At 35.5% G+C, this 132,192-nt stretch overlaps 2 protein-coding genes across 3 annotated transcripts in view; both read left to right on the forward strand.

Annotated features, from left to right (window-relative positions):
• COPS2 (COP9 signalosome subunit 2) overlaps positions 1–3,094 on the forward strand; it is a 50,296-nt gene extending 47,202 nt beyond the window's left edge. For both annotated transcript variants that reach the window (XM_044665183.1, XM_044665184.1), the window contains exons 11-13: positions 1,043–1,125; positions 1,617–1,675; positions 2,350–3,094. In XM_044665183.1, the coding sequence (XP_044521118.1) occupies positions 1,043–1,125; positions 1,617–1,675; positions 2,350–2,494 (287 nt within the window). In that variant the 3' untranslated portion in view covers positions 2,495–3,094. The remainder of the gene's footprint in view (positions 1–1,042; positions 1,126–1,616; positions 1,676–2,349) is intronic.
• Positions 3,095–47,374: 44,280 nt separating this feature from the next.
• Positions 47,375–119,461, forward strand: SECISBP2L (SECIS binding protein 2 like). Its single transcript, XM_044665186.1, has 18 exons — positions 47,375–47,419; positions 54,825–55,003; positions 56,918–57,242; positions 59,894–60,032; positions 65,411–65,640; positions 66,535–66,559; positions 67,052–67,167; positions 72,219–72,350; positions 76,976–77,056; positions 78,804–78,971; positions 79,129–79,270; positions 81,531–81,700; positions 83,975–84,107; positions 100,678–100,840; positions 102,417–102,637; positions 103,652–103,806; positions 111,146–111,365; positions 118,662–119,461. The coding sequence occupies exons 1-18, from the start codon at positions 47,375–47,377 to the stop codon at positions 119,330–119,332; spliced, it is 3,315 nt and encodes a 1,104-aa protein (XP_044521121.1). The 3' UTR covers positions 119,333–119,461.
• The last annotated feature ends 12,731 nt before the right edge of the window (positions 119,462–132,192 follow it).

Below are 132,192 nucleotides of genomic sequence, written 5' to 3' on the forward strand. Positions count from 1 at the left end.
CAATACACAGAAGTTAAGGGTTTAAAAAAAAAAAAAAGAAAAGAAAAGAAAAGATATATAGTATTATTGATTACCATATGAAATAGAGGATGATATTCTTTAATATTTCAACACTTATTTAAGTAGTTAGCTGTTTTGTTAGCCTAAGGATAATTACCTTCATCTATTGCTATCTTATTTTCTTTAAGGTATCCTTAGTATTAATCTTTATATTTTCATGCTTATATTTCTTATTGATTGTTGCGTTAGTTAATTTTTAGAATGTACTTTTTAAAAGGAACTAAAACAATAGAAATTGACTTATGATATGCTTAGATAAATATGCTGTAACTTATAAGACAAATATTCTACTGAATAAATTGTATTTCTCACATTTCTGTTATTTCAGTGTCCTACATAGTTGTGGAACTTTTTGCTAATACATAGACATAGGGCTTTTTTGCCTTTATGGATTTGACTTTAGGCTTTGCCCCTCAACAGGAGAAGTTTTTCATGTAACAAGCTTCTGAGAAGGGTGCTCAACTGCACTAAGGAAGCCCTCTGCTTTTCCTGTTATTTCTTTCCAACTTCATTAAAAGAACATTTATCAGTTTCTTGTTTTGGACTCAGAAATGTACTAACAATATGGATGATATAAAAACAATAAAAGATAAACTCTTTCCCCAAGGAATTTACAGTATACTTGATAAAAATTATGGATAGCAATGGACAATTGTTAGAGAGTACGCCTATGAAAATTTGAAGGGGGGTGATTAGGTAAACACAAGCAACATGCATAAGCAGTAAATCCTCAAGGAATATAATTTCCATATCTAAGAAATATGTGTCTGTTGGACCAAAATATTTTTGTTGAAACTTTAATATATGCTGTTAGTTTTCAGACTAAAGCTATTTTTTTAGAAGATTGTTGAAAAGGTATTTTTTTGGCTATGAAACAAATGTGCACATTGCCTTTAAATAAAGATAATTTATACCATGTCCTTTCCTCATTGTATGTTATGTTGATTTTGTCTTGTTTTTTAACTTTTGCCTTTTTTTTCAGAGCTTTTGCGAAACATCAGAACACAAGTGCTTATAAAATTAATTAAGCCTTACACAAGAATACATATTCCTTTTATTTCAAAGGTACTTACACTAATAGGATCTATCACTTCTTAATAGTTTATAATTTTTGAATACAGTATGCATACTTTCAGTTTGAAAGACTTATCTATATTCATTAATATAGTTCTAATACCTCTTAAATTCATATCTATTTTAATTGTTCTTTGAAATGGTTCAGAAATGTTTTCTTGGCATAAACTTATTAATGTAGAAAAAACATTTAAGTTAATATGCTATAAAATTGGATTTCTTGATAAATGTATTATTGATAAAGTAATAACTTCAAATACAGAAAACTGTTGGGAATGAAAAAGTAAATGTCTATAATTATACAAAACTAAATTTTTTTATCAGGTTGCTGTTAAAAAATTGTTTTAGAGATCACATTGAAAAAACTTATTTAGGCATTTCTCTATAGAATGATTTCTGTTAAGTTCTAATAGATGAATTAAAATAATATCAATTTTCCTGAAATCTAAAAGCAGTGAAATTAATTACAGTGTCTGTCTTAGGAATTAAACATAGATGTAGCTGATGTGGAGAGCTTGCTGGTACAATGCATATTGGATAAGTAAGTACTTTTTCACTAATAATACTTTTTAATTGCAAAATATAAAATTTTTATTGACAAAGATAGTTGTGATTTTTTTTCTTAAAGGAACTGCTATAAGGATATCACTTCCTATGATAAAAAAATTGTGGGGTATATGTATTTGTGTTGTTAGATTAAAGAAATCACTTATTAACAGGCAAATATTTTTTGACATTTGAACTCTGAAAAAATTTTAAATTATTTCTTTGGGAAGCTTTCTTATTAATGCATAACACCTACTACATCTTGAAAACAATTATTTGAGTCTTCTTCAAACTGTTAAGCATAAGACACATGTGTATCACCATATGGAGATTAGATAATAGCACCCCCACCACCAACTACTACATTTTTTTGTGCATTACATGGTATTTGATCTTTATTAACTAACTAAATCTAAGCATGTTAATTATCATGTCTCTCATACTAATTTTATTTTCTTATATTTGGAGTAAGTTGAAGTGTACCTACATTCTGATTTCTAGCAAAAAATTTTTATAAGACAGCATAGGAATCCAGAATTATTGAATAATTAGCAATTTATACAGACAGTAGTTTTTTCTTTTGTGTTCTTTGATAATTTTTTTCTGAAACAACATTCTAGACAATATGCATAGTGTTTTGTGGACAAATTATCTCTTATTTATTTCTAGCACTATTCATGGCCGAATTGATCAAGTCAACCAGCTCCTTGAACTGGATCATCAGAAGAGGGGTGGTGCCCGATATACTGCACTAGATAAATGGACCAACCAGCTAAATTCTCTCAACCAAGCTGTAGTCAGTAAACTGGCTTAACAGAGAACAAGCTTTTACAAGACGTACTTAAGGCAACAGTGCAGTGATGTAAACCTTAAAAGAACTGGGAATGGCAAAACTACTGTCGGTTGATGTGCCCTGAAAATTATTGGAGTTATGGCAGAAGTGCTTTTTTGATCAGCTGGTTTGTGTTTTGCTGCTGCATTTATCCCAAGAAAAACAGCTTTAATCTCCAGAAGAAAACCAAAATGCCATGGGATTTATGCTGTATTGACATCTTGCCCTAAACATACAACATCATAGTAATTTGTCATGGGCAACTAATGACCAGAGAGAAGATTTTTGTCATGATTTTAAATACACTGACACGTTACTGTTGGTTAAATTTAAACATGTTTTACCTGCAGAAATTCTCTCACAGAAATAACCTGCAATAACTTGAAATGCATACCCTTTTGAACACTTCCTTTTCTCATGTATAAATTAAAATGTTTGCTGCATTTTGCAAAATGTCAATTCTCCAAAAATGTGTCCGTATATTTCTGTACCTGCAGTGTAGTAAAGGTTTAGACGAAACCCCATAATGATAGTGGCATACTGTCACTTAGGTTTCAAGCAGCAAAATAAACAGTGCAGCTCAGAAATTGTACAGTTTGGTTCTTGATGTGTTTTTATTATATTTGAGTTTTGTTTTGTTTGTTTTTGTATCTTAGAGATTTCAAATTATTTTATCTCCAATTAATGATAAGCTATTTGGGGATAAATGAATTGATTTCTACTTTTGAGATTTGGCTTTTTTGTTTTGTTTTATTTGTTTGGTTTTGTGTTTTTTCTTTTGAAGTAGTCTATTAACAGTATAAAGAAAAATAAAAACTAAGTATCTAATAGTCACAAGTTGGGTAATACCAACTTGGTAGAATAAAATTTGGAAAAGAAAATTACCAAAAATAATGGGCAGGATGTTTCTTATTGTCTCTTGAATTTCAGAAATTGCTAAAAGGCTTTAAATTCTATAGTGAAACCTATACATTTCAGTCGGATAGAATAAAAGCTATAATTGTAAAAATTAATTTAAAAAATAATCTCAAATATACCAGAACTTTATAATTGTCACTATGGGAAGTTAGATGCTTTTTTTAATGATGCTGCAGTTGCTTAGAATATTTTTGGTATCCCTCTCTCAAAAATGCTTTCAGCACTAATTGAGCCACAAATTAAAGTCAGTCTTAAATACTTTAGAATCTCACCTCCTTTACCCTCAGACTATGTTGATCCCCTGCTGAATTCACCAGACATTGTTCCCATTGGCTTTGGAGTATTGCCAGAAATTAAATCCACTCTCACCAGTCAAATATTCTCTACTTTTGAGGTCTTCAAAGAAGTGTGTCACAGGCCATGGAGGCAATTTCCAAAGGGGATCCCCAAATATGTGAAGCAATGGCAGCATTGTTGATATGAGCATATTGTCTCCTGAGGTGACCAGTTTAAAGGGGAGTGCTCATTTGGATAGCCACAGTCTGTCATGTGTGTTAAAAGAAAAATCTTAGTACTTGACACTTTGAACAGTCAGAACCAAGAGGAAATGTTAATACCATTAATTTATTTTTTTCTTTGAATATCATCTCTTTCTGACACATAAAGTACAAGTGAGTGGCAGGAAAACTCTTTACAACCTTCAGAGTGAAAACAAAGCGTTGTTGGTGAATAAATCTGATTTTATAAGCAGCGGTACCAGCATGGACTTAAATCAAGGCATGCTTATTCAGTTTTGTCAGCATTTTATGGAGATTTGTGGTATATATTTATACTCTAGCTTGATCATCTCTAGATTTAGGAAGGCAATAACCAATGTCTATCAAGTTAAAACAGTGTGAATGAACAGTTGGAAGTTGGAAACTGTAGACCATTGGAAAAGAAACCAAAAATGAAAGTCATGTCTATGGTAGGGAATAAAAGAGTTGAAGATAATTTTATCATATTATGTGTATTTTCTCCTCTTTTACACAGCATAATCTTCCTTTATAGAAAAATGTGTTATTTATTACAGGGGTGTTTTTTAATATATATATAAAGAGAAATGTATTTATCACTAGTATTTGGAAGACTCTTCGTTGCCCGAATCTGAATAGCTGATAAATGAAAGGTAAACAAGTGAAGGAATCTGCCCACAATTCAGATAACAGTGGTAAAATAAAATTGCCCTGCACTAGTTGATAGAAGTAGATTTCAGAGTGATTTGTCTCAGGATCTCAGTGTTAATATCTCCCAGTTTTCCTGTTCCAGCTCTGTTTGTTCAGTAGTACACCTTTTGTGTAAGGGACAAAACCATCTACAGGCTTTTAAGTTAAAGGAAAGAACTATATTTTCACATCCCATATAATTCTCAAAGAACATCCTTATATAACTTTCATTACATCCATGCCTTTGGTTGGAGAATTAGTTTAAATGTGTCTCTTCATTAAAATCTCTAATTTACATACAGTTGCTTCAATATCAGTACGCCTAATACAGTATTTATAAGGTATACTTTTCTAAATTTAGTCAATAGACTGTCTTAAGTTAGTCCTGTGTCTAGAATATGCACTCAATTTCTGTTGACCAGCACTTGGAACAGTATTTGGTTTGGTTTGGTTTGGTTTGATTTTTTTTCCCCCACTTAACTTTTGAAGCTCTCTGTTTTGTTTTGTTTTTCCAGTCTTGTAAGATTGAAATATGGATTAGAGATTGAATTTAAGTTATATTTTGGCAAGCAAGTGTACTAAATTGGAAAACTCATGACACTGGTCTACTGATAGATTTGTCCATGGTTCTTATGAAACATAGTTTTTGTCTTTATAGTGTAACATTTCCACCTAGTGTTTTTATACTAAAGTTTAATGGTTAACTTTTGCCCTGCTGCTTATATATCATTCGTATATACATATAGGTATGTATATATGAATGGTTTCCTTCTGCTTCTGCCTCATCCCCTCAAAATGATTAATTTACAATGATGGTTAATGTAGATCTATATACACACAAAAGTATTTATGTGTGCGTGCTTGTATGTGTGTATACACACATATATATCACTTGTTGATTTCAATGTTTTGACTCACTAATCTTTGGTTTACATTTTTACAAAATAGAAAATTAATATGAATGTACTATAAAAATGGTCTTTTGGCACTTTACAAATTCTTAGAATGTCAGTAAATGTATTGATTTCATTATATGATGGTGTTCTAACTAATAATTAACTAGGTGATGGTGTATCTTTTCAGGACTCATGAAAATTTGATCTCACTTTGTGAGTATAGTTTAAATGAGGCCTGTTTTAAATAGGCTACTATATACAGTATGGTATCATTGCAAAGGGGAAAGAACCTAGGTCTTTCCCAAACAAAAGACCCATTCATCTGGCAATATTGTTAGAAAATATGGTAACTATTTAACATCTCCCTTAATTTAGAGATTTTTTTTTAATAAATTTTTTTATCAGTATTTTGTGTGATGTGATGGTGAATCAGGTAAGTAAACTCTTTGGAAATAAAATGTTTAATATATCAAGTGGGAATTTTACCCACTGAGTTTCCCTCAGTAAAGGTGCCTTGGAGAAGAAATACAGGAACTATTTTTGCCAGAATTGTTTTTAAGCCCTTGAAGTATGACTTAGTTTGAAATAATGTTTCATATTTCATAGGTGCAGTGAAATAGATATTAAATTCATTGAAAATTTATTTTTAGCCTGTTATAATTGAAATTATGCTTCTAAAAATGTTTACTTCAAGTGGGAGGGAATTGGTTTTCTTTTAAATATTGCATTTCACTTGAAAACATATTTGAAAGGTTTTTTTCTTTTTAACCTGATTTCAAACATTGAAAGCAAAACCCTGTAATTCCTATGCTTGTTAGCATAATAATGTCTCATTTTTATAACACTTTGCTTATTAAGCTGTGGTAAGTCCTTTTCAATATGTAGTACAAATACTACCCATAATTTCTAAATGAGTAAACTAAGTCTCAGAATGGTATAGTGGCCTGTCAAAGTCAGACAGTTAATAAATGACAGAGCCAAGACTTGAACACAGGATTCCTGATTCTAAGTCAGGGCTCATTCCATGATACCCTACTGTTTCTGCTCTATTACTATTGGAAAGAACAGAATTCTGAATTAAAAGTCCACGCAGCTAACTAAGAAAGGAATTAATCTTCAACTGTTCTGTTCCAGAGTATTAAAGAACACAATCAGTAGTTAGAACAAATATCTAGGTGTCATATCACACAGCTTGCTTTTTTTTTAAAAAAAAAATTTGTGTGACCAAAAACAAAACATTTCCTCAAGTTTTTTGGGCTTTAATTGCACCAGCATCTTTTTTCAGGTAACTTCATGTTCTGGTGACAAGATTCAGGTTCTATGTAAAAATTCCATGAAGTTCCTCATTACGTCATATCAGAAGCTCTCTTATTTGAACCATTTTTTTTAAATGTTTGCATATTTTCTAAGTACCATGTGCACATCGAAGATTCTTAAGTTGTGTTTAAAAGCTATTTATTTTGAATCATCAAGTTAGGAGTTGGGTGTTACGGTAATCATCTAAATCATTTGGAATGGAGTATGGGAAAGTGCTGATTAAGTTAGAATTTTAATGCTATTAAGAGGATTTATGTTTTGTGAAGCTACGCCCTACAAATAAAAAGTAAATTCAACTTGCTGTTGGTGATTCATGACATTTGCTCCCTAAACTGGAACATAGCAGTAATTGTTTTCCTTTGAATCCTGAGCAGATTTCTTATTTTTGAAATTTTATATAATATCCCATAGAAAAAAATTAGTATATGATTCAACTCCATGAATTGTTCTAGGATTCTTTTACTGCAGGAAGAGTTATTGCACCATAAAGGATAGGTACCACCTCCTTCCCAAACCAGTAAATGCTTGAAGTTAGTCTAATGCATTATCTTTCAGTGTTTGCCAAAATAGTTGTATGTACATGAAATTGCAAGATTGAGCAATACATTTAAATATATAGAAACTTAATTACTTCCTTGGCTTATCATAGTTAACTTTTCTATACAGTTTGGAAAACATGATCTTCATTTCTAGCTCAGAGCAGGTTCTAAATAGCATCTTGCAACATCATATGAAGACTATTGGCTAGTAAACTTTCACCTATACCCAGGAAATCTAAAAGTAAAGTTATATATTCTTGAAATTATCTAGAGAAAGTAAATGTATTTTAAAATGGTTCCTAGCATATTTAGTTAAATTGGATATAATTGGAGATAAATATGTCCTCCACAGGCACAGATTATATCCCTCCATTCCCCCCCTTTATATTCCTAACTGTATCATAATATTGTCATCAAATATTAAAAGTAGCTTACTTGATTGACATTAGCTGTTTTAGCTTCTAATAATAAAAACTATTGCCAGAATATTTGATGAATGAAATAATAATTTATTGATCATTTAAATAAATCACAACTTATCTTAATATTACTCATTATGTGCTAAGGTTTAAGCACAATAGTTTTAAAAATATACTTGCTGTGTAAATCTTGGTTAGCTATGGTTAGCACCAGAGAAATATAATAGCCTCAAACAAAACAAAATCAAATGTTGGTGTTCATGGATTGTTCCATTCCACTGCTGCATATTATTAATATAATCATCTTTTAATCAAATGTTATTTTAAATGAATAACAAATTTAGATATTTTGCAAGCCCTGTAATTTAATGAAGATTTTATTAACTAGTACTTTGCTAAATATATGATGTGGGTCTGAAATGTGATGAGCAAAATCATAACAAAAAGGAAAAATTTAATATATACATTATTGAAATGTCACTGGTATTTACCATCTTTGGATGTGCCATTCTTAGAATGTGACTAAGTGGAGGGGAAAGTTGGACAATTTCACATAATGAAAAGCCAGCAAAGAATTAAACATCTAGTGAGGATTTCCTTTGAATGAATAATATATTTTGGGTGAGTCAAAAGGCTTGCAGGCCTTACTCTTTTAGCATAGGTGCCCAAAGACTTCTGACTCATCCAAAGAAAAATTACTTAAGCAGTTTTTAGAAATTATTTACTGTGTAAATCTTAGTTAGTTTTGGTTAGCACCAGACAAATAATAGCCTTAAACAATGCAAGTTATGATCTTGACTACGTAGCTCAGTTTTTTGTACTCTTTGTACTTTTGCATTTTTAATGCTAAAATTTTCAGAAAGCCTAACTTAACTGTGACTATTTTTCATAGAAGAAAAGTTGGTCTGTTCAGTTGGATTTTGAGATCATGGGTGGAGTGTTTTCCATTCCAAGATCCCATTCCTATCTGCTTTGAAACATTGGAGGAGGTGGAATTTGCCTCTCCTGAACTCTGTTAAGAACCTGGTCTAAAATAACTTTTCTTAGTAAACATTCTTCAAATATAAAAGATCAACAATCTCTAACTAAAGATTTAAATTTATTTTTTAAAAAAAGTTTATTCTCACAATGTCTGTGTTAAAGGAAGAATATTATCCTAATTTTGAATTTTTAGAATGAAAATAGTTTAAATAATTTAAACTACTGAGCTAATGTTCTCCAGTCAACCTCTTAAAATTTTTTAAAGTTGATGACACTGATAAAGCTAAATGACTTAAGATTATAAAGCAAATTTCTAAAACCATTTATTTTGTCACACACTGAAAAAATCTTTGGAATTCCCTCTTTAAAACTTGTCAGAAATAGAGGCATGATAACAATAGATAAAGGAGGACCACTGTGGCCTTGGAGTTAGGAAGATTGGGAGTTGAAGCCTCCCTTTGACAGAATTATAGTTGCCAGACCTTGGGCAAGTTGCTTAGCATTTCAGTGGCCAAGGCAGGGTCTCTAGAACCAAGATAAAAGAATATTCACATTATGCCCAAAGGGATTTAAAAGACTGCCTGCCATTTGATCCAGCCATTCCACTGCTGGGTTTGTACCCCAAAGAGATAGAAAGGGAAAAGACTTGTACAAAGATATTTATAGCCACGCTCTTTGTGGTGGCAAAAAATTGGAAAATGAGGGGATGCCCTTCAATTGGGGAATGGCTGAACAAATTGTGGTATCTGTTGGTGATGGAATACTATTGTGCTCAAAGGAATTCCATATTGACTGTAAAGACCTCCAGGAAATGATGCAGAGCGAAAGGAAAAGAATATTCACAGGGAGTACCTATATAGCTAAAATCACAGAGTTGAAGCAAAACAATATTTTCCTCAAGATAAATTTATAAGATTGAAAAGACTAATGGCTTACTTCTCACTACAGAAAGGGATATAATTCTTTTTCCAAGGACTATGATAACAGATGTTAATGTACTGATATAAATGTAGCCTAAGTTAACTGTAAGAACATTTTAATATTGAAACTTTATAGCTTACTGAGTTCTTCTATACCTTCTTTCTTTTCATTGTATACCTATATCCCATCACACTAATTTTCATCTCTTTTTCCACTTTTATTTGTATTCCTGTATATATGGGTCAATTTCACTTCTGTGTATATTGTGATTAAATATAATTTTGTTTCTACTTACAAAGTAAGTGGAAGATTATATAGTTCATTTCTTAAAAACCAAATTAAATTACTTTTAAACTATTTATTAGGTTACCTTCAAAATGATTATTCTTTTTGAATTAGTGGCCTTAAATAGGAAAAGAAAATTTTCCCTAACCCCTGATCTCATCAATGGAATGTTCAGTTGGAAACTGAGTAGAAGACTGGGGTAGCATACTATGAACTTGCGTTGTTGTGGTAAGCATACACATATTGATTCAGGTCCTTCATGTTGATGTCCACACCACAACAACTAGAATCCAGTCAATTGAAAAGGGAAATCCAGAAATGCTAGAAAGGCTGGAAGGAGAAATAGATTTTCTATATGTCCCAATCTCCTTCGTCCAGATTCATTAGTTAAGGAAACTACTCTTTCCAAGTTCTCCTACCACAGAGTATAGGCAATTCAGCTAATCCTGTATGTTCATATAGTTTTTATGACAGATATTTTGAGGATAAAAGTGCTTGCCTCTTGCCATAGTTTATGTAGACAATAACTAAGTTAAATAAGAACAAATAATTATAGTAAAAAAAAATTTAAATCTAATATTCATATACTCATAAACCCTCAGGAGGCAATATGGTATATAGAGAGCCAATCTTGGAACCAAGAAGACCTGGTTTCAAGCCCTACTACTGACTTATACTAGCTTTTTGACTTCAATGCTTAGGCAACTCTCTCAACACTAAATTCCAAGGTAAGGTATGGACCCAACATTGGTAAATGAAATTTCTTTATCTGGGAGTTCATCACATGAAGGAACCAACAAATGTAGTTCCTTCTCTAGCCTCGTAGGAAGTATCATTTATGGTAAAATACTTTTATATCCTTAAAATTTATTTTTCAGGTATTTGCAGCTTAGTTTTTAAGAATTATAACCAATAATAATAACTAACATCTAGTCCATCATATTTGCCTAATATTCAGTAATTGCCACAGAACCATACTCTAAACCAGTGATTCCCAAAGCGGGTGCCACCGCCCCCTGGTGGGTACTGCAGTGATTCAGGGGGATGGTGATGGCCACAGGTGCATTTGGGGGCAGTGATAGTATGTGATGGGGCGCTAAGTAATATCTTTTCTGGAAAGGGGGTAGTAGGCCAAAAAAGTTTGGGAACCACTGATCTAAACAGTGTTTATGAAATACTTGCTCATCTACATAAACCAAGCCTATTTATCAACTTTTATTATATCTTAAAAGATTAGTGAAGATGGATATTGGTATTTATAGAGCTCTATCAGAATCAGAAATTATATCTTATCTCAAATATGAACTCTGATAAGAGAATCATTATCACTTAAGAAACAAAGCTCAATATTAAAAGTATTCTCTAGTGAAATAGCAAAGCCCCTCAAGAAGACATGGGTTTTATTTTGTTTTTAGGCCCATGATCATATGCTTTACCCTCTTTAAAATTCACTGAAGAGAGTAACCATATGAATTTAAAGATCTCATTCTCAGTCTATGACATTTTGAATGGAGTAGTGTCATCAGAACCCTGATTTTTCAGTCTGACCTAGGTTCAAATCCCACCTCGACTCTCAGCAAATTACTTAAATTCTGAGTCCGTTTTTTCATCTTTAAAGTAAGAAGTACTAGCATCCATATCATATAATTATGAAGATCAAATTCACTAATTAAAGCACTGCAAACCTTAAACTATTTTCAAGTACCACATGGGAAGCATGTTTTTAGTATACAAAATTTTTCGTTTTGTATGCTGCCAGAATGTACATTAGAGAAGCTTTTAAAAGGACCATTCCCACAGTTTCTATTGGTTCAGAAAGGAAACAGCATCCAATTTTGAAGATTTATTTCTGGCTTTGCTTTTAATCTCCAGGCAAAATTTCCCCCCTAACCTTAGCAGGATAAACTTAAAATCTGTACAGTATTTTTGTTTTTGTTTTGTTTTACCTAGAATGTATCCCCTTTGGCTGTTCAGATAAAATATGGTTCAATGCATAGGCATTGATAAGACAAAGTAATAGTGGACATTTTGTAATGAGCAACAATGCGGAAAAACTAATAGCTCCTCCCCGCTCTTTATAGGGACCAGAAAAGTCCTCTACATTCCTCTCTCTTGACCATTCTCCCCTCATGTGTGTCTTCACTCGGCATTTTGTCATATTTTGCCTTCTCCAACTTTATGACATTACTGAAAATAGTACATTTTGTTAAAGTACAGTGAATTGTTTGCCTTCTTCACTAATGGTCTAAACATTTTGCCCCAGTTCCATTGTAACTTTCCTCCAGTGGTCTGTAGCCAATCTCCATTCTTTCATCCTTTGCTGTAGACCATCTAAACCAAGACTCAAGTCAGAGGACCCTTTTCCTTCCAGCTATTTCTTCCTTTCTGCATGGAGATGATTCCTTCCTTACTTATCCCTTATTTGTCTGTCTTCCTATGTTCTAGGTACACAAATGATACTGGCTCTGGATATGGAGAACATATTTTTCCAGTGTGGCATATAGGTGAATACGTATCTTTTTCAGGAAAGATAAAAACAAGCAGTTTTACCCAAGACAGTATATGTGAGTGACTTTAGCTTTAGGAATTTCTTGTTTTTCTCTTCATCTTTTGAATCAGAATTTCACTTTTCCCCATAAGTTTCAGTCAGTATATTCTAAATTCGTCCCCTATTTTAGTAGAATGCATTTCTGGGAAAAGAGACCAGGAATACCAAGAGGTCCATGTTATTTTCTTCACATACAACATCTATGCCCTGGGAATGAGGCCAAACAATGTGAGGAACAACAGAGAGATCAGGTAGAGATAAAAGGAGTTAGTTGGTAACAAAGTGATTGAGGAATAAGGGAAAGTTTGAGCCTGGGTAGTTGGTAAGGTACTCAGATTGAATAGGGATTGCAAGGGGATATTTTAAATTTTTGCTTCTTTACAAAAAAAAAAAAAAAAGACTCGTGTCTTCATTTAGCCTGTGATGTTCCCTAACAAATCAATAGGCACTTAACTAACATTGGCTACTGAGGAAAGATGGGTATCTATTGGGGTGAAAGGCTAGTGATCTTTTTGCATAATCTTGAACAAAACTTTTGCTTGCTTGAAGAACTTTTCCATAACACTCTCAAGCTACCTGTTACCTACTCTCAGGGTTATTCAGTGGTTATCATGCTGTTGGAATTATTTCAGGTGGATCCTACCAAGCAGAAAAGACTGAATGCAGGCCTGTGATAGCCTTTACATCTATTATTCAAGACTTGGCTTAGTTAAGTATAGAAAGATTCCTCACTAGGAGCTTGATCATCTGGTTCAGAATCCCAGTGGAGGAAAGATGAGGACATAGTGTTGTTCCACTGACTTTGGAGTAAAAGGCCCTAAGCTTGGATACCTTGGGAAAAGTGTTTAACCTCTCTGGACATCAGTTCCTTTTGGGTCATTTTATCTCAAGTCCATTCTAGCTCCCAAATCCCCATATAAGCTTATGAATCTATATCCATGGAGAGAGTAGTAACCAAATTAATGACATTACCAATATTTTGATATATTGACAGATCTACCTATATAATAGACTCAAAAGTATTATGAGAATAGGTGAACTATAGTTTTAAGTGTCATGTTTACATGGGGGAAACAGTCTTGAAATGACAAAAGTGTATACTGAAAACTTTTACAACTATGTAATTTCACCTTGCTATGAGTAGATAGTTAAATTTGCTTGAGTAAAGGCTCTTGGTTTTAAAAAGAAATAGTTGTGGTTTTTTTTTTTCTCATCTCTTCCTGGGGGTCCAGATATTCTTAAGGACCTTTGTTTTCAGCCAATCTTAGAGCAGTCATTCTGGACTTCATTATGACTTTGTTTATGCTGCAGGGTTTTATTTTTTATTTTTCCTGCCTATTCTTAGTATATTAGATTTCTCAAAACTTTTTAGAAGTTTCTTTAAGGTATTTTCTGCCTGGAGAGTAGTCACAAGATTCCATTACATGTTCACATTTTTTAATGAAAATTAATGTGGCATTTAAAAGGTAATCAAGTGCTTGGCCTCCTTGTCATAATGTCTGGAAATCTCAAAAATAAATGGGAAGAAGGCTTTGGGAAAACAGTTTGGGGTTAATATAGGGATCAGATACCTAGTATTTTTCTTTTACCATTAAAACTTGAATAATAACTAGTACACACAAGTTATATAAATAGCTTGCAGGAAATGTTTTGAGCAGTTATTAGAAGGAAAATATTAATGGGTAACTAATTCTGTAAGTAATCAGTAAAGAAATTTTAATAATGATAAAAGCTGAAAATTATATAGTGCTTACTATATGCTAGCCACTGTGCTAAGCAATTTATAAATTTATTTCATTTGATCTTCAACAATTCTTGAGAGGTAAATACTATTATTATCCCTATTTTGCAGTTGAAGAAACAGACAAACAGACTTACCCAAGGTCACACAGCAAGTGTAGGAGGCTGGATCTGAATGCGTGCCTTCCTGACCCCAGCTTCAGCATGCTGTCCCTTGTACTATATTAGATTTAAAGAATCTTCAACATTTTAATTCCTTTGCTGTTTGCCCATCTAAATGAAAATGATATAGGACAAAAGAGAGAGCAAATTTACCAAGCAATCCTGTACAAACAAGTAATTAATTCAGTGGAAATAACTTAAGTCCTCTCTTTCGAAAATGGATACTATAGGATGACTTTAATCCTACCAGTATTTACTCAGGAAAAAAAATATTTATTCTAAATGTATATTAAAAGTTAGAGAATTTTAGAATACCATTCGTCCTTCTCCCCCACCTCCTCGCATCTCCCTTTTCAGCCAACAGAGAATCATATAATTTACCCTCACCCTAGTTTTGTCAATACTAAAAGCCTATACACATTCACAAGAGTTTGTAATTTAGAATCTGAAAACTTATTTTAACATATGGTTATAGCTGTTTCACTATAATTTGTTTCCTTTGCATTTGAATATATATATATATACATATATATATATATATTTTTTTTTTGGACTTAGGAACTTTATCATGGAGAAGGGGTCCATAGGCTTCACTGGACTGCCAAAGGCATCCACAACACAAAAAAATGTTAAGAACCCCTGCTCTTGAGGAGGCATAGCAGCATTGCACCCACGACCCAAAAGGACATTTTCCAAGCTTTATATTTTGTTCTTGAATACAACATAAAATCCCTTTAAAGTGACCTTTAATTTGGTATGTTATGGCAGGAACACAAGAAGGGTTTTTACAATACACGGTATTTAACAACAGCTCATTATTATTTTTTTTTAATGCAGCAAATATCTTTGCAAAATGTCATTGAAGATTGTGGGATCAGCATAGCTTCGGATGGGATTCCTCTCCCATTCCATTGCGTTCCATGCTGAATCTCACTTGCTGCACAAAGAAGGGATTGTAAAAATTCACTTTGCTAGAAGGATGTTTCACTCACTTTTTTGATCAGGGAAATTCTCTGATGTTGTTCAAGATATAAGAACCAATTTGATTTACACAAGCTCTGTAGAAAGCCTACTATGTTGCTTCACAGAGGTTCTGTGGAAATTGCCTTGAGTGTTATATAAATGTGAGTTATTCTTCAGGTTATTTTTTCTAACACTGTCAGTGTTGTTACCTATTCCCTGAGTTTCAAGGGTGCTTCTGGTTTTTCACGCTCTTCTCTCATGCATTGCCCCTGTTGTTGTTGAGCTGAAGTAACAAGCAGATCTGGCAAAAGTTGTAACAAACAGAATCATTTAGAATTACCCTGTGCATAGCATAATTCAGGCCGACCAATGAATATCAATCAGTCAACTCTGCTAAGCTCTGGGGATGCTCAGAGGTAGGAGAGAACGCCCGGCCTCAAGGAGCTCACAATCTAGTGTCTGGAGGGGGGCAGAGGACTGGTGCCAGGAAAACATAGTCAGGCACACTTTATGTTAATAATAGTTCATATTAAGTCACACTAAAGAAGTTTCCACTTTCATCCTATAAAAATATTGATAATTATGAGAGAGCATCCAGTCGTGACTTTGCTGAGGTCTGGTACTGCCTACCTTATTTACTCTTGCTCATTCCTTGTATTTGTTTTCCCCAGTGCCTAGCACATACAGGCACTGAATAGGCGCTTTTGGATTCGTTCTTCCCCATGTCGTACCTCTTCTTTTGTGTATATGTTCTCACTTTGGTTCTTCTCACATTTTTCTTCATCCTTTCTTATATAAGTAGTGGTACTTTGGGTAAATGAATATGTGTACAAATTTGGTGTGTCTGGGTGTGGATACAAATGTGAAGGCATGTGCCTGGAGAAGTAGGTAAACGTGAATGGGGTAGGGAGGCAGATACATTCAAATATAGTGTCTATACCTGGGACAAAAGTGAGTGTGGCATTTGGAGCTTTCATAATTGATGAAAAGCTGTTGCAACCCATGGTTGTCTTGTGTAATGGGGACAGTATAAGAAGAAGTTCAGTGGTCTCAACAGGTGGGCTGAGGCTTAATCCTCAGCCTATCAGAGGGTGGGAGTAGGGGTTGCATTCCATTCTCCCATCTCTGCCTCCAACTAACTTCTCCCTTCTGTCTTTGCTTGTCCCTCCCATCCTCACTGATGGCCTCTCTACCTCCAACCAAACTTCACCATTCAGGTGCAAAATTTTGTTATTAAAATCTCTACCACATCTCTTATATTCAAAAAGCAAAAAACTATAACTCACTGAATCAAAGATAATTAACTTGTAACACGAAGGAGTTAAATCAAACAATCTCTAAAGTCCTTTCCATCTTTAATATCTGTAGATTAGGCATATTTCTAAGTTGAGATCCACTGTAGGTACTAAAATGTTCTGGAGCCAAAAAGTACAATGAATGCAGCTATGGGTTTTTAGAAGCACATACTCCATATGTTGAAAATTAAGCAGAGCTCTTTTTCAGAAAATTTGGGTTGAGAGAACTAAAAACTTTACTCAGCAAAAATTGAGAAACGTTAGATCTTAGACCATAACATTTCCCAAATTCCCTCAATTAGTAGCATCCACATCTTGAAAAGTTCAACCTAAATTTTGGCAATTTATTAGATCAACACAAGAGTAATGATATAGGAGGTTTAGGATCTAGTACCAGTTCAGTGGCTACCACATTTCTTTTCCCAATTAAGGAATACTTTCCAATTAAAATAAAAAGTTTTGGGGAAAAGATTTTGGTTTTGATTTTTAAACCCAAATCATAGAATGTTAGAACGAGGACAGAACATAAAGCTGATCCAGACCAACCTCATTACTATCAATGAAGAAATTGATAATTGTCTCAAATTTTTAATTTGTGAGCCCAAATTAAAAGAATTTCTAATTCAATCAAAGGAAAATAGCACAAGCTAAAAACAGGGTAGAGATCAGATAGCTCTCCAGCTAGTAACTTGACCAAAAGACATGAAAGACTGACTGGAAATAAAAGCCAAATCACCAAATAACATTAAAAAGAGAGAAGTCGAGGACAGCTAGGTGGCTTAGTGGACTGAAAGCCAGGCCTGGAGTCAGTTCTTGGGGTCAAAATTCCTAGCCATATGACCCTGGGCAAGTCACTTGACCATCTAGCTCTTACCACTCTTCTGCCTTGGAAGCAACACACAGTATAGATTCTAAGATGGAAGAAAATGGTTTTAAAAAGAAAGAAAAAGGAGGAACTTCTGACAGGAGCAGCAGGGTGACATAATGAAAATGGATTTGGAGTAAGGAGATGGCAGAAGGGGGAAAAGCATTTATACAGATCTTACTATAGTATGCTTTAAGTATTTTGCCTACAGTAGTTTCCTTTTTTTTTTTTTTTAAGCTCAATTCAGGGGTCACCTGCATGAAGTCAATCCCCCTTCCCTCCCATCCCTAGTTAATCTTCCCCAATTTTTAATAGTACTTTGGATCTCTCTTTTGTACTTATATTCTATTTTGTATCATGATGGATACATTAAAAATACATAAATTTATCTTCCCTTCCCCTAGATCCCCTTCCTGAGGGAGATCATCATTGCATCCCAAATTGTTGGCCTAATAGCACTTGGATAAGGGTTATTATTTTTTTAATGTTTATAGAACCAAACTGAATCAGATCCTAAATACCAACACCAAATGCCATTTTCATTGTGTAACATCAAATCTAAATTCATTTTTGCAGCTTTCAAAATTCTTTGTGACGTGTCCCCATCCTACCAATTCAGTTTTATTTGCTCTCTGCCATGCGTTCTCTGCTCATATTCCCCTGCCTTGTTCTCTATGAACAGCATTCAGTTCAAGAATTTTTGAGAATCTAATCCTACCTCTAATACTGACTAGCTCTGTGACCTTAGAAAAATAATTTACCTCTCTCAGCCTTGTTTTCTTCAAATGTAAAATGGATACAATAATAGCTTCTATCTCACAAGATAATTACCAGGATCAAATTAGATGATATATAAAGTGTTTTGCAAATCACCATTAAATTGTTAGCTATTATTACCAAGCGTCAGGGAATACAAAGATAAATATAATCTAGATTCTGCCCTCTTGGTAGCCAATGAGAACATACTGAAGATTGTCAAAGAGGAACAACATGATCAGAACAGTCTTGGAAGGAATATAGGAAGTGTGATTTAAAGATGGACTTGGGAAGGAGTAGTCTAGAGGAGGACCAGTGAGAAAATTACAATAGTCATGACAAGAAAAGATAATGGAGCAACCACTTTTAGGGCCTAATTAAGCCCTGCCAGCTCCATAAAGCCTTTCTCAACCAACTTCACTGGCCTCTGTAGGACTCTTCTTTCTCTTGTCTTTTATTTATACTTAGACTTAATGCCAAAAGTTGCTATAATTGTTTTTTTAAACCCTCTCTTTCTTAATAACTCTAAGACGGAAGGACAAAAGCTAGGTAAATGGGGTTATGTGGCTTGCCCAGGGACACACATCTAGTAAGTATTTGAAGCCAGAGTTGAACCCAGGTCCTGGCAATGTCTGGCAGCGCACAATATAAACTGAGCCATCTGGTTGCCCCTTCTATAGCTGTTTCATATTCATCCACTTAGTCTCCCAAGTTAAACTGTAAGGTTCCAGAAGGCAAGGAATATGTCAAACATTTCCTTTGTATAACCTCAAAATACCAAGCTAATGCCATTGTGGGCCCTTAGAAGTTGTTCCCAGATATATGGTTGGTTGGTTCCTCCTGTCATTGACCAGGTTCTGTAGCAGGATGACACTGGCTAAATATGGAAAGCCGCATAGGAGACATTCTAGTAGACACAATTCCCTCTAAAAAGGCAGAACTTTAATTAATTGGTGCAAATATTGCAGCTCAAGTAAATTTGCCACTGTTTACTATGAGCTTAAAACTTCCTAAGATGGTTCCTTGAAATCTGAGAAGTTATTTTTATGTAATAAATTGACTCATAAATCAGAGAAATTCAGTAATGAGTTATATAGGCAAAGGGTGTTTGGGAGAGAAAAGGAGAGCAGTCCATTTTGGATACCCCAAAGCAGATCAGTTTGTTTTGGGTTATCAGGGCTGATTTATTCCTAGGTTGTCCCTAATCTTTATTGTATGTGATATGGCTTCCCTCTGGAAACCTACTCAGGCAATATGGTGGTATATTCAACAGAGAGCTGAACCTGGCATCATATCTAGTTTCAACAATGATTCAGACACTTGTTTTTCAGGTGTGATCCTGGGCAAGTGACTTAACCTCTGTAAACCTCAGCTGCCTATCTGTTAAATGAGGAAAATAATAATACAGTTCTAAGAAAGGTGTTCTGAGAATCAAGTGAGATACTGTATTTAAAGCAAGCCGTAAATCAATATATAAGTGAGTTTTGTTGCTATTTGGAGGTAGACACACCTCTCCCGGACTTGTAAGATGAGTCATGTTTAAGGATATAGAATCACTTCAACAAGGCATGGTCAGGAAACTACTAGGACTGGGAGAAAGCCAAATAGTATCAAGGTCAGGAGAGTGTCAACATTCCATCTGATCCAGGTGCCAACAATAAGCCAAATCTCCATCTAGAAGCCAGGAGGCCAAGACTGTGGCTGAGGAGGCAGTAGGAGGCAGTACTTATCTGTGCCTGGGAGCAGCCTGAAAGTCTGAGAAACAGAGTTCTGCAAGGTAGAAAGTAGTAAACAAGCCTGAGATTGAGATATGGTGGCAGGCAGTAAGGTTCACAGACGTCAATACAGTGGAAAAAGCACTGGTCCTGAAGTCAGAGAAATCTGTTTCCAATCCTACTTCTGATGACTGCATCCAGGTGACCTTGAGCAAGTCACTTAACCTCCACTAACCTCAGTGTGTTAGACTAGATGGCTTTCTAAGTACTTTCCATTTATTAATCTATGATCCTAGGTGGCCAAGATATGGTCACAAAAGTGAAATCAAACCCAGCACAGAGGCAAATCTGCTCTCATCTGTTCTCTATTCTATATACGGCATAGGTTTATCAAAGAAGGTAATTTCAAGTAGGGAAACTGTGGCTGTAAATGTTCTCTGATTCTGAAAATCCAAGTAGGGAATTGACATTATTGTAATGCTTTCATCTAGGGTCATTAAAAACTGTAGTATTAATACATTGTAAATGAAACAGACAAAACAGTACATTAGAAGATACCAGAAATAATTTTTACCTTAAAAAGAGGAAGATTTGTTTGTTTCTTTGAAAAGCCAACTGAACTAACACTGGGTAGGGAATGGTTTCTCTAGCCTAAGTCTGAGATTATTGCTCTACTAGTTTTTTTTAAAACCCTTACTTTCCATCTTAGAATTAATACTGTGTATTGGTTCCAAGGCAGAAGAGTGGCAAGGGCTAGGCAATGAAGGTTAAATGATTTGCCCAGGGCCACACAGCTAGGAAGTGTCTGAGGCCAGATTTGAACCTAGGACCTCATGTCTTTACGCCTGGCTCTCAATCCATTGAGCCACCCAGCTGCCCTGATAGTTTTAAATGGAGTTTGGGGTGGACCATTTGTAGAAATCCAACATTGAGTTATAGGCAAAGTGTGCAACAGGGGAAAAAAGAACCAGACTCCAATATCCATTTTGTTTAATATCCTAATGTCGATCAGTTTGTTATGGGCTGTCAGGGCTGTTTTAGTCCTAAATTATCCCTAATCTTTGCTGTATGTGACATGAGCCATCTCTGGAATCTCCTGAGACAATATGATGGTATAATCAATAGAGAGCTGAATCTGGAATCAGATCTAATTTCAAATGATTTCTAGGTAGGTCTACCCATCTGCAAATAAGCAGATGTCCTTGTATATATGCTATTAGGAAATGTAATCAAGGTAAATCGATGTGTAATAATGATCACTATAGTCATTGTTTAACACTTTTCAAAAACATCAATTAAAATCAGACCAGACTGCTTTTGGTTACCAAAAGAAAAAAGGTATTTGCATATCTGCTTGGACCCTGACAGCATTGTATAGAACACTCTTCTAGGTACAAGAGAATAAACAATTTTTGGAAAAGAACTGATCTCTCTCTTCTTGGGGTTTGGAATCTAGTGGGAAAAGTTTCTGATCATCCAAGAGTCTGGAATTATTTCTTATAACTCTTGTTATGGCTAGATTAAGTGATTGCCCATATGCCATTTGAGGGTGCTTTGCCCAAAAGTAATCTTCATTTTGCTAAAGTACCTGAAAAATTCTACAATTAAAGAAACATCATGTCTTTGTAAATGTGACCTCTCCAACCTCTTCTAAAATTTAAATAACCCTCCAAGATGTAAGACATCAAGTTGCTAACACTTGAGTGTGAATTTGTTTGTTAGGTCTGCATGCTTATTGACAGGAAAGACTCAGGGAAGCATGAGACCACAGGGAATTTAGGGAACAATCAAAGAAAAAAGAAATTGGGGACAAAGAGAAAGGTCTAATTCATAATTTTGGCCCACGCCAAATCCTGGGTCCTAGAGTAATTTAAGATTTAGAGGCAGCTAGGTGGCTTAGAGTGCTGGATCTGCAACTGGAAGATCTTAGTTCAAATCCAAGCCTAGGATTACCCTGGGCAAATCACTTAATTTCTCTTGGCCCTTAGTTTTCTCATCTGTAAAATGGGGATAATATAGTATCTACATCCTAGGGCTGTTAGATAAAATAATATTTGTCAATCACTTTAAGTAGTATATTAAGCATTACACTCAAAAGCAATATGTAGTCTTTTTTCTTTTATAGGCAAAAATTAAACAAAAATGGTTTGTTTCATTTAAAGACACAGAAATTCTCATAGTTTTCTCTCAGCTGGCCATCCAACTATTCCTCAATGATCCTTTTATTTAAAGTTTCTACAAAGAAAGCACAAGGCACTGGAGTGCAATGGAATGGTTCTTTGGCTCCTTTGCTCTGATTGTGGCAGCTCTAAGATTTCTTGCAGCTGATTGAATATTAGGGAGTCAAATTCTGAATAACTATATATACATGTATATATATAATTCAGATACAAATATAAGCTTGAAAGTTTCTATCTTGCCAATAACCCCTTATAGTCTGGGTCCAAACAAGTTCCACTACCAAAACTGCTCAAAGGACATGGCTGACCTCTTCACTGCTAAGGGCAGTGAGCAGTTTAGACTTCTCTACAGTATTCAATATTTTAGGCCACCATCTCTTCCTGCATTTTTTTTTCTTATCCAAGTGCTTTGATCTTGATTCTCTTCTCACCCATCTAATTACTTCTTCCCAAGCTCATTATTATTCTCATCTCTTCTCTGTGTTCTCCCCCTCCCAAGGACCTGTCTTAAGTTCTCTTCTTTATATATTCTTCTTTGATGCTCTTCTCACTTGGGAAGGCTGTTCCTATGTTTGGGATGTGCTCTTCCAGAATCCTCTTCTTTCAAGGCTTCACTAAAGTGCCACCTCTTCCATAAAGTTTTCTCTAGAATCATATCTGCCCTCACAATTCAAAACAAATCAATCTTCTTTAAAACATTTAAGCAAAACTCTACTGAGCCTAGCTCTTTCCCTTCCCAAAAGCACTTTGCCTATCACACTACTCAATTTCTCCATTCTTCTCATCTCAATTCTTATAGAGCCTAAGGGAAAAAGTTGTAAAGGAACATAGAAGTCATCCAGTCTTAACTTCATTTTAGAAATAAGGAAATAGGTTCAGAGAGATGGCATGGTCTGCCCAAATGATCTCTCTTTTTGAACATTTTTCTAGAGCACTTTATCTGGATCATTTCTTGTTTCCTTTATTCTCTATCTTACGCTAATTTGTGTACATCTAAATACCTCTGAGTAGAATGTAAATCCTTTGAGGAAAGGCACCTTTTTCCCCCTATAGTTCAGTTTCCACATAGAAAGAGGTTAATGTTTGCTGGGTAGAATTGAGTAGCACTAACTTGTTGGGTAGCTGTGGTTACCCAAAGCTAAACACTATTGTGTCTGTCTCTCATCCTTCTGACTGATGTGGTTCTGGCTTAAGGGCTGATCAGATTGATTCCATTACTTCTTAATATAACTAAGTCCTCTCTGAGATATCCCTAAACCCCTCCCAGGGCAAGCTGAAGCCCCAATTAGCCCTGTAATTGACTTGCCCTCTTCATTCTTTTTTGGGTTTACTCTTTAGGACTTGACTTCACCCACAAATAGCCTTGCCTATTCAAGGCTGCCTAAATTTGTACCAGAGTATTTAGGCTCCTCCAGGTCCAAACTTGCCCTTCTCAGATCCAAATCAAAACATTGTAGAAGTAGGAGAGGAGAGACTTTATCCGTTTAGATATGTGTCCTAACATGCTGCAATGATTGCTCAGATCTCATTGCCGCCAGGGAAGGTCCTTCAGTCCTCTGTCCTGCCATTTTCAGGATACAACTGTGTCAATTCACCTGAGAACACTGGAGCCTAACAGAAAAGTGAGATAAATTCTGCACATCTTAAGTACTAAGTTTGACTTGCGGGTATGTCCAAGCGCTTGGTTTGATGCACAACTGTGATGCTGAGGTGGGGACTTGAACCCTTGGCCACCAGGTTGGGGAAACCTGAGTCCAAGTCCTGTTCTGCAGCTTTTGCTGGGTGCTCACCTTTTCTGTGCTCTCAGTTTCATCACCTGTTGAAGATAACAATACTTACCTGTCTCACAGGGTTGTAGTGAGCACCTATAAGCCCAAGTGTGACTTATGTCATTGTTGTCAACAAGTACTTAATATAAGTTTTGTTGAATTATTGCTTTGCCCTGATTAATGGAGCAACGGGAGAGCCAGCGTGATTCGTGGATGGAGAACCAGACTTGAATTAAGTAAGAGGTGCAACCGAGTCTTGCCCCTCACATTCTCTCAGTGCCCCATACCAGCTCTGGAACTGTTCCTGACGAAATGATTCTGGATCTGTGTGGGTGGAAGGAGTTTCCAAAAAGGGATTTCCCAATACCAATGAAATCTTGAGTCGGGATCCAAATGAAGCAATGGCAGTGTCCCACAAGGTTCCATCTTTGGCCCTATTCTAGCCTTTTATTTTTCCTTCAATATCATGAATTTTGATAGGCTGGAACAATAGGCAAAATGCACAAGATGAAACCTAACTGGTCTCCTTGGCCCTTGCCATTTGTCTCTCATGTAACCGACAAAATAATCTTACTATTGTACAAATGAAAAAAAAAAGATAACGTAATCACAGATGCAGATGGGAAATAATATCAGGTGGTAAAAGGTATAATGTCCAGATCAAAGAAAGCAATAGTCCCACACCACACACTGACCTGCATGATTACATGCCATATTAGAGTAGAAGGGGATGGCATCCAAAGAAAGAGGTACAGGATAGTGAGTAGTTTGGAAAACATTACAAAGATTTATTTAGTGCAGGAATAAAAGGACAAAAAGGTTCTGACCCAGAAAGGACCTTACAATTTGTCTCAGGTAATCTGTTTGCTTGTTTGTTTTTTCTGAACCTTTACCTTATGTCCTAGTAACAATTATAATGCAGAAGGGTAAGGGCTAGACAAAAAGTTGGTTAAGTGGCTTGCCTAAGGTCACACAGCTAGGAAGTGTCTGAGGCCAAATTTGAATCCAAGTCCTCTAAATTCCAGGCCTAGCTCTTTCCTGTACTATATAGCTGTTCCTTTTTTTTTTCCTCCTAACCCTTTGTTTTAGTAACAATTTTAAGATAGAAGGTGGGCAGCCAAGCTTAGAGACTGGAGGTCGTAGGTTCAAATGTGGCCTCAGACACTTCTTAGCTGTGTGACCTGGGCAAGTCCCTTAACCTCCCTTGCCTAGCCCTTACCCCATTCCTTCCTTAGAATTGCTACTAGAAAGTAAGGGTTTAAAAAAAAAAAAGATATAGGACCTTGAGCAAATCATTAAACCTCCTTGAGCCCCAGTTTGCCTTATGCTTAAAACAAGGATAACAACACCTGTTGTGGCCCGTATCTTAAAGGATCATAAAAGTCAAAAGAAATAATGTATGTAAAGTGCTTTGCAAATTTTAATACTATCTCTCTAGTAATCTGTCTGTCTGTCTGTATATCTATTTAATGTATTAGAAAATCAGTGAGTTCCTTTCACTGGAATTCCATTCAAAGAATATGTATCTACTATGAACTATGTAAGGGTACTATAAGTGTTCAAGTAGTGACTAGGCAACCATCTGTGAGAGATTTTGTACCTGGAATTCCTGAACTAAATGGAAGATTTGGGACTTATATGACTCTTCAGGACTCTTCCAATTCTAAAATTCTTTAGTTCTTTCAAAACTAGTTGAATATAACATAAGTGGCTTGTAATGATTATTCTAAGAGTATATGTAGAGGTGGCTTTTTTTTGAATCCTTACCTTCCGTCTTAGACTAGAGTATTAGTTGCAAGGCAGAAGAACAAGAAGGGCTAAGCAACTGGGGTTAAGTTATTTGTTCAGGGTCTCAAAGCTAGGAAGTATCTGAGCTCAAATTTAAACCCAGGACCTCTTGTCTCTAGGACTGGCTCTCTATCACTGAGCCACCTAGCTACCACATAAGGGGAAGTTTTAAAAGTCATTTTAAAAGAATTTGTAATTTATTTAATTTTTGAACTATTTAAAAATCATTACTCTTATGACTTACCCTGTTTGAACATTTGAATTATATTTAGATTACCAAATAAAGATCTGTTTCAATCTGTTTATGTTAGTCATCAGCTAACATGAATTATTAAAGGCTATTTATTTGGGTCATATTTATGATACTTTCATTTCTGAGGTAGTTAAGTAACTTGCCAATAAGAGGAGATGTGTGACATTTCATTTGCCAGGCACCATTATTTGAAAGCATTTTACTACAGGAAATGACTTTTTATTCTTGAAAAAGAGATTCCACATATGTTATCTGGGGAAGTTCTTAACATTTCTAATTTTGGGAAATAATGGGCAAATCTGTCCACCATCCTGTGCCATTTAGTTATAAGGAGAAGACCAATTCCCATCCCCAGTCTACACAACTCTAAAGAAGTTTCTACATGTTCTCATCTTCTTCCACTACTCAAGATTATGTCATAGTATCATAAATCTAGAGTTGGAAGGGACCTCAGAAACCTTCTGGTCCTACACCCACCTTTATTTTGAAGAAGAGGAAACTGAGGCACAAAGAAATTAAATGGCTTATCTAAGGTCATACAAGTAATACATAGTCAGACAAGGCTTTTCTACTCTCAAAAGCTTGATTTAGGAATATTTTCAAACTTTTATAATGCTATTTCTTTTTTCTAATATAAACAAATTCCCTTGGACAGTACAGCCTTCCAGGGCATGCTTCTTTTTTAATTTAATTATTCTGGGAGGATGAAAAGCTTTTTTCATCGCTCCCCCACAAAATCTGTGTTCTACAAGCCCAACCGCCCAAGAAGTGAGATGCAGAATTGAAAGGAACACAATGCCTATGATTGTAACTTTCCTTCTTAGTGTCTTGTTCTCATTGCTTCACTCTCTGTTCCTACCAACTGGGTAGCATGTTTTTCCTTTGTATTTACATTTAACACTAATCTACCCAATAGATATAACATTGTCTCAAACTTCCTGAAGTGTGAAAAAGTTGTCCCTTGCTGGGAATGTTGATGAAATCAACTAGATTCTGATTTGAGTGAAAGCAGCTTTGTACTCACCCTATATTGAAGGGATATTATTGTGAAGTCATCTTCCACTATTGTATTGAAGTATGGGGTTCATCCTAGAGTTCTAAAAGCTATACCAGGAATCTTCAAGTTCAATGAGAAACTAATAAGTTGGAGGAGTTTGGAGAATAAACCAAGGACAAACTGTGTCTGTGTCTGCTAAAGAGGTTAAAGAAATGATGGAGGGAGGGAAGCATTTTTTGAGCACTTATTACATGCCACATATTTTTAACAAGCAAAACTGTACAATAATGAAACAAGGTACCTAAGGTGGCAGCTGTTGTGTATTAGATAGAATGTTTCAGCATTTCACAGGTAAGCAAGATCATTTGTAAAAGAGGGGAAAAAACATAAAAGCTTATTTTTGAGTTATAGAGTTTGAAGATGAAAATGGGTCTGTTTTCTATGACTAAGAGATTCAGGCTGGAAAGAACCAAGAGACAATTTTTCTATTGTTTCCCTCATTGCTTGGCCATCAAGTGATCAGTTTTGGATTTTGGCCAAGCAACTCTTGAAGATCATCTGCTTAGGCATAGATGAATTAAAATACATGAGATAAGATAGAATCCTTAAACTCTATTGGTGAAAGGAGTGTCCACATTGAAGAAACCACATATCCATGGCGTGTGAAAGGATTTTGAAGTTATATGGATGAGTTGCCAGAAAAGCAAGATGGCAATGGTGGATAGAGTTATGGCTTCAAATTCAAGAAAGCCTGCTTTCCAGTCCTGCCTCTGATCCATACTGGCTGTGTGACCCTAAGCAAGTCACTAAACTCAGTGCCTCTGTTAACTTTCTAAGACTCTAAGCTACAGAATAATTACTAATCTTTGTTGGAGCTTCTTCAATATGTTGATGAAATCATGTCCATTCATCTCTCCCCCTGCCAAAAAAACGAGAAGCTACTCCTAGGGTGGGAGAGTATCCAAAATTCTACCTTCCAGTTCAATATATGCTGAAGATTTTGACAGAACTTTTTAGGATTATTATAGCTTAACAAAGACATAGAAAAAAATAAGTAGATGTCCCCTTATTGGAGAATGGCTAAATAAGTTGTAGTATACAGATGTAATGAAATATTACTTTCTTGTAATATGTAATATGATGACTTTAGAAAAGCATGGGAAAACATACAAACTGATACAAAATGAAGGAAGCAAAAAGCAAGAATGCCATATGTAAAATGACTACCATGATGGAAGAACAACAAATTATAAACAATGTGGTAAAAATATGACCAAACTTGCCACCAGAGATATGAGGGCACATCTACCTCTCTTCTTGAAATAGGTAGAGAACTATGGATCTGAATACTACATAGAATGTCATACTTGGGTAACATGTTCACTAGTTTTGCTGAAGTGTTGTTTTCCCCCCTCTTTGTTTTTTGTTTTAAGGGGTAACTCCCTTAAAACTCCCTGGGAGTAGGAGAGGAAAGGGATTGTGAAATATAGGAAATATTAAAAACAAAAGATCTTTTTTTGTGTCATTAAAGAAGAAAAAAATTCTACCTTATTCCTCTAACACTTTACTATTTGTTTTAAACCCTTGCCTTCTGTCTTAGAGTGATGACTAAGGCAGAAAATAAGGGTTAAATTTTTTTTTTTATTTTAAAGAAAAGAATAGGGGACAGCTTGGTAGCTCAGTGGATTGAGAGCCAGGCCTAGAGATGGGAGGTCCTAGGTTCAAATCCGGCCTCAGACACTTCTCAGCTGTGTGACCCTGGGCAAGTCACTTAACCCCCATTGCCTAGCCCTTACCACTCTTCTGCCTTGGAACCAATACACAGTATTGATTCCAAGATGCAAGGTAAGGGTTTAAAAATTTTTTTTTTAATTAAAGAAAAGAATAATTGTGACTATTTCTTCTCTAGGTATTCCTCTTCTTGCCTCCTAGTATCCCTACCCTGCCCCTTTTTCAAGACCCTCTCACTCCTATCTGGATATTGTTAGCTGCCTCACTAACAGCTCCATGCCTATGACATTAGCAGTAGGAAATCAATTAGTTATACTATGAGAGACACTGCTCTTTATTAATAAATACATTGGTCCTTGTCCATATTACCAAATAGCCCTATTGTTTGGGACAACTCAGATGTTCCCTCACTTAACAGGAAGGAATGATAAAAGCCTGACAAGACCTGAGTGCTAGGTGGGGAGGGCTGCCTCTTGCTAGAGAATGAATCCCTCTCCCCCTCTTACATTGGCCCCAAGATCATCTCACCCAGACACCCTTCATCTTGGCCTCTCCAGGGTCTTTGATCCACACGGATCCTTTCTCCTACTTCCCAGTCCCTCATGGCTCTGGTATCTTAAGCTTAACCACAGACTTTCTTTTATGTAGGTTCAAATATGTCGAATAAAAGCCAATTGCATTTAACATCATTGGCCGTTCTGCCTCTTTTGAGGTCCCCTCTTTGTTCCCAAAATGCATTGCAGTAGACTGAAATCCTATAAACTGTGAAAACAGAAAGACCTTATGGAAACAAGGAGACTTATTTCTTATAGTTGTGATCTTTCCTTCAACTCATTTACAAAATATAATACAATGCATAACAACTCCTATACTAGAAGAGTGATTAACAACTTAAATACCAAGTAAAACCAGTAAGAATTGGTGATCCTTGCTGTCCTTTGCAAATATAAAGAACAGGTGAATAGGACTAGAGATGGTACAAATCTGGTCTCAGATTCTTCCTAGATGTGTGACCCTGGGCAAGTCACTTAACCCCAATTTCCTGGCCCTTACCACTCTTCTGCCTTGGAACCAATGCACAATATTGGATCTGAGACAGAAATTAAGTATTAAAAAAAAAAAAAGAACTGGTGGGGCTAAAACAAAAACAAAAACAAGATGGGGAAATAACAATGAAAAATTAAGATAAATAGTATGAGTGTGTGCATATTGGGGGGTAGCAGGGAGAGGGACAGCATAGCATCATTCTACTGGAAATTCCCCCAGTTGCAACTCAATGTCTGACACTTTTAGGTCAGTGTTGGGGAACCAATATGTTGCCAGGCATCAGCATATTTCAAAGACTTCACTGGTTTCATAAGAGTCTCTCCTATCTGTATTCTTCTTAATTCTACCCCTCAGATCTTCTGTTTCTTTTGTTCTCCTCCCATTTCCCTCTATCTTTTCCCTTTTGTCTACTTCATCTCACTATCAGTACATTCCTACCCACTCACACACCACACTCACAATTAATTTTCATCACCTGGAATGTAATCTGTTGCCTGAAACATAAATAACAAATTTTTTGAGGCTTGTGGGAAAACTCTGAAAAATTCACATCTCTTGACTATGGAACGATTTTGATTTATTGCTGATCTTCTCTGTTCCTGGCTGATTGAGAAATATTCAGCCATTTCCTTGAGCCACACAGTGGTATGTACACTGCATAGGAAAACCTTTCACCGACAAACCCAGTTATTCTTTGTTTCCTAAACAAGTTACTTCACTAGATTTCAGGTTATGTGCTTCTTCAGTTCCTTTTAAGTTGCCAGATACAGGAACCAGCATGAACCAGACACTAAATTAGACTCATAGACTTGGAGGTGTGAAAATTTAACACTATCTTGTCAAGACAACTTTGGATTTTAAAGCAAAGAACCTCTGAATCCTCTCTTTCTGAGGAGATAGGTGGAGTCCTCCCTAAAATGCTGGAGAGACGCTTTCAAGGACCATGCAGCTGTTCTAAGGATGGCATGCTGTCTGGAAGACCCATCTCTGATCTGGACTGAGGTCAGAGACCTCCAGATCAGAAGTTCTCAGAAAGGTGAGCTCACAAGGAGTATAAAATCAGACTGGGGAAATTGAACTGTAGGGCTCTTTTGCCTCAGAACCATGGAGAAAGGAAGTGGCTACCCCATAGTGTGGCCACTGGAAGGAAAGGGGGAGACATCTAGGAGAGCCTATCTGAAGAGACTGGTTATGTCTTTTTTTTAAATTTAAACATTTATTAATATTCATTTTTAACATGGTTACATGAAGCTCCTACTTTTCCCTTCACCCCCCACACTCCCCCCACCCATGGCCGACGCACATTTCCACTGGTTTTATCATGTGTCCTTGTTCAAGACCTATTTCCAAATTGTTGATAGTTGCATTGGTGTGGTAGTTTCGAGTCCACATCCCCAATCATGTCCATCCCAACCCAAGCAGTTGTTTTTCTTATATGTTTCCTCTCCTGCAGTCCTTCCTCTGAATGTGGGTAGCGTTCCTTTCCATAAATCCCTCAGAATTGTCCTGTGTCATTGCATTGTTGCTGGTACAGGAGCCCATTACATTCGATTTTACCACAGTGTATCAGTCTCTGTGTACAATGTTCTTCTGGCTCTGCTCCTTTCGCTCTGCATCAGTTCCTGGAGGTCTTTCCAGTTCACATGGAATTCCTCCAGTTTATTATTCCTTTTATTACAATAGTATTCCATCACCAGCATATACCACAGTTTGTTCAGCTATTCCCCAATAGAAGGACATACCCTCTTTTTCCAGTTTTTTGCCACCACAAAAAGCGCAGCTATAAATATTTTCGTACAAGTCTGTTTATCTATGATTTCTTTGGGGTACAAACCCGACAATGGTATGGCTGGATCAAAGGGCAGGTATTTTTTTATAGCCCTTTGAACATAGTTCCATATTGCCAGCCAGAATGGTTGGATCAGTTCACAACAAGACTGGTTATGTCTTGACCAGAACCAACTCAAAGAATATATAATGTTACTTGTTAGGCATTAGAACTGAAAATGATGGTGGTGGATTCCAACATCTTACTTGGGACTTCCAAAGTCTAAAGCTATGATTCTGTGGTTTGTTAGGCAGTCACCACCTTTGGCTTTTGAATGAAAATAAGTAAAAACAGTTTTTTAGCTAGTAATATCAGTTCCTTAATTTCTCCTCAAAATCATCTCACGAACTATGAGCGATTCAGGGCTATTAAAGAAAATGGGGTTTCTCAGACTGCTTAAATATGTGGTCTAGCACAGGCCCAAGTCTGAAACCCCTTTCTGTGCAGCTTCCCTATTGTTGGACTGAGGTCAGAGACCTATTCCTTTACAAGAGTAAACTTTAGGAAATCAGGGACTTCTTTGCCATACAATTTGGGAAATTTATATTTTGCATTTTAAAATACAATAAAAATTGTTAAAAGTCAGCATGGAATAATAGTAACTAGTGAGCCCACCTTAGAAGTTAGGAAGACCTAGGTTCTTTGTCTTCCTGGGTAATTTAGATTGATGCAATTTCTTGATGATCTATATAATGATACCTTTACCAACACCCAGACCATGAAGTGGGCAAGTGAGACCCAGGAAGGCCTTACACCAAGGAAGACCTCTGACCCAAACCTGGGTATTTCATACAGCCTTTCACTGCCTCTAGCAATGCTCCAAACTCTAAGCTGCCAAGTAGGTGGGGGTTGATCTTTGTTGGTAAGAGTTTCCTCATCCTGTGAAATCACAGAGCCAGTTGAAATAATTTTTTTTTAATATTCACATACTTCTGTTACTATCTTCTACTCAAGTAGCTGGTGATCATGGTAAGATGTATGGTAATAGAGATCACTTAATTCTGGTCAAGCCAAAAAGCAAAAAGAACTCAAAATTTAACAATACCTCTAAAGCCTAACCTGTGTCAATGGACACAATATATTTACACATACATACTAGAGATAGTAGGGTGAAAATTTTCATTTCAGAGTAAAATTATACTATCTGCTTGTAATCATTTGCATTTAAAATACATCTGAACAGAGGAATTACAATAAATTACAGAAAAATTACATAAATGTATTTTTTTTAAACCCTTGTACTTCGGTGTATTGTCTCATAGGTGGAAGAGTGGTAAGGGTGGGCAATGGGGGTCAAGTGACTTGCCCAGGGTCACACAGCTGGGAAGTGGCTGAGGCCAGGTTTGAACCTAGGACCTCCTGTCTCTAGGCCTGACTCTCACTCCACTGAGCTACCCAGCTGCCCCCATATAAATGTATTTTAAAAGTCTTGTATCAATTGACATAATGAATCTCCCTGGTCCTTCTAGTTCAGTTACACACCTACTATGGTTTAGTATGGTGCTAAGTGCTGAAAATACAAAATGTAAGAAAAAAAAAAAGTCCTTTCTCTCTAGGAGTTCAGAAATGGAATCTAATTAATGTGAATTGATTAATTGAGAACTATTATGCAAAATAATGGTTTACAATGAAAAGATAAACTCTTTTTCTCTGTAATGGAGACCAAGCCATTATTATTTTTTTTTTACATTCACTACTTGAAATTGTTGATAATTCAAGGGCTGACTATCTAGGGGAAGAGTTCTCTGCTTCTTTGTCAGCTGCCCACAGCAGGTTCTTGGCTTTCCCAGGGGATATATTCTAAAGGAGTCCATGGAGAAAAATCAAATGACACTATATAAAGAAGGAGGCAAGGAGAAATGCAGGATGCACGTAAATATTTCCCCTTTCTCCTTTTCTTTTCTTTTCTGTTCCTATTCTCTTCCTGCTTCTAGTAGGGGAAGGACAGAGATTGGATGGGAAAATGTGAGAGGATCTTGGAACAATTGGCCAGGACTGAATTAAATTGGAGGAACCTTGCAAACCTTCACAAATGCCTTGGAGGCCTGAACCCAAAAGTATAAAGCTGGCCAAGCCAAGACTATGGGTAAGCATTAGAGAAAGCTGCTGAGGTCTCAACCCACATGGAATTTTTACATATTTCTCTTACAAAGGAGCATATTTTAAATGCCAGAAAACTCCCCTCTCCATGTCACAGTAGGCATTTGTGTTGTGACCCATTGCTACATTCAGTCTAGTAAAGATTAAAACGGGAATCAATTTTCAGATTTGGACAAAGAGTTTATCTTGGCTCAGAAAGTAGGTAATGTTTATCTTTGTGAGCCGATCATCTACTTACTGCTTTGTATCTCTGGCAATAATTCCTTCACACTATCTTCCTCCTGTCCAAAGTCTCCTCCTCCACCCAGGCTTATCCTCCTGTTCCAAAATTTTCTGTCTTATGCATATCAAAGCACCAGTTCTTATGGCAGCAACGTGTTCTGATTTTATGATAAAAATTTAGACTGGGTTATAAATGAGGCTTGTCATCCCAGGGAACGTTTATATTTTAAAAGAGAACATTGTTATCTGAAATGAATCTCTGATGCATGGCAGAAAGATCTTTTAGTTTAGCTGAAGCTTTCTTTGCTCCTTGCTTACTCTGTTATTACCTTTCCTCCAGCACCCTTACCTAGTCAGCCAAATGAAATACATGCAATTGGTGGCACAGCACACACCATCTTTCCCTTCTTTGTTTGTTCAAGCAGAGGCTCCATGTTCACTAGAAACAAACTAAAGAAAGTAAGAACTTGGGTTGGTACAGAAACTGAATCTGGAATCTTCAGGTGCAGAAGGTCCCTTCTATTCATCAGGAACCTATAACAGAGGTTTCTGGGGCCATGGGGAAGCAGTTCTGAATGTTAGAAAGAGTATTGGACATGAAGTCAGAAAGCAAGCTAGCTATATAAGTTTGGGCAAATTACTTAATCTTGTCGAGTCTCAGTTTATACATCCATAAAGTACAGGTAATAGTATACTGCCTTTCTTCAAAGCTTTGAAGAAAACATTTTGTAAACCATGAAGTCCTATGTATTTGAGTTGAAATAGCATTGCTATTATTATTTAAAGGGTGAAAACCAAATCAATCAGTATATTATTTATTAGCAGTTCTGATAAAAAAAAGTTTTGATGTACTGGAATTTGAAGCTAAGGGGTAAAATAATTTTTTAATGTCTAATTTTCCTCCAATAATCATTGTCCCTAAATGACCACCTGTAATTGTTTTAATCATATAATCCCCTCCTTTGATTTCAGCATAACAACAATAGAACTATTCCATTACTCTCTGAAAAATGAAAACTCATAAAGCTTTTGAAATTTCAACTCTTTGCCACTGTACACTTGTATGACCTGTCCACCTGCCCTTCATACCTAGGATTCCTAACCACAGGAATGTTTACTGCTCTATGATTATTTGAATCCTTATTTAGTCTTCCTTTAAAATTTAGTAGAGATACTGTTTTCTTCATAAAGCTTTCCTTAATTCCCCCTCCTCCTCCTATCCCCAATTCTTTGTACTCTCACCCATCTCAGATAATTTGCTTATCTAAGACCTGTTGTATCCCTCCCCCATAGAGTAGAAGCTTCTCTAAACCCTGGGCTGTTCAGGTTTTTTTTTCTTTATAATTTATTTTTTATATAATTTATATTATATATATTTAGATAATTTAAAGTTTCAGAGACTTGAATTAGTTTCTTATACATGATAAGCAGTTAATAAAAATGTTGAAATGAATTTTTGAAAGGTTCATCAGGGTCTCTATTTTACATGTTGTTATTTTGTAGGTTAGTCTTTTCTCCTTATAGCACCCTCCTGTATTTGTTTTGGAATGTAAGCCCCTAGAGGAGGAACATGTCTTTTATAATTAGTTTTGGTATTTCCCTTTAAAAGTAATTTTAAAGGGAAATACCAAAACTAATTCTAGAGCCACACAATGGCAACAATGAGCTCTCAAAAGATGTTAATTGACCGGAACCTGAACAGGTTAGCCATCTTTTTAATCACTAGTTCCACTTATCTCAGTTGGTTTCCGTCTTTGGACAATTCATTTCAACAAACATTTAAGTGCCCACTATGTTCATTGAGAGGCACTAGAGTAAATAGTACATATATATATATATATATATATATATATATATATATATATATAAAATAAATAGAGGTATAGTAAATAGACAACCTACTTTGGTATCCCAGAAGTCCTGGATTCAAGTCCTGCTTCTGACATAGACTAGCCTGAACATCACTTAACCTCTATAATTACCGGTGAGTTTTTTTTTTTTAAATCTATATCACTGGAGAAGATTCCCTTATTGGAAGTTTCAGAAGGGAAGGAAGGAAGGAAGGAAGGAAGGAAGGAAGGAAGGAGGGAAGGGAGTTATGAAAACTACAGTAATAGTGGGGAAGAAGTTAGCACACCCACCACTATATAAAAACCACCTATTCATACTGTGCCCATTAGAGTTCTGAGTGTGCATAAAGATTAAAGGTAGGAAAGAATTGGGTAATAGTGAATAGTACAGGTTATCGCCAACACTTGATTGCTTTTTGACTCAAGTTATTATTTTTGGACACAATGTGGGGATTTTTTTTTTCTTGGTTTGGCTATACATGTCTCTTACAAAGATTTTGGTTTTAGGGAAGGGGAAGGAAGGAACAGTGATAAGTTGCCCCAAAAAGGGAGAAAAAAGGAAAAAGGAAAAAGATTCATTGAAATAGTTGTTGTTTTTAATGCACAGAGGAGACCAGAAAGAAAACCATAGGAAAACACGGACAAGATAGACAGCTTTGAAAACTACATGTTGAAATTTCTACATACTTAAAAGGCAAAGGAAGCAGTGCTTAAGAGAGATTTGAAGTTTGATGTATAGTCATTTTTCTGCAGTCTTCTTTGGAAATACTCATTTTACTTACTGTTTTTAAGTTCAGAATTTTTTAAATTAAATTTAAAAAGTATAAGTTATTATTAAAGAAAAATTTCACCAAATATGGAAATGGTTCTTTCATAGCTTATTTTATGTAAATGTTTTATGCCTGAAGATTTAAATGAAACAGTGGAAAAAAGCTTGGAAAGAGCTTCCATTTATTGATAAGCACATAATATACTCCTACTCAAAATAAGGAAAAACCCACCTAACTCTTGTTGGTTCTATGGCTAGAGATGTTTATTTTTATCTATTCCCAACTCTTTGGTAAAGAATCCTTTGTCTTCCAGCTTCTCAGTATGCCTATTTGAGGTCAATCAATCAATTGTGCAGCTGTTGAATGCTGGGTTCTGTGCTAACTACTATGGGGAAATGCAAACAGACACATTAGAAATATCCTTTGTCCTGAAAAAGCCTCCAATCATATTATTAAGTAAGACTTGCACACATAACACCATTAGAAAGAATTAATTTGACAGTATTAAGTACAAAAGATTCTGAGGTCTATAAGAATTAAGGGAAAGGTCAGTATGGGATGTAGTACTCAGGGAAAACCTCACAAAGGACAAGGACCTAAAAATGAGACTTTAAAGGTGGACAAAATTTGAATAAGTAGAGCAAAAGGGAAAGAGAGGGCATTTCTAGTGGTGAGCATGGGCAAAGCCTTGGAGAAGAAATGAATAGTGCAGTAAGTAGGTTAATGAGGGGGGTTACCTAACTGGGGCATGGAATATGTATGGGGAAGGAGTGAAAAGTAAAAATGTATAGGCAATTTTGGTCTCGTGTTAGAGGTTCTGGAAAGAAAGCTAGGAGAATTAATTTTTGACATAAAAGGCGAAAGGGGAGAAAAATACAGGCTTTTGAGCAGAGGAATGAAGTCATGAAAGCAATATCTTTCTTAGAAAGATTTCTCTGTCAATGATGTACAGGATGGCTTGGATGGAAAAAAATGAAACTGTTGGAAGGAGCAGCCAGATGGCTCAGTGGATTGAGAGCTTGGAGGTTCTGGGTTCAAATATGACCTCAGATACTTACTAGCTATGTGACCCTGGGCAAGTCACTTAACCCCCATTGCCTAGCTCTTTGATGGTGAATCTATAGCACATATGCCAAAGATGGCAGGCAGAGACCTCTCTGGGGGCATGTCTGTCATCTGAGGCAGAGTTAGTTATTAGAAAGGCAGGACTCTGGTGGCACTGTTCCCTTTCCCCTCTCCACCATGCCTTCTCACCCCTCTGAACTTATTCCCTCCCCTGAGTGAAGAGTTCAGGCCACTCCCCTCTCTTTCTTCCTCCCCTGTCTGGGGTAAGGGGGGGCACTGGGTCTGGGTAGGTGGCACTGAATGCAGGGAGGGGGTCGGAGCATGTTACATAGTCTCTAAAAGTTTCTAAAAAGTTTGCCATCACTGGTCTAGGACTTACCACTCTTCTGCCTTAGTACTACATACACAGTACTTAGTACAATACACAGTACTATTCTAGGATGGAAGGTAAGGATTTAAAAAAAAAAAAAAAAAAAAAGGACATGAAGCTGGAAGACAAACTACTGGGCAGGGGCCATAATACAAATGTGAGGAAATGAGAATGATAATCAGTGGGAATGGAAAAAGAGACAAGAAATGTTTCAAAGAAAGCATCACGACTTGATCATAGTGTAAAGAGAATGAGGATAGAATCAAAGATTTCCAAAGTCCTTTTGGATTTAGCCTTCTTTTCATAGCAGAGACCCAAAAAATTAGTTCTGTCTTTTCTTTTTACAAGCCACCAATTGCCTAAACAGCATTTAAATTCAGGGAACAGAGAAACTTCACCTATGAATCAAACTATAAATTGTTTTAAGTGCACCATAGTTCTAAAATTTATACTAGATTTTATACAAATACACAGAGAGGCAGTTAGATGGCTCAGTGGACAGAAAGGCAGATCCAGAGACAGGAGGTCCTGGGTTCAAATGTGGCCTCAGACAATTCCTAGCTGTGTGACCTGGGCAAATTACTTAACCCTCTCCCCTACCCCCCATTGCCTATCCATTACTGCTCTTCTACCTTAGAAACAACATGGATTCTAAGATGAAGGCCAGGATTAAGAAAAAACACCACACACACACACACAGAATTAAAATGTTTACAGCTTAGCTAAGGATGGAAAAAGCATTTATTAAACCCTAATGTGAAATTCAAAAACCATGCAAATACAATTCCAGAACATACAACTTAATGCAAATTAATATGGTACAATCTGAGTATATAAACTCTGGGGATTTGAAACAAAGTAGTAATCAGTCACTCAGAGCTTCTAAGATTTTCTCTTTGGTTTCAGGTCTCTCATGGTGACAGGTGTTTCCTTTGCCCTGTAACTCCCTTTGTCAAAAAAATTTAATCTGAAAAAATCTAATTTTAAACCCTGACCTAAAATTAGCTTTATTGTTGATTTAATTTTTAAAAATCATAATGTAATTTAAAAAAACTCTTGTGTTCCCTCTTAGAATAAATACTAGGCATCTTTTTGGATCACATAACTTTGGGAAGCTTATGAGGAAATAAAATATTTTTATTAAAAAAAATACTAGGTGTCTGTTCCAAGGCAGCAGAGCAGTAAGGGCTAGGCAATTGGGATTAAGTGACTAGCCCAGTGTCATACAGTCTAGAAGACCACATTTGAACCCAGGACCTCTTATCTCCAGGCCCTGGCTTTCTATCCACTGAGCTACCTAGTTGCCCCCATAATATAAATTTAACGTAAAATAATTCTTCAGGGAATCTAAAAGTGATTCACATATTTACTTATTCACTTATTTACCTTCACAATAACCCTGCAAGGTAAAAATGTGGTAAGACTACATTTGACTTTGCTCATTTTTTTCTAGTTGCTATGTCAAACATACTCTATAATGTCTGTGGCACTTTTGTGTGAAGAAAAGAAAGAATTTTTTGTTCAATTCCTTGATTCTTCTGAGAGAAAGAGTCAGAGAATGAGGAAGAAGAAAGAATTTAAAAAAAGAAAAGAAAAACCCTGGACAAACCACTAAAGCCCTCAGAGTCTTGATTTTCTTATCTGTAAAATTCAAGGATTAGACTAGACAGCTTCTTTGGCTCTTTCCAGCACTAAATCTATGATTCTAGTATCCTAAGAGGAATGAATAAAAGAAAAAAGCATTTATTAAGCACTTGAGGGATATGGTACAGTGGGAAAAGTGCTACATTTTTAATAGGAGGCCCTGGGTTCAAAACTTGATTTTGCCATTGACTGCCTTTGTAATTTCTAAATCTATAGTCCTTTGATCCTACTTTGGGCCAAATACTCTGCTAAAATCTAGGGATACAAAGACAGTCCCTGCCTTAAAAAAAAAAAAAAAAAAAAAAAAAAAGCTTACATCCTGGTAAGGGGAGGTGATGTATAGATCGGAGTGGGGGCTAGCAGGTATGCTGTAGTTCATAAAGTTATAGAAATAATGAGTGGGAGAAATAGATTGACATGCTATTTCTGGTAATAGTGAAGATATTGATTTGGTTATGGTTCCAAAACTTGAAAGTTGTAGAAATCGGGAGAGGGAGGTATGTGCACAAGGCAGCCTGTATGAGGCCCAAAAGTGACTGGTAAGGGAGTATGGGCAAGTCTGGATGGAGGAGTTGGGCTGATCTAGTAGACTGCAGAGGAGGCATTAACTAATCAGAACCTGGGCAAAATTTGAGGCAAGAGTTCTGGAGCTGAAAGAGTGAAGTCGTCCAGGGCCCAACCTCTGGTCCCTGAAATAAAGGGGCTGCTGTGAAGACGGTGGGTGGAAAGAGATGAGAAGGAGGAAGAAAAAAATTCTCTGCATTTCCCCAAGCTGCTTCACAAGGATTCTCCATTGAAAAGACATGGAAGACATAAATAGATGGCACTGGCTACTTCATTTCCGTTTTCTTTCCTGGCCTTAAATAAGCTTGAAGCTTTTGTGGGAAAGCCTGCTCCTCCACCGGGAATGGCCTTTGGTTTGTAATCTTGAAACCAGAGAGCTGAGAGTCACCATTTCTATCATTGTTACACTTCTGTTCATCCTAGTCGCTGACACAATTTTGCTTTTCCTAGTTACTTACCCTCTGTGTTTTATAACATTTTGTATCATGCGTTCACACATTCTGACATCTCCTGTTTGAGAGTTAATAAGACCATGTCCATGCTGTTCAATTACATCAGATATTTGTTCTAATGTTAACAAAGCAGCTTTTTTTTTTGGTACTGGCAGTATTTCTATCAAAAGTAATCTTCCTTTTGTCTAAACTGACCAGGGATGAGATTCATTGTATCAGCTACCAATCATGCCCTCCAAGGGATCCACAAGATTATAGGTTTATGGCTGTAGGGCTGAAAGGCATCTCAGAACTATCTAGTTCAACTCTCATTTTACAGACAAGAAAAGGGAGGCCTAAGAAGATTAAGTGAGTTGCCCACTGTTGGGAAGGTAGTATCAGGTTGACTTCCTTTCCTGTTAGGGCTAGAAATTGGATCTCCAAATCACTGATAATTATTAATTATAATTTCGGAGGCTTTGAATAAAAATTACTTTTTTTCCCATGGGGCAATCCTGAAGGTTTACCTATACTCAAAGAACCTTCCTTCCCAAAAGATTTATCATGGGAGAGGGCCCACAGACCTTTAAGAAGCAACAGGCCCCATTGAAGAATGGAAAGGGTGTTGCAACTGACCTCATACTTCCTCTATAACTTTAGCCTGTTGCTGACCATATGGGAAGAATGAACAAATGAGAAGCCTGGAGAGGAAGAGGGGGAGGGAGTGGAAGCCATGACTCAGCCAGTTTCCTTGCCCACCTATTCAAACCAAAATAGGACCCAGAATTTGTCAACATTCCCTTTTGAACTCTGGAAAGTGGTGGAACTGTGGGACCAGAATGCCCCAATGGAAGGCTAGGAGATGTCTGAGGCCAGGGGAATTCTTTCAGAGAGGGACTCTATAGACCACCCTTCCCACAGGTAGGTACTACCTAGAGGCTATGAATAGTCCTGGCCTGGAAATCAAAGATATCATCACCCTGGGAAAAGTAATTTGATCCCAACTCTAAGGGAAAGCTTAGTATAGGAGTTCTTAACACTTTTTTGTATCATGGATCCCTTTTAGCAGTCTGAAGCCTACAGACACTTTCTCAGAATAATGTTACAAAGGAAATGAGTTAAATTGAAATATAGGTATAAAAATATTTTTTAAAAATAGTTTACAGCCTCCAGGCCTAAGCAAGTGAGTGTTTCTACAATACAGAATGAATCTGGGTGGTAGCTAGGAAATCCCACTGAAAGCGACTCTGGGGTTAGGGGGAAAGGTGGGGAGAAGAGACTCCAGAGGGGATTGTCTGAAACAACACAAACAGGAGCTTGAGATTGTAGAAATGAAAAATCTTGCACTCAGTGCAGAGGTGGAGGACATGGTCTCTATTTTCATCTGCGGAGAAAGACAAAGTCTTGATTTGGTATACAACCTGGACAAAGGTCACAATGAAGATTAAAGCTATCTCTGGGGACAGTTTGAGTGTGGAATTAGAAGAATGAATCCATAGTTTAAAAAGGTAACATCAGTCTTATTATTTACTAGGTCTACAGAAAGTGTGTTTGCTTATTGATTGACATAGTGATTCATAAATCCCTTATTAAAAATAAAATCTATGATGACCCAAGGGTCTAAGATGCAGGTCTTCTTCTGTCAAACTGATCTTTCTGCACCACAGGTTAGACCCCCAGGACCCCCTATTCCAGAAACTCCAGGGGGTTCATATTAACTGCATGCTCAAACATGAAATCCTCTGTTTGGCTTTGAAAGTCCTTAATTTAACCAGGTCCTTTCTTCTCTTTTTAGCCTTTTTATACCTCTCTTCCATACTTTGCAGTTCAGCGAACCTGGCTTCCTTGAACACAACATTCAATCTCCCCACAATGACTGTTTACCTTGGGTGTCCTCCAGGCCTGGATCTCTCCCTCCTCAGCTCACCTTCCTGCTTCCTTTTCAGTTTCATCTAGTCTTACTTTCTGCTAGAATCCGTTCGCAGTCCTCTTTAATTGTAATGCCTTCCTTCTGAGATTATACTATATCATACATACACACACCACATACCATAACACAAGGCATATTGTTTCCCTCATTAGACTGGGAGTCCCTTAAGAGCAGGGGTTTTACCCGCCTTTCTTTGTATCTTTGATGCTTAGCACTGCCTAGGCTAGGCATATGGTTAGGCATTTATAAACGGTAGTTGACTTTGTGGCCTTTGTTTATATTTCCACATTCATTTTGGTGTAATTTTTGTCTTTTAGTATTTTTTTTAAACCTTTACCTTCCATCTCAAAATCAATACTAAGTACCAATTCCAAGGCAGAAGAGAGGTTAAGGGCTAAGCAATGGGAGTTAAGTGCTGGGAGTCATACAACTAGGAAATGTCTAAGGGCTGATTTAAACTTAAGACCTCCCATCTCTAGGCTTGGCTTTCTAGCTGCTTAGCTGCCCTGTCTTTCAGTAATTTTCAATCATTATTTCTTCCTTAATCTCTTTTAAAGAAGTTGGAGTAAATCCTTTGGCACTTGCCTATGAACCTTCTTTTTGCCATTTTTGCAGCTCTTCCTTAACCACTTTGCATGTCTTCTCCCAAGTCCTGGCAGCATGTACTTCTATTTTCTGGTTGCCATAATTGTTCTTTGAATCTAGCCTGTTTTCTTTCTTGATTTGTTTTATTTTTGAAGTCATTTATTGTTAAAGAAGAGTCAAGATGTCCATCTGTGAGGAATGTCATAGTAGAAGGTTAGATTAAATGACCTTAAAAGTCCTTCCAGAGATGCAATTATGGCATAGTGGTAAATGGAAATTCCCCCATTGATGTGTATTCTCTTTGTTATATTTGCAAAAATAAAAAAGTACTGCTATAATTTTTTTTTGCATACAACCTTTCTCTTTCTAGCCATGTCCTCCAATATCATGAAATTAAGAGAATCCATAAATCTATAATGTTCCTGGTCAAATTCTGGAACATATTATTTAAAGAGTTTAAAGAGATGGTTTATGAACACTTAAAATGGAATAATGATTGCTAAGCTATCATAGGTTCATCAAGAACAGGTCATAAGGTTATTAGACTTATAAATCAGGGGAATGCAGTTTGCATACATAGGTTCCTGCAAAGGCATTTAACAGTCATAATGTCCTTATGGACAAGATGAAGTGATGGAAACTAGGTTTTAGTAATGTTAAGTGGATTTAGAATTAGCTGAATAGCCAGATTAAAGAGAGCTATCTAGAAAAATGCTGCAAGAGTCTTTCCTTGTCCTTGTGTTTTTTTTTTAAAATATCTTAATCACTGATAACTCAAGGGATATATGCTGTATTTTTATCTAACTTATAAGTGACGGGAAGATGAAGAGAGTTAAAATACTAGGCAATAGAATCAGGACACAAAGAAAGTCTTGATGGTAGAAGAAAGGTCTGGGTATAACCAGATGACATTTAAAATAGAGATAAATGTAAAATTCCTACATGGCTCAAGAAGCTAACTACATAACTGCAGGATGATGGGGGCATATCTAAGCAATCAACAAGCATTAATTATGAAGGAAGTCTAGTTGATTATAAACTCCATTTGAGCTAACAATGTGATATGGAAGCCAAAAAGAGAATGAGAACTCAGGCTGTGTTAATAGAAACACAGTGTTCATAACGGGAGGATGAGATGATAACCTCAATGTTTTCTGCAAAAGTCAAACCAAATCTGCACATTTCAAATTCAAAGGGCAACTTCAACAGTGAGAGGACTAGAAATCATGACTGAAGTGGATTGGATGAAGGAATTAGGGAGGATAAATCTAGAGAAGAAAAGGACGTTGCGGGTGGGGGGGTTGAAAAGAACATAATGCTTGTCTTTAAATATTTGAAGGCCTGTCTTGTGAAAAGGGGACTAGATTTATTTTACTTTACTAAGTGCATTGAACCAGAACCAATATTTAGAAACTAAAGAGAGTTTCTACTGTGTAAAGAAATATAGAATTGTATAAGGAAAACTTTCTTAAAAATTAGAGTTGTCCCAAAGTAGAATGGACTTTCCTGGAAGTAGTTGCTATCTTTCATCCCTCCATTAGAAATTTTAAAGCAAAGACTAAATAATTGTTTGTCAGGGATGTTGTAGGGAATATTTATTTTGGGGTATGAGATGGACTAAAAGACTTTTGAGAATGTTTCCAACTCCATAATTCTGTTATTCTTTAATTAATATTGATAATTAAAGTTTTTTTACTATTAGTAAAAATTTAAATAGAAGATTATAGAAAGGAGAATATATTAACTTTATTTTAGTTCTGTTTTCATTTACACTGAAGAACTTATGAATTCACATATTTTCAAATATATTTTGAAATACAAAAAGCAAAACAAAGAAGTCATTAAAAGTCTTTTCTATAGCTTAGTCCCTCAGTAGGATAACTGAACACTACTATTTTTCCTAAAAAGAAAATCTGTATCAGTAAACTGTAGATTAGATTGCATTCGGTGATTATGTCATAACCAAATATCAGTAGTGTCTACTTTTTTTCCAGCACTGAAAAAACTAGTTAGGAACTTCAGGTTTCTTTTAATCCTTTAAATGAGAAGGACTGGTTATTCTGTCTTTTTGTTTTTACCCTTACCTTTTGTCTTAGAATCAATACTGTTTATTGGTTGCGAGGCAGAAGAATGGTAAGGGCTAGGGAGGCAATGGGAGTTAAGTGACTTGCCCAGGGTCACAAAGCTAGTATCTGATTACACATTTGAACCCAGGACCTCTCTAGGCCTGGCTCTCAATTCATTGAGCCACGCAGCTGCCCCCATGTTTTGTCTTTTATCTACCACTATAACTGGCTGAACTCTGTGTCAGGCTTGTGAAATGCAAGGTCAAATTATAAAGTAATTGTGAAATTTAAGAATATTTTCATTTTGCTTAGGTATTTTATTTTGCCCATTTGCTATCTGTACCCTCTTCCCTTTCTGTATTTTTATTTTATTTAGCTTTCCAAGCCTGGAATGGATTACCCCACCCCCAATTCTGTCTCTTATCTATTGAAATTCCTTCCTTCCTTCATGGCCCAACTCTAGTGCCATCTCCTCCATGAACTGAAAGTGATCTCTCCCTCCTCAAATTTCTTCTAGCACTTTGGGCCTCTCTTTTGCCCTTATCTCACTCTCCCTTGTGTACATGTCATTTCCTCCCTAAGAATAAGTTTCTTAAGAAGGGTCCCATCACAGGATCATTGATTTAAAACAGGAAGGGATGGAAAACATTTAGTTCAATTCTTTCATTTAACAGGTGAAGAAACTAGGGAATAAATAAGTGAAATGATCATGTGAAGGTCACAGAAATTGAAGTGTCAGTGGAGGGGGAAGGGGCCCTGATCTTCAGAGCTCCCCTCTTATAGTGCAGTAATGCTACATTGTCTTGCACATAGAAAGTACCCAATTAAATAAATGTCTGGAGAATTGAATTATTGCCTATGTCTCATACCTCTTATTAGACTGTAAGTTTCTTGAGAGTGGAAACTATGCTGATAGGGGCAGTTAGGTGGGCTCAGTAGATAGAGAACCAGGTTGAGACAGGGTCCTGGGTTCAAATTTAACCTTTGACACTTCCTATCTCTGTGACTCTGGGCAAGTCACTAAATCCCCATTACTTAACCCTTACCACTCTTCTGCCTTGGAACCAATACACAGTATTGATTCTAAGAGGAAAGGTAAGGGCTAAAAAAAAAAAAAAAAAAAAAAGAAAAAAAGAAAAAGAAACTGTGCTAATAATACATCTTCACATACCCAGAATTAAACTCCAGACCAGGTACGCAGTAGGTGCTGAACCAGTGTTTACTGAACCGAATAAAGAATGCCTTTTAAATGTTAACTTATTGAGTAATATTAAATTGACAAATTATTCTTTCCTGTAATACAGAGAAGGGGCAGGAGAGGATCCCGAGTGTACTCTGGGCCAGAATGAGTGTCCTAGATACCAGGGCCAGGGGTGGGGGTGGGGAAGAGGTGGGGGGCACTTCCCAAACCACCGAATTTCACGATACAGGCGCCAACAGGCATGAAATTCACGGACAAAACATAAACCACTCGTTCTCAGTTCAGCCTCAATTCTCTCCCTCCCTCCAGCCCCTCTTCCACCTATTGAGAGGGCAAGCAATACAATAACATTTGTACACGTTAAGTCATACAAAACATTATTTTCATATGAGTCACGTTGCAAGAAAAATAGAGAAAGTGAAAAAAGTTTGCTTCAGTTTGCACTGAGAATTCATGAGTACTCTTTCTGGAGATGGATAGCATTTTTCATCTTGAGTCTTGTTACCTTGACTGGGCCCCAAAGTGTAGGGTTCCGAGCCTTCGGCTGTCCATCTCACCTATTGGCCGGGAAGCTTCGTCACTCCGATTGCCTGAGTCCCGCCCCTTTCTTTCCTTAGACCACAGCTCCTCTCCAGGTTTGGCAACGCCTTCCGCAATCGTTTGAGCCTTCTCGGCTCCCATCCTATATGATCTCTCTTTTCCCCCTGCTTCTTCTCCTCCCCCTCCCCCCGCCCCCCTGCATCGCCTCCTCCTCCTCCATCCTCTTGGGGAGTAGGAGCTGCGGCCACGGTCAGTGGCGTAGCCGGACTCGGTGTCTGTTAGACAGAGAGGGGCGGGTGGGCCCGGCCCGGATCACGGTCACGTCCCGGGCGGGGGCCATGGGGGAAGCGGCCCTGGGCGTTCTCGACGCTGACTGAGAGCGGCTCCCGCTACCGCAGGAGGCGCCATGGACCGAGCCACCGCTGCTGCTGCCGTCGCCGCCGGGGACCAGGTACGCGGGGCCGGGCTGGGCGAGCCCTGGAGCCTGCAGAGGCCCGAGGCCCGGTGCGGATGCGGAAAGAAAGCCTTGTTCTGGGGCGTCAGACAGCTCCCCTCCTCAGGTTCTCGCGTTGTCCCGGGCGGGTTCTCTCCCCGCCTTATGCCCGCGGCCCCTCTAATGCTCCAGTCCCCCAAGCGGGCTGGGGGTCTGGGGTCGGAGGTTCTCTGTGTCCCCCCACTCCTCCCAGGTTCTAGCTGGGGGTGGGGTAGGGTATCTGTCAACTGGAGGATGGTTTGGGCAACTGCCTGATTCTAGGTATTCTCCCCAATGAGCTCATCTTTGCTTCCCCCCAATATCCCTAAATAGTGTTGAGCTTCGAAAGGACAGTCCGAGGGATGTGTCGTCAGAATGCAGGTACACGTGAGAAAGAAAGCATTTCGTTGTAGGTGTCCTAGAAAGAAATGTCAGTCTAAGTGACACCTGCACCCCTGGCTTGCAGGTATTTTAGGTGATTCTGCCGGTCACCCCCGACTTAGTGACGTTCTCGCACGCTCCCCGGCGGGGGAGAGCTGATGTACAGCTTATAAACAGGAGTGACACTTGAAAAACAAAACAAAACAAAAACCAGGTTGTTTAAAAGTTGAAGGTGGGTTTTGTAGAGATGGGACATGCAGTGAACCAAATTAATGTTAATTCTTTTTTATCCGAAAGAGGACTTTGGTTGATTGATTTGGATAATCCAAAGTCTTAATTATTAATTTTGCAGCTATGATAGTATAAGTGGTTGGCAGCAATAATTGAAATTCACAATAGTTTCCTCCCGCCCCCCCCCAAAGGAATTTCAGTCGTTTTCAGCCTTTTTCTCCTTTTCCAAAAACCTACTAGAGCTGTAAAGAAGCAAATTTGAGAAATTTCCTTCCATTTCTATGTGTATCTTTTGTTGAATACCTTAGACAGGGAATGAAATAGGCACCTGGATGGAGGAAGAAGAGGAGAGATGTAATCGGGTAATACGGATCTATCTTGGGGGTAGGGAGGCATGATGCATGTTAGTAGAGAAAAAATTTCCCTACTTCCTAGATCTTTATGATCCAAACTTGTAAAACTACTTTTGGTTTTGGATTTTACTTCCCTAAATTGGGAAACAGATTTATTTGTTAAATTTCCTTTGAACAATCTCAATCTTTTTTTCCTCTCTCTCTCCTCCCTTTCTCTCTCCCTCTGTTCTCCCTCTCCCTTGGCCACTCTCCTTTCTTTTTCCTCCCTCTTTGCCCCTTTCTCCTCCTCTCTTTTTTCTCCTTTCTCTTTTCTTCCCACTCTTCTTCCTCCCTCTCCTTTTTCCTCTCTTAATTTTTAGATGTGTGTATATATATTCTCACATGACTTTAAAAACATAAATGAATTTGGTAAAATAGCATATGGAATTATTCCAGAGAATATTCATGGGGAGAGGGCTTTAGCAAATATGTTTTGGGCTCTATTGATCCTGTTTTTGGTTCCCTGTTTGACTTAAGTCTAAAAGAAGTATCTATCAAAGATGGCTGACTTCTCAAAGTGTGACAAAATAAGAGATTGTTGAACCATTTCCTTGTTTATAGGTGTAAGCTAATGAAAGGGTTAAATATTTTGGTTATTCACTTAGATGCCAGAGCAGTAACTAGTAATGTTAGTGTATATTTAAAATCCCTTTCATCCTAAAGGAAGTGCAATTAACTACTTAAACAACAACTTTTAACATAGCTATTTATTTGAATGTGATCATCTTTGTAACATGAAGTGAATGAGGAAATAATTTCTGGTGATGGCTGGAGCTTGGGGTAGAGAGAGAATGTGCAAGTGTGTGTATTTACCTCAAGTGTTTTCTATGTGTGTGTTAACTTTTCTACCAAAAAACTTATTTGGCTCTTTCTTGATATTGAAGTATTCTCTCTTAATTGTCTGGTTAGACCTGTCTGTGATCTCTTGTTCTGTGTAAAAGAGTGTATTCACAATTTCTGATGAGGTTTTGGAATAGGTGATTTATGGGAACATAAACCTATATTACTCGTTAAAAGAACTGTGATTTTGTAAATAATCTTAATTGTGACAATGACCACACTATTTGCAAGAGCTATACCAGAAAATAATTTAGTAGTCTTTTAGATATTTTTTTATTAAAGCATATACTTTGATTTTAATAGCTAAGAGAAACAGGTGTACTGGATTTCATTTAGGTGTTCTAGGAACACCTAGCTCTTTCTTGAACAAGTATGAGGGGGGTAGGAAGAATTAATAAATATGAAAATATTTTATTTTATTAACTCAAATTTCAAGCATGGCAACAAAAATTCCAGATTATAATCTGTTACAAACACAGTGAAAAATTTTGTTTTTTGAAATTAAATCAACCAATTTATTTACATAGAAATAAGAATTGAATACACAAAGTTCAAAAATGGACCTGCTTTCCAATGAATAACTAATGGAGAATTCTATAGTTAGAATTTGTTATTTTGTGTAGAGTATTTTGTTATTTTCTAAGAATTAAAGCAGTCATGCCATGCATGTGCCAGGAATTTACAAGGAGGTGGAATTTCTTATAATAGTCTTCCTTTAAAGTAAGATTTCTTAATTCTCAATGCTTTAATAATACTAACAATACTAATAATACATTAATGATGTTAAGTTATCCTAAAATGTGTTCATTTTTAAACTGTAGAGGTAGAATAGCTCTAAATTTGGCTTTAATACTGCTTTTAAGCCTGAATGTAAAAGTAAATGACATAAATTTCAGTATTGTTCTGTTGAGTCATTAATTAGTAAATACATACTATATGTGCTGCATGCACTACATCCCATATTTTATTCGAATTGAAATAAATTATGCCTAGCTTTTTTTTTTTTTTAAACAAAAGGCAGGGGAATAGAAATGCAAGTGAGCAGGAATATTAATTCTTAACAAGTTAAAGTTTCAGACTTTGATTTTTCTAAATGTTTGGAAGTCTTGCAAAATTTTTACATTCAGGCAAAAGTTACTCCTATAGTTTGTTTTGGCAAGTGGTTTATTTAGTTAATGTAAATAATTTGAGTAAATCTCCAGGATGTTAGGAGTATAGCTTCTGGGATTTTCTTGAATACTCATTACTTCATTATATCACACTTTCCTTCTGGAGGTACTTTTGGCTACAGGGAGACAAAATGTCTTTCCATTCTAAGATGGATAGAATTTAGTATTTTTATGATATGACTTTTTTTCCTTTTCTTTCAGTGGGTGGCATAATTTCTTCTGCAACTTCATTTTGAGACACAATGCAGACATTTAGATTTAGTTTTACATTGTTTAGTTTGTGGAAAAGTCTGCCTTTTTAAAAAACTTCACCAAAAACGTACAACATATAATCATCAACAAATAATAAATATTTAGATGGCATAGCCCCACCGGTATATGTCTTAAGATAGCTGTCTTCAATAAATACTGATTGAATTTAAAGTGGCTCTTACTAGTGTCCATTGAATATGTATGTATGTATGTATGTATGTATGTATGTATGTATGTATGTTTGACTAAGCTAATGAAATAGGTTTGAAGTAAGATATTTGTTTCTAAATTCGAGGGGAGGTAATGTGAGTATGTTAGCTATAGAAACAGTGTCACTAGGTGGCCTTTATTTCTATAATTTCACCATGAGACATATTAAAATGATGAGAGGAATAAAAGCTCTAATGTACCTGCTGTAGTTTCAGGAATAATTGATATGGATTATAATTTTTACAGGGATAATTTTAATAATTTTAGTTAAGGTATACTGAATCTGAAGTACATTGGAGAGTGAAAGATAATTTAATTTTATGGTTCAATTTTGTTTTTTCAGATAATAAGGCAAAATTATAATTTAGCAAGTATTAGTTTTTTTCCCTAATGCATTACTTTGTTTTTATCTTTTTTCAGTCAAATTCTTGATGTGAGACTTCTGATATCTGAAAAACAGATCTTGAAAAATAATGACTTTTCTCCAAATTAAAACCAAAATTCACGCATCTATTAATAAAACCAAATATTAACCTACGTATATGTTATGTCCTCCTTTTTTTTTTTAAACCCTTACCTTCTGTCTTAGAATCAATACTGGGCAGAAGAGTGGTAAGGGCTAGGCAATGGGGGTTAAGTTACTTGCCCAGGGTCACACAGCTAGGAAGTATCTTGAGGCCAGATTTGAACCCAGGACCTCCTGTCTCTGGGCCTGACTCTCAATCCACTGAGCCACTCAGCTGCCCCCAGTATGTCCTCTTATATTCCCATAGCTCTTTAAATTTTCTTGTTGACTGAAAAATTTACATTTTCACTTTCTCACAAGTATAAGCAGGTCATTTACCTGTTTTTCTGCTTTAGTGATGTATTCACTCTAAACATATTGTCTGTCTCCTTTATAAAACTGGAATATGGAAGAACAAGTAGAAATTTTAATGTTGCTTTCCTGGTCTAGGAGTTGGGGGAGGGAAGAGGAAGATAATGCATTTTAATGTGATACAAAACTTCCTAAAGTCACAATAAACAAGATCTTTAAAAAAAACATCCAGTGCTCTAACTAGAATATAGTTTACCAGTCTGTTCCTACTAGTGACATCTTCTGTCTCTGCAGCTGGTGATGACTACAGTAGCTTTTCTTTTTTGCGAAGAACAAAAGGTCATTTATATTTATTGTGATTTTAATTGTTGAAATGAAATATATAACTAGTACTATTGAAAAACATAAAATCAAAGGGAAAACAAGCTTAGAATTTAATAAATATGAGGTTTTTTTTTTCTTGTTTGCAAAAATCTTATTTTAAATTATACACATGACCTGAGCATTTCATTGATCAAGAGTTGATAAGTTTTCTAAAAAAGTATTTTGGGTATCACAAATTGAACTAAGTGAGAACTATTTCTTAAATTTTGAATTGAACAAGGCTTTGGCCAAAAAGAAAAAAAAAATTTTTTTTGTAGAGAGTGAAGTGCGAGTGTGTAGTGATATTATTTGTATTGATTATTTTCAGTTGAGGTTTGTATTTTTACTAGTTTTTAATGTTGAAATTCACTAAATTGAATTTAATTGAATTTTTAATTTTAATTTAATTTAATTTAATTTAATTAAAAATTAATTTAATTGAATAATTGAAGTTCACTAAAATGTGTTCTTTTTATTAAGAATTCCTTAAATATTTCTTGCTTTAAGAATATTTTAACATACACAGATACAGATTTTATAAAACAGATTTGTTAGGTTATAATTATTCACATTTCAAAACAATTCCTTGTTTCACAAGAGGATTTTAAAAATATTTCTGGCACATTATACAGTTTACTTCTTAAAAAAATTTAAGGCAATTTGGCAGAACATGTGCATTGTTAAAGCAAGAGTAACCTAAATCTTTAAATTTCTTATTTATAGGAGCATACATTTGGAATTGAAAGGAACTTTAGAGGTTGTCTAGTTCAATTAGAGATGAGGAAACGGGCTCAGAGAGTGTGTAGTGACTTCTATAAGGTCACAAGGTCAAGTAGTAGGTAGTAGAGTCAGAACTTGAAATTAGGTCCTTTAACTCCCATGTCTGCTACTCTTTTCAACCATATTTGAAGAAGTAAATTTATTTTCTACATGGAGAAACTTTCAATTATTATAATAGTCATTCTTTCTCTCTGTTGATGAGCCATTTGCGGTGTTTCAGATATTCTTTAGAATTCTGTTGGTAAGAAGGGCACACTTTTTGTTCTATAGTTTAGTAGTGACATTTTACTCTTAATTGTTGCCTAATGTTTAAGGACTAAATTTTGCCTTATTAGTTATAAAGATCAATGAGAATTTTAAGCACAGAACTGAACTCCATCAAAGCTTTAATTCTGTATATATTTGAGTTATGTGAGAGTTAGAAGAGCAAAGGAGGAGATTAAAAATTGTTTAAAAAATATCAGTTAATGGTATGATTTGTTGCTGTTCTTTTTTAAAAGTAAATAGCTTAAATGTTTTACAGTGGATTAAAATAATACTTATATAAGAAAGGATGCATGAGCTACACAAATGGCAGTTACTATTTATATTATGTGATGTTTTGACATTTGCAAATTGGTTTTTATATATTATCTTTTGAGCCTTACAGTAACCCTATTATATTAATACTACAGTTGCTTTTAAAGCCCTTTTTATAGTGGAAGAAACAGGCTCATAGATGTTAAGTAGCTACACAGATAGAAAGTGTCAGAGGTGGAACTTAAACCCCATTTTTTTTTTTACTCCAAGTTTATAGCTACTACTCTACTCTAGAGTCCTACATTTTGTACAGTTTCTTGGGACCTTGTAATATTCTTTTTTCAACAACATTGCCTGAGTCTAACTCAGAATGGTGTTGAGAAGCCTGTGCCATGTGAGTTTTAATAATTGAAGAAATTTTAAGTCTGTTGCAGATTTTAAAACTGAAATAAAAAATTCTTTATCTGGGATCTTTCAATCGAAAATATTTTGATAATTATGTTTCAGTATTATTAGTTTCCTTTGTGATCCTATATATTTTTTACACTTAAAAAAAAACATTCTGAGAAAAAGTGGAAAAGTTTCTCCAGATTGCCAGAGATAATTAATCATTTCTGACCTAAATGAATTAGATTAATATCATATAATGGTACTAAAATTTTTGTTTCCTCACAAATTTCATTGAAATGTTGTAGCTTAAAATATTTTGTGATCTTATAAATTTCTGAAAATTTCACATCAGGTCAATGAGCACTGATAATTAAGAATTATTGAACAATAATGTAGTATCCTAAAATGGGTATTGTTACATTAGTGACACTGCCATTCAAAGGAAGACAATGTATTTGAATTCATCCAAATTTCTTTAGAAAAATAAACATTGAATATAAAACATATACTTGAAATTTTCTAAAAACATTTTTATGTTCAATTCATCTTCAGCTTTCCAACAATTTTATCAGTTTAAGAAAGTTGTTTCTCTGTTAAATATTTAGATTTGATTTCATAGCATGTTTTCACATTTTTGAAGTAATTATTTTAGCCTTAATCTGAATGCAAAAAGAAAGAAGCTAGTAAAGCCCAAACTATTTTGTCTGTGGAATTAAATATCTTACTACCAAGTTTATTTTTAGTTCCTGAAGTATGACTTCCTTGTATTCTTGATTACTTTAACAGCTTTGATTACGTAAGGAGAAATGATTTCATTGAAACTGGTATTTATGCATTTTCCATTTTAATTGATGGCTTTGTATGAATAACTTGGTCATTGTTAAGCTATTTTAAAGTGACATTACTGTTTCATTTAAATGTTCTATGAAGGTTCTGAAAAAGATAATTCCTTGCTGTTTTAAAAGACAAAAAAAATCTCTTTTCAAATTTGCATTTTTTCATTTAATCAAATATGAATTCATTTTTCTCTTTCTTTGAAGAATGTCAAGCTATCAGCCGAAGTAGAGCCATTTGTTCCTCAGAAAAAGACTCCTGATACACTTATGATCCCAATGGCACTTCCAGGTGATAGTGGAAGTGTGGGTGGAGTGGAACCAACTCCAATTCCCAGCTACCTGATTACTTGTTACCCGTTTGTGCAAGAAAACCAGTCTAATAGGTACTTTTGTGTTGTGGATGTTGTTTTTGGGGAGGAGAGTGTAAGAGTTGATTCTGTATAATTGTCAAAATTGGTGACTAAACATTGACACTTTTTCTGGCTCATAAAAATATGAGGATCCTTATAGAACTAAGCCTTTGCTTAAAGCTTGAAAAATAAACATTTTTCAATATTTTTGCATTATGAAACACAAACAGAAGTGTTTCTCTATGTGTGTATATACTCACAAACAAGTGATAACCATTGAGATTTGTTTTTTCATCATTCCATGAAGTTCTTAACTCTTATTTAAATTAAAATTTGAACTTTTGAGAAGGGAGAAGTGAAGAATGCAGAAAAAAGTCAATAAAAGCTTCTTGAAGCAATATGGTATTTAATCCTACCAACCCAATCTTTGATCAGGCAATAAGATCTTGTATGGTTACTTAGCATTTATTATAAACTCTAGGTATTGGGTCTGGTGCAATATTTGCTTCTCAGTCAGCTATTTATATAGTCTAGTGTTTAGAAATTATTTGTCTTTGCATCATTGTAGACTTTTTTGGTTTTGCCTTGACTAGCAATATAATTACTACTTAATTTGTGCACTTTATTACAGTAAATGTGTAAGCTATGAAGACAGTAAATCTGTACTCTGGAAATATGATGAACTTAAATTAATTATTCCCAAAGTTCAAGACTCTTAGATTTTGAGTATTGTTGAATTAGCTATATAATGGGGTCTGACAATTGTTTTGTTTGGAATTTTAAGATTTCATAAGTATTACTGCAATAAAAATAAAAAATTAAGGATAGTAGTTAACTTTTCCTTTGATGGAATATATCTTAATGTAATCAGTTATGTGTAATTTAGTGATTTTCTGGATTTTAGCTTACTTTTGATGTCATATATTTTGTTTTTATTAAGGGATTTGTTTTTAAGTCTTAGCAAATTGTCCTTGAGAATTCATAAACAAAGAAAACAATATTTTTTGAAATTATATTGAACAGATTCCTGTTTTTCAAAACCCAGTATCTTTCATCTCAACACTTACCAAGTTTGCATATCTGTTATATTTAGGGAAGTGAAATAAAGAAAAAAAGTTTTTTTTTTTTTACCTTTCAACATCTGTACTTTGCCCCCACACCCAATTTCCCTTCCTTCACCCAGGACCCTTTTTACCTTGCACCTTGTATCAGTAATATTCATGAAGAGGTTGTAAAACAGGAGCCATACATACCCCTCTTCTCCATTGTGTTTGAGAACTTCATAAATGAACCCTACCGAGATTAGTTCTACTGGAATAGACAGGCTTATTGTTTTTCTTTCTCCTCCTCCTACACTTGGGTAGCATTTCCATTGCTAGGAGAGGGAAGCCAGAAATGGGATTGGAACTGACTTGTAGCACACAAGAGAATGTCTACCCATATTATTAAGGGAGGAATATGAGAAAGGAGTAGTAGTAATACATTAGCAAAAGTGGGATCTTACATGATGATCACCTTAGCATGGCTTTACAGAAGCCTACCACAGCTTTTGGAATTTGTTGAGGGCTGATGTTGTAGAGCCAAAAGTTAGTTGCTTAAATAATTGCCTTTCCCAGATTTAAAAATGAAAATAGTGAAGACTTGAGGAAATTGCATTTTTAAGTAGATGTAGTGGATCCTATTCAATATTTAGTGATGCTGTTGAACTATTAGACGTTAGATTAGATTTATATTTAATATATACTTATGTTTATTTTCACATGTATGTAATATATGTCACCAGAGCTTTGTTTCCCATGCTAGCATTACATTGCAGTTTCACTGTACTATTTTCTTTTTCATAATAGAAAAAGTTATTTGTTTTTGCTTTAGACCTTAAATTTAGAACCAAAATTTTTAGACTTGCTTATTTAATAAATTTGTTCTCCTTTTCTATTGGCTTTATAGACAATTTCCATTATATAACAATGACCTACGATGGCAACAACCGAATCCAAATCCTCCAGGGCCATACCTTGCTTATCCCATTATATCTGCTCAACCACCTGTTTCTACAGAATATACATATTACCAGTTGATGCCAGCTCCATGTGCCCAAGTCATGGGGTTTTATCATCCTTTTCCTACACCTTACTCCAGCACCTTTCCAGCAGCAAATACTTTAAATACTATTCCTACAGAATGTACTGACCGCCCAAATCAGCTTGGACAAGTCTTTCCACTGTCCAGCCATAGAAGCAGAAGTAGTAACAGAGGCCCCATTGTTCAGAAAGTAAGTAACTTCGTAGACTTTTTAAAAATGTATATTACTTTTGTTAATGTTGATGCAAAGCTTATCATTTATGGTTTTAAACTTTATTAAAGGATATAGCAAATACAGTCTTTTGATATGCTCCTGGCATGATCCAGGGTAAATATTATTTTAATTTTTTCTTAATTTTGGTAAAGTAGGCCTTCTGCCATCATCCAAAACTCAAGACTTTCTCTGAGTTGGTCGATTGTTTGCAAGTGTTCATTTGGTGTAAAAGCTCATTTTCTTGTTACCAACCTGGTGATACACTCCTCCAAATTTAGCTAGACTAGTTCTTGGACAACAGATCAATTTGTTATCCTACATGAGGACAAATATTGTTTATTACATTTTTTCTTAGCCTTTCACTTATTTTCCATAATCTCTTATGAGTACTTTAAAAAAATTACCTCTCATGGTTTTTCAGATAAATTTGTTATAGCAGTATCCTTGTGCTTCCAAAGGATTTAAATGTCAGTGCCCCCAAATTTATATTATGCCTCCATTATTATGAAGCAGTTGTTTAATATATACTTAGGATTATACTAAGCAAAAAATAAATATTTTATACATTGTTAATGTAACCCACTAAATTTAGGAGTCAGAATTGGAACTTAATAACTGGAATTGTTAAAAAAAAAAAAGATGGTATTTAACTAACCCTAAGCTACTGTGATGTTATTTTTATGAATTGTTCTCAAGTTTTTTTTCATTTCTACATTAATTCTATTTTTATTATTGCTTAGAATTAAAAAAATTAATGTCAAATAAAATGCTGGGCAATATGTAAAGAAGGATTTCTATAGCTATATTGGGAATAATGTACTTTCATCAAAGTTGACTATAAAAAGCGAATTTTTCTTAACATCTTATTTTTCTCATTTATTTAAATAAAAAGTCCACCCTCTAGTAGGAATTAAATATTCCTGTTTTTAAAAAACGCAAAATTAAGCATAATAATATAGAATAATCTTTTAGAAGAAATTAGGTAGTTTTGAGATCAATGTCTTCCTTGTTCCCTTTCCTTCTTTGCTATCCTGAACTCTTTTTTATCTAGCTTTTTTCCCCATCTCAGGAACTGAATTTATGTTTTCTTTCCCTTCCTATGTGATCCATCATCTGGGGTTACTATTAGGCAGAAGTAGCCCAGGTTTAATATGCAAAGTAAAGACATTGACTTCAGCTTTTTAGGAAGAATTTTTTTTCAAAACCTGATGATAAATCATTAATGGTATTACTCAATATTAACCATGCAATAGTATTATGCCTTCCAGAAACATCTTAGAGTAGTTTCAAAATAAAAAGTTAAAGCTGGCTAGTAAAGGAATGGGGAAGGTGAGTCTTATACTGTATTTATAATCAAGACTAAAGATATGCCAAACAGTCTTTTGAAACAGAGCAGTTCTTCCCTTTCCCCCCATCCCACCTCCTCTTTTGACTAAATATCTCTGAATTAATGGAGTCTTTGAGAAAATAAGGAAATTTGTTGAAGCTTAGTTTATGACTAATAAGAAAACAAATTGTAAGGATTTTTTTAGTCACAGTATACTCTCATATCTTGAAGCCTTAATTTTTCAGCTAGCAACTAAAAATCATGTCCTGTTTAGCGAGTTGAAAGAATTAATTTTAAAAAGAGCTAGAAGAAGCCTATGAAAGATGACTTCTCATCTGTTATTTATGTTGTATAATTAGAAAATATTGAACCTTTGGAGTACTTCTCCCAGAATCCCTTTCTTCTTTCATCCTCACCTTGTGTGCTTGCATATTGTATATAGTTGTGTGTAACTCCACTCAACTTGAAGCAAGAAGAAAGTGAAAAGGGATTGCTTCAAGTTATTTAATATTGTAAGTTATAGGTTATATTATAAACATATATTTAATATATATAAATATGTTATGTTATATAAGGAATTAATTACTTGATTCAATTCCTTAAATTCAAAATTTTATCAAGTTATTTGTTAAGAAATAGCAACACAATAGTTAGGAATTCAGGACCCTCCCTTTTTTTTTTTACTTTTTGGGCAGATATTGTCTTCTAATATTTTTTTTCCTCTGGAGAAAAGTCTTATCCTATGATAATATATATTTTAGCAAAGCAAAAAATAAACTTCTTTGTAAGGATGTTCCATTTTAATATATGTTTTTGTGTAGGTAAAAGGGGATTTAGGACTCATCAATCAATTATCATGGATCCCTGCCCTCATAGTGATTTAAAAAAAACACAGATTAACTTTATTTTTAAAATGTTGTATTTTTGTTTATTTTATAAAACATTCCTAATTACATTAAAAAACACACAAAAACTCTACCTTCTCTTAGAATCAATACTGTATTGATTCTAAGGTAGGAGAGTGGTATGGGTTAGGCAATGAGGGTTAAGTGACTTGCTGAGGGTCACACAGCTAGAAAGTGACTGAAGTCAGATTTGAACCCTGGTACTCCTATTTTTAGGTCTGGCTCCCAATCCCCTGAGCCATCTTGCTGCCCTGCCAGTTGCATTTTAATCTGATTAGTATTCCCAGAGTTTTGTGGGCCTCTAGTTTGATATCTCTGATCTCGTTCATCCTTGATATTTGGTTCTTGGTGTTGTTTGTATTGAAGTAGTGTATTATTTTCTCAATTTAAATCAGCAGCAGCAACTTTTACAGCAACATGTAAAAACTAAAAGGCCACCAGTAAAAAGTGTAGCTACTCAGAAAGAAACCAGTGCAGCAGGACCTGATAATCGGTCAAAAATTGTGCTTCTGGTGGATGCTTCCCAGCAAACAGGTAAGAGAAAGGGTGCATGTAGAGGTTCTAGCCTTCTGAGGGTGAAATCTTAATTTTATGAAATTACTTGTGCCATTTAAAAAGTATATTGTAAAAGAATACTATTATAGAAGCCTCCCCAATTCTTCCCCTTTTTTGGTCTGCCAGTTTATAAAATTCCTTGGAAGTAGGGAGCTACAATCTGTTTCCTTTATTTTTTAAACTTACTTCCTCCATTGTCTGCACAAATTGTTTTGTTATTTTAAGGTGGTTGTTATGTACTAGGCTTTTGGCACTGACTTTTAAAAAAAATTGGTTTATACAAAATTTTAAATAGTGAAATTCTCTTGTAATTTCCTTAGATTAAAGGAAAAGTAATAAATTGAGGAATAAGGTTGGAAAAATAGGATTGGACTAGGTTGTGGAGAATTTTGGATGTCAAAATGTGTTTATATTTTATCCTAAAGAAAATTGTTACTAAATAGTTTCTTGTGTAGAAAGGGAGTGTAGAAAGGGAAGAATCCAGCTAGATAGAAAGAAAATAGAAAGGAGAGACAGAGGGAGGTAGGTAGAGAAATAGAAAGGAGAGAAGGAGAGATAGGAGGGAGAGAGAAAGAAAGAAAGAAAAAGAAAGAAAGAAAGAAAGAAAGAAAGAAAGAAAGAAAGAAAGAAATCTTTGCTTCAGAAAAATTGCTTTGGCAGCAGTGTGGAAGATGAATTGTAGTCTTTGTTTGAGGCAGAGAAACCAATCTGGAATTTGAAAAGATCAAAATGAATATTTCCTCTGATTTCTACTGTGTTGATTTTAAGATGTTATTGATTTTAAACTGTATTAATTTTTATAATGATTAGTATCTGCCTGAACTCACCATGCTCAAAGAAAAAGGTCTTTTTCCAGTCTTGTTTGGTTTAAAGGCCCAATTGAAAAATAATGATGTTTTAAGACTCCTGCAGCTAGCCTCTGGGACATTTACTTGCTAACCAATGTAACCTGGACCTTCTGTTTGTTGTTTGTAAAGGACTAATGGAGTAGTCTTGATTTAGATAGTAACTTTTTCTTTCCCTTCCTTTCTCTTCCCTTTCCTTCCCTTCCCTTCCATCTTAGAATCGATCACTTCCAAGGCAGAAGAACAGTAAGGGCTAGGTAGTTGGGGTCAAATGATTTGCTCAAAGTCACATGGCTAAGAAGTGTCTAGGGTTAGATTTGAACCCAGGGCCTCCCATATTCAGGTCTGTTTCTCTATTCACTGAGCCACCCATCTGCCCCTGGTGGTACTGATTTTCTAGTCAAGATTGCTAGAGACAGTTGAGGCCCATAAGTAGTTAATATTTCTTTTTTATGTCAGAGAGAGTCATGATCAACCACCCTATCTCTAGTCAATCACAAGGTTTTCCAACTGCCCTACCCCCTTCTCTCCTACTTCAATAAAAATGATCTTTTCCCTTCTCATGAAGGAGGAGGACTGGCCTTATTGAAGGGTCTGGTCTGATCTGCTTTATTAACAGTTATTTGCTTCACTTCTAATAAGCTGTGCTCAGAGAAATATGCCTCTTCTCCCTGTTATTACATTTTACTCTTCACAAGAATAATATAATGATATTGTATATAATAAAATCATATAATAATAACAGGAAGTATTTGAAGAAACCTAAGTGAGAGGTGGTAAGAGTCTGAAGAGTGGAGACAAGTAGATACATCTGTAAGGTGTCAAGTAGAAAGGACAGATTTTGGCAACTGATTGTGTATGTGGGATGAGAGAGAAAAAATTAGGAAGTTGAGAAGAGAGTGGGTTTCAGAATAATGATTTCTGTTTTGGGCAAGTTGCCTTTGAGATGCATATTAGAATCTAGTTTGAAATTATTGGGAAAGAGTTGTAGATATGGAACTTGAGAGGGAGAAAAGGGTTGAATCCAGGAGCCATGTGCATAGAGATGATCATTGAACCTAGGGGAGCTGATGAAGTCACCAATAAAATATAAAGTTCTTGAGAGTTGAGATTATTTAATTTTTTTTGTCTTTATTTCCCCAGAGCCTAGAATAGTGTCTTGCACATAGATACTTAATAAATGACAATTGACTAATTGAGAGTTGAGAGAGAGAGAGAAGAGGGCCCAAGAGGGGCTTGGAGTACAACCATAGGATCATGGAATTTTTTTTTTAAACTCTTGCTAATATCAGCACAATAATGCCTCTTTGGGGTGTAATTTACTATAGCTGGTAAATAGATTTCTGAGATTTGTTATACTGGTAATGGAAAAGGATAGCAAATATTGCAAAGTTCTTCCTCCTTCCTACCATGGTACATTTCTGCATGTTTTCAAATCTGAGAATACTTTTCTTTATGTTAGTTTGTTGATGATTTCTGATAAAAGAAGCAATATAACTGTTTTTGCTTTAATCTCTTGTTTGTTCATAATTTTTTTTGATACCAGTCAATAAGCATTTACTTTTTTGTGCCTGGAATGTGCTAGGCAGAGGAGATGATATGAAGACAGGAGTGCAAAAATCTCTGCCTTCAAGGACCTTTTGGCATTGCCAAAAGACACAATATATATATGGCTACATACAAGTAGATAGCAAGTAATTTTGAAAGGAAGGCATAGCAGCAGAGTACATCTGGAAAGTTTTCACATAGCAGATGACATTGCATTTACGTTGAGAATAACTTGGTATTAAGAGTTAGAGGTAAAGAAGAAATACATTCTATGTATGGGAGATAACCAGTGCAAAGCCAGGATGAAGAGAGGTCATATATGGGGGGGGAGGGTCACTGGACATTAATGTCTGTACTGTAGAATAGCTGGAAAGTGAATTTTAAGCCACATTGTCAAGAGCTTGAAATGCAAACCCTTGAATTAATAGGTTGCCACTAAAGTTTATTGCTATACATTTCAAGTTTAGTTTCAGATGAGTTCTTAAATGTTTCTGCTGACATCTGAATCAAACAAATTTACTGCTTGCTTTGCTGTCTATGGATAAAAAATTGCTGCATCTCAAGCGTCATGTTTTTGCCTTTGTCTTTAAGCTCATGAATGGATGACTAGTACTTTTATGTTGTGATATTATTAATGTAAGGCATTGCCTTCCACTGATAAATTGCAGCCCTTCCATACCTTCACATCCTATTTAATTTTTGTTCTATAAATCTTCCATAGGGAGCCTACCCATTGCTTTGGAGGTTTTCCTCCCATTCATTTAATGTCTTAAAGGCTCCAGTGTATACTTTAGACTTTCTGTGCTTTCTTCTTTTCAAACCCTTATCTTCTATCTTAGAATCCATACAAGTATCAAAACCAAGGCAGAAGTGGTAAGGGCTAGGTCTTGGAGGTTAAGTGATTTGCCCAGGTTCACACAGCTATGAAGTGTCAGAGGTCAGATTTGAACGAAGAACCTCCTGTCTCCATGCCTTGCTGTCTGCTGTGCATTTTTCTTGTGTTCTTGATCTTTTCTGCCACCTCCTCACAAATCATTATAACGAATGTACTTTATTATCCTTACTTATGCCCACCACAAATCATTCCATTGTCCTTTAGATTTTTTGTTAAGTTTAATTCTTTTGCTATTGGAGTGCCTCATCATTAGGAGGAATGTTTGTATTAAAGATGGCTTTTTGTAGCTGAAAACAGGTAGGTCTTTCTTTTTGGTAAAAGCACTCTGTAGTTTTGGAATATTGCATTCTTTGAAATAATATTGAACATTTTAAAATCAATCCCTGAGTTCCTTTGAATTTGGAATGCATCCATTTCTGATTTCTTCTACATATATTAGGTCCATCCATTCCTTACAACTTCATTTTAAAAAATTTACTATTGTCACTTAATTACATTGTACATTGGAAAGTGAGGTTCCATTTCTGATGAGAATAGTGTGATTATGATATAATAGAATATGTTGCTATAAAAATTCTGGGGGGCAGCTAGGTGACTTAGTGGATTGAGAGCCAGGAGGTCCTGGATTTAAATCTGGCCCCAGACACTCCCTAGCTATGCGACCCAGAGCAAGTCACTAAACCCCCATTACTTAACCTTTACCACTCTTCTGCCTTGGAACCAATACATAGTTTTGCATCTAAGACAGAAGGTAAGGGTTTTTTTTTTTTTTAAGATTACTCTAAAATTTCTGGATAATTTATTCCAATTAACATCATTTATTTTGTCCTACTTTAAGTATCATCAACAAATGTTCATAAGATTATCTGGATATCACTCCAAGCTATTTATCAAGTCTCTTTCTCAGTTGCTTTTTGCTGTTTTGAAAAAGTTTCACTCATTATCTTCCATCATTATCCTTGGTAGTGTTTTGCAAATGAGCTTATACTCTAAAACAATGTTACTTACTCTTGGCTACCATTTTTCTCTCTGCTTTAGTAGGGAAATGTTGGCTGAGAGTCTTTCATAGAGCTCTTGTCACTGCCTCATTTTAACTGTTCAGTTATTTCAAGTACTTTTAAGAGTGCTAAGACAAACACAGGAAATATATGAACACAACTACAAAACACTTTACATACAATCTACATGGATCTAAATATTTGGAAAAGAAGTATTTACTCTTGTCCATTTCCTATTAAAAAAAAAATCAGTTGCTTGTTTAAACAGCCCCTAGTTGGAGCTTCTGTCAGTGCATATAAGGCAATTAGTATTTATCCATTAATGGCCTTACAGTTAACTGAACCTGGTATTATGTCATTCATGAAATTAGTTGTTTCTTGTCTATTTCAATTCATTTGTTTTGGACAAAGATCATGTTTTAAATATCAGCAACTAAATCAATGTTTTATAGATTGTCTAAAATTGTACTTCTTAGCATTTTTTGCTTCCTTTTTTTTTGTTGTTTCATCATCATCACTATGGAATGAAGATCATAGATTTGTAGCTGGAAGGGGCCTAGATGTTAAGTGACTAGATAAGGATCTTAGAAGTATTAAGTGTTTAAGGCAGGATTTAAACCCAGGGCTTTTTGACTCCAAGTCTATTGCTGTATCTTTCTATACCATGGGGCTATCTAAGGCTTAGTGACCTTTGGGGTATTTTATCTATTGAAGCCAACCTCTTGATGATGAGTTTTTCTCAGTTTGGTTAGGAGAGTCTTCAAAGAATCAATATAATTCACAGTTACATCCATACCATACCTTTTTCACTTTAGTCAGAGCTGTGCTGTGTTAGATTAGCCTTCAAAAATAACTTTTTACTGTAATGAAATATTGATGAATGACATCAGAAGGCACAGCAAACTTTTTGCTCTCCAGTTAACAGCTTTTAGCTATTTATCTACTTTAAAGAGTTGATATATCCTACTTTTTCCTTTTGTAATACAACTTATTTTGTGATGATTGGTAAACTTTGATATTTATAAAAATGACATTGTCATAAAGAATTATAATACTTTTTTTACCTTTCAGATTTTCCATCAGATATCGCTAACAAGTCTCTTTCAGAAAGTACTTCTACAATGCTCTGGAAATCAAAAGGAAGAAGGAGAAGATCATCCCACCCTACAGCAGAATCCTCTAGTGAGCAAGGAGCTAGTGAAGCTGACATTGACAGTGATAGTGGTTACTGCAGTCCTAAACACAGCAACAATCAGGCTACAGCAATGACTTCCAGAAATACTGATTCTAGTTCAATTAATGTATGTAACCATTGCTGAGATTTATGTACTTATTGTATGTAGTTGTGCTTAAGCATTTACTTTTTCTACTAGTTGCTTTGGAAATGAGAGGATGTTCCCAATAAGAGGAGCATTGAAGCAAGGATGCTCATTATCACCTATTATTTAATATTGTACTAGAACCGCTAGTGGTAGCAATTAGAGAAGAAAAAGAAATTGAAGGGATTAAAGTAGGCATTGAGGAAACTAAACTATCACTCTGCAGATGATACAATGATATATTTAGAGAATCCTAGAAAATCAACTAAAAGGCTAGTGAAAATAATTAAGAACTTTAGCGAAGTTGCAGGGTACAAAATAAACCCACAAAAATCATCAGCATTTCTATATGTTGCCAACAAAATTCAGCAGCAGGAGTTAGAAATTTAAAATCACTCTAGACAATATAAAATATTTAGGAATCTATCTGCTAAGACAAACACAGGAATTATATGAACACAACTACAAAACACTTTACACACAATTAAAACTGGATCTAAATAATTGGAAAAACATTAATTGCTTATGGGTAGGATGAGCTAATACAATAAAAATGACAATCCTACCCAAATTAATCTATTTATTCAGTGCTATACCTACCAAACTACCAAAAAACTTTTTTATAGAATTAGAAAAAATTATAACAAAGTTCATCTGGAAGAACAAAAGAGCAAGAATATCAAGGGAAATAAGGAAATGAGAGGATGTTAGTTGAAATTTTATTTTATATTGAATTTACCTTTCCTTTTAAATTGTTAAAGTAATAGAGGCAAATTTATTTTTCTTAAAATTGTGTGAATATTCTGTGAAGCTTTTTGCTAAATTAATGGTATTTATTTTAAAGTGGAAAATTAACACTTTTTTCCTCATTTTTAGCTTATGGAACCATCAATATGTTCAGGTATTTATCTCCGTATTCTGATACAATCCACTATTTGCCATTAATCTCCATATTGTTTCCTCCTTCTTGTTCTTCTTTCCTTGTGTTCCTCCCTAGACTCCTCAAGAATTTTAGCTTTTATATGAGACTTGAACATGTTTTTTTAAAAAAACTCATCCAATACTGAAAGTCTTCCCAAAAAGTTAAAATTAACTTAGATGAGCACCCTGAACAAATTAGAAAACTTGAAAATATGTGTATAGCAAATATATATACACACACATATATAATGTATTCAAAATAACAAGGATGCTATAAAATTTTTTGATAATTTTTCCAACTTTATGTTATAATTGATGTTTAAATATAAAATTAAAGCGAAGTCTGTGTGATTTTGTGACATTGAAGTCAATTCAATAATGAAACAAAGACATATTTTCCTTTTTCTCCTTTTCCTGCTCCCACCCCCTGACCTTCTTGTTTCCTTTTCTGAATCTTTATCATCACTTATAGGTGGGACAAGTTGGTCCAATGTAACTTCTCAGGCAACTCAGAAAAAACCTTGGATGGAAAAAAGTCAGCCGTTTTCTAGAGGTGGAAGGCAAACTGAGCAAAGAAATAATTCACAGGTAACTTCTGTTTCATAGATTCATAGCTTCTGGGTTGAAAGAGACCTTATAGGTCAGTGTTATTAAAAAATCCTATTCTGTCTTTATCTATTTCCTATATTATTCCTCATAGAGACTCTTCCAAACCCAACTAGTACCCCAACCACTCATATTAATAAGTGACCTAGCCTGCTACTTCACTAAAAAGATTCAGGCCCTCAAATGGGGAATACTTCAGATCCCTTCTTCAATCCATCAGAACATATCAGCATCTTCATTTTTCTAGTCAAAGAATGAAATGACTTTATTACTCTCTAAGGCTAATTCTCTCTACCTGATCCTATTACTTCTTACCTCTTATAGGACTCTGATTCATCCCCATTTTCTACTGCATCTTTTAGATAATCCCCTCCCCTCATTCGTTCTTTTCCTTGAGAGATTTCCTAGACTCCTCATTTATTTTTCTTTTTATGCAGTAAAAATCTCATCTCCATTTCTATCTCCATTGATCTTCATCCAAATGTATTTAACTGTGTTTCCCTTTTCTGATTCTTGAATATCCTCTTCTGATTAGATCTTCCTAACATATAACACTACTCTTCTTCCTCATCCCTCATCTCTTGCCTTCCATCTCTCTTAATCTATCTTCTTTCTTTTGGCTAAGATTTTTTTAGAACCATATGTTAGTTATGAGTCTTATATGATACTTGTAAAGTCAGATTTGCCTCTTTATGTTAGAATCCCTAATGAATATTGCCAATACCTAAATTTTGTGCATTTATATTTAGACACCTGAGGCCTAGAGTTTTATATTATTGGCTTCTTTTTTGCATTTATCCATTGTGAACATTTGAGCATTTTAGCTTTTACTAGTTTTCCTATATTTTTGCAATTCTCTGTGGCATATAGATTGGTAGATATGCTTAAGAAGCTTTCTCCTTCAGTCTTTCTTTTCAGTTTAAAGTTCCCTTGATTGTTAGGGGCCATCCTTGTTTAGGAACTTACCATGTTAGCCGTAGTTCAGATCCATTTCTGTGACCCATTCTCAGATCATCTTTATCAGCTTTTCACTTCTCAAATTTGCTTTTTTCCTTTTTAATTCCTTGGCTTTGATTGACAGATGCACTGTAATGGACTGCTTGTACCCATATGGCCTTCAGTTTTTTTTTTAACCTCAGGCTTTGCAATATTTCATAATTGCTTTTAGTTTGTTCTTTCTGACAGTGTCTGTGCCAGTGAAGAGGAATAGTTGTAATCTGATTTGACAAGTCTTGGGTAGTGCTTTTAAGTGCCTTGGATTTACCTTGGAAAGGAGAAGATTACCTTGAAAAGATAACTTTCAGATCTACAAATATGTTTGTAACTAAATACTACTTGTAGTTATCCTTTCCTCTGGCTCTGATTAGATAATCACTCTCCTAACAACAACTGTCTATTTACAGTATCACTCCATAGAGGACAAGCACCTGCTTCCTCTTTTAGAGTATAAAGCCCCCTTCTCTTTAGAGGGCAAAACAGTATTTATCTCCCATTTTATGCCTTACTCTTGCCTGTAAAATAGCTTTTAAAATTTCTCTGTTTCTTACTTTCAACAATTATCAACTTTAACCTGTTCTGAGTTTTAAGTATTTTTGACACTATTCTCTTAGGATAATAAAATGCTATTCTTTTTTTGTATTAATTATCATTTACTTCCCCTTGCTTCCATTTTGAGTACATGTATTTTTAAAATCAAACTTGATTGGTGAGTTCCATATGTAGTAATATAATTTTTTAAATATAATTTTTTCTTTGCAAGAATTATCGTCAAGTTTTTTTTTTTGAGGGTATCATCTCTTCTTTGGCTAGCTTTACTTAAAGAATTTCAGGTTATAGTATACTCCTTACTTAATATCTAAAATCTAGGGTGAGCATCAAACTCTGCCCAGCTTTCCCTTTACTAAACTTCAGTGAACTTTAATATGGCATGGTCACGTCCTCCAGATATTTCTCATTATTTCTGCTTTAGCTGCCAGTTTGTCCTTAATAGTAATAATCAGCTCCACCACCCTGAAATTAATGCCCCCTGAAACTTCTTTGTGTTAGGGCTTTGAGCTCTTAAACCCCTGGCAACAAATGCTTATTGAATTGCTAAACTGGTAACTAGCTATGACTTGTTAATGAACTTACCTACAGTTTTAAAATTGAATTTTCATTTCTCAAGAAAAGTAAATCATATTCTTTGATATTAATAGGGCGATAGGCTGCCTAAATTCCTTAACTTACAGGAATCTTTGCTTTAGTCTGGTCTTGGTGAAACTTAAGAAAACTGATATTTAGATACCATTACTGTGATTTCAAATAGGAAAACTGACTCTGTAGTTATTGTTGTAAGAACAAATTATTATTGTTCAAAGAAAACCTATTAGGCAAAAATCTACTTTTCAAAAAAAAAACATGAATTATAAGCAGTTCCTTAGTTTCTGTTAACATAAATATTAGTAGACTATATCAGACATGGAATAATCCTCATGGTCTTATCTTCTCCAGTGCTGGTAGCTGAAAAAGAAACTTAGGTCATTCAACCTTTCCTTGAAGACCTCAAATTCGAGGACCAACTCCCACCCAAAATAGCCTTGTCTACTTCTGGATAGCTCTGATTGATAAAAATCCTTTACTTAATTAAGCTTAAATTTACCTCTTTACAATTTTTCCAGTTACCCTAGGTCTGCCTTTTGAGTCCAAACAAAATAAATCTAATCATATTTCCATATAGCAGCCCTTTATATGCTTAAAGACAATTGACCTGTTCTTCAACTGTTTCTTGGATGGCATAGACTTGACTCCCTTCACAATCCTGGGTCCTCCTCTGATTAGTCTCTTGCTTATCAATATCATTCCTAAAATGTGGCACCCACAACTGAATGTGTAATGTTCCAGGTGTGGTCTAATCATATTTTGGTACAATGAGGCTGTTACCTCCCTAGTTTTAGGGTTGTAATATATGTAGCCTAATGTTGTTGCCAGATCATTCTGTTGACTCATTGAGTTTGAAGTCCATTAAAACTTAAGGATCTTTTTCAGATCAACTGCTAACTAGCAAAGCCCAAGTACTTGTAAAATTTTTATTTTTTTATTTAAATGAAAGACTTTATTAACTTTATTAAGTTTCATTGCCATCTTTTAAAAATATATGGAGTGCCAAAATTCCTATCTTCAGGTTGCAAGTTTTGATTTTTACCAAGCTTTCAGGAATTCAAGACTTCAGTTTTGATCTGGCAGCCTCCTAGAGAAGAAAGTATTTGGAGGGTAGAAAAAAACCTTATATTTCTTTCCTACTGGGAAGGGTAAGAAATACAAAACAGGTGGGGTTGCGGAAAGTATGATGTCCAAGTGACTGTCACATTGAACAGAACATTTCTTTCTAATGCTCATACCAAAAGACTAGTGTTGGGTTATTTTATCTGTCTTTATTTCATTATTTATTGTAGTAGTCACATCATGTCTCTGATTAATTTTCTGAAGAAGTTCTGTGCAATCCCTTATTCTGATGTATCCTACTTTACAATAAAGCCCACAAATAGATTTTTGTTACTAATTTTATATTGCTATATTTTGTCTCAACTAGGAAGAATTTATTTTGCAAAACTGAAAAAAGTAAATTTTAAAAAGTATTCCAGTTACTTTAACATACAACATTAACATAAGCATTAATGTTATAAATTAATATTTTAAATAATGATCAGGAAATTGTAGATGTTTACCTTCATTGATATATTTTTCAGGATAATTTTTTAAATTTAAATTTAAATAATTTTTTAAAAATACTTTTTGTCTTATATTCAAAACTTTGTCCTGGTTCCAAGACAAAAGAGTGGTAAGGGCTAGGCAATGGGGTTAAGTGATTTGCCCGGGGTCATATAGCTAGGAAGTCTCTGAGGCCATATCTAAACCCAGGACCTCTCATCTCAATCCACTCAATCCTCCCAGGTTAATGATTTTTGTAAATGATATCCCATCTTTATTAGATGTTCTCTAAACTATAAAATGAACATGTTTCATTTTTTCATTTTGGGACTCAGAGTCACTTCCATATGATGAACTATTAGATCAAGACTTTGTAGAGAGAAACATAAATTGGTATAAATTTTACCATTTTTAAACTCATAGACTCATAACTTTAGAATTGGAAGGAATCTTAGAAGTCATCTAGTCCAACTCTTGTATTTTAGAAGATAAGGCAACTGAATCCTTGAATCTCTGAAAATTAAGTCACTTGCCCAAAGGCTCAGATCGAGGTTTAGATTTCAGGTGATTTAATGCCATATCTTGCAGTCTTTTTACTCTGCTTTCTAGAGCTTAATGTTTTCAATAGGCTCCTATCTAGCAATCCAATGAGAAACCATATTTACTATAACAGAATCTGTTGGACTTTTGGTTCTGATAATGTATCCTCATCTCTCATGTTACAGGAATCTACAAACACAAAGGATTTTTAGTTAGTGTCCTTATGAGCTTGTCCCTTAAAAATAAGAACCAATTCCTAAGTATGTAAAAATGTTTCAAAATCCTCATGTGCTTGCTTCTGATTGAAGAATTCAAGGCATGTGTAAAAGTATGTTCTCTCAAGGCCTTTTTTGCTCTAGTAATTGCACTGTTTATTTGAGTTTAGTATCCAAGGTAACTAGATACTATAGATTTTTAGACCTTTTACATTTTTCTAGGCAAGGAAAATGTCTAACACTGTTTATAATTGAGTGCTTCAAAAGAAGTGAACTGAAAATAGATATTAAACATAAAATTACTGTTTAAAATACTATTTATTTTGGCCCTTTTTAAAGCTGAGCATTTTTTGCCATGTTGGAAATGAGTAACAGCATTTTACTTGATTGCATTTTAGTGAAAGCTATTTTGATATGTTAACTTTCTTTGAAAATCCAGATTTAAACAGATTTTTTAAAAAGTACAAGAATAAAAATGCTGGTGATAGTGAATGTTAACATTTTAATTTGTGATTATTGTAGCTGATTGAGAATTTTAAAAGGGTAATAATGTGAAATCCTAATATTTTTTGGATTGGGGGACTTTTCTAGGTTGGATTCAGATGCCGTGGACATAGCACATCTTCAGAAAGAAGACAGAGTTTACAGAAGAGACAAGACAATAAACCATTAAACAACCATTCTCATAGAGTAGAAGCAAGTTCTGACCCATTATATTTTGAGGTATTCTCTTTTCCTCTATGTGATGTTAGTCATTTTTCCCTTGAGAAATTTATTTTGGGTTTCATTTTCATTCATCTCTCGAGGATTGTTTATTCTTGGTATTTTTATGCCAATACTTAATGTGATCCCTGACACACAGATAATTGATATTGTAGAAGTATACTGATTATGTAATTTTTTAAGACATATCTCCAAATAGATTTCAAGTTTCTTGAGGGTAAAATCCTTCTTAGGATCATAATATTAATACCGGAAGGAGGAAAAGAAAAACAATTCTGCTAAATTAACCAGCAGACTAATGGAGTTTGACAACCACCTCTCCAAATAAGAGATGTGTATTTTTTCATTTTTCCTCTTAGGCCAAGCTTGGTCATTACAATTACATAATTGAACAAGCCCCTTAATAGACAAATCCAAAAAAGTTGGAAAGACAGAATTGTTCAGAATGTAAATGGAGATAGGGATGGACCTTGATTTTATAGAGCTTTGGTGAGGATAATTGGGTCAAGGGTTCTTAACTTTTTTTGTGTCCTAGAACCTTTTGCCAGTCTCATGAAGACTATGGACCCCTTCTCAGAATTTTTTTTTTAATTTTAATTTTGAATATTTTCCCATAGTTACATATTTCATGTTCTTTCCCTCTCCCCTAAACCCCTCTAACCCCCCTTAGCTTGACACACAATTCCACTGGGTTTTACATGTATCATTGATCAAGACCTAATTCCGTATTATTGATAGTTGGACTAGAGTAATATTGTTTAGTGTTTACATCACCAATAATATCTCCATCAGCCCATGTTTTCAAGCAGTTGTTTTTCTTCTGTGTTTCTCCTCCCACAGTTCTTCCTCTGAATGTGGCTAGTTTTCTTTCTCATAAATCCCTCAGCCTTGCTCTGGATCCTTGCAGTGCTGCTAGTCCATTATGTTTGATTGTACCACAGTGTATCAGTCTCTGTGTACAGTGTTCTCCTGGATCTGCTCCTTTCACTCTTCATCAATTCCTAGAGGTCATTCCAGTTCACATGGAATTCCTCCAGTTCTTTATTCCTTTGAGCACACTACTATTCCATCACCAACAGATACCAAAATTTGTTCAGCCATTCCCCAATCGAAGGACATTCTCTCATTTTTCAATTTTTCGCCACCACAAAGAGCGTGGCTATAAATATTTTTGTACAAGTCTTTTTCCTTATTATCTCTTTGGGGTATAATCCAAGCAGAGATATGGCTGGATCAAAAGGCAGATAGTCTTTTAAAGCCCTTTGAGCATAGTTCCAAATTGCCATCCAGAATGGTTGGATCAGTTCACAACTTCACCAGCAATGCATTAATGTCCCAATTTTGCCGCATCCCCTCCAACATTCATTACTCTCCCCTGTTGTCATTTTAGCCAATCTGCTAGGTGTGAGGTGATACCTTAGAGTTTTGATTTGCATTTCTCTAATTATTAGAGATTTAGAACACTTTCTCTTGTGCTTGTTGATAGTTTTGATTTCTTTATCTGAAAATTGCCTATTCATGTCCCTTGCCCATTTATCAATTGGGGGATCTCAGAATGTTTTTAAACGAATAAAAGAAAATATAAAGGCTAAGAAAATATGTTATGGCAAAAGAGACTAAGAAGGGGAAGTTAGACAGAATAGAACTCAACAAGAATAGTGCCAGAAAAAGCCAGAGAAAAGAGAGTTCAGGATAGGAGAGGGGTCATTATTGTCAAGAAGGATAAGGACTGAGGAAAAGGTGATCAGATTTGGCAGTGAATATGTCATTGGAAACTTGGTAGAGAACATCTGTTAGATGAAATCAAAAGCAAAGTTGCAGAGGATTTTGAAGAGAGAGAGTTAGGAGTTTTTTCAAAGGATTTTGGCTATAATAGGAGAAAAGAGAAAGATAGCTAGTAGGGATAGTTAACTAGTAGGAAATAGAGACCTCCTAAGGATTTTTTTTTAAGGATTGGGAAGATTTGGGTATATTTGGAGGAAGCAGAGAAAAAACTAGTAGATAGGAATTATTGAAAAGAGAGAGGAAAGAGAAGAGGGAAAGGGATAAGGAAGATAAGAGGGAAATAGAGATAGGTATTGAGGATGATTGAAGTGGACAGTTTGCTAGAGAAAATGGGAAGTTTGGGGATTTAAAGCATATGTAAAGAGTTTGGCCCTGGTAGGGAGCAGGACCTCCTCTTCATTAGAGTGGAATAAATGAGGAGATAGTGGATGATAATGTCAAGGGGTTTTAACAAAGGCCCTTGATATAATACTTTTGGGGTTTCCTCTAGCTCTCTTTAGTCAGGTATGCAGAATGAATGAATGGGTTCACTAACTGAGGATTAAAGACTGGCAAGGCATGGTGATAATATAGGTGAAGGATGGTGGGGAGGGAAGGAATTTGAGAGGCGATAATATGGAGTTGAACTTGTTAACTCTAGGGTCAAGATTGAGAAAGGAGGAAAATGAAGCTAGAACAGAATCTGAGTAAGTACTGAGGTCTGGAGAGATTTGTATGTCAAAATAAGAACAAGGATTTAGGAGAAGGGTAAGGAATAGATAGAAGTAGACTGTTAGTTTGTGATGAGATAAAAAAAGTTAGAATTTTTTAAACACTATGCCTTGCCTATTTTTAAGCATAGTCTTGCCCATTTATTTCCATAAATATTTATGAGTAAATACTCATGAATAGAATTAAATATGTTTTCTCCAAATAATTTTCATTTTAAGTCATCCAGTATTTATTAAGCATCATATGCAGGGCACCAATGTAAATTAAAGGTGAAAAAATTATATTTGAGGAACTTATGATTTGGTTAGGGAATAAGACAAGTACAGTGATTACTTGATAGAAGACAAGATGAAAATGTGCTAGAGGTTCAGAGAAGGGAAATAGGTATTTGAGGTGACCGTGAAAGTCAGTCAGTCAATAAACATTTATTAAAGGCCTCCTATGTGCCAGGCACTGTGCCAAGTGCTAGGATTACAAAAAGATAGAAAATTCAATCTCTGTCCTCTAGGAACTTTCAATCTAATAGGAGAAAAACAAGTAGACAAATATTTACAGAAACATTATATAAGATAAATAGGAAATAATTAATAAAGGGAAGGCACTAGAATTAAGGGAAAGTCTTCTTGTTGGAGATAGGATTTTAGTTGGGGCATAAAAGAAGCTAGGAAGTAGAGATTAGGAATGAGAATGTTCTAGGTATGGGAGACAACCAGAAACATCTCCTAGAACCAATGTGGACTGTCTTTTTTGTGGTACAGTCAGGAGGCTATGTAGGAAAACCGCAAAAGTCCCAGGGGGGCCAGGTTGTGAAGGTCTTTGAATGCCAAACCAGTTTTTCTTTTTTCTCTGGAAGGTGATATGGATCCATTGGATTTTTTTTGAGAAGGGAGATGAATTGATTGGACTTGCACTTTAAGAAAATCACTTTAGTGGCTGATTGGAGTATGGATCTGAGGAGAAACTTAAGGCAGGCAGGCCTACCAATAGGTTATTGCAATAATCTAGGTGTAAAGTGTAGAGATTGGGAGCCAGATTCTAAGGGGTTAAGAAGAGAGTCAGAGAAGAAAAACTGGAGGCCACTGTAGATGACAGTTTCAAGGAGTTTAATGACAAAGGGCAGAAAAGATAGAGGACCAAAGTTAATGGGCATGGAAGAATCAAGTGATAGCTTTTTTTTTTTTTTTTTTTTTAACCCTTGTACTTCGGTGTATTGTCTCATAGGTGGAAGAGTGGTAAGGGTGGGCAATGGGGGTCAAGTGACTTGCCCAGGGTCACACAGCTGGGAAGTGGCTGAGGCCGGGTTTTGAACAAGTGATAGCTTTTTGAGGATGGGGGAGACATGCTTTGTAGGTAGCTTGGAATGAGCCAGGACACAGAGAGTGAAGATAAGTGAGAATGGAGATGACAGAGGGGGTCACTGTGTTAATAAAGGTAGGATGGAATGGGATCCCTTGAGTAAGTAGAGGGCTTGGCCTTGATAAGGAATAAGATCACCTTTTTATGTAAGACATGGGGAAGGAGGAGATGAAGGCAGAAGGCATCTGGGTGATGTAAGATGAAGAGGAGGGGAGAAGGATGGATTGGACTTTGGCAATAATTGGGGAGTAAATATGAGCAAGAAAAGTGGGGGCAAGGAAAGAAAAACATTCTAGGTAAAAAGAACAGTGGCAGCAGAATTGTTAGGTGACAGCTAAGAGTGTGCTCTCAGAAAGAGGAATTCTACTTTATTTAAATTGTAACATGTCTCTGAGGGAGTTATGGGAGATGAGACAAAAGTTAGGCTTACATTATCAGGGTCTTAAATTCTAGCCTATATTTAGATTTAATTCATTTTGGCTGTGGGGAGTTATTGAATACCTTTGATCAGGGGAAAAGGAAGGTTATTATGGTTACTGTCTATAGGAAGAAGGTCCTACATAGAGGAAGAGTGCAGAGGCAAAGGGATCAGTCAGGAGGCTGTTAAAATACACTCAGTTATAGGTAATGAGGACTTGAATAGTAGAAGTGAATGGAAAAGAAACTTAGACTTTTTCAGCACTCTAAAAGAATTACAAAATCACCTAGTTGGTTTGTTGTTAAGTTTTTTGTTGTTTTAAGATTTTACTTTAAAATTTTTTACTTTGTTTTAGGATGAAGATGAATTTACAGAACTGAATGAGACTGGAAGTGCTAAAGATGAGAACATTCAACAAAAAATTTCTGCAAAAGTAGTAAGTCTGACTTTTTAATTTTAATTTTTTTGTTCATCTTTGTTCATATACATGGACAGACTAACAGAATTGCTGATAAATGTTGGTTTTATAATAGTCATTAATGCAAGTATTAAATCTCCCTATCAAGAACACTTTTTTTTACCAATGATTCATTATTGAAATGCATAAAATTATGTTTTTATATATTAAAATGTAATTGTGATTGGCAGGGCTTACAATATAGGTCATATGTTAGTTTTTTTACTCTAATTTTATTTTATTTTTTTTTTAGAAAGTTTTTCCATGGTTACATGATTCATGTTCAGGTGGTCGTTTAGAGTCTACATCCCAAATCATGTCCACATCTACCCATGTGTTCAAGTAGTTGTTTTTCTTCTGTGTTTCCACTCCTGTAGTTCTTCTTCTGAATGTGGATAGTGTTCTTTTCCATAAGTCCCTCAGAGTTGTCCTGGGTCATTGCATTGCTGCTAGTACAGAAGTTCATTACGTTCTATTTTACCACAGTGTATTGATCCCTGTGTACAATGTTCTTCTGGCTCTACTCCTTTCACTCTGCATCAATTCCTGGAGGTCATTCCAGTTCACATGGAATTTCTCCAGTTTATTATTCCTTTGGACACAATAGTATTTCATCACCAACAGATACCACAATTTGTTCAGCCATTCCCCAATTGAAGGGTATCCCCACATTTTTTTGCCACCATAAAGAGCATGGCTATAAATATTTTTGTACAAATCTTTCCCCTATGATCTCTTTGGGGTACAAACTCAGCAATGGTATGGCTAGATCAAAGTGTATATTTGGAATTTGGGAGATGCCATTTAAAAGTATATATATATTTTCTATGGACACGTGGGGACTATAAAACTACATTTCCCGTGGTCCAACGGGTTTCCGGTTTCTGGTTCTTTGGGCGTGGGGACGCAGGTGTCCCCACGCATAGGACAGTTTAAATGGGAGGAGAACCGAAAGTAAGGTCTCTTGACCTTCCTGAGGGCTGGCTAGAAGATGGGCTCTGGCGGTAAATATAAAAGATAGGCGCGGTCATATATATATTTTACCAACATGGCCATGGCTTTAATTAAACTACTAATTTCTATTATTATATCAGTCTTTATCATTTTTAATCATAACAAAAGGGCAGGCAGTCTTTTAAAGCCCTTTGAACATAGTTCCAAATTGCCATCCAGAATGATTGAATCAGTTCACAACTCCATCAGCAGTGCATTAATGTCCCAATTTTGCCACATCCCCTCCAGCATTTATTACTCTCCCCTGCTATCATTTTAGCCGATCTGCTAGGTGTAAGGTGGTACCTCAGAGTTGTTTTGATTTGTGTTTTATTAGAGATTTAGAACACTTTCTTATGTGCTTATTGATAGTTTTGATTTCTTTATCTGAAAATTGCCTATTCATTTGACCTTAATTTTAAAGTGGGTTTTTATAATCTATGTTGACCAAATTTTGTTTGTGTTTATACATATTCAGATAGAAATGTTCCAAAGTGTCATTGGATAAACATGTGACAGGAAACATCTCAATAAATTCTCTTCAGTGTATAAATTCTCTTAATTGTGTCCATTTTGATAACTTTAATTTGTTATAGCCCTATTATTTTAGTCATTTTTATTTATAGGAAATGACTCTTCTAACAGGCACTGCTAAACTTCTGACGATCCTTAAATGATCCTTAAAATGAATGCCTCATTCTTTATTTTTTTATTTTTGTCTTGGAAATCTTAGTTGGATGACTTACCTGAAAATTCACCAATTAACATAGTTCAGACTCCAATTCCTATAACAACCTCTGTACCTAAACGTGCAAAAAGTCAAAAGAAGAAGGCTTTAGCAGCAGCACTTGCCACAGCTCAGGAATATTCAGAAATCAGTATGGAGCAAAAAAAAATACAGGTTTGTTAAAAATAATTTTCATTTGTGGGTTTTTAGTGCTTTGTCAAATACTAACAAAAGAAAGGGTGGGATGCATATAATAAGTATAACAGTCCTAAATTTGCCATATATATGTTTGCCATATATATATGTAAACCTTCTAAAATTTATCTTGCAGGAAGCTTTATCAAAGGCAGCAGGCAAAAAGAGTAAGACTCCTGTGCAGCTTGATTTAGGGGATATGTTAGCAGCTCTGGAAAAGCAACAGCAAGCAATGAAAGCTCGGCAAATCACCAATACCAGACCATTAACATATACAGGTGATAACATTATTTATGTGGAGGAAAGAAGGATTTTGCTTTCATGGTATATACTCAACTGGTGCTAATATAGAGAAGAATTTAAATTAAAATGTGTTTATTTTGATATTTGTTTTTCAAGTATCCATTAATAGGGAATCCCCAAAAGTAAAACTGCACTAAGATTTTTGGGACACTGTATATTTTCTTAAAAGTAATTCTAATAGATTGAATAAATTTTTAAATCACATTAATTTGGCCAGGTTTAATTGTTTAATTCAGTATAAGCTAATTTGGGATCATAAGTATTCATTAGATATTTGTGTGGAAATTGACTCATTCTGCTGAAATAATTTCTGTTGTAAAATGTGCCTTCTAAATTTTGTATACCTATGGTCTTAATTGAAATGTTGTTGAGAGAACCCAAAAAGGGTTTTGGCAACTTTGGTTATTGGTTTAGAACTCACAGCCTTGCTGTGTGTTTTTTATTTTTATTTTTTTAATTTTTTTTCTTCCCCCACTCCCCTTTGTTTTTTGCCATTAATAAAAAAAATTACCATTGATGTGAAGTAGCAGTGAAATTTCTTTTTTTAATCTCTTTGTTCTTTGTATAGGGACTATTGCTTACTAGCATATTAAGCCATAAACGGTGGAGTTGAAGTAGGTGCAAAATGTTTGATTATATAGTTTAGTACCTGGTTTTTTGTTCTCTGTGTTCTTTGGATATGATTTTAGAATTTGATGCTTAAGATAGCATTATATATATATAATGGGTATATAATACTATGCATATTATATTTGTAAAGCATATATAATATGCATAATTAGGATATAAAAGTTATTTCTAGAGGAATAGAAAGATTAATGATTTAGAAATATCATATGCTAGACTATGTTAATTATTGAGAATTTTTTAATCCAAGCAACCCCAAATTCGTCTCAACAAACATTTATTAAGTGCCTCATATATACACTGCACTAGAGATGCAAAGACAAAAACAAATGAACAAAACAAAAATGAAAAATGTGCCCTCAAGGAGTTTACATTCTGTTGGAGAGTACCACGGATGGGGTTGGGGGAGATGGAGAATATTATAAATAAGAATATGCAAAGAGAATTTAGGAGTGAACATACCAACAACTGGGATGGACCAGAAATCACAAAGTGGCATTCAAATTGAGCCTTGAAGAAGAGGATGAGGAAAGAATCTGTGAGGTAGAAAGGAGTAGAAGTGCAATTTAGATTCTCAGAACGGTTTCAGCTTTCACTGCTATTAAGCTGCCATGTTGGCTCTAGGAAGTGCAATTTTGATGTGGAGGGTAACTTGTGCAAAGACATTCAGATGGGAGACCAGATAGGGTACAGTGAATAGCAGTTGGCCTGGAATCCAGTATACAAGAAGTGTTAGCTACTAAGAAAGTTGACCTCACTGATTTTCCTCCACCTCTGTCCTGGGTGCTAGTGCTCTTTCCTCTACTTTGACTTTGTATCTATTTTGTACTTAATTTTCTATCTAATATCATTTTCCTTGAATAGAATGTAAGCTTCCTGAGGGCAGAAGTTGCCTCTTTGTTCTTCTTATCCTCAGTGCATAGCATAGTAGTACCTGGCACATAGTAGATGTTATTCCATTCTTGTTGGATTGAATCAAAAGAAGTGCTATAGAGTGAAGCTGAAAAGGTAGATTTCTTTGACCTGTCATGTATCTTCCTGCTATCAGCTAAAGATCAGATGCAGAGCTTTCTGTGCTGTCTAGAATACAGACAGCATCTTGCAGAGAAGACAGTTTTAGCTCATTTGGGGAAGACTTTATTGAAAGTCATAGTTTTGTTGATTAAAAATGAAGAAAGTGTCAAATGGTTAACTTGCCATTGGTTAGGCTCAGGGTTGCAGAAGATAGGGCCAAAAGAAGCACAGTGAGGAAGCAGCTTTTGTAAGGCCACAAGACAGATTTTTTTTTTGTACTTTTCATCACTGACTTCCATGACTGCTGGATTTTAAACTTTCATATCCACTTAGGAAGACTCTTCTGGGTTGCCATATTGGCTTAGGGACATCCAGCCAATAACATTTGTCTTGTTTTATCCTTTACAAGGATAATAAAGGTGGATGAAAGTGTCATTGGGTCAGGCTGCTTCCTACTGTCATTATCTGCCTTTTTTCCCTGACAGGAAGAGGATGTTCTTGTTTTTGTAGTTATGTCATTGGGAATTTTGAAAGCGTGTGAAACTGGCTTCAGGAATGTTCTGTAGTGAAACTAATATCCTTGTTTGTTTTCAGTGGTCAGTGCTGTTCCTTTACAGTCTAAAGATTCTGCCAACAGAAAGTCTTTAACCAAAAGTCAACCCTGTTTGGCACCTCTTAACCCTTTGGACACTACTTCCCCCAAAATAAAAAGAGGAAAAGAGAAAGAAATTGCAAAACTTAAACGACCCACAGCACTTAAAAAGGTAAACCAAAACTTTTTTTTTGTGTGTGTGTAGATTTGTGGTTTCATCAGTGTAGAGAGTTCTTAATATGGAAACCCTTATCCAAAAGTTAGCGGCTCACTTTTAACTTAGAGAGTTGCCCAGGATTTTGAACAGTTAGGTGATTTGCTTTTGGTAACCTGCTAGGATGGGGCTGAAGCAGAACTATGAACCCTGGGATTCCTGACTCCAAGGCCAGTCTCCCCAGTACCAGGCCATATTGCCTCTTGGACTAATACTCAGAAATATTTATAGTATCCATTTGGGGTAAATTACCAAGTGGTATTAGTGTTTTTGACTGATTTTTTTTTTAAACCCTTACCTTCTTTCTTAGAATCAATACTGTGTATTGGTTCCAAGGCAGAAGAGTAGTAAAGGGCTAGGCAATGGGGGTTAAGTGACTTGTCTAGGGTCACATAGCTAAGAAGTGGCTGAGGCCAAATTTGAACCTGGGACCTCCCGTCTCTAGGCCTGGTTCTCAATCCACTGAGCCACCTAGCTGCCTCCTTTGACTGATATTTGTATTCTCCTTAGATATTTGCTTCTGTGTGTTGGCCTTTTGACTTCGGATTGGGGAAAATCATCTTAATAGCTGGCTTTAATCCTGTGGGAGTAAAATGCTGGAAAGTTGGTTTTTCCTTTCTAAAACGTTAACTAAATGGTAGAATATTAAGCATTCATTTCCTATAATTTCCTGTCGTTTCCTATAATACAATGAATTCTACCATAATACTAACTAATCCTACTTATGGAACATTCGTGCTAATATTTCATGTCTAAATATGAATTAATTAGAAATAACCAGCCACTGCTGGGACATAAATTCAGGTATGAAAATTTCTTATGTCTGATTCTTGAGGCTTTTACTATTTTAAGAATGTCATATGATATACAACCTTTGTTGACCAATACAATTTCAGAGTGTCAACACATTTTAAACTAGTTCCAAGTCCACTTCTTTAGATTTTTTGTTTCAATTAGTGGTCAATCTTTTAAAATTGTCCCATCTTTAAAGTATATGTAACTTGTTAGGTCTAAATCTCTAGTGCAGTGCTATGTCATACATTTATATAAATCTTGAAGTTAGAGGGAACCTAGGTCATTTAGCTTAGCTCCTCACCCAACGAAAGAGTCACTTCTGTATCATATATATTTTATGTTTATCTAACATATGCACTAATAGTTCTTATAGAAGACTTCTCAAAAGTGTTTGTTCTATTGTTGGACAAATCTGATTGTTAGAAAGTATATGAAATGTGCCTCCCTCTGAATTCTTCTCATTGGTCCAACCATTGGTTCAGCCCTCTCATGCACATAGAATGAAGTCTAAGCCCTCTTTCAGATGCTATCCTTTCAGGTATTTGAAGGCAGCTTCCATAGTTCTGAGAGGTAATAATGGGGCATTGTAGATAGTGAGCTCACTTTGAAATTATGAAGAGCCCAGGGGTTAAGTCCCATCTTTTGCACACTTTCTGGTTCTGTACCCCTAGGAAAGATGTTTTACTTCTTAGTTTTCTAGTAATTTCTCTGAGGGTAGAAATTGCAGAGAGGGTGCAAACCAGCTTTGGTAAAGGAAGTTTCCTCGCTTGGAAGTCCCCTGTGTCAATGAATTCACAGCTTCAGTCCATATTGTAACATACTCTTAAGATGTATATTCTTCATGCTAAACAATGTTTGAACATTGGATCTAAAATTCCTTTTAGATTGTGTTTTAGTCTCATTTATACAAATGCAGTTGTATAATGATGGGCAAGTCATATAACTTTGCTGAAAATAATGTTGCTCATCTATAAAATGGGACTAATGGTGGTTCCTCTATGTACCTTACAGTGTGGCTATTAAAAACCAAGTTGTCTTACATGTATAAAATGTTATTGTTCAACTATTTCTCACATGAAATGATTTTCTTATCCCTTCTCATCATGATTATCCTCCTATGGGCATGTTCCAGTTTGTCAGTGTCTTTCTTAAAATATGGTTCCCGGAACTGAACACTGGATTTTGAGATATGATCTCTAAACAATAGAGTTCTACTTCTTTTAATTTAGCTTAGGACTATATTTGCTTTTCTAGTAACCAGATTGTGTTTCTGTTTTCCTATTGAGCTTAATGGTCAACAAAAACACCCAGATCTGTTTTATATGAATTGCTATTAAGCTGAGTCTTTTCCATTCTGTATTTTAAAAATAGTGTACATATTAGGCACTAGATATATATTTGTTTGATTAGTAACTGAAGACTGGTATTTGCTTTTAGGTTATTCTGAAAGAGAGAGAGGAAAAGAAAGGGCGTTTCACTGTAGACCATAGTCTTCTGGGATCTGAGGAGCCAATAGAGATGCCCTTAGATTTTATTGATGATTTGCCACAGGAGATTGCCTCCCAGGAAGGTAAAGAGTTTGACTTTTTCTTTTTTTTTTTTATTTTTATGGAATTGTTCATAGTACATTAGTAACTTATAGAGAAAGAAACTGTGTATAGTGGAGGCTAATTAGAGCATATACCACATTGGATCCTCACATTTATTTACTTTTGATAGTGATTTTTTTTTTAGAATGTATATGATCTTTGATCTTTTTCTATTTAGGGAGGAGAGGACTATTAGGCAGCCATTGCTGGAGTCACAGGAGATAAAAAACATTAGATGTTCTGTGGAGTGTTTGCCTCTTGATATTTGAAATAGGAAGAGTAGAACCCATTCCATTTGATGTTTACTTCTCTATGATGTTCTCTGCACAATGTCCTGTAATTCAGGTCTTGAGAAGTGTGTTATGGGAAGGCTCCAGTGTACCATTTAGTTTTTAAGGGAGATAAACTTAAAAACTTTTAAACACATTTTAAATTGTGGTTTCAAAGTTCTTCTTAGAATTTCACATAAAAATAATTCTATAAAGCATGAAAGCATAATTTTGATAAATAGCTAGCAAACTATTACATTTTAAAATTACAAGTGGGCTAGGGAGAGGGGACTTTGCACAGTTCCTTTGCTAAACACCTGTTGCTGTAGTTATGTTCCTGAATTTTAGTAGTCACATTTTTTCATAAATGGGCTCTGCAAAAAAAAAAAAAAAATGGGGCAGCTGGGGTAGCTCAGTGGAGTGAGAGTCAGGCCTAGAGACAGGAGGTCCTAGTTCAAACCCGGCCTCAGCCACTTCCCAGCTGTGTGACCCTGGGCAAGTCACTTGACCCCCACTGCCCACCCTTACCAATCTTCCACCTATGAGACAATACACCGAAGTACAAGGGTTTAAAAAAATAAAAAAAAATAAATGGGCTCTGCAGATTATAAATATACAAATGAGCTCTGTAATTGGCATACTTGTCACATTTTTGAAAAATTAACTCCTAATGATTGGTCATCTACCCTATATTTCCTCAGGAGTATCCTATATACCTGATTTTACCATTCTCCTTTGAGAACTTCTTAGGCACATTAATTTAACATTTCAACAAATGAAGAAGTTTTATGGTATATTTTTAAAAGATTCTGAGCTTAGTTTCCTCTTCTATAAGATCAAGGAAAGAGATAATGCCTACCTCAGGGTCATTCTTTTGTTTGTTGTTTGTTTATTTTTTGGTCTGGATTTGTGATTTCATTGGTATAGGAAATTCACTTTAATAATGCTATTCAGCAACTTTTGTATAACTTAGGGAGTTACCTAAAGCACCAGGAATTTATTTGTTAGAGGTAGGACTTGAATCCAGGTCTGCCTGACTGAGGCCACCAACTCTCTGTCCTCTTTGCCGTGTGGCCTCTCTTACTCAGGGTTATTAGGTTTTAATGAGGCAATATAGTTGAAAGGACTTTGAAAATGCTTCTGATACAATGCAGATTTAAGATACTGTTAAGACCATCATACTAGCTACTGTGAAAAAGTAACTACCTAAGAAATAGTTCCTATGATCTGAAGGTTACTAGAGTTCATTAGGGAACATGAGAAGATGCTATAAAATATTTGGTACAGATAAAGGAGGGGGAAATGATGTCTTGTTTTATAGAGAAGGTAGTATTTGATTTGAGCCTTGATGACTGAGTGTATTATCAATAGATCTAAGGGAAAATGTCAGGATGTATAGTATTATCTTGGGTTTTTTAACTCTGCCCTTGATTATATAGCTAGAAAAAGAAATACTGACTGACAGAATTCAGTTAAATTCCACATTTTTATTAAGTACAAAGGATATTTCATATTTAAAGATGAAGAAAAATATAGCCCCTTCAAATGGAGCTTGAAATTAGTAAGAATGAGATGACATATATACAATAAGTATGAAAGATGAACAGAAAAGATATATGCATAATATTTTACATACATACACACATCTCCACCAGTGTAGGTACATTAGAACAAAGATTGGCAAATTGTAGGCCATGGGCCAGATTTGGCCTGCTACCTATTTTTATAGGACCTATGTAGTAAGATGGTTTTTACATTTAGAATAAAGATATATTTGCTTTTTTGCTACGCCCCAGTTGTTTAATGTTTACAGCCATGTGATTAGTCTTCTTTTCTAAATGATTGTTTAATTCACTTTCTTGTTTAACTCTCAAATCTGAACTCTTCAGCTAAAAGGAAAGCTTATACTTTAATTTTAAATAAAGTTGTTTAGAAATGTAAAAATGATTTTTTTTCTCTTGCACTGTACCAAAACAGAGGGCAGGCTGGATTTGGCCTATGGGCCATGTTTTCCTGACTCTTGCATTAGAGAGTGACTGGGAGGGTAGGAAAAAGGAGATCAGTGGAGATGTCTAGAAGTTTATAGGAAACAAAAACTCATAGTCTCACATGTCTATGCATAAGGCAATCAGCAAGGTAAATTTGAATGAAAGGAGGAAAATTTTACTGCATAAGTATCACAGAAACTCTGTGAGATACCACTTACAGTTATGTTTAGCTCTAGAAGTACCTTATATAAAAGGGAACAAGATATATAAAAACAGGGGTGGGGATGAAGAGGCGGTAGAGTAAATCCCAGAGCTAGAAGATGGAAACATACTGGAACACATTTGTGTGTGATGTTCACTAGAGGCAGAAACAGAAGCAATATTCTTATTGGAGTACCCAGAAGATAAGAATAACTGAGGAATTGAATAAACATCACAGGTCTGACAGTGATATAGTAGCGATGGGAGATTCTACTATTTAAAATCTGCTAAAACATTTCTTTTCGGTTGTTTTAAAGTGAGTGCCTGGCATATAGTAGGAACTTAATAACTGCTTGCTTCCTTTTATATTAATGGAAGACTAAAACAATAGCAATGAAAGGACAGTGACCGAGCCACAGAGGTGGGGAGACAGTTTATTTCTCAACTTGGTTTAATGATAATTCTATCTTTCAAAAAACAAGGGAATTGGACACGGCTAGGTGACTCAGTGAATTGAGAACCAGGCCTGTAGATGGGAAGTTCTGGATTCAAATGTGGCCTTAGATACTTCCTAGCTCTGTGACCCTGGGCAACTCACTTAACCCCCTTTGCCTGACCTATACCGCTCTTCTGCCTTGGAACCAATACACAGAATTGATTCTAAGATGGAAGGTAAGAGTTTAAAGAAAAAAAGACAAGGGAAACAAAATATAGAAATCATATTCTGAATTTGATCCTCAGTTGCAGGTCAATGAAGTGGAAATGATGGGATGCTTTGACGAAGTATCATAGAATCCCAGTACATAGAATTTGTGATAAGAGGAAAGGGAAGGCTGGGAAAAGTCTTACATATATCCTAGTTTGGGGGAGAGCAAGTGTTGGATTGTTCAAGAAAAGGATAAATAGACTTTCATGACCTAAACTTCTACTGTGGAAGTCAACACAGGAGTGATGGCAATCATTCAAGACTGAAATTCTGAAGCTTCATTTAGAAACCATTCTAATAAGGATTCTCTGAAGAGGCTTATCAGTTCCCTAAAGAGGGAATTCATCATGACTTGAATTTTTTAAAAAACCTCTCACCTTCTGCCTTAGAATCAATAAATACTGTGTTGATTCCACGGTAGAAGAATGGTAAGGGCTAGGCATTGGGGGTTAAGTGACTTCCACAGGGTCATACAGCTAGGAAGTGGCTGAGGCCAGATTTGCACCTATGACCTCCTATCTCTAGGCCTGGCTCCTAGTCCACTGAGCCACCCAGCTCCCCCCATGACTTGAATTTTTGAAAGACTTGTACAGAAGAGAAAAAATAAGTGCAAATAACAGGATGGACCTCTAGAAACAGGTTTAGGAATATTAAGTTTCAAACTGAACTTGGCTAAGGAAAGCTGTCTAACAAAAAGAGATAGAATTCCTTTGTTTTTAAGAGACCCAAATAAGGAATATAACTACTCTTCTGGGTTAGGATGAAAATCAAGGACAGTTGAGAAGAGTATCTCTTGCTTCCCTTTCCTCTGTCAAGGAGAATGTTCTTTGTCCTGAAAAGAATAAAACAAGTGGTTAATAGGAAGTCGTTGCCACAGAATAAAGATGGAATTAGTAAGAAAGACCCCAACAGCCTTGGAGTTTGTCACCTGGCCCAGATAAAACTATGTCCTTGGTTACTGAAAGAACTGGTAGATGTTATCACTGAGCCAGTGACCTCACAAAAATCATAAGGAGAAATACTATAAATTTGAAGAAGGGAAAATAGTGTTCCCATTACAGAAAAAAGGACCATAACGAAGTCTTTAAACTAAAGCCTTCTGAGCTTAACTTTGGATTTTTGCAGAGTCCATCAGTATATTATTAAAGGAATGGTTTATGAACGCTTAGAAAAGAATATGGTGATCACAGAGAGTGAGCATGGTTTCATCAGGAAGGGTATATGCTAATGATTTGGGGTTTTGGTTTTAAAAGATTATTCTATTATGAAAATGAATAATATGGGAATAGGATTTGAGTGATAATACATATATAACACAGTGGAATTGCTTGTCAACTCCAGGAGTGAGGAGGAAAAGAGGAGGGAGACAATACAAATCATGCAACCATGGAAAAAATAAAGTTAAAAAAAAAAAAAGGAATAGTACATACCAGACCTGACTGACTTCAGTTGTGTGCTTGACAGTGTTACTGAACTGGTCAATCAAGGAAGTACTGTTTACCTAGATTTTATCAAAGCCTTTGCCAACCTTTCAAGTTAATTAGAAGTTAGGTAGATTTGGAACCTATTAGACAACTAAAACCAGAATATTCATTAAAGACAGTGTTTATAATGATAATGGTTGACATTCTATAGTACTTTAAAGTTTGAAAAGTACTTTATAGATTTTATTTCATTTGGACCATACAGCAGTCCTGCAAGTTATGTATATTATTACCAATATTTTACAGATGAGGAATCTGAGGTTTATAGAATTTTAATGACTTGACCATAGTCATGCTGTATGATTTGAACCTAAGTCTTTCTGATTGGAATTCTTCCCATTGCACAATGCTTTCTCAGTTTGCTAGGAGGTTTCTAGTGGCATGCCCTAGGGATCTATGCTTGGTCATATGCAGTTTAAAATCTTATTCACCAATTTGGAACAAAAGCATAGAGGACAAATTTGCAAATAGTTAGCACTCTTGATAAAATTCATGATCTTGACAGGTTTAAACATTGGGTCAGATCAGACAAGGTGAAATTTAGTAGGGATAAGTATAAAGTTTTATACTTCGTTTTAAAAAATCAGTTTCATGAGTACAAGATTGAGGAGATATCATGGCTAAATAGCAGCTCATATGAAGAAGTTCTGAAGGACTTAATGTACTGCAAGCTCAATACAAATGACCATATGATATACCAGCCAAGAAAGGTAATGCAATCCTAGGCTGCATCAAGAAAGACAGTGCAAAGAAGCTAGGTGACTCAGTGATTAGAGAACCAGGCCTGGAGACCAAAGGTCTTAGGTTCAAATCTAGTCTCTGACATTTTTAGATGTGTGATTCTGGCCAAGTCACTTAACTCCTGTGGCCTAGTTCTTATTGATCTTCAGTATTTGGTATCAATTCAAATCAATTCAAAGACAGAAGATAAGGGTTTAAAAAAAGAAAGAAAGAAAAGAAATACATAGTGTGTGGGATTAGATTAGGCAGGTGATAGTGCTACTGTACTCACTCTACCCTGGTCCCTACCTTATCCAGAACATTGTGCTCACTTCTGGGTGCCACACTTACCGGTATACTAGATAAATCTTGTAAAGAGCAACCTAGAAGAGTGAATAGTTTTTAGGTCACAAATGAGTCAATGAAAAGTATTTATTAAACAGTATTAGGCATTTTGATAATTTATCAAGATCTACAAATATAAACATTGAGACAGTTCTATCCTGAAGGAGCATTCTAAACTAATAGAGGAGACAATGTGTAGGGAAATGGTAGGCAGGAAGGCAGGTTTTAGTCTGATGAATTACAGGGATGGTGAGTTGATCCATAGTGCAATCAGCTGACTTACTCTTTCCTGAAGGAATTATTCCTTTTTTAGAGTAACATAAAGTTAGGTTTTATTTATTTATTTTTAAATTTTAATTTTAAAATATTTTTCCATGTTTCCATAATTCATTTTCTTTTCTTCCCCTCTTCCTTCCCCCCTCCTAGAGCTGACAAGCAATTCTACTGGGTTGTACAAATGTTATAATTTGATACCTATTTCCATATTATTCATTTTTGCTATAGAGTGATTTTTTAAAGCCTATACCCCAAATTACATACCCATATATACATGTGATAAATGATGTCATATGTTTTCCTTTTGCATTTCTACTCCTATAGTTATTTCTCTCAATTGTGGTTAGTATTCTTTCCTGTAAATCCTTCAGGAGTGTCCTGGTTTGTTGCATTGCTTCTAGTAGCAAAGTCCATTAAGTAAATTGGATTGTTCCACAATGTTTTACTTTCTGTGTACAATGTTCTCCTGGTTCTGCACATTTCACTCTGTATAAGTTCATTGAGGTTATCCCAGTTCATATAGAAATCCTCCAGATCATTATTCCTTACAGCACAATAGTATTCCACCACCATCATATACCACAATTTGTTCAACCATTCCCCATTCGAGGGACAACCCCTGAAGGAATTATTCCTGAAGGTATTATTTGATTATTGTGTTTAGAGCAAGAGGTAGAAGACTGGTGAGGATAGAGTTGGGAGTTGTTTGCCCTTTTTTTCTTAAGAGGAACAATGACATTACAGGATGATGTCTTGACTTGTGTGCAGATTGAATTTAAGTGAGGCAGAGTCATCAATCTCACTCTCTTTCAGCGTCATTGAAGTTCAGTGGTAGGACAAAAGTCAGGACATCTGGCAGATGATCTTAGGGTCTTGGATGTCTGACCAAGCTCTAAGCATTCTACAGCTCCTGTTTCAGTTGCCTTCATGGCCACTGGAACAAATTGCTCTGATCCACTCATTTCACAGGGGGAAATTTTCACATGTTTGGGGGAAATACTACTCCTAACTCAAAGGTTTTGAGGCCTGTCATTTCCCCTCAGAGACGGTTTTTACCAGAGTGTGGCCACTGAGCATACTACAGCTTCTTGGAGTCATAAATGAAAGTTGGGTAAAAAGTAGACACCAGAGGTGGATAATCAGCCCTGCAAAGGGCCCAGCAAGCCTTCACATCAGAGGTAATAGTCCTCCATGAATAACCCTATATACTTATATTACCATACATTTGCAGTAACAGGATAGATGATAAAATGGACTGGTCAGATGATGGAATGGATATAAAGCATGTTAGTCTGAAGAGAAAACTACTGAGAGATATGATAACTGTCTTCAATTATGTGAGGGTTGTGACATAGAAAAGAGATTACATTTGTCATTCTGGACTCAATGAAGTAGAATGAGGAACAATGAGTGAAACTTGCAAAGACACATTTGAGCCTGATCTGAGGAAAATGTTCCTACCAATTAGGTTTGTCCACAAATGGAAGAGACTACCTCAAGGGTCAGCAAATTCCCTCTATTGAAGTCTTTAGGCAGAGGTGAGATGACTGCTTGTTAGGTATATTTTTCCAGTTTTCTTACATTTATTCTTTTTCACACAAAATGTGGAACTACCATGGCCTCCATGCTACTCCTCACGTAAGACATTCCATTTAGCAATTCCATGCCTCTTGACTGAATGTCTCTCATACCTCAAATATTTTCTCTCCTTGTTTCTACCTCCTAGCTTCCATGACTTCTTTCAGGTCAATTCTTACCTTCTGCAGGAGGCCTTTCCCAGTTCTCCCTACTGCTAATCTTCCCTCTGCGATTACCTTCCATTTACACTGTATATATTCATATGGATAGTTTTTGACAAGATGTCTCTACTATTAAAATGTGGTCTCCTCAAGAGTAGAGATGGTTCTTTTGCCTTGCTTTGTATCTCCAAAGCTTAGCAGAATGCCTGGCACATAAAAAGCATTTAATAAATGCTTATTGGCTGACATAAGTATTGTTCCTTAGAGGGTCCAGACTTTTTCCTACATTTGGCGTATAGAAAAATCTTACATACCAAAAATTATAGTGAGAGCAGTTGTGGTTAAATTTAACTATGACTTAAAGCAATTTGAATTTTAAAAAACCTTAACTATGTTTTTCAGTGTCAATTATTAAACATTTATAAAGTGCCTACAACGTGCCAGATACTGTGTAAAGCTCTGGGAATACAGAAAGAGGCAAAAGATGCTCTATGCCCTCAAGGAATTTACAATCTAATGCAGAAGAGAACATGCAAACAAATATATACAAACAAGTTATCTACAGGATAAATTGGAAACAATTAATAGATTGTAGACACTAAAAATTAGAGGGGTTGGAGAAGGTTTCTGGTAGGATTTAGTTGGGACCTAAAGGTTCCAGGCAAGGACCTTTAAAGGAAACCAGGCAAGCCAGTAGGCAGAGATGAGGAGGGAGAGCATTCTACACATAGGGGATAGCCAGAGAAAATACTCAGAGGCAAGAGATGGAGCATTTTGTTCATGGAATAGCCAGGTCATCAGAGTCACTGGATCAGAATATGGAGAAGGAGGAGGGAAGAAGTAGGAATAAAGTATAAGAAGACTGGAAAGGTACTAGGGAGGTACATTATAAAGAGCTTTGAATGACAGGATTTTGTATTTGATCTTGGAGGTGATAGGGTGTGGTGTGGTAATTTTTACAGTTATTTTCCTTTCAAGCATTACTTTGGGATGTCTTCTATGTTGTAGTGCAAATAGGGTGCATATCAGCCCTGCAAAGCCTTACTGGAGAGTTTCTGACAGTTGGAAAAGGGTTTAGAATCCTGAGGTGAGTCAGTTGACCCGGGGGACTCAATGAGAGTAGAAGGGTCAACTGGGCTCTATTCTTTGGATTGAAACCTGGTTTATATTCTGCAGCTTTTTTCTTAAAATTTGTTAGCTTAATTATTTCCTTTAGATCTCCCTAACCTCCCTTATTCCCAATCATCATTTTCCCTTCCTAAATTTCTTGGGGTTTTGTAAGGAGGGTGGATCTTCGGGTTAGCTTTCAAACTTGGTAGACAGAGTTACCCTGTAGTCAAATAGGGCTTACCCTTGTTACAAATTATCTCTTGAATTATTGTATCCAACTTTCCTAATCCTATAGGCTACAAAACCCTTTGGGGTGAGTTAGGCAGGTCCTATATCAGTCTCACATTCTTGTCTCTCTCCCCTACCTGAAGCTTTCCCTAGGTGGCTGTTAGAGTTACCTTGTACCCCTCCATCCCTTCCAGTCAACCCTAAAAATCAATAAACCCTGTTTGTCATTTAATCAAACCTTTGGCTAGTTCATTAGTTGATTGATAAGAGAGAGGGAGAAGGGGAGAAAGGAATAACATTGTTCTTGGGTCGTGAAGGGAATTGGAGGTGTCCATTTTGGAGGAAGTACAATCTTAATACTTCCTCTGAACTCTTCCTTTGTGAACCTGAGAAACTGACTAGCAGCCCTCTAGTCAGTTTCAAGCCATTCTTGGCTGGCCCTAACCTTTGTCTGTAGAAGTGCCCTTCCTACTCAAAAGGCTCAGTCTGTTTCCCTTTAGTGTCTCTGTCTCAAACCTGTGTCCCAGTCTGTGTCTCTCAGGCTGTAGCTGTCTGCCCTTGCAACTCTTTATACCTCCGTGTTTATATTCCCTAAACTCAGTCATTCCCTTACTTCTCCTACCACCTCAATCTACCACCTTCACCATTGTATCTTCTTTGCAGGGCTGATATGCACCCTATTTGCACTACGATGTTTAGAACAGAATGGCATGTGAAAAGTGAAGAAATAAAATGAAAAAAGATTGATTTGTCTGTAGTTGCATAGCTCATCAGTGTCAGAAATGGGACTTTTTTTTAACCCTTATCTCCTGTCTTAGTATCAGTTCTAAGACAGAAGAGAGGCAAGTTGTAATTAAGGTTAAGTGATTTGCCCAGGATCACACAGCTAGAAAGACCCTTAGACCAGATTAGAATAGAAATGGGACTTTGAAGCAAGTCTTTTGAATCCAAATCTAGTGCTTTCTCCCATATCACAGTTGACTCCTCGTGCTTATAAATATGCACCAAATATGGTGAACATCCAAGATAATAGTGTTATGTCTCACTAGTATTTCAAATTCAACATGCCTTAAAACTGAATTCTTCTTATTCTTCAAACCAATTCCAACATTTTTCCAAAGAGTAGTTGCCTTTGATTTGACCCTTTCATTTCACCAAATCATGCAGATTCTTGCTTTCCAGTGTTCCTCTTATCTTTCACATTATATGTACTATGCAGTGCAGATGGCAAAGAAATACCAGGGTGGATAGGATATGAAACATACTTAGGAGGTGAGAGCCATCTAAACATAGTGAATCTGTCTGGGAAAGCCTTTCTATCAAACAGCTCAGCCTCCATTCTGGAGGCACTGAGAATTTAAGTGACTTCTCCAGAGTTACATAGGTGGTAATGGTTAGGAACTTGAAAATAGATCAGTAGAGGAAAGGAAGGAAGGAGGGAGGAAGGGAGGAAAAGAAAATAGATCCTTGAAGGCAAGGACTTCCATTTTTTTTCCTTTTGTATCCCAGGCACTTTAATAAATGCTTCTTGATTGATTCCTCACACTGAGACCAGCTCTCTGTTCACAATGCCACAATCCTGCAAAACACTGCTGGCAGATTAGTCTTTGTCTATCATAAATCTTCATATAGGGTTGTGGGAATAAAGCCCACACTTTCCAGTTAAATTCAAGGCCTCTTTAATTTGGCCCAATTTCACCTTTTCATTCTTCTACTACTTTCTCATCTCAACCTTCTACCGCAGCGAAACTTGTTATTCACTGTTCTCAGAATATGTCTTGATTATTTCAGTTTTCTGCCTTTGCATATAGATTACCCTCTTCTGGAATTCCCAGTTTTTACTTTGCCATCTGAATCTTGCCCTTTTTTAGAGTCATAGAATGTTAGGGATCAAAGACTTCAGAAGCCATTTTGCCCATTCCAGAAGGGTTTAATGTTTTGCCCAAGACCACAGACTTGATTAGTGGTAGAACTGAAACTAGACACAGGGTTATTGACTCCCAGCTCTGGCTTGCTTGAAGTCACATAATTATTGTGTGATGGGTAGTATAGGACCATTATTTTTGGTACAGATTGCTCCTAACTGTGGGACATCAATTAATCCTATCTCCCACACTGTAGCAGACATATTTTGAAATAGAAAGAAGTAAATATCGTGAATATGAGAATGGAATGTGTTTAGATACTATAAGAACCTGTATTGCTGACATTGACTGAGCATAATCTCTTCCATGATCTTTTTTTCTGAGTTTCCTAACCAATAGTCATTTCTTCTCCCTCTGAAATGATATAGAGAACTTCCATACTCTGTATATTACATAGAGTTGAGACCAAGACTTTTGGGATACCATGTTTTAACATTTTTTTTGTGCATACTTATCTCCCTTACTACTGATCTGTATGATTGAGAGGAGACATAATAGTTTATAATGTTTTTGTGCTCTATACACAATTTTGTGTGCTCTGTACATAACTCAAATAATTCAAAAAGAGGTTGATAAAGTACTTTCCTCACATTGCTCCTGTAATGTATATAGTACTTGTACAACTCTCATTTTAAAAATAAAGAAATGAAAAGTCAGAGATAGTAAGTGTTACAGCTAATAAGTATGTCAGTATTCAATACAAAGTCTCCTGACTCTAGATCCAGCGCTTATTCTGCTGTAATACATACCTGATCTCTACATTATTTGCTATTTATTTTGTGTTCATAATTTTTAATATCTCATGGCATATTTTATATAGTAGAATATATTTTATATCTTGTAGTGTATTTTAATTATAATCATTCTAATAAAGTTAGTGGCTTAGTGGATAGAACACTGGGCTTAGAATCAGTTAAGCTGGAGTTCAAATCCATCTTCGGACACCTATTAGCTATGTGACCCTAGGCAAATCACTTAACCCCTATTTGCCTTAGTTTCTCAACTATAAACTAGGGACACACTGGAAACCACCCTCGTATCTGTGCGTAAAAAACTCATAAAGAGTCAAATACAACTGAAGGACTGAACAACAATGGAGATTTGATAAATGTTTGACTTACTAGTTGAGTGCTTTGCTTTTAGGAAAGATTTTGCAGGTAAAGTGAGCTTTAATTGATTCACCTATTTATAAAACATATAAGATACAGAAATAAGTAAGACCTATTTCCTGACCTATATAATCTAGGATGATGAGAAAACATACATACCTACATAAATATATATATGGCATAGTACAATATATTTATATATTCATTAATTTCTTGATAAACTACAGTTTATCACATAAGATATAAAGTGCTATATTTATTTGGAAGGAGAAAGATGATGCATGGCTAGGGTGAAAACTTTATGGAATAAGTAGCATTTTATTTACTAAGTGCTGACTGTCTAGCATTGTGCTAAGTGTGGAGAATACAAACAGAAAAAGTTTCTGCTCTCAAAGAACTTATATTTTAGTTAGGGGAGATAATGTACATCAGAATGAAAAATAGCATTGTGGATGGAAAGGCTCAGTGATTGTAGAGTGCAAATGATAAGTCCTAATCTGTGTCAGTGCTTAATTATCAGGGCAGGTGGTAAGGCTTGGTGGGCGTCTGTTTTACTAGCTAGCTCTGTTCAAGTGAGAGTCTGACGGCAGCCATTGTGTGAAGGGATTCCCTTAACTGATGATCTCCACATGAGCAGTATTTAGACTGGAGCCATTGGGGAAAGAACTCTTCCTCTAGTTCAATAACTTCTATCCTCTGGCACCCTTTGATGGGCTCAGGGTGAAGGGGGAATCATTGGAAGAGGGGTAGAATTTCAAAAGATGATAGAAAGCTGTTAGACTGCTGGTGTTATAAGATACTTTGGGTAATAAATCATATCAGAAGAACAGGAAATGGGAAATGTCACGGTCAGCTTATTTGGGACTGAAGGTGGATACATATGACTAGCAGAACATGAAGACCTTTAGCAATAGTCAACTGGTTTAATGGCTTGAAGCTCAATTTTGTTATGAGTTTGAAATTTGAGAAAAAAAAATTAAGATGAGTGTGTTTTGTTGAAGAATTTACAAGATTAAAGTAGTACATGATACTTGACAGTAACTTTTTTGATAGAAGCAAAGAAATTGGGTAAGAAAATTCTGTAATAATGCAAGTTAGAATTTTAGGATGACCTTTTTGTGTTAGAATGAAAAGGAAGTAGTAGATTTATGCAGTGTCCCTTGGAACAAGAGTAGCATAATTTCAACTTTTGACTAAGTATGAAAAAATGATTACTCAATTCAGGTTTAGTCTAGACTCTAGGAGACCAACTAGTTGGTGGTGTCATCAGCAGCAATAGAACGCCATATAATACAATAATCTCCACATAGGAAATTGACATAGATATCAAGTTCACATCATAAAAAAATTATAAGAGAACAGGAGGAACTACCTTTCATAATAGAATTCTTAACCAAACAAGGGATAGAGGTAATCACAAAATACAAAATAGATAATTTCAATTACATTAAGTTAGAAAGTTTTTGCAAATGCAACAAAAGAAGCAAAAATAGGGGAAACTTTAAATTGTTGGGGTTGGGTAGAATTTTTAGATCAGTTTTCACTGATAAAAACAGAATTGACACAAACAAAAAATTTGTTATTCAAAGAAGTAGAATTGATCCAAACATTTAAGATCAAAAGCCATTGCTTAGCAGAAAACTGAACAAAGAAATGAGTAAACAGAATTGCAAATTATCAATATCCATGTGAAAGTATGACCTATATCACTAAGGAAAAGTTTATAAATTAAAAGCAAGTCCAAGTTTTTAAACTGTCACTTTATAAATTAGCAAAGGTGACAAAAACAGAAGCAATATTGCAAGGTGGAATTATGAATTAGGCCAACTATTTTGTAAAACAATTCAGAATCACATGAGAAAAGTTACTTCTTATATTCTTTGTTATTAATTACATGGTATTACAGAATTATATGAAAAAAGTTGCTATGTTTTTATGAGGTAAAAATTGTTACAGATTACAGAATTACGTGAGAAAAGTTACTAATCTGTTCATACTCCAAAGACATAAAAGTACAGAAAGAAAATTTGAACACTATGGCATTTTTTTTGTGTTAGCAAAGAATTGGAAATAAATTGGGTGTCCATTAACTAGGGAATGGTTGAACAATCTGTATTATATGAAAGTAATATACTATTACTGTGCAATAAGAAATGATGAGAGGGAGCAGAGCTGGTGCCTGAGTCAGGAAGGTGTGAATTGAGGGTTTGTTTCTGATGCATACCATTATGTTTACCCAGCCTCTCAGACTTTAAAGCAACGTTGTAAGAGTCAGAGAAAGGTCCAAGTGGCTGAATTGGTAAAAAGAATCACCACATTGGAAGTTCTCTACACTAATGAAATTTCATATCTGGACCAAAAAATAAATTATTAATATGAAGAATTCAGAGAAGCATGTGGATATTTATATTTATTAATATGGAGTGAAATAAGCAGAACCTGTACAATAGTTCTGACTGATTACAGTAATATAACTGAAAAGAGTACTAAAAAAGAAATGAAACTTTGATATATGGAAAACAAAACAAAACAAAATGGTCCTTGAGAACAGGTAATAAAAAAATCTCCATCCTCTCAGCAGAGATGTGGGGTTTTAAGGGCAGAATGTTGCTCAGAATGTCAGCTGAGGTCACTGTGTTTGTTGGTTTTGACTTACTGTTTTCCTTTGTTATAATGGAGAGTTTAATTTATGAATGGCAGAAGTGGAGGTGGAGGAATATATCTGCATGTGACTAATGTAAAAAAAAAAGACAACAATTTATCTTATTTGTTAAAAAATAATAAAAAAAAACAAACAGTATAGTGAAGAAAATAAGAAATTTCTTTTACTCTGCCTAAATTTATATGGTGCCCTATCATCTAGAACAAGGCTCAGAAAACTCCAGCTCATGGGCCAAATCTGACCTGCCATCTGTTTTTTACAACCCACAAGTTAAGGATAATTTTTACATTTTTAAATATAACTATTTAAAAATAAAGTATGAGTTATCCCTTAAGCTGAAGAGTTCAGATTTGGGAGATAAACAGAAAAATGAATTAAAACAATCACTTGAAGGAGAAGACTACCATTAAGCAACTGGAATAGAGTGAAAAACAAATAAACTTTATTTTAAAAATGTAAAAACCATTTTTAATCTTTGGGGTTTAAAAACTGTAGTGGACTGGATTTGACCTGTAGACCATAGACTACCAACTTGTGATCTAGAATGTTGATCTGATATTGTTCTAGAGAGCAAGGGGTGCTGTTCTATAGATTAGTTCATATATGTCAGTGGAAGATAAGATTGCTGAGTAGTTTAGATATAGCTGAACAGCAAAAACTGAATCTAGGAGGGAAAATGAAGTCAAATTGGGATTGATAAAGAAGGAACAGCTGAAGGAGGTGCCTCATTCAAAGTGAATACTGTCTTTAGAAAGAAAAGCCACTAAGTTGGTCAGAAAAGTGTATGGTTGACTATGCCAAAGGTAACAGTAGTTACTTATCTTTCTATAATTCTTTATGGATTATAAAACATTTTCACAGGATAGTATCTTATTCAAGAGTTCTGGGAAGAAAGGACCTAGAAGGGGTAATATTAGGTTATTTTCTGTATAAAATAGTGGATGTTGAAACAAGTAAAAGGCAGCCAATTATAAATATCAGTATGGGTAATAGCATTTTCTATGGGTTTAGTTATTAAGGAAAAAAAGAAAAGTAATCCTAGGAGGAGAGCGATAGCATTAGAAGAGTGTGATTTATAAAATGGAAAGGTCTGAATGGAGAGGAAAATGTCAAATGGAAAGGAAAGAATCAGGCAAAGTTTCATTTTGTCAATTGACGCAAGTATTTTGAGAGGGTAGAAGAAGGATGGGAAGTACGATGGGGAGTTCAAGTAGTACGTAGAGTGAATGAGTACATAAAAATAGTTGTAAAAGAATACAAAGATTAGAAGGGTATGTAGTATAAATAAAGCATATTTTTGTCAGTAGTTACATTATATGGCTTTATTTGTACTTTGTTCTGTTTTGGGGAGGTTAAGTTTTTAAATCAAATAAAGTGGACCAATTAAAATCAGACAAATAGTTGAGGAGAATAAATGTTTAAAGCAATACAAAGGAAAAGCTAGAAAATGGTGAATTATGGAAAGGGAGTCAATGGCTGAGGGTTTTGACATCTTTCATTCTTAGAAATAAATACTCAAAGTCGTCAAATTTTAGATTCTAACATCTTTGCCTCAGTATTTCTATACAGACTAATTTGAGGACATTGGAGAATTTGAAAAATTATTCATATAGAAATAGGAAATTTTAACTTAGTATAAATTTTTTTCTTTTTTATAATCGAAATGATATTAATGCATTGTTGATAATTTCTGGACATTTTGAAGATATAACCATTTGCCATATTAAAATTTGTATAAGAAACTTTTTAGAGTTTGGAAAGATTTTAAACTAATTTTTTTACATTTCAGATACTGGACTAAGTATGCCTAGTGATACTTCACTCTCTCCAGCAAGTCAGAATTCGCCATACTGCATGACACCTGTGTCACAGGGCTCTCCTGCCAGCTCAGGGATAGGCAGTCCAATGGCATCTTCAGCAATTACCAAAATCCACAGCAAAAGATTTCGAGAGTAAGAGCTTAGATATTTTTTTTATTATATTTTTCTCTGCTGCTTTGTGAAATAGTTTGCTAATAGTTCATATGAAAGGTTACAGTGAGCTCAAGTGTCTCTTTGATCTTATAGAATGCAGTATCATGATGGAAGTCCTGAATTTAAACATTATTATTTTATTGTTACTGTGTATGCTGGCCATACAAGAGTATGATGAATATAGAATTTTATTTTCATTGAACTCTGAATAAAATTTGCCTTTACTTACTTTGATATCCTTTGGAAATACATATTTGAAAAATTATTTTTAGTGAATAATTTCATCAGGTTAAAGTATTTACCTATTTCATCAGATACTAAAATATATTTCATATAGAAATAATTTAGTATTACTCTTAGGATTATCTTGCATTTTCCATGAAATCATTTTGCTATTGTATACTTTTATCAATCTTTGAGAAAAACTCTCTAATTTACTATAAATTATGCTTCTGGAGGTTTTCAAAATAGAGCTTTCTATATAAAACTATATTTTTTTGTAGATCTTTGTTAGGTTTTCAAAACTAGCATATAAACTGTTAAGCAATGACTGTTGTACCATCATCAGTGTGTCACCTGAAAATAATCTCCTTGGAAGCATTAGTAAATAATGCAATGAATGAATTACTTCCTAAAATGAAGGGGGAAAGCCTAGTTAACTAGCTTAATTTTGTATGTTCAAAATGTTGCATTTTATACTCAAAATCAGCTCATTTTATATTTTATGAACTTGCCAATCCAATTATATTTTTTATTCCTGTTGAGTAGGCTTTTGCTTTATACATTCTTAAAATTTCTTACAATATAAAAATGGCGGTTTGCAGTAGAGAATGGGACAATAACTTTACCATTTTATTAACATACTATTTCATCATTTTGTCTGTCATAAAACTAGAAATTGCTCATTTTAATTGGAAAAATACACTACCCTCAGATCAAGTCAGTTTAATTCATTTGTTACATTAAAATCCCCAAAGAGCTTAACATTTGATTGGGATCCTGTGGTTAAATATTTAATAGAAATAATTTTTTTAAGTATAAAAAATTTTTAATTTTAATAACAATTTCCACATAAATTTTCTGGAGTTACATAATCCAGATTTTCTCCCTCTCTTCTTCCCTCCAGAGCTGGCAAGCAATTCAATCTGTTATACATGCATTATCATGCAAAACATTTCCATATTATTTATTTTTGTGAGTGAATAATCTTATAAAACCAAAACCTGTATTGGATATTATCTGTCATCCAACCAAAAGACAATTGGAACTGTAATTTGAAAACAAAAAGTCCAATTCATTATTTTGTGTTTTTCCTCTTTTTATATATAAATAGGAATTGCTTGAAGGATTTAAGTTTCAATATTATTTTAAAAAATCAAATCTAATATACTTTTCCATTTGTTAGATAAAGGAAATATTTAGTTTAACATTATAGTTAAAGTTTTCTATAGTAAATGTTTCCTAAGTGTCCTTGTATGGTGAAAGAAAGATGTGAGAAAATAAACTTAGGACCAATTTTCAGAGATAAACTTGTTAAAAACATTTTTCTTAACAGGTACTGTAATCAGGTTCTCTGTAAAGAAATTGATGAATGTGTGACTCTGCTTCTTCAAGAGCTTGTTAGTTTTCAGGAGCGCATTTACCAAAAGGATCCGGTAAAAGCAAAAGCAAGAAGACGTCTAGTTATGGGCCTTCGGGAGGTTACCAAGCATATGAAGTTAAACAAGATCAAGTGTGTTATTATTTCTCCCAATTGTGAAAAAATACAGTCAAAAGGTAGGAATGTGGTTTGCCTACCTATTGAAGTGCCTAGGTATGTATGTGATTGTAGTGTAATTATTTAAGTTATATAGTGGGCTACATAGTGAAGGAAGATGTGACTATTTCTCAGTTGATATTGTGTTCAAAACCTGGATATTTATTTATAATTTGGAGCTTCTATTTCAAAGAAAATATTCATTTTTGTTAATGAAGATATGCATTTACTCAATCAACCCTCTTATGATAAAAAATTAGAAGAGTGGTTAGTGCCATGTATTTTAACCTATTTGAAGCCATCTACTTTCCTGACTATTCTTTTTCTTCTCCACTTTCTTTCTTCTAAAAGGAACAGAAAGAATGTTCTCTTTAACATCACTGATAAAAGTTTAATATTATGAAATATCTTGTTACAAACTTAGTATGTATGGAACAAATTCACTTCCGCCTTTTATATACATTGTTTGCTCTAGGAGCAGAGAAGTACCATTGGCTTTCTTTTGCTCAAATGGAATAGATTAACTGTAGGCTTGTCCATATATCATACTGGAAATATTTATCTATGATTTTCTTTATTACTTCATAGTATGTTTACTAATTGAGTTAAGAACTAGAGAGAAGGAATGTTTGTCTATTTATAACAACAAACTTATTTGTAGTTTAATATGAAAAGTTAAATGCTTGTTGATTTGAAGTTTATTCAACTCCCAGGCACTTTGCTAGGCAAAAGATACCTACAAAAGACGTAGAAGAAAAGAATCCTACCTTTGAGAAGCTTACAGTTTAGTTGAGAAAACAAGATATACATACATGGAAAAGATGTAGAATAGAAGGTAATAAATACTATTGATGTGAGATTTTATGGTACATTGTGCTATAGGAATTTAGAATCAATTAAACTACTTTTTTTCACTTTTAAAAACTGAAATATTAGCTCAATTTAGGACATATGGAATATTAGCAAGTAGAATATTAGCTCAGTTTAGGTTAAAAAATTACCTGACTTTGTGAACTCGATTTTTTTTTCTCCAGGTGGCTTAGATGAGGCACTTTATAATGTTATAGCTATGGCACGGGAACAGGAAATCCCCTTTGTCTTTGCACTTGGACGGAAAGCTCTGGGTCGCTGTGTGAACAAGCTGGTGCCTGTCAGTGTTGTGGGAATTTTCAACTACTGTGGTGCTGAGGTAATGAAAATTCAGAAGATAAACAGTTATTTTTAGCATATTTTGGGGGCACATGCTAATGTAATATTTGGGTATTTGACAAAATGAGTTAATGGGATCAGTTAGATGGCTCAGTGGATAGGGAGCCAGGCCTGGAAATGAGAGGACCTTGGCTCAAATTTGGCCTCACACACTTTGTAGCTGTCTGACCCTGGGTAAGATTCTTAACTCCAGTTGCCTTTCCCTTATTGCTCTTCTTCTTTGGAACTGATATTGATTCTGAGACAGAAGGTAAGGTTTTTTTTTTTTAAATGAATTGATGAATTTCAAAGAATGAACAAAGAACACCTGCATTATTATTATACTTTCCCTACAACCTTGAGAGCATCTTTAAAAATAAAGAATAAATCCATTTGCAGCAATTAGTAGATTAAATCTACCTCTGTTGAGGCAGCTGGTGGCACAGAGGCTAGAGCACTGGGCCTGGAGTCAGTTGAACTTAAATTCAAATGTGGCTTCAGATATATTAAATGTGATTGTGGCCAAGTCACATAACCTGTTTTCCTAAGTTTCCTTAGTTGTAAAATGGGAATAATATCAGCTACCTTGCTGATTATGAAGATAATTTTTTAAGATATTTTTTAAAAGCACTTGGTACAAAGTATGTTCAATCTAAATACTTATTCCTTTCCCTTCCCCTAAATCTATAATATTATGGAAAGCAGCATTATTATTTTACCTTATCTCAAATTGCTTGCTAGAATGTATTTTTCTAGTAGTGTTTAGTTATTAAACTCCTCAATTTATGACAGAGGATATTACATGTTTCAGGTATGTGATTATTTTAGCATACTGAATTTGTTGCAGTGTAGCATTAGAGAGACTAGCTGGCTACTTATGATTTGCCTCCTGAAACAACTGATTTGTAAACTGGAATCAATTTAAAATGAGAAATATAATGGCCAAGTAGTCCAGCATGCTTGTCAACTGGTCAGTGCATTCTTTCCCAATAGAACAACATTGTTTGCTGCTACTTTTCATAGCCAAAGGATGTTGGATGATTTTATGGGATTGTGTCATCACATAGTGATATTTTATTATATACTCTTTTCCACAGTAGTGAGATATAGCTGGAAATAGACAAGATTATGAATGCTGTCAAATTAGAATACCTTCTTCCCTAGACTCATTGAAGTTTCTAACATTTGGAGTCATTCTTGACTTTAGCCCTTCATCCTCCATTCTGAAATTTCTCTCACATCTTTTCTTTCCTCCTACATTGCTATCATCCCTATTTTAGCTCCTTCATCCCAATCTCTTACATGATTGTTTTATTTTTGGTGCTGCCTCTTCTCTCTCTAGCTTATAATGACCTAATCATTCTCCCTCACTTCAACCTTTCCCATTATCTCTTAGGCTACTGCCAAAGTAATTTTTGTATAGCATCACTCTGCTAAAAGCAAACAAAAAACTTTGTCATTCCTCATTGCCTGTTTTTTTAAACAATATTTTTTTTATTCTAGACTTTAAACACCAAGAAAGAGAATGTCTATACATGTAGCAGGACACAAGAGGAGGATTCTATATGAAATTGTGATTCTCCATTTCATATCACTTTAAAATATGTATATAAAAATTCTGCATGTTATTTTCAAAATGATTCCACTTGTGCTTCCTTCTGAACTTTCTGTTCTCTTTGCATTTAAAAAAAAATTTTACATTGGCTTTCTTAATTTTTTTTTTGTCTTCACTATATAATCCTGACTGCTTCTGCTCCCCCAACAAAACAAAAAAAAAACCACCGCTTTCATATAACAAATCAACCTACTCAAGCAAAAAAAAAATACACACAATGCCATAGCCAAAAATCTGTTTTTTTACCTTGAGTCCACTTCTCTGTCAGGATGTAGTTGACATGCTTTGTTAGAGGTCTTCTATAGACATGGTTGGGCATTGCACTGATCAGAGTTTTAAAGTCTTTCAAATTTGTTTCTCGTTATAGTGCTTTTGTTTTTATATAAATTATTTTCTTATTTCTGTTATTCAGGATTTTCTGAAATTTATCTTTTTCACAATTTCTTATGGTATACTGATATTCCATTACATTCATATACCACAACTTATTCATCTATTTCCCACTTGTCTTCTAAGGCTATTTATGGCACCCCCCCTAGATTTGAGATCTTTGTTCCCTGACCTCTTTTTTTTTTTGGTGTGTGTGTGTCCCACTTAAGGATTGGGAATTTTGTTGTGCTTATGACTATTCTCACTCCAATATTAGCCTCCTTCTTAAGCTTCCATATTCTCAATTGTTTTCCTTTTGAGTTTGATACATTTCTACATCCAACTTTATGTGTGTATCTGTGTGTTCCTCACTCCTTTGTTCATTTTGGATAAGAGTAAGATTTATCTGATGCCCATCCCTCATCTTCTTTCATGTTTTTGTGTTCTCATGTTCTCTAGTTAGGGCAGATGTCAAGTTCTGCCACCCCTCTTTTTACCTCTTTTCTACACTAGACCATTCTTATCATTCTCCTTTCTTTTTCATTACTTCGAACCCTCTGAAAAAACCAATCTACTTCCACAATCTGTTTTTCTTAGTTAACTCTCTTAATAATGTTTGAAGATGTTAAGATTCTGAGGGGAACCCTTGTTTGTTCTTTTCTCAGAAAACATTCTACTACTAAATTGTCACATACCTTCATCCAGTTTCTAAAATCAAATTATCTTTCTAGGGCTCTCTGGACCCATGTTTGTACTTCAGAGTTCCTTCTTAGCTCTTGTCTTTTCTTCAGGAATGTTTGGGAAGTTCTCTATTCCATTAAACATCTAGTTTTACCTCCCTTAGGATTATGTTATTTTGCAGAGTAAGTTATTTTGGTTGGAACTTTCCTTTTTCCTTTTAGAATATTTTATCCCCAAATTCCTTCTGGTGTTTAGTAGAAGCCTGACTATAGATTCTTGGGATTTGAATTTATTCTTTCTATCTGCAGTATTATTTCTTTGATGTGGAAACTTTGGGTTTCAGTTATTACATTCTGGGACTTTTCTTTTTAGGCTTCTTTCTAGGAGGTGATGGATTGACTTGTTCTTTAATTTGCCTTCTGGTTTTAATAGATCTGAATTGTTTTCATTTATGATTTCCAGAAATGCAGTGTCTGAGCCTTTTAAAAAATGAGGGTTTTGAGAGAATTTGGCGACTCCTAAATTTTTCTCTCTTTGATCTTTTTTTCCAGGTCATTTGTTTCTTATATCAGAAATTTTATATTTCCTTTTATTTTTTCAACCTTATGATTTTGTTCTGATGTTTATTGTTGTTCCATGAAGTCATTGATTGTTTGGTCCTATTCTTTTTTCAAGTTCATTTCTTGGGTAAGATTTGCTACTTTCTCTTTTAAGCTATTCTATTTTAAATTGGAGTGAGGCCAAAGCAGGGCAACCAACCGTCTCAGAAGCACAGCAGGAAGAGAAGCCTGTCCTTGGGAAAAAATTCATTTTACAAATGAGGCATACAGGGTTAAGTGACTTGCTCAGGGTTACACAGCTAATAAGTGTCTGAGGCCACGTTTGAACTCAGGAAGATGAGTTTTCATAAATCTAGCCAACACTGTATCCAGTGTACCACCTAGCTGCCTTCTAGTTTGTTAGAATTAGGTAGATCATACCTTATAGTTTAAAGCCTATGATAAGATGCAGGAACTACTACATTTCCTTGAAGTAGACAGTCAAGTCTAAAGAAGGGAGGTCCTGAGTTCAAATGTGGCCTTAGACTTAGTTGTGTGACCTTGGAACCTCCATTGCCTTACTCCTTACTGCTGATTCCAAGGCAGAAAGTTAAGGTGGAAATAAGGAAGTAACAAACAAACAAACACAGAAATAATCACACATATCTCATAGTAGATAATTTCTTGCAAAGCATGATTTTATGACCTTATTCCCTACAGTTGAGAAATTCCAGCTTCCTTCAAGCCTTAGCTCAAATCTTACCTTCTGAAGAAAGTCTTTACTTGATTCTCCTTAATGCTTTTGTGTCTTTCCTCTGAGATTATTTCCAATAGGTTGTGTACATATCTTGATTTACATAGTTGTTTTCATAGTTTCCCCGTGAAATTATGAATTCCTTGATTGGAAAGAAAATTTTTGCCTTCCTTTGTAGTCTTGCATGATTAGCTCAGTACCTCACAAAGAGCAGGTTTTTAACAAGTTTTTAATTAACTGACTGCTTATAAAACTTCAGTTCTCTTTTCCCTAGGATATAGTACAAATTACTTTGCCACTTAAAGCCCTTTGTATTCTTAATTCAGCCTTGCTTTCTGGGCTGATTAGATTTTACACATACCTTTATGAACTCTGTAGTCCCTATACCCTAACTTAGTTAATATTCTTTGTGTATGATATTTCGTCTCTATAACTTTGTAAGTGTAAAAATTAATGGGTGGGCCAAATATATGAAAATTATAAATCTTTTATTTATAAAAGAGGTGAAAAGAGTGAAATACAAAAGGATAGAAAATACATGAGCCTATCTAACTAAATATTGTTCCAATGCTTGGCTTAGCCAGGACTTGTTAACCTTCCATCAGAATTAAACTATCTCCAGAAGACAGGAAGGAAAAACCAGCTATCCACTCACCCAAGTTCCCTCCAAGAGGCAAGTCAAGACAAATGACTGGAGCTGAAGGGTGACTCCTGAGGCCAACTTTCTTCTTTGAGCTGACCTTCTTTCTTGGAGTTCATTCTCCACTAGACTGCACTTTACCAGACTGCTTTCATGGCTTTTATAGTGGTTTCCTGTCCCTTTTTACAGGGGCCAATCACAGCTTCCAAGTTGTCTAAGCACTGCCCAGGGGGCAGTGTTTGTGGGAACTAGTTTGCACCTTCTAGAGGGGTGAATATTCATCAAAAGGGTTCACACTTTCTGAGAGTGTGAACAAATTTCTGACTGTTGAGTTAGAAAAAAGGGTTGAACTCTTCAAGTATCCTGCTGGCTTCTCACCTAGCACTAGGTAGGGTGTGAATTCAGTAAGTCAGTGATGGGCAAATTTTTAAAGAGGGGGCCAAAGGAAAGGAAATGCTCACCTGTCAGTCTGTTTCTAAGGCAGCTCTTTCGAAGTTTTATTGTATTGTATCCTACTCATTGTATTCGTCAGATTGGGAAGAATGTCCTGCAGCTGAATAGAACATTTCAGGGGGCCCACATCTGGCCCAGGGGCTTAGTTTGCCCATTACTGCACTAAGTGGTTTCCGAGCTCTTCCACCTAGTTTAAGCTTGTGTTGATTCTAAGTTATTGCGAACCAAAGTGTTAACTCCTAGGCAAAGAGAACAGAGGATTCTTTTTTCATGAGTGTAAACTCAAAGAGAACCAAGAATTTCCTTTTACAACTTTCAACACCATGACTTTGAATAACCAAGGCCCTATGGTTGATGTGTGTATTCCCTCCTCACCTCTACCTCTTAGAACCTTTCAAGACTCATCTTGTATGATATTTCCTACACAGAGTCTTTCCTGACTTGCCCAGTTTTTAGTCCTCCTTTCCTCTGAAATGATTTCGTATTTATTTTGTATGCATTTCATGTTTTCTTGTCCTTTAAGATAATGTTTTCTCTAGTATAATGTAAGCTTCTTGAGGGCAAGGATTAACTTGTTTTTGTCTCCAGCACTTGGCACAGTAGACACTTATTTAATAAGTATTTGTTGAATTGATGCTATTTAAAACCTGTTGTCCCCTGTGCACTAACTCTCTGTATTTATGAGACTAATTTGGGAACAAAAGAGTGTAAGGGGAAAAATTATGGTTCGACTGAATATTCAAAGGGGTGGTCGCCAAGGAATTGATTCAATTCCTAACGAAAAACTCAAGTCAAAATGACTTTATGGTAGTTTAATTACAAATAGGAAGAGAGAGCAAAAGTAAGAAAATCAGAGAGAGGATAGGGCAAGATATCTAACCTAACATGCTAAGTATTTTGCTCCAGCCCCTGGCTCAACCCAGGGAGGGCTAATTAGTCCTCAACCAGAGGGCCTCAGCCTTGAGCGGAGGCCTGGGGATAAATAAAGCAAAGGCTTCAGTCACGAAGCCTCTCTTAAAAGGAGAGTCCCTTCAGAAAAATCCAGAAAAGAGTCAATCTTTTTCACTCACCACATGGTAATTCAAAGGGAGAGATTTAAGAACAGTCTCACCAAGTCCAAGGTCTCAGCCAGAGCTCCTCTGGGTCCATTTCAAGGCCAAAGAGAGCCAACTCCCTGGAAGTCTTTGCAATTTATCCAGACCATTTCTTTCATTACTTCCTGTGCCTTCCTCCCATTTTACACGTACCAATTACAACAAAGGCTTTGCTTAGGACTGCTCAAAGGTCAGTCAGTCAATTCTGATTCGTCACTCACTCTTGCACATGTGAGTCACAGACCTCCCCCACTTGAAGATTAAGGGTGGTGTTTATACTTTTGGTGATTTGATCTAGAAATGGGCAGGATAGAATTAATCCCATCTTCACAAGAGAAGGAAAGCATTATGACTTTAAGAATAGAACCTTTTAAATAGAAACAAATCCCTAGATTAGTAATTAGAATTAGGTGTCCTGGCAGTATCCTTTGCAGTACACCTACTTGGGGATTTGGGGGGGGGGGCGGGGGAGGGAACAATATATCATTCTTATAGTAGGCGCTGAGTAAACACTTATTGAAAGAATACATTTATTTGTGTTACAGACAAGTTGGTCAACCTTTTTCACCTGAACTATTTTTTTGTTTCATCAGAATTTAAGGAAATGTTTATTGTCTAATTGATCAAGAGAATATTCTGCCCATAAAAATTACTTGTACTTTTGAAATGTTTATTTGATTGGTTTTCCTACTTCTTACCTACTGTCCCCTACTTAACCACTTACACATACCTTAACTTTACAGTTAAGAAACTATTAACCATCTGACCAATTTCTGTCCTTTTCTAATATGGGACAATTTTTGGGGGTTATTCATGGCATAGTATTTGTGAGCATACTTTTGTGTATGTGAAAATCTGTGTATATTTTTGTGGGGTGAAGATATATGCACATAAGTGCATGCATATATTTATATATATATATATATATACACACACTTATATATGCACTCATATATATATACATGTATGCCCATACTCATAGATATACAAATTAATACATGCGTTAGGGAGTTGGTTCATTAGGACACTTGATCCAAAAATGTGCCAGAATTAAATATAACTTTCTTCTTTGAATATACTGTCTCACAGTATATCTTAGCTCGATTAAGGAAAATAGTGTAGATGTTTTTTAATTAACTTGAATAAAACTGTATAGCAAGAGAAAGTATTAACTAAAATCTGTTTTTCTATTTAGAGCCTGTTTAATAAGTTGGTAGAATTGACTGAGGAAGCCAGGAAAGCTTATAAAGACATGGTGGCAGCAATGGAACAAGAACAAGCTGAAGAAGCCTTGAAGAATGTTAAGAAGGTTCCCCACCACATGGGCCATTCCCGGAATCCTTCTGCAGCAAGTGCAATTTCTTTTTGCAGTGTTATTTCTGAACCCATCTCTGAAGTTAATGAAAAAGAATATGGTGAGTGGTTTTATCTATTAATTTTAACTTAAAATGTCTAAAACCATTTTTAGGGGTAAATTACTCATTTGCCTTGATACAAAGTAGTAATTTTAAAGTTTAAAAAAAATTCTTCCTTCTTCTTATTCTGTTTATAGCAGAATCAATTGCCCAAAATTAAAGTTAGGTTTCTCTTTAAAATACTACCTTTTTTTTTTTAAACAGGAAATAAAAAATTAGGGGCTAAGATTGAATAGGTAGATGGGATTATAGTTTAATTGCTATTCTAGACTTCAACATTATTTAGATTCACATACAATTATTTCTAAAAGTTCTATAAAATCATATATAATGGTGGAAGGGACGTTAGAGCTATTTAGTTCAACGTCCTCATTTTAAAAATGAGAAAACTGAGATCCATAAAAGTTAAGTGATTTATACAATGTCACAGAGATAGTATCTGACAGAGCTAAGATTCAAACCAAAGCCTTCCCCAAATCTATTCCTTTGTTCACAATACCACATAAGTCTTGGGAATCAAACAACATAAGAATGTCTAGCAATCCAACTATCAGGGTTCTTGAGCTGACCCCTAAAGTTGTGTGATTTCCAGCACAGTCATTGCCTTTCATCTCTTTTTCCTTTCTGGAAATACTTTCCTTAGAGACCTAACCCCATGGATACTGCTGAATGATTTATTCAGTTTTTTTCTTCTTATTGGAGGATACTTGTTGTTTTCCTCCCTGGACTCCAAGATATTGCTCTTCAGAATTTTTTCTCTTCTTTTGTCATTTCAGTAACTAGTCTGCTTCTCATGTCTATGTCTGAACCTTTACCCTACATTTTGGTAGTGTGGATGACTAACTCCCTAAACTTTTCTGACTGAATCAGAGTAATGAGTCATTCTTAGATACTCTATTCAGGACACTCTTCTAGATACTCTCTTTTCCCTTGACTTCTGTGACACTACTTTCTCCACATTCTATTCCTGCTTTCTGACTAATCTAATCCTTCTTATTTTTCTTTGCTCATTCATCATCTGTTTCCAGGTTCCTAAGTAAGGATGTTCACCAAGACCTTTTTGGTGATCTTATTTGTTCCCGAATGTTCATTTATCTCTGTTCAGGTCACTCTAATATTATATATATATATATATATAGTCAGTCCAAAGGCCTTCGGGACATCTCCCACTGCGCATCCCATTGATGATGACTCAAACTTAGTATGTCCAAAGTAGACATCCTTATATCAGTCTCCTGCTCAGAAACCTTCTTTGAAGCTCCCTACTGCCCACAGGGTAAAATACAAACTCCTTTGGCATCACTAAGTGTCATCTTGCTCTAGTGTACCTTCTCCAGTTTTATTTCTAGTTCATGATTTATTTGTCCTAGATAAGTGAGATAATTTGCTGTTGCCAAAATTCAAAATTCTCTCTCCCACTCCTGTATATTCATGCAGGTTGCCCTCTTATGACTTTTGGTGCACTGGTTTTTTAACTCCACTACTTAGATTTCTTTACTTCCTTAAAGGCTCAGATCAGGTGCTACCTTCTTCTCAGTATTTTCTTTCATCCCTTCCTAGAGTTCTTTTTCTGATTTCTCTTCTTCCATGCTTCCTCCTGTTTATTAATTGTTTAGTTTAAATCAAAGCTTTAGTTCTCAAATTATAAACTATCAGGTGAAAACTTTGTGTTTAAGGGCAAACTTTTTTTTTTAAAACCCTTGTACTTCGGTGCATTGTCTCATAGGTGGAAGATTGGTAAGTGTGGGCAATGGGGGTCAAGTGACTTGCCCAGGGTCACACAGCTGGGAAGTGGCTGAGGCCGGGTTTGAACCTAGGACCTCCTGTCTCTAGGCCTGACTCTCACTCCACTGAGCTACCCAGCTGCCCCATTAAGGGCAAACTTTTGAGGCAGTTAGGTAGTCCAGTGGATAGAGTATAGTATTGATACTAAGACAGAAGGTAAGGGTTTAAAATAAAAGGGAAACTTTTGATTTAAGACTTTAATTGGTTAATGATGCTGTTATTATCCTGTTTCTCTTCTACAAAGAGCACCAGAAGACTTAAATAAAATGGCTTTAAAAAATTCCTCATAAAATTTTTGTTACTCATGCTAAGAAATTTAAATAATGGGGAAATTCTGTGTAATAAGAAATATTACTTAGGTTTGATATCTTCTAAATAAGTTTCTGGGTTATAGACTTTATCAGACTAAATCAAATAGTGTTTTAGTCAGTCTTAACTTAAAAATTCTTTTTTTGTTTTTTTTTTAATAGAAATTTCCAAAACTCATTTAGCCTCAGCATATACATACATACATATATACATACATATATATATTATATAAAACTATAGACATGTTGATTGATGCCCAAAAAGCCAACAGAGTGGTTTAGATTTGTTGGTGTACCATTGTAGGCCCAGGAACAATAGAATAATGAAGATAATATTAAGTTCAGTATATTTAAGGAATATAGTATGAAGTAAAAGATGAAGGAAGAACTAGCAGCAATGCAATGATACAGGACAATTCCGAGGGACTTAGGAGAAAGAAAGCTATCCACATTCAGAGAAAGAACTGTGGGAGTAGAGACACAAAAGAAAAACATTTGCTTGATCACATGGTTCAATGGGGATATGATTGGGTATGTAGATTCTAAATGATCACCCTAGTGCAAATATTAATAATATGGAAATAGGTCTTGATCAATGATACATGTAAATGTAAAGCCCAGTGGAATTGCTCATAGGCTACAGGTAGGGAGAAGGAGGAGAGGAGGACAAGAATGTGAGTCATGTAACCATGGGAAAAAATTCTAAATTAATTAAATAACTACATTTAAAAGAAAGAGGAAAGAAGATGGGGGAAAGAGGTGAGATTGTACAACATTAGTTTGATGTGTTAGCTTGAGTTGGATAGATACTAACATGACAAAGATTTTGCAACTCGGGGAACTAGGAAGATCATAGTGTCAGCCTGGTTGCTGTGGAAAACTGGAACAGGAAGGAGGGGAAACAAATGAATGATAATAGAAATACAATATGACAGAAACATTCTTTAGGGGGGGGAATGGAAAATTGCTATAAAAAAATAAAATTACCCATATGAAGTTTAGAAACAAAAAAATACTTACTGGAATTCCAGAATAAATGTGCCCCAAGAAAAAGTGAACAAGTATCTTACAGGAGTTACCAATAGAAAGTCAAAACCTAAAGAAGCTAGTTGGAGAGCCAGGATTTATTTTTTGATGACATTGCAAAAGCTGTACTTGGGAATGGGAATTATAACTAAGAATTAAATAAATTTTTTGAAAAAATTGTTAATGGTAGCTTAGGAGACATGGCAGTTGCCATCAAGTTTCTTTTTTTTCTTTTTTTCTTTTTTTATTTTAATAAACCCTTACCTTCTATCTTGAAGTCAATACTGTGTATTGGCTCCAAGGCAGAAGAGTGGTAAGGGTAGGCAATGGGGGTCAAGTGACTTGCCCAGGGTCACACAGCTGGGAAGTATCTGAGGACAGATTTGAACCTAGGACCTCCCGTCTCTAGGCCTGGCTCTCAATCCACTGAGCTACCCAGCTGCTCCCTGCCATCAAGTTTCTGAAGAACTGTTATATGGAAGCAGGGCCAGACTTCTTTTTCTTGGCTACAAAGGACAGTGAATGATAATAGCAATATATATAAATTACATTAAAAATGCCATTCTAATGTAAGAAAAATTATTATTTGCTATTTGAAAATGGAATGGATTTATAGTATACAATCAGAAGATTGTATAAACACAGGCCAAGCTACTAGAATATAAAATTAAAAATAGGATCTCTTAAATGTACATAACCTTTTAGAACAGGTGTTATTAACTTAAGAGTTTGTAATCTTGTTTTTAAAAAATATTTTTATAATTGTAATTCAATATAATTGGTTTCTTTTGTGATCCTAATTTATTTTATCCACTTAAAATATTCTTATGAAATTGGAAGGCTTCACCAATTTGCTACAAGTCCATGATCTAAAAAAAAGACTATGAACCTTTATATTAAAAGAAAAGCAACATGGCCTCTGCAAGTAGAAATTAAGTCTGAAGTAGTTCACCCAAGCAATTATTTTTTCTAAACTCTTTCCTGCTGTCTTAGAATCAGTACTGTATATTGGTTCCAAGGCAGAAGACTGGTAAGGGCTAGGCAGTGGGGGGTTAAGTGACTTGCCCAGGGTCACACAGCTAGGAAGTATCTGAGACCAGATTTGAACCCAGGGCCTCCTGTCTCTCAATCCTCTGAGCCACTCAACTGCCCCTGACCAAAGCACTTATTGGGAGTAAGAAAGCATGTGGTCCAGAAAGAACCAGTAGATACAATTTATTTAGTTTTTAAAATCTTTTGCCCTATAATAAATTACTTTTATTTTTTAAAGCTACAGTGGGATTGATGGGAATTGTGGTGTTAAGGAAAGAAGCTGATTTAAATGTAGGAATAAACTAAGTAGGGAGAATATAAAACTTTGGGGGACCCCTAGAGATATCACAAGAAGATTTTATTTAGCATTTTCATAAATGATCTAGAATAATTTATGAAGTAAAATCTCCAGTTTTGCAGATGACATTAAGCCCTTTCACATAAAATTGTCAAACCTCTGGAGGAAAAATGTTAGAACAGACAACTGTATGAGGAGAAGGAAAAATAACAAATTATACTTGCTTAAATGAAAATGTTTTGCTTTGGCCAAAAAAGCCAGATAAATAATGGGAACCATTGGATATGGGGCAGAAAATATTATTCTGCTCTTGTAGCATTTGGAATTGTAGAACATCCTCATTTTGTACATCTTCAGACATAGCATATAGGAACAGTACAAAGAAGGACAACTCTGAGGACCACAAGGAATGATAGGCCTCTGATATGTGTAGAGAGACTTGAAAGAAAATTCAGTGTTATCACACGCATACAAAATATTCATTCCTGTCCATGCTGCTATTTTTCCTTCGTCTATTAACCTATCCATGCTTCATATCTCATTGTGTCCAGGAAGCCATCCCTAACTGTTCTAGCCCATTACTCTTTTCTCTCACTTGTCATGTATTAGTCACTCTTACATACATTTTGGGGGACAAAAGGGAGGGACCATTGCCTAGGATTGCATTGGTTTAAGGGAACTCCTAGCATGGAAATTCCTTCACTGCTGCAGACCAGGAACTAGTCTTAGAACAATGCCTGGGTCATTTGGAGATTAAATGACTTGCTAATATATATGACAGAGGCAAGACTACAACTCGGACCTTCTGATTCCAAAGCTAGTCATCTATTCCCTATTTCATGCTGCTTCTCAATGCACATATTAACACTTTTAAGTTGATTTTACTTATTTCATGTATTTTTGTCTTGTTTTCTCAGTTGGCTTGTAAACTCTTTGTAGGCAAAGGTCTTATCTTTTTTCTTCCTCAGCACCCAGCCTTGGTGCTAAGCATATAATAGTTGTTGAATAAATACTGGTGTGAGGGAAGGGCTCAAAGAGGTGGAGGCTTCAGACTCTTGTCTCTTATGCTCTTAACTTTCATAGTCTACCCTAGAATTAGTATGATCTTCAGTTCTGCTCCCCTAGTCCTCAGTTGCTCTGGATGTACCACTGCTTTCTTCTATATTGCCCAAATGTAGAAGACACCACCTTTTGAAATAAATTTAAAAGGAGTTTACATGTTCCTGGGTGTGGGATTGGGGAATGGTACAGAATGTACACAGTTAAGTACATACAAGATAATTTGAAGAGGAAGAGAGCACTAACTACAGAGCAGGAATAATGAAGGAAGGCTCCAAATAGAAATTGGCCTTTGGGTTGAATTGTGAGGGAAACTAGAGATGTTAAGACTAGAGATGATGAGGTAATTCCAGGCATAGGAGTTATACTATATAGAAAAGCACAGAGACAGAGACAGAGGCAGAAATAACCAACAGGCTTGCTTGCCTAGAAAATAGGATATCTAGAAGGGAGTGATATGAAATAAGGCAGATGGGAGCCAGTTTGGGGAAACTTCTAATCAATTGGTCAACAAGCCTTTGTTAAGCACTTAGTATGTGTCAGGCACTATGTAATCAGTGGGGATACAGAGACAAAAATGGAACCATTATATACCAATAAATACTAGATAGCTAAAGGAAGGGCACTAACTTCTAGGAGTAGAAGGTGGGGGAATCAAGGAAGAGGCTTCAGGTAGTGCCAAGCTAAACAGCCTCTTTATTTTATCTTAAAGACAATTGGAAACCATTACATTTTTTTGAGCAATGGAGTTTAAACAAATCTATGTTTTAGAAATATTAATTTGGTAACTGTGTGGAGGATGAATAGGAGAGAGTTGGCAAAAAAAGAGATACTTATTAGGAGAGACTTGCATTAGTTCATGTGGAAGATCATGAGTAAAAATCAAATCTGTAAGACTTGGCTACTAGTTGAATATAAAAATATAGGGGAGAGGGAGTAGTCAAGGATGACCTTCAGAATATGAACCTAGGTTACTGGATGGTGTATTTTTTTAAAATAGAGATGAAGAAGATTGAGGGAGAAGTTGATTAGGTGAAAGATAATAAATCCCATTTTAGACATATTGAGTTTGAACTGCTCATGAAACATCCAGTGGAAATAAGCATTAAGCAAGTGGAACTGGTGTTCAAGGGTCTCTATGTATGTATATACACACATATTTAAGTCATTTGTATAGATATAATCCTTGAATATGTGGAAGCTGATAAAGTTACCAAGAGAACAGGTAGGAAATAGATAAAGATCCAGCAAATGACACAGAGAAGTGGTCAAGTGGTCAGACAAGAGACCAGTTTATACAATCCAAGGAAGAAGGAGATATTCAGGAGGGAAAGGGGATGGTTGACAGTAACAGAAATGTTAGAGAAGTCAAATAGAATGAAGATTGAGAGAAGCCATTGGTAACTTTGGAGAGAACAGTTTCAGTCTAGGGGCAGGACTGGAAACTACGTCACAGGAGATTAAAAAATAAGTGGGAGATGAATTAGAAGCAAGAAGTGTCAGAATAACTGCCATTTATATAGCACTTTAAATCATGTTACCTATATAATCTCATAATAGACTTCTTGGAGGTCTCTTCAAGCAGAAGCTGCCTGACTAGATGCCTTTTGGGTATAACTTGAATCAGATGCCTGCTGAAATCCTTTATTACTCCAGAATTCTTGATTTCTGCATTATGAACCAATATATTCTTTAATTTGTTCAGTTCTTTTCCTTACTTATGGTTCTGGAGAGTTGACAAGTTTTAAAAGAACCTTTTATTGAAAATATTTGTTTTACTACTTACAGAAACAAATTGGAGAAATATGGTGGAAACTTCAGATGGACTAGAAACATCCGAAAATGAGAGAGATACTTCATATAAGGTCATTTCACTTGAAACATCCAATAAAGTTCCAAATGACAAAGTTCTTGTTAATAAACAGCTACCCTCAGTGACTACTGGTGGCACTGCCTCAACTACAAACCCTGGGAAATGTACAGTGAGTGACAAAGAAGAAGTGAAGCCGGATGACCTAGAATGGGCATCACAGCAAAGTACAGAGACAGGATCTTTGGATGGGAGCTGCCGAGATATTTTGAATTCTTCTATCACCAGTACTACAAGTACTCTTGTACCAGGGATGCTTGAGGAAGAAGAGGATGAAGATGATGATGACGATGAAGATTACCCCCATGAACCCATATCTGTAGAAGTGCAGCTCAACAGTAGGATCGAATCATGGGTCTCAGAAACCCAGAGAACTATGGAAACCCTTCAGCTTGGGAAAACCCTTAATGGAGCAGAGGAAGACAATATAGAACAAAGTGGAGAAGAAGAAATAGAGGTTCCAGAGCAGACAGATCCAGTAAATGACAGTGAGGAATGGACTGCTGATAAACAAGCAAGCAGTGTCCAAGAGAAACCCAACAGCTGTAATTCTCCTAATAAAGAACATTCTGATTCTATTACAACATAAAAAATGCATAACTCAGGAAATTAAAAAATATATACATATATATATATAAATTAACTGTGTAAGGGTTGCAGCCATTACCTTTTATGCTTCATCTCAACATTTTGCACTGTTAAATGTTTAATAAGTGTATTTAATTCCCAACAGAAATATTTTTGTAGTTGTCTTTGTTACTTGTTTCTTTATGATCTGTAGCTTAGCTTTTAAGTAACATCAAAATGTATTTCTAAGAGCTATCTATGAAAAATTTGGCAGATTAGTTCTAGCTTTTTCTGTGAGAGAAACTAATATTAAAAGAACAGTTTTAAAGGGAAAGATTTTTAAAATGCCTACTTAGGCTCATATTTTGAAAGCAGAAGATACAAGTTTTAAGATCAACAGCAGTTACCGGCATCTTCATCCAGAGTATCCCACTGTAATTTTAATTTCTCTGTCCATGTTATTCTAATGAAAGCAGTGGGGGAAAACTTTTATGGCTGGTATTAAAAAAAAAAGTGGGGATAATACATTAAAAATTGAACAACACACCTAATTGAAAGAAAGAGGATGACTAGTACCTGGAGTGTTTCATGCTGAGGTTGATGAAACCATTATTTGGCCTTTGAAAGTGTATTACAAAGGCTGTTGCTCCATTTGGAAAGATGTAAGTTGTAATGAGATAAAATAATGCCTCTAAAACTTTTATGATAGAAGAGGAATCTTAAACCATGTTGACCAATGATAATCTGTGCTTTTCACAGTTAATACTAATTTTCCACAATTACGAAAAAGTAAACCATGATCACTCTCATTCTGATATTTGTTTTTTACTCACTTACCTCAGGAATGCTGTTGTATATGAACTATATTATACAGAATTTGGCATGTTTTGACAGGTAAATATTAAATAGTTAAGTGTAACTGTATAGCTGAAGCACTTGATGTATTCAGAGGCAAGGCTTGGATATCGATAGATGCTGATATTATCTTGCATGTTTCTGGATCTTAACTCTTTTGACTTGAGTAAGGATCTGGTTTGGCGTATAAAAGTCTTGTGTAGAATGAAATTTTTGCATGTCAGTTGCGCTAGGCTAATGATATATCTCTTGCATAATAAAGAAGGAAGACAATAGCTACTAATGTAGAGGAGAGACAAGACATTTACTGAACTGCAACCTCATGATTTAAAGCTCAGAAGAGCAAATATAGAAGAGAGGAAGTTGTCTTATTTGTTGTGAAATGTACCAGATGATGATTCAGAGTAAGCAGTTGTAAGTACTGTATATTTACTTCTTGATCACTTAAAAAAAATTCATGTCACTGCCCTTCTTTAGCAAAGTGTGCACAGAAACTACCTGCTTTGAAGAGTTAAAGTTATTGAGCTCAATTCTTCACCTCAAGTCAGATATCTAACAGGCTCTCATGGACCATTTCAGGTTTGTGATGATAGGGGAATCAAACCATCCCTTCTCCACCTCTTATACAAAACCAAATCAACTTTCACTCACCAGCTCTCACTACCTAGGCAATAAGACTGGTTCAAACATGCAATCGAGGGATGGGAAGAGATAGTTTTCTTCTTGCCACACTATTGCCTGGCAGGTTGTGCCTCACAGAGCCAGAAGAGGAGAATTGGGCAGAATATTTATTTAACTCATTGGAACTACTGCTATTAGTTTTGGTATTTTACAGTGTTGGCATTTTAGTTCTTGCAACATTCTAGGGTTAATGATTAATGTTAGCCTTCTTTGAGATGCTAATGAGTATTTGAGACCCACAGAAAATTTGTGGATTGAATAAAATACTCATCATTGAGAGACATAGATGTCTAGAAAATATTGGTAATCTTTTAACTTTGTTACCGTATGAAGGGGAACACTTTTGTCTTTCTTTTGTTCCCCAGTATAGACTTCCTAGGCACTAATGGGCATTTTAAGAATGCAGTATGTAGGGAATGATGCCTCTTAAATTGTAATCATGGACAGTTATATGGCAGATCTTACTGTCTCTACACACATAGAAATGTTAGCCAATAGAGGAAATGATAGAGGTTTTGAACTACTGACAATCTCTCCTCCCCCCAAAAAAGTGAATTTGAAGATTTTAGTACTTCCATGGTGTATATTTCCTTTGACTAGTCAGTGTCAGTGATTCAGATAACTCTTGATCTTGAGATAATGATATTACGATGGTTTCTTATATTTTATATATCTTTTCTGAACTTGAATTGTCATTTTAAAGTTTTTTGACTTTGTATACAGGAAAAGTTCGGGTAATCCTCAGACCACCAATTACTTGTAATTTTGCTATAGATTTCAGAAGTGTTCTATAATGTGTGCAATAGATCCTCTCAAAATTGTGGTACCCATTCTGCCAACACACCCCAAGGGACCATGGCCTTTTTATAATAGGAGACAGGTCACCTCTAGAGGCTAAACCAAAATTTGGCAACAGATGTGCTACCATGCTGAGAGAGTATGCTTAAGTATTAATAATGTGCTTAGGACTTGTTTCCTTTAGATAAACTATAATAATTAATGTTATAATTGTAATAACTACAGTATGTGGAGAAAGTTGTCTAGTATCCAAAAATTAGGAGTTTTTGGGGAGAAGTTTGGAAAACAAGGAAGAGAATCCATAATAGTGAAATTGTGATTCTGTCAACACTCAAAGCATAGCTTTTTTTTTTCTAATTTTTGGATAGATTACTGAGATTAATTATTTGAATATCATATTTCTATTTCAATATCTAAGTATATGATTTATTACATGGGTTATTACACTGCCCCAAACAGATTTTCTTGATACCGTAACTTTTGTTTGCTGTGAAGATAACTACTCATAAAACAAATGTTCATATTAGTTTTAATTTTTAGTTTAAACCATTTGTAAATCCTGTAATATATTTCTTTGGCTAAATATTGGGAAAACAATGTTGGAGATATAGTTGGAGGGGGCAGTTTTTAAATGAACTGACTGGAGGTCATTTTTGCAGAAAAGGTATTTTATATGCCTCCAATTCTTGCGAAGGAAATTTAGTCAAAAAGTAACTCATGTAGTTTGTTAATTAAATATTCAGAAGTTGTTCATGTCAGAATAATGCACTTGTCTGATTTCTTAACATAAGCTGGGGTGGGAGAGGGGAGGAGTGGGAAATGTTACGTGCAAATGGATGATGAGCTACACATGATCGAGTTCATTTCTTTAACATAAAATTTAAATTTAATACATTACCTTAAATATATATATATACACACAGAGTATTACTGTTTGAAAAGCTGCTGTTTGCTTTAAAAAACTGTCATTTTAAGTATTTACTATAAGTTGTGCCAACTTATCAGAATATTAACTTAATCTATTTAAATTATGGACCAGGTTTTAATGATTTTTTAAAAAATTGCAGTGAAATAGAGATTTATTTACAAACAAACCCTTCCTTTTCCTTTCTTTTCCCCCATCAAGCAGAATGAAGCCATAATGAAAAACCATAGGGTTTTCAACCCAGCCACACACCACAGAAGCTACCAAAATGTCTGTTTAACTTGAGATTTTTGAGCCCCAAGTACTGAAAACTGTTGGCACATCTCACCTTCAAAGTGTTCATATGTTTTGTGTAATAGTGTTTTCCTTTATTTTAAATAGTTCCTAATGAAATGCCACATTTATCTATAATTTAATGACTTTAAATTTATTACAGTCTGGTATAAAGTTAGCGAATTTAGTATGAATCAAAACATGAAGGGTTTTTTATTTTTATTTTTTGGTTCTTTGCTGTATGAAGGATAACTGTTCTGTTAATCATTTTGGAGTAATAACAGCTTTTTTGCACTATGTAAATAATAGTGGGGACTCTTACATAACCAATAAAATGATTGTAGAAATTTGGTCTTTTATTGTAATATAAATAGATGGAAATGTAATTGCACATCAACATCATGAATATAGAAAAAATTGGGAAAATCTGGCAATAGGGTTGTTAAACCCTGAAACTGATTTTCAAAAGAATGTTGAATGTTTCTGAAATTTCTTCAAAACACTACCCATAATATTCTGTTCAGCTTTGGATCCAGGTCAACCAGCAACTCCTCAAAGTCTCCCAAATCATAACCTTTGCATTGGGTATCCTCTAATCCAGTAGTCTCTAAAGTTTGGGTTGGGAGCTATGGCTAGAACCTAAGAGAACAGGCAATCATATGCACTTCCCAAGAAGCCAGTCATGGAGGTTGGTCCCAATCCAGCTTTGGTCACCTATCTTTCTACCCATTATAGTTCAAAACCTTCCAACTCTGTTCTGTTACCCTCTGAGATTATACAAATTCCCAGTCTCTGTCTCTCTGTCTCTATTTAATTCTTTTTTTCTTTCTTTTTTATTCAGATTTTTTTTCCATGATTCATGATTCTCTCCCCCTTTCCTTCCCCCTCCAGTTCCACTGGGTTATACATGTATCATATTTCCATGTTATTCATATTTGCAGTAGAGTGATCTTTTAACATCAAAACCCTAATTATATCCCCATTGAACTACATAATCGATCATATGTTTTTCTTCTGTGTTTCTGTTTCCACAGTTTTTTCTCTGGATGTGGATAGCGTTCTTTCTCATAAATTCTGGATTGTCCTGGGTTATTGCATTGCTGCTATTAGAGAAGTCTATTAAATTTGATTGTGCTATAATGTTTCACTTTCTGTATACAACATTCTCCTAGTTCTGCTCTTTTTGCTGTGCATCAATTCCTGGAAGTCTTTCTAGTTCACATGGAATTCTTCCAGTTCATTATTTCTTTCAGCACAATAATATTCCATCACTATCAGGTACCACCATTTATTCAGAGATTCCCCAATTGATGGATACCCCCTCATTTTCCAATTTTTTGCCACTAAAAAGAGCAAGGCTATAAATATTTTTTGTACAAGTCTTTTTCCTTATTATCTCTTTGGAGTACAAACCTAACAGTGGTATGGCGGGGCCAATGAGTAGGCAGTCTTTTAAAGCCCTTTAGGCATAGTTCCAAATTGCCTTCCAGAATGGTTGAATCAATTCACAACTCAATCAGCAATGCATCAGTGTCCCAATTTTGCCATATCCCCTCCAACATTTATTACTTTCCTTTGCTGCCATATTGGCCAGTCTTCTAGGTGTAAGTAGTACCTCAGAGTTGTTTTAATTTGCATTTCTCTAATCAGGAGGGCCAATCTCTTTTCTAGGCCTTAACTTCTCAGTGAAGTTGAAACCCAACCTCACTCAGGCACCCATAATAGCATCTGAGTTTGTATGATTAAAAAGTTTGGAGAGCAGTATCCTACCCCATAGTCTCCAGCCTTTTTTGATTATACAAATATTAGTAATTTTTGAGCATAAATGTATTGATTAGTAAATTATATACATGTGCTGCTATATTAGTAGTTACATAATTAATCAGAATTTATTATATACCAGGCACTGTGCTAGATTCTGGGGATACAGATACAAAGAATGAAACTGAAATCATTGCTACTCACAAGGAAGTTTTTACACAAAAATATAAATAAAAAGATTACATGAAATAATATCTAATCTTACAGTCAATAGAGAGTCACTAAACTTTATTGAGTAAAGGAGTGAATATGGTCAGACATGAGCTTTGTGAAAATTACTAGCAACTGAATTGGAATGAGGAGAAATTTAACACAGGAATACCAATACAGAGGCATTTTCAATAGAGGTCCTGAATTAGGGTAGCAGTCATGTGAATAAAGTGATCTGTGAAGGTATAAATGACAGATTTGGCAACTGATAGGATATATTATGTGAGAAGAGGAGAAGTCATAATTTCGTGGAACTAAGTGGCTGTGAAATGATACCTGTATAATATAAGAAAGGAAGTTTTGAAGTGGGGTAGATTTGGACAGAAAAATAATGTAATAATGTTTGTGATCTTTCCCAACTCATACATGTGTGCTCATTCTGTTGGATTCTATCCCATCCAAAAAGAAAAGGAGAGATGTGGGTCTCTTACTGGTTACTTTCTGAGAAGTGCCTGTTAACCACATGGTGCATTAGAATATTCCCACTGATAACTCCCAGTGCTGCTGCCTTGGGATCCTGCATTGCAGTTAGGTTATTAGTTTCACTGAGAAGCTGACTCTAAACCCAGCTAAGAAGGAAGTTGGGATCTTGTACAGCTGAAAGAGTGAGACAATGTCAGAGTGAGAGTTGGAGGATAAGGCTAAGAATGATCATGTTGGGGTCAAGCTGCAGGATACTGGAATATCCTGGGAAGGCTGAGATGCAACCCTCTAATTAAAATCGCTTTTCTTCTGGGAAGTTGTAAGACCCCATATAAAGTTTCATTGTATTTAGTGGTCAGTACTAGGTGTGCTGGTGAGCAGAAAAAGTTACTAAATTTAGGAGAAAAAAAAGCAAAATATTTCATTATGTTAACTGAAGTGAGTTGTTATAATTGGTATGGGGATCTGGAGGGAATTCACATAGATGTTCTCATTTGTTTTGCCTTTTTCTTTTGCAGAGGGGAGACAAATCTTAAAATTTTTTCAGTCATTTTCTTTTGTGGAGATATCAAGTATTGTAATTACAACTTTGTTCTCTTTTGACTTTGCTTTTATGTTTCTTGTTGCATTACTGCATTTTTGAAGTTCTCTGGTGTTTTCCTTTTTTCTTTAATTCCCATTACTTTATTAAAATTCTCTGCTTTTGATCCAAGCTATCAGTTCTCTTTTCTAAATCCTCCTAAGAACTGTTTAGAGACAGCTAAGTAGAGTAGTGGATAAAATGCTGGACCTAGAATCAGGAAGATCAGGAAGATCTGAGTTAAAATCTAGTTGCAGTTATTAGTTATGACCCTATGGAAGTCATTTAACCTCTGTTAGCATCCAACCGTAAAATGGGGATAATAGCACTCAGAGGGTTGTGAGGATCAAAGGAAATATTTGTAAATGGCTTAACATAGTGCCTGGCACATGGTAAGTGCTTAACAAATACTTGTTCTTGCATGAAGGGAACCCCTCTCCCAGGATCATGTACTGGGGTCTGTGTGTATCTGCGTACTGCGTGTGCTATGCCATGTCAGTGTGCTCCAGCATGAGACCAAGGCACATTGAGTTGGAAAGGATCAGGTTATGGATCTGGGGTAAAGGGAAGGAATAAAAGAAGGAGTTCCAGGAAGTGGATGCTCCCTATTCACTTGGGTATGGTGAAAGAAAGGTAGCTGAGAAAGCCATGTGGAGAAGCACTCACATAGCTACTTAGAAATAGGCTTTTCTCTATATCTGTCTGCCTTCTCAAGTAAATATTAATAAACTCTATGGAAATTAAGGACCTGAGTTTAATTTAGCTTTAACATTCTCTCCTTCCCTTTCCTCCCTTCTTCATTTACCCCCTTCTTCCCTTCTCTTCCCATCCATTCAGAGAATTTTTGCAATTCTCCAAATCTCATTTCTGAAGAGCCAACTATAGTTATTGCAGTATTATTACTCCTTGAGATTTCTTCTAGAATTCTTTTACTTATTAATATTTCTTCAAGTATTATGAGGGTTTTGGGGGGGGGTTGTTTATTTTGTTTAGTTTTTGCTGGGTTTTTTTTCTCCTGTAAGGTTTTCCTTAAGAGAGTTTCTCTCTTCCCACTACCCTTCCTGGTCATTTTGATTTGTCATTTATCTTGCTATTTGAGGTAATGGAGCAGGGGAACCAGGCTGTGACAGAACCAGTCAGATCAGAACCTCCAAATTCCTCTTCACCAATAGTTACTACTCAGATTTCGATCAATTTCTGTCTGGAATTGTTTTTCTACAAATCAGCCAGAAGGTGGTGTACATGATACCCGCATTCAACCACAGGATGCCAGCAATGCAAAAATTGGCCATTAATCCTTTTAAATATTAGCTTTTCTATGATAGTTGTATCTCAGTTCCTACTTTAACTTTGGAATGAGGAACAAAGAAGTCATAGCTTTGAATCAGTTGCTGATTTGTATTAGTAAAGGAAGTATAGTAGAAAGATTTTCCTTGCCAGGAGTTCTCTACATCAATGAAATTAGGGATCTGGCTTCTCCCTCACTAAGAAAAAAAATATTAAGTCACTATGATGCTGGTATGATCATTTCAAACCACCATTTAATTTAAACAAATAATTTTGGAATTTACATTTCATAAATTCATAGAATGTTAGAGCTTAAGTGAAGTCATTTACCCAAACTGCTTTATTTTACAAAAGAGGGATCTGAGATCCAAATAAATTAAGGAATTCTTCCCAAAGTCTTGCAGTTAGTGCAAAGCTGGTACTATTGAGATTCTCAGGCAAGCCTGTTATTTCATTCTGTGATGTTCCTTAGGGTCAATCCCTAGTATTGTTTCCCTCCCCACCAGTCCGTTTGTTACCCTTCTACTTTTCTATAGGGTGCAAATTATTTCTCTGCCCCGATGGATCTCATTGTTCTTCCCTCTTTAAGTTAATTTTAACACTTAAGAATTAAGTGTTTCCTTTCTCCAATCTCTTTACACTTCCATTGTATTGGTCTTCTCCCCTGTTCACCCCACACGCTTCTTTTTGAAATATAAATTTACTCCATTTTGTCTATTTTCCCATTTCTCTTAATATTATCTCCTTTTTTTACTTCTAGTTTTATATATATTTATACATATACACACACATATATATCTTGACATTTCATCCTATACAGTTTATCCCTGTTCCCTCTAAGTATACTTCTTTTAGCTACCCTGTTGATAATAACAATTTTTAAGAGTTACCAATATCTTCTTATAGGGATATAAGTCAATTGAGCTTATTGGGTCCCTTTAAGAAAAGATTTTTTTTTTTCCCCTGCTCTCTTAATTATCTTATGGTGATTCTCTTGAGTTCTGTGTTTGGGCAGCAAACTCTCTGTTTAAGTCTGATTTTTTCTTTATGAATGCTTGGAAGTCTTCAATTTTGTTGAATGACCGTACTTTCCCCTGCAAGAATATAGTCAGTTTTGCTGGATAGTTAATTCTTGGTTGTAGACCCAGCTCTCTTGCTTTCCAGAATATTATATTCTATGCCTTCCGGCCCTTCAATGTAGTTGCAGTCAGATCCTGTGTTATCCTAACTGTGATTCTCTGGTATCTGAATGACTTCTTAGCAGCTCATAATATTTTTTCCTTGGTCTGGTAGTTTTTGAATTTGGCTATAATATTCCTGAAAGTTGTTAGTTGTGGATTAAATGTAGAAGGTGATCTGTGGATTCTTTCAATTTCCACTTTTCCCCCTTGTTTGAGACTATCAAGATAGTTTTCTTGTATAATTTCCTGTAGGATGATGTCCAGGATTTTTCTTTTGTCATGATGTTCCAGTAGACCAATAATTGTCTCTTTGAGATCTGTTTTCCAGATCTGTGGCTGTGTCAATGAGGGGCTTCATGTTTCCCTCAAATTTTTCATTTTTAAAATTTTGTTTTATATATTCTTGCTGCCTTGTGAAGTAATTTGCTTCTAGTTGTTTAATTCTAATTTTTAAAGACTGAATTTCATCCCTGGCTTTTTGGTCATCCTTCTCCTTCTGTCTGATTTTCTTTGTAGATCATCTTTCATCCTCTTTGCTTCATTTTTCAGCCGGTCATTTTGGGTTCTTAAGACATTATTTTCTTGTTTTAGATCATGTTTTTCCTTTTCCCAATTGTCTGCAGCTTCTGTAGATTGTTTTCTGAGATCTTGAGTTATTTGAATTTTGAGTTCTTGAGTTAATTGAATTTTAAGTTCTTCCAAAGCCTGTGTCCATTTCACTGAAGTTAATGTTTTTTTCTTGGTGTTCCTTTCTCTTCTTCTGATCCATTCGCTTTTTGTTCAATTTCTGGATAAAAGCTATCGATTGTGGTTTCTTTTTTCTTTTTCTGTTGTTTACTCATATTTTTTCCTTGTTTCTCCCCTGCAATTGACAGTAATCTTGGACCTCTGATCATTTTTTTTTTAACTGTGGCTTTGGGCTATTCAGTCCTGGGAGGGCTTCTTCTCCGTTTTGTTGATTAATTAAGTTAGTGGGACCTGAAACCAGATTTTCCCCAACTGGTGGTAAAAGCTAAAGAAGTGAATTCGGCTACTTTCACTGTAGTCTGTGGGGGAGGGGTATTGGAGCTTCCTTGCCCTCTGACGACTTCTTATCTGCTGTATTGATAGGATTAAGCCAGATGAGGTTTATCTGAATAGCTTGAAGTGCCCTGAGGTTGAAACCTGGAGAAAAGTGTGTGTGTGTGGGGGGGGAGGCAGAGCAAGATGGAGCATGTGTTCACCCTCTCTGGGTTTCTCCTCCAGCAGCCTCCCTGCTGTCCATGATCAGAGCCTTGAGTTTGGCACAGCTGTGCCAGCAAGGCACTCCCTCAGACTAGCAACCCAGCCCACCCAGAAATTCCATGATCCACTGGAGACTCAGCACATTAGATGGAGGAGAGTTTCTGGGATCTTCCTCCTTTCTTTCTCCTCCCACTAGACCAGGGTTCGGCAACCTTTTTTGGCCGTGAGAGCCATAAACGCCACATTTTTTAAAATGTAATTTCATGAGAGCCATACAGTGCTCACAGTGTGCGCTCCTGTAACAGTGCCTGAAAAAAAACTGTCTTTATGGCTCCTTCAGAAAGAGCCATATCTGGCCCTCAAAAGAGCCAGATATGGCTCAAGAGCCATATGTTGCCAACCCCTGCACTAGAGGCTCCTGAATAAGAGAATGAAATAGAGCCAACCTTTAGCCACATCACTTTAGTGCCTATGTGGATGGACTGGAGTGAGGAGAGACTTGAGACAGAGAGATTAAATGGGAATTTTTCTTTATAAAGTTAATTTCCCACCTATAATTTTTGGCCTTCCTTGTGAATTTGATCTCTATGATACCAAAGATCAGTTAGAATCAAAGTTATCAAGTCTGAGAGATTGAAGGAGGCTTAGAGCTCATCTAGTACCAATCTCTTTTTCGACTGATAATGGAGAAAAATGGAGACCAGATAGATTAAGCAACTTGTACAAAGTCACTCAGTTAGTAAATGGTAAAAAAAATACTGTATCCCAGGGCTCCTAACTCTCATTCCAGTGCAATTCCCATGATAGCTTGCAGTCTTTTAGCATGGTTCAGATCTGACAGTCAATGAAAAGAACTTGAGACCTGGAGTAGTACCATACAAATTCAATTCCTTCCTTTTACGCTTAAAATACCAATTGGATAACCACAGCAACTTCTCTAAGACTGACTTTCTTCATATATAAAATGAAGTTATAATAATACTGATAAGTACCAACACTCATGGTTATTGAAAAGATGGAGTTAAATAATGAATGCCAAGTATTTCACAAACATTAAATCAGGATGTGCATGTCTGCTATTATTATTCTATCTAAATTCTTGTTGTAAGACACAAGAGTAGTCAGATGAATTAAAGAAACAAAAATTCATTCTGTAACTGACATGCTGGTAATATGCATGATAAGCTGCTGGGACACAAAAATCATTTTATTAGCATCATTTATTTATTTCATGTTTATTTCTGAGAAATCTGATTAACTTAGTCAGCATTCTCCAGCTAACTCAATCATGTTTGATATAATGCTGATAGCCCACTCAAATCTGCCCTGATTGCAGATTAAAACGCTAACCCATAATTAATTTATTGATTTATTCATTTTTATACAAATCTGAGAGAAGTGAGATTTTTTAGTGGTGAAAATATAGCACAAAAGCTGGGGAATTTTGCTAATGAAAGATTGTTGTTGTTCATCCTTCATTTTTAAGGGGACTAATGACATCACAGGATGATGTCTTGACTTGTGAGTGAATCAGATTTGAATGAGGCAAAATGGCACAAGATCTTCAGTCTCACTCTAATAGGGACAGGAATATTCTACTAGGGAATAGTGATGACCTTCACTGCATTGTCTCCTTTTTGCTTTGAATCAAGTTCATTTGCATGGCAAGCTAGAAGGGTGTCAGCAAGCAATTATTTTAAGTATCTACTCTGTGTCAGTAATTTTGCTATGTGCTAGTCTCAAAATAGTTGCCTGGAACAAAAGAATTTGATAACAACATAAAACTGAGGATGAAAAGAAAAAAAAAAACTCAATACATTTAGCAAGGTGAGTTTTCTCCCTCCATTGATTCTTGTGGTGCTATTCCTAAAGAGCTATTGAGTCAACCCTTATTAGTGAAAGGCTTTTTAATCATTTCAATAGCAGCAGACTAGAGCTAAGATGCTAAGAGTTAACCTTGAAGATATTGAATCTCCAGACTGGTAGCAGAGAATAATTTCCATGGGTGATCGCAATAGGTACAGCAGAATGGTACTATCAGCAGAGAGCAGAGAAGTCCAGAATAGAATCAGATTGAGATCAGCAAATACATCACTCCAAATGAGGGAGCAGGAAAATAGTCAATCAATGGGTATTTATTAAGCACTTACCACGTGCCAGACACTATCCTAAGAGATAAGGAAACAAAGAAAGAGCAGAAAATCCTTGCCATCAAGGAACTCTCATTCTACCAGAGAAGACAAAATTAAAATGACTATGAACAAACAAGACAGACTCAAGATATATAGGAGGTATTATTGTTCATCCTTCATATTGTTCATCACAGGGTGATGCCTTTATTCGAGTGAGGTAAAGTTACACAAAGTCATCAGCCTGAGTCTCTCTTCCAGACTCATCAAAATCCAATAGCAATAAACAGACTTGTACAAAAATATTTATAGCTGCCCTTTTTGTGACGGCAAAAAACTGGAAAATGAGGGTATGCCCTTCAATTGGGGAATGGATGAAAAAATTGTGGTATATGCTGGTGATGGAATACTATTGTGCTCAAAGGAATAATAAACTGGAGGAATTCCATGTGAACTGGAAAGACCTCCAGGAACTGATGCAGAGTGAAAGGAGCA

This window comes from Gracilinanus agilis, chromosome 2, assembly GCF_016433145.1.
Source record: "Gracilinanus agilis isolate LMUSP501 chromosome 2, AgileGrace, whole genome shotgun sequence".
Classification (NCBI taxonomy): Eukaryota; Metazoa; Chordata; class Mammalia; order Didelphimorphia; family Didelphidae; genus Gracilinanus; species Gracilinanus agilis.

Bases quoted from the DNA above. Each gene is read 5' to 3' on its own strand.
- SECISBP2L (XM_044665186.1), top strand. From the start codon at position 47,375: ATGGACCGAGCCACCGCTGCTGCTGCCGTCGCCGCCGGGGACCAG. The intron at 65,641-66,534 runs GTATGTAACCAT...CCTCATTTTTAG, and splicing joins CTGATTCTAGTTCAATTAAT to CTTATGGAACCATCAATATG. The intron at 103,807-111,145 runs GTAATGAAAATT...TTTTCTATTTAG, and splicing joins TCAACTACTGTGGTGCTGAG to AGCCTGTTTAATAAGTTGGT.